The 144,179-nt window shown below is 50.8% G+C and overlaps 1 pseudogene; it reads right to left on the bottom strand.

Annotated features, from left to right (window-relative positions):
- Positions 1–94,245: 94,245 nt before the first annotated feature.
- Positions 94,246–132,755, bottom strand: LOC144268801 (antigen WC1.1-like; annotated as a pseudogene).
- Positions 132,756–144,179: the final 11,424 nt, after the last annotated feature.

Raw genomic sequence — 144,179 nt, 5'->3', positions numbered from 1 at the left:
ATTATTAAAATAGTAAAGATACCAATGCTAGACACATTCAATAACTAGACTATGAAAGAAGTGTCTAAACATGCTGAAAAGAGCCTCCCCCAAAAACTGGCTGAGTGCTCCCTCCCACCATCTGCCCCCCAACACACGCCTCTTTGGAAGCACCCACCGGGAAAACCAAAAGTCAGCATTTATGCATGGGAATTAAATCTCCTGCTAGGAGGGGACTGGCCTGATCCTTTGTGAGCTCCTGCTCTCCACTAGCCTCTCAGGCAGCCCAGGGCTCAGCTTGGCAGCGCTCCAGCTTCTCAGGAATTAGCTCATTTGCTCAGTGTCTCCTCCCCCAGCCACAGGCTAAACTCCCAAAGGGCCCAAATTCATGGACTCCCTTGAGAGCAGCTGGGGTAGAAATGCCGCTCCATTTATAATTGGAGATGTGCCCAGGCCAGTAAGTTCACAACTAGGGTTTTACTTCAGCTTGATATAGTGACAAGTGCCAGCTGCAAAACTGAGATCCGAAGCTGGGTCAGAATCAGCAAATCCCCCCTCCCACAAAGTTCTGGTGGGTTCTGATCAGTGAGTTTGTTTGAGCCCATCTGTAATAACAACACAGGACAATCTTCCCCTCTCTTCCATGGGTGTAAGATGAGCCCTGCTGGGCCCTGATGCCTGACATCCAAGAAGAGACCCCATCTTTTCCAGCTCCTCACCTGGGGAGGTCACTGGGAGCCACTCAGAGGGATCTGTGCTCAGGAGATGGTTACATGTTTCCATCCTGAGATTCTGACAGAAATCCTGTTCAATGGGATTAGACCTGACTGTGTAAAATGGGAACCGTGGGGGGGAAATGGCTGCGACTGCAGCAAGCGTCATATAAATTCTGTTCTCTGCCCAGATTTGGGTGTCTCAGCCTAAGTCTACTCCTCCTCATTACCTTGTTCTGATCCAGGATCATTTTCCCCCTCGCTGTCCCCAGTGTAATACTGCAGCTTCGTCACTGAGTCATCTGAATAGGAGCCTGGAGAGACGAGAACCAGAAATTTATCACAGTGAGAACAGCAGAACTGAGGGACAGGGAACACATCCGGGGCCTGGAGTGAGATTTCCAGTCTCAGTCTATTCCTCCTTCCAGAGAAGATGCTGAATCACAGTGATTCTGAGCGGTGAGAGGCTGACACAGCGTTCCCAAGAGAAATCTCCATGTTTCTGGGGTAAATGTGACTGAGGGGATTGTACAATCTGACCTGAAATATCCTGGGGTGAGCGAAGGCCACATGTCTGGCTGCTGGTCCAGGGAAGTTCCACAATGGTCCTGGCCACCTCAGCCACAGAGGGGACTCCTCCTGCTTAACGGTAAATATCCACCTCCCCCATGAATCAGTTGATCAGCTCTCCATGGTGTTTCCAGATTAGGCCAAGACAGGCCCAGAGCAGAGTCTGTGATTCATTCTCATTATCTTGGCAGTGGTGCTGGGAGATGCCCTGAGCATGTTCCCAGAGCCCCACCACAGCACAGCCCTGGGGCAGGATGTTCCCATCAGACATGGAGACAAAAGGGCACAAAGGATAAAAGGGCCGGGACTCAAAGCCATGAGGCTCTCCTGGGCTGATCTCTCTGCTCTGGGGTCAGGAAGGATCCCACCCAGCAGACCAGTGGCTGTGGTGGGAGGGGGACACAGAACATCCCCTGCCGCAAAGCTCTGAAGCAATTTTCAAATGATAGTTTAGCCTGGCCTCAGACAGTCACTTTCCTGACCCGTCACTGGTTACACTCCAAGACTGCAGGACGGGCACGGTGACATTAACTGTCCCTACAATTGCGGCTCCTAGAGCATGGTAGGAAGGAAGCCAAAACAAAACACCTTTCTTCCGCCCCTTTCCAGCCCTGCCCCGGTCTTCCCCTTTTCTGAGGCCCTGCCCCCCACTCACTCAAGCCCCACTCCTTCTCTCGTTCACTCTTCCCCACCTTCAACTCACTTTCACTGGGCTGGGGCAGGGGGTCGGGGTGCGGGAGGGGGTGAGGGCTCCAGCTGGGGGTGTGGGCTTTGGGGTGGGGTCAGAAATGAGGATTTCAGGATGTGGGAGGGGCTCTGGGGTAGGGTGGGGGGTGAGAGGTTTGAGGTACAGGAGGGGGCTCAGGGCTGGGGCAGGGGCTGGGGTGCAGGGGGGTGCAGGGTTCGGCCTCTGGGAGAGGGCTCAGGGCTGGGGCAGGGGTTGGGGTGTGGGAGGGGATTTGGGGTGTGGGCTCTGGGACGGATTTTGGGTGTGGGGGGGCTCAGGGCTTGGAAAGGGGGTTGGGGTGCAGGAGGGGGATCAGGGTGCGGGCTCTGGGAGGGAGTTTGGATGTGGGTGGGTGTTCGGATGTGGGAAGGGGTTCTGACCTGCGGGAGGGGGTTGGGGTATGGGAGGTAGTGAGGGCTCCAGCTGGGAGTGTGGGCTTGGGGTGGGGCCAAGGGGTTTGGAGTGCAGGATTGGGCTCAGTGCTGGAGCAGGGGGGTGGGTTGTGGGAGGGGGTTCACGCTCTGGCTGGGGGTGTGGGCTCTGGGGTGGGGCCAGGGATGAGGGGTTTGGGATGCAGGAGGATGATCAGGGCTGGGGCAGGGGGTTGAGGTTCAGGGGGGGGTGCAGGGTGCAGGCTCCAGGAGGGAGTTTGGGTGCGGGAGGCGGCTCAGAGCCTGGACAGGGAGTTGGGGTGCGGGTGGAGGGTGCGGGGTCGGGGAGGGAGTGAGAGTGTGGGAGGGGGGTTCCGAACTGGAACAGGGGATTCGGGGTGTGGGATCCGGCTGGTTCTCAGCCAATGGGAGCAATGGAGCTGGCACTTGAGGCAGGGGCAGCGTGCGGAGCTTCCATGGGCGCCCCTGTGCCTCGGGGCCGCAGGGACATGCCAGACGCTTCTGGGAGCTGCATGGAGCCAGGGCAGATAGGGAGTGTCATAAATATAAAGGGAAGGGTAAACCCCTTTAAAATCCCTCCTGGCCAGAGGAAAAATCCTCTCACCTGTAAAGGGTTAAGAAGCTAAAGGTAACCTCGCTGGCACCTGACCAAAATGACCCATGAGGAGACAAGATACTTTCAAAAGCTGGGAGGAGGGAGAGAAACAAAGGGTCTGGGTCTGTCTGTATGCTGCTTTTGCCAGGGACAGAACAGGAATGGAGTCTTAGAACTTTTAGTGAGTAATCTAGTTAGGTATGTGTTAGATTATGATTTCTTTAAATGGCTGAGAAAAGAACTCTGCTGAATAGAATGACTATCCCTGTCTGTGTGTCTTTTTTGTAACTTGGTTTTGCCTAGAGGGATTCTCTATGTTTTGAATCTAATTACCCTGTAAGGTGTCTACCATCCTGATTTTACAGAGGTGATTCCTTTACTTCTATTAAAAGTCTTCTTGTAAGAAAACTGAATGCTTTTTCATTGTTCTCAGATCCAAGGGTTTGGGTCTGTGGTCACCTATGCAAATTGGTGAGGATTTTTACCCAACCTTCCCCAGGAAGTGGGGTGCAAGGGCTGGGAGGATTCTGGGGGGAAAGACGTGTCCAAACTACATTTCCCAGTAAACCCATTTAAAGTTTGGTGGTGGCAGTGGAAATTCCAAGGGCAAAGGGAAAAATTAATTTGTACCTTGGGGAAGTTTTAACCTAAGCTGGTAAAAGTAAGCTTAGGAGGTTTTCGTGCAGGTCCCCACATCTGTACCCTAGAGTTCAGAGTGGGGAAGGAACCTTGACAGGGAGCCTGCCTTAGCCCCGCTGTGCCACCGACTAGACTTTTAACGGCCCAGACAGCAATGCTGACTGGAGCCGCCAGGGTCACTTTTTGACTGGGGATTCTGGTTAAAAACTGGACTCCTGGCAAGGTTAGTCTACATGAGTAACGGCTGGTCTCACCTCAGATGCTAGAGCCTGGCAAAAAACAGATGTTTTGATTCTTTGGCAATTGTAAAAATAACAATAATAATAATACAATAAAAAATGTTTTGGGTTGAGCCAAAAATGACTTTTTTAAAACTTTGGCAAGTGCAAAAGTTAAAAAAAAGGTTTTATGTTGAATGAAACCATCTGATGTTCTTTTGGATATGTGGGGTTTAGATAGATAGATAGATAAAATTAAAGGAAATGTCTGATGGAAAAGTAACATCAAATTGAAAAAAACCCAAAATGTTTTCTTTAGAAAGTGTTGAATTGAAATGAATCGTTCTGTGTGTATTTGGAACAATTGGGTGAAATTGACAGGAATTTGTGAAATGTTTCGCTGTCTCTGAATCTGCATTTTTCACCAAAACATTTTGCAATGGAGACTTGTGCCCAGCTCCAGCGACAAGCTCACAGGGCTGACGCTGCAGTGATTTAACTCTGGGTCAGGGCCTCAGATGGACAGGGCATTAGATAGCTGCTGCCTGTTAAGAGTGAGACCCACAGACCTGAGCGACTGAACATCTCCTGCTTCTCTCTCATCAGGTTATAATCAATCTCCTCGTACACGGCCTCAGGGAAGGGATCCAAGGGTCTTCTGGAGCCTGAAAACAAAGGGCAGGGTTTGCACAGGGTCAGAGAAACCAGAAATGGGAAACACTGTTAGCTCATTCAGCCCCTCTCCCCTGAGCCCAGTGTCAGCCTGAACCCTACAGCACATTCCCACTGCTGTGTCCAGGCTAGATTTAAATAAGCCAGGTGACAGGGACAATGTCCCTCTCCACAGCATCCCTTTGACGATGGTTCCCAGGGCTAGACCACTGTCAGAAAGCTTCCTCACATTCATCTTAACTGTTCCCTTTTCAATCTCATCCCATTATTCCTGATTATTCCCCTTTGGAGCAGCTTAAATAATTATTCCCCCATGCTGGTGTTTACACTCATCTGCAAAATGGTGATAACCTTTTTTTTTTCATCGACTTTAAGGCCAGACAGGACCGTTAGAACATCTAGTCTGACCTCTTGTATAACACAGGCCACTGCAATTCACCCAGATACCCCTAGGTTTGAGCCCAAAGATGCACTTAGACTAAAGCATTTCTTTCTTTAGGGGAATAAACTCTTGTGTGCCACAGGTAGAAAACACGAGGGACTAACAGAGCCATCCCTTGGGTACAGCGAATCGGGGCAACGTCTCCAGACCCCATGCTTTGGAGGCCCCCAAGGGCAGACTGATTGGCTGGGGCAGTCGGTCCCGGAATTGACGGGTTGGTCCCGAAAGTGACAGATTTGTCACTTCCGCCCCAGGCCCTGCACCCCCATAGGGACAACCCTGGGGACTAAGGTACTACCGATGCCCAAGGTCCCTACAATGGCAGGGAACTGACGAGATGAGAGATGCCTAGATAATCCTGGCAGGCTCCATGCTTTAGAGGAAGATAAAAATCTCCCAAGGTCCCTTTTTGAAAGTCTGATCTGTGGCAATTGGTTTGACCCTGAGCATGTGGAAAAGACACACCAGCCAGACATCTTAGAAAGAGGTTTCTCTATACCACCTCAGAGCGATGGTTCAGCCCATCCTGTGTCACATATCTCTCTGTAGCTAATGTCTCATGCTTCAGAGGAGGGCAAGAAACAAAACAAAACAAGACAAAAAACAAATATAGGGGCTTCCCCAAATTCCTTCCTGACCCCTGTGGGCGACTGGCTGAAGCCCTGGAGCATGAGATCTGATTTGAATCACTGTCTTGCAGCAAATTTGTCAATGTTACGTGTATGTTGATGGCAATCTCATTCCCTTCCCTCTTTCCAAGCAGCTGGCAGCTAATGTTGTTCTGTGTTTTATAGATATAAAATCCTCTAAATGCCACCTATGAGTACAACATAGTATAATACTCCTTTCCAGCATTTCTCCTTCCTAAGATTGTCCTTTCTACTGGATCTCTCTCTTCGCAACTATTTACCACAACTCGATTTTTATACACCTTTTTTCCCCCTGACAATATGTCCAATTTCTCTTGGTCCCATTCCATGATGTCTCACCACACTGATATTCAGAATCCTTCCCTGTGACAGATATTGCAGCCCCACGCAGGATCTTTGGGAACCACTCTAGTAAATTTGTGAATGGTTTGTGTACGATTGTGTTCTACTGCACCTGGGAGGATTTCCACAGCTCCTCCGGGAAGGAAAAACAGTCTCGGGGGCCAGGGACAGGGGGAGGTGAAGGGTGATTAAGATAGATCACTGAGATTGAAAACAACTCCAGAAAGGTAAACACACTGTAAAGAGAGTGATCAGGTAAGGTGAGCTATTACCAGCAGGGGGGGGGGGGCGGGGGGGCGGACGACGGGGATGGGGGACGGGACCTTTTGTAGTGATAATCAAGCAGTTAGTGGAAATGGCCCACCTTGATTATCACTACAAAAGCTTCCCCTGGCCCACCTTGATTATCACGACAAAAGGTTCCCCAGCCCCCACTCTCCTGCTGGTAATAGCTCACCTTACCTGATCACTCTTGTTACAGTGCTGTATGGTAACACCCATTGTTTCATGTTCTCTGTGTATATAAAATCTCCTCACTGTATTTTCAACTGCATGTATCTGATGAAGTGAGCTGTAGCCCAAGAAAGCTTATGCTCAAATAAATTTGTTAGTCTCTAAGGTGCCACAAGTACTCCTTTTCTTTTTATGTTTTCTCTGCGAGGCTTTTATCCTACTAACAAGGTGCAGTCTGCTGAGAGAGAGCTGGGTGGTGACTTGGGACTGCTGGCAATACACTGCTCACAGGCCGTGGGGAGAACGCACAGCATGGGGCTGGCCTGTAAGCAGACTGGTTTGCTGGGGGTATCACAGTGGAAGGCAGGGGGCTGTGCAGCCTTAAAGCCTCCTGGTCAGTAGGAGGTGAGACAGGTGAGGTCTGGAGGCCCGAGGCCTGACTGGGCACTCCTGGAATGGATCACCGGAAGGTGGGGGGATACAGGTGCAGCTTCCCTGAAACTGTGACCCTTCCTAGCTAGTATCATCTCCAGATCTGATGGCTAGGGAGTTCCACTGCCAGACAGTTAACGAAATAATAAATGAGAGAAGAGTTAGGCACCCTCGGCCACCTCACCCAGCCTGGTATCGTCCCTCACCCTGACACATTGCAGCCCCCCTGCTATTGCAGAGGCATTTCACACAGTGACACAGTCAGGACCCACCTCTGAGCTGTGCCCTGGCACTTCGCACCTGCGCCCCCAGGATGATTAAGACCAAGCAGAGCAGGACCCCCAGGATAATGCAGACGACCACGGGCACCGTGACTCTCCCACTGTCGGTCGGAGGGCGGCGCGGGGGAGCTGGATGGAAATGAACATGCAACAGGGAGAGATTATCCTGTGAGAGTCAGGGGGGCCCCAGGGAGCTCCCCAGTCACTCATTGCACAGCCCAGGACAGCAGGGTAATGGGCTGGGACACAGTCTGTGCACCATGGGGGCAGCTCACAGGCTGCTCTTTAAATCATTGGCCCTGCCCTGTCAGCTGGAGCCAACAGACAGGAATCCTCCTGCTCAGCAGGGCCTGCAGCTCCCACCCAGGTGTTATTCGCCCTCAGATGTCACAGGCCATGGAAAGGAGCTCCTTCCCTCAGGCTGCAGCTTGCAGCTCCTCCTCTGTGACCCAGCCCCAGGGAAATTTAACCCTTGATGGGAGGAGGGGGATGCTTTACCTGGGGTACTCGGAGAATCTGTCCTCTCTGTCAGACCTGCAAAGGGAAAGGGAGGAGAGTTGGAGTCTGGAGCAAGGGGGAGGTGACGTGTTTGTTCCCTGGGGGAACCTCACTCTGAAAGTCCCTGGGGGCACTGTGCAGCTGTCACCATCACAGACTCCTTCACAGCAGCACAGGGCCTGTTTGTTAGTGATTTAGGGCCCACATTCCTTGTGCTCTGTGCAGCAATGAGGACTTTAGTAACAAACCAGCACAGTGGGGCCTGTGATGGATGCAGGGTGCTTGTGGGCTGATGTCTGAGCCAATCTGACATGAGAAAGGATCCAACACACAACATCCAGGATGCTCCAGCACACAGGAGATGGGAGGGCCTGGTGTGGGACAAAAGGCGGGGGGCAGGGGTGATCCATTCTCCTCCCTGAAAATTACAGCATGTAGCAGAAACATCTCCTGTCACTCACCTGAGCAATTCACGGCAGCATCTTCCTTATGACCACAAAAAGAAAAGGAGTACTTGTGGCTCTCACAGCTGGTATCCTGGAGAACCCCAACGACCAGCCAGCTCCACCCCTCCTGGGTCTGCACAGGGATCTGGGCCATAGGCAGGGCGAGGGGCTTCTTCCCTGGGACCCTCATCCAGCTCACACAGACCCTCAGCTTCTGAGGCTGCCCCACCAGGGACCTGACAACAGTTGTCTCTGTCCCAGGGTCTCGCCACCCCAGTAATGTCTCCCCATTGACCATCACCTTCCGCTTCCACTGGGGGTCCCAGGGGCCTGACCGCAGGAAACTCCACACAGACATATATGTTGGGGTCAGGAGTGGGAGACTGTCCACCTCCCCACCCATCCGGCCTTGGGACCCAGCAAGGGAGCTAAATACCGGGGCTTTTCCACAGGGTCCCAGTACTCCTTTTCTTTTTGCGAATACAGACTAACATGGCTGCTACTCTGAAACCTGTCCTTATGACCACAGTTGCTCTCACCCCAGGGCCTGGCAGGACAGTCCCAGAGAGATGAGTCTGTCCCTCTGCAATTCAACGTCTCCACCCAGATGGGACCAGTCCCCTCGCCGAATGCAGCCTCGCCTGGGACTGGTACAGCAGAGCCACAGCCCAGTTGTTTACACAAAACATTAGCATCCGCCATCACAAACTGTTCCCCAGAAGCCACGGTACCAACCCTCCACTCTCCCCGAGCATCTGTCCTCTCCTCCCACGACACGTAACTTGTCCTGGTCTAGAAATGCAGAAACCTCACATGTTACTGGGACAACTTAGGGACCAAGAGGGAGACAGAGAGAAGCAAGATACCTGTGCAGCTGGGAGAGTTCGGGCATTTGGCAAACAGGGTCTGAGTTGATTTTGTTTTTTTTCCAGTGGAGAGAAAGTGCCGAGGTCAATGCACTGCGTTGTGTGTGTGATGTGGGAGGAGAATTTATCTGTATTTTAACCCCCTAATTTCAGCACTGTCTGAACTGAAATGTGAACTCTGGGTCATTCAATACCTAATTAATTTGCTATTCAGCTGTTACTCAGACACACAGGCCGACATGCACCCAGAGTTGTGGGGGATTCCAGTTCTGACCCAAACTGCACAACCTGGGCCCATCTCTGATTGTTCATCCCAAAAGGATTAATAACCACAGAGCTGCCTCATGACGGTCTCTAGGGAGAGGCTTTTCTCGGCTTTCAGACTACTTTATCGCAGTGTCTAACACCGGTCTCTTTTAAAATTAATTGATTAAATTCCATGTTTGTTGTTAATCAGACAAATGGTTATTCCTATAAAAGACTGTGAAAATATGTTTGTATCTTGTGTTGAGAATTTAAATCTACCTCCACTGAGATGTGAACACAAACAAAAGATCTATCATAACCCTTCAATTAATTAAACACATCGCGTACAATTGTGTTTGCACGCGCGCATGCAGGTAGTTTCAGAATTACCAGTGCAAGAAATATGGGTCTCTTCTGCTCGGTTATCACATGACTTTGGATCCCACAGCTCTGACGGGCACTGCCAGAGGGAGCTGTGCTGCTCACTGCATGCAACGTGGTCCAGCCACGTGGGACCAGAACCTGGTCCATATTCAAAGTCTCTTGCAATCTGCCCTCCGTCTCCACAGTTCAACTGTTTGCAGACAATTGCTGGGGTGACTCCAGACATCTGATTGGAGCAAACACTGCCCCACGTCCCATTGTAGAAAACCTCCAGCCGCCCAGCACAGTTACTGTCGCTCACCAGCCTCAGATCTGTGAACTCTAGAAGGAAATTCACAAAAGGGGAATTTAAATCATCTGATTCTCAAATGAAATGGGGTGTGAAGAGTGAAATCCCAGCAATTCCTAACAATCCTGTGCATCATTCTGCAGGAGCAAGTCTCAGAAGCACTCAAAGAATCAGAGACTCTTTTCGACACCACAGGCCCCCTAGAAATACAGTGGGTATCTCCGGAAGGCCATCATTTACCAGCAGCTACATACAGATTGTAATCGATTGAGGCCAGAGAGTATTGAGATAGTGGCAGGCCAGATGCCAGCTCTTGCCCAGGCTGCAGGCATTAGCTGAGAATGGACAATCTCATAGCATTAGCTGAGAACTGACAATCTCGTAGCTGGAGAAAAGGCCAGGTCACTTATTTGTTAGTTTTGCTCAAAACAGGTATTAGTCTTATAAGAATGTATTTTGTGCTTAGACTCTATGAAATGGTGGTTAGTTGCTGCAGGCATTAATCTCAGTTGTAATCTCAGTGGTCCATGCTACAAAAAAAAATGTAAATGTTGCTTTATAACTGAAAATGTTGGCTCTGAACTTGTGAACTCAGGCACAGGAATCATCCCCCCTCTCCATCCCCAAAGACTATCAAAATCAGAAGGACCATCAAGGATCATCACAATATAAAGGATTGGTTAATGGCCTTATTCCCCCCAGGGAGCAGTACCTGCAGATGGCCTGGTCCCATCACTTTGAAAGCTGGAAGAGGGAAATAAAAATAGTCAATGTGACAATTTTTCATCCTTTTGGTTTTTTGAACTGTGACAGGGCTAGAGACACCAAACTGAAGTCGGAGATCCCACGGGGTTACCCCTGGGTCAGCGCTGAAGGACATTTGGAATTGACAGATCACTACAACTCTGTCACTACTCTGGTGTAAATGGTGTCTCATTTGTGTGTAGGTGATTGCTTGCTTTAACCTTGTAAATAGCCATTTTAGTTCTTTTTCCCAGTGAATAAACCTGTCTATAGTTTATTACAGGATTGGCGACAGGCATCGTCTCTGGTGTAAGATCTAAGGTACCAACTGATCTGAGTAGGTGACTGGTCTCTTGGGATTGAAAGAAACCTGAATGTGGTGTGATTTTTGGTGTAAGTGACCAATTATCACTAAGCCCAGTTCATCTGGGTGACAAGACAGATTGGAGAGTCTATGGGGATTGTCTGTGACTGTCATGGTGAGATAGATTTAGTGATCCAGGGCTAAGTTTCCTCTCAGCTGCACAGCCATGTGTCCGCACCGCAGGCTATCAAGGGCACACAGCCACCGGGGCCTGGACTGGAGAGGCGCCTGTCCCCTGGAGCTGCTGCAGGAGGGAAAGAGGCGCCTCTCCCCTGGCCTCAGGCTGCTGCAGCAGGAGAGGGCTGGGGGGAGTTCTTGCTCCCGACTGCAGCCCCAGGGCAGCCTGCACCCCAAACCCTTCATCCATGTCCCCACCCCATAGCCTCGTCCCCAGTGGAGCCCTCACTCCCCCCCATACTCCAACTCTCTGCCCCAGCCCTGAGCCCCCTCCTGCACCCTAAGCCCCTCATCCCCAGGGCCACCCCAGAGCCCTCACCCCTAGCCAGAGCCCTCAGCCCCCACACTCCAACCCTCTGCCCCAGCCCTGAGCCCCCTCACAACCCCAAACCCCTCATCCCCAGCCCCACCCCACAGCCCGCACTTCCAGCCAGAGCCCTCACCCTGTGCACCGCCACCCTCTGCCCCAGCCCTGAGCCGCCTCCCACATTCTGAACCCCTCAGCCCCAACCCCACCACACATCACCTCTAGGCTGGTGCACAGAAAAAAATTCATTCCACACATGGATTTAAAAAGTAGAGGGAACATTGGTCCAGGAGTTCACATCTGTTCCTGGCTTGGTGAAATCTACTTATAGAACACACCAGCAGTTTGGAGCACTGCCCTGTTTCTCACCATCTGCCCTGAGGTGGGCACTCAGTGCCGTGAGCCACTTCACAAAGTGTGACAGGGATCATGAGATCAAATAATTTGACCGTCTGTAAAACAGCTTCATAGAGCCTAATAACTTGAGTTTGATGTAAGCATAGCTTCCAGAAAGGCATCCAGTCTAGACAGGAAGACTTCAAGAGATGCAGAATGCACCATTCCCTGGTAGTTTGTAGCGATGGTTCATCACCCACCCTGTTAAAAACCCGGGCCTTATTTCTGAGGTGAATTTGTCTGGTTTCAGCTTCCAGCCATCGACTCTTGTTCTGCCTTTCTGCATTAGATTAAAGAGCCCTTTAGAAAGTGTTTCAGAGTAACAGCCGTGTTAGTCTGTATTCGCAAAAAGAAAAGGAGTACTTGTGGCACCTTAGAGACTAACCAATTTATTTGAGCATGAGCTTTCGTGAGCTACAGCTCACTTCATCGGTGAAGTGAGCTGTAGCTCACGAAAGCTCATGCTCAAATAAATTGGTTAGTCTCTAAGGTGCCACAAGTACTCCTTTTCTTTAGTAAGTGGTATGTTTTCCTTGTGACAGGACTTATGCCCTGTAATCAAGTTGCCTCTTGATCATTTTGATAAGCTAAACAGATTCAGCATCTTAAATCTCTCACCGTAAAGCTTTTCTTCAAGCCCTCAGATCACTTTTGTGGCACTTCTCTGCTCCATCTCGAATTTTTGTGGACATCAGAACTGGACACAGTATTCCAGCATTTGTCTCACCAGTGCCATATACAACAGTAAAATCTAGTCCTCACCGCTCCTCACTACTCCCCTGTTTATACATCCAAGGTTTGCATTAGCCCCGTTTTGCCATACACGGCACTGGGAGTCATGTTCTGTTATTTCTCCACTAGGATCCTACATCCTTTTCAGTCATTGCTTTCTGTGATACAATCTCCTTCAGATACCTGAGATGCAGCATTCTAACATTAGGGAAATCTTGCAATATCTCCAGTACTGCTGGGTGAGAGCTGAGGACTTTCTAATGGTGACCCTGGTAGGTAGTTACACAAAGGAAAGGGAGGCAGAGACAGTCAGGGAGAGTGTCATTCTCAGCAACCTCCTTAAACATCTGCCCCCTCCATTACATTGCCCGGTAACACAGCTCACGAGAGCATTCCCAGAACAGACCTGAGCAGAGAACTCCCGCGTCCTCTTCGTGTCTGCAGTTGTGTTGGCCCCAGCCCCTGGAAGGACACACCCAGAGACTGGATTCGTTCCCAGCGCAGTTCACATCATCCAGCCAGATCTGCCCGGATCCTTGCCCATAATGAGCAGAGACAGTTGCTTTGATGGCACGTCCACATCCCAGTTGTTTGCAAACGACGTCGGAGTCTGACAGATCCCAGGAATCATCACAGACCGTCCCCCAGCGGCCATTGTAATAAATCTCCACTCTCCCGGCACAGCGACCTGTCCCATTCACCAGTCTGATCCGCCGGCTCCCTGCAGGGATAGATCACAGCTGTTAATATGTATTTTCGAACTAAACAGAAAATGTTTGTGAGATTTGGAAATGAATCACCTGAGCAAATGACACCGATGTCCTCAGCAATTCTTGTCTGGGCTGTCTCAGATGTGGAGTTGTCACAGAGAGTCAGACGAGTCTCATTTCCTGCACAATGGACCCTTCTCAGCCCCACAGCACCCGTTCCTTGCTCAGACTTAAGGGGGGTATAAGCTTTTTCAGCGACTCCGCACTGGAGCTCCCTGCACACCACACTGGCATCGTTCATGTCCCACTGGTCATCCAGCACTCTGCCCCACACACCACGGAGGGAAATCTCCACTCTACCATCGCACCGGCTCTCTCCATTCAGCAGTCTGAGTGATTCAGAGTGACCTGGGCTCAGGAGAGATGGGAAACACAATGAAGAACACACCCTGTTATACACTAGAAATAATACAGAGTGTGCATGAAATTATGGACTGTTTCTCAATAAGAAGGCAGAAGCCAGTGATCAGAGTGTGTCACAGAGTTAAAGGGAACAACCTCTGTCAGAAGACACTTATTCTTTTGAATCCATAAGTAGAAGGTGCTATAAGGTGCACTGTGAGCTGGACAGAAGGGCTTGCTAGCAGACCCTGTAAATGAGTGAGCGAGGGAATTCCTGCAGATTACTGATTGGGAAAATAGTCTCTGTGTGTGGTGGTGGAATGGCTGCTGAGGTCTGTAGTCACTTTATCCAGACTTAAATGCCTGGAAGCCAGTGAACGGTGTCTGCACAAGCACTGAGTGGGTGGGTTATGAATGATTTAGGCAAGTTTGCCTTGAGCGAGTTTGGCCAATGGAAAAGCAGTGTTCATGGTGGCCAGGAACAGGTTATTTTTGGTAAATTCCCTTAGTGCCCTCTGATATCTGTTCAGTAGCAACTTTCTTGGTTCACGTGGATCCAGTGCAGCAGCTCCTAGTGTTAGATAGTTCCTGACACTGGTGGTTCTGACTGGAGCTGTCCCCTGAAGTGTGGTGTCATCTCTGAGTCCAACGTGAGATTCCAGCTGATCAATTCACACCACACTAAGTACGTTGTGTGTGGGTCAGAGAAGGAGACATGCTCTCTTCATGAATATTGTGACTCCCTTGGGATGTGAATCTCGGTATTTGTGTGTGTCCCAGAATCAGAGAGTCCTACAGCAAGGTGGTAAACTAGGAATTACTCACCGAGTTCAGACCCAGGTGCAGCCAGGGGAGACTGACAATGTTAAAAGACAACAGCAGAGTCAGTGTAGGGCACACCCACTGGTTGTGTCAGATACAGTATGTACTAGTATGGCAACCTGACGGGTGCAGTGTGTGTGCACTGGATCCAACCAGCTCAAGGATCTTGGTAGCCAAATAACATTTCAAAGCTAAGAGTGAAATCCTGGCCCCATTGAAGTCAATAGTAAAACCTCCTTTGACTTCAATGGAGCCAGGAGTTCGCCCAAAGACTGGACCAGGAGAATGCCTGCATGCAGCTAATGTAGTGCAGGGGTAGCCACGGGTGGGCCGTGGTCCACCCGGTTAGTATCCAGACCCACCCAAATCAGGGCCGGAGCTCCCCGAATCTACAGGCTGGGACTCCCACCACCAGCTCGGTGTCCATCAGCCTGGCCGCATCTTTCTCCTGTTGGTGCCGTGCACTGCTTCCCTGGTCTCTGACCCCAGCACTAGCCCTGCGGGGGGTGTGCCTCATGAGGGCAGGTCTGGGTGGGGCTAGTGCTGGGGCTGGGGACCGGGGCAGCAGCTCCCAGCACCAGCAGGAAAGGGACGTGGCTGGGCTGACGGACACTGAGCCAGGGTCTGGAAGGGTGAGTAGAGCTCGAGCCCTAGTGGGACCCCCCTTTGCAGAAAAGGCACGCCTAGGTGACCAGATGTGTTGATTTTCTAGGGACAGTCCTGGTATTTGGGGCTTTTTCTCATATAGGTGCCTATTACTTCCCACCACCTGTCCAATTTTTCACATTTCCTATCTGGTTACCCTAGGCATGCCCCGCAGCCTGTGTGCCCCGGGCAGCCTCAGCTTTGGGTGCCTGCCAAGCCGTAAGGGCTGGCTGGAAGGGGTGGAGGGAGGAGAACCCCCCTCCCTCCTGTCCCCTTCCCAGGGCACCGGATTCCTCCTGCACCCCTCCCTCTGCTCCTCCCGTCACTGCCCACCCCCAAAAGCTGGGGCCCACCCAAGTTTCCTGTCCTAGGTATGCCGCTAGTGTAGTGTGAGGGTAGAGAGTAGATCTGGGGCTTTCTGAGGAGGCTCATGGATATAACTGGGTACCACAGCCCCTCAGGAAGGCTGGATGGGATCATGGCAGACGGAGCTCGTATGGAAGGGACCAGGTGTTCTTCCTTAGAAGGCATTCTTCTTCCAGCAATTGTAGGGAGAAATCAGCATCTTCATGTGCTGAGGAGTTCCTTCCGAGAACCAGGGTCTGGGCTGGGTAGCTAGTTAGGAGAGGCAAGGCAGGGCTGGAGGGAATTCAGTTAGGAATGCTGGTAGCAGCCTCTGTGAGAAGCAGGAGAACTGCAAGGTGAATTGCCCCCAAGGTACAAAGGTATCAGCTGTAAAGAGGAGAGTAGACGTCTGTTGAGAGTGCTGGGCAGCACCCTACAGGCTTAGTCATGGTGTGTAACGGCACCAGTGACCCTGGGCTCTGTGGCAGACAGTCCTGGAAGCTATGTGTCCTTTATTAGGAAGAAGGTTGAAATCCAGGGCTTCTGCAGTAGGTTTCTCTTTAAAGATCCCAGTTCCAGTCAGGCAAGGAGCCCTATGGAGACTCTGTTCATGGATCTGAAGATGGGGCAGAGAGGGGAGCTGAAACTTCATTAAGCAGGAGGGGTCCCTGTGGTGAGGGGAGAAGCAGATGATCACAATGGCCTTTTTGGGTCTTAAAACTCTGTGGATCTATAGACCCATAAGACGGGCTCCATTTAGGCACAAGGGAACCAGATTGGCTGGCCACTAAAATTAATTTTCTAGTGAATTATTTTCCCGCAGGGCCCTGGCCACTTTCAGTGCCCAGGATGGATAAATCGGGGTTGTGCAGCATTAGGCTGTTGCTTGTATGACCCCTGCCTCATTCACTTTAGAAACTGGAAGGCCTGTGGAGAACGAGCAGGGGAGTGCAGGAAGAACTAGGATGCTCTTGTTAAGAGCAGTGACCGTCATTTAGTAGAGCTCAGTTCTGTTCCTGCCTCTGCTGCAGACTTCACAGGTGATGCTGAGCAGGTCTCGGAAGCCAGTTTTTATGGGGTCTGATTTGCAGAAGTACTGAGTATTCACAACTGCCGCTAGGCTCAAGACAAGATGTGGCTGCTCCACTCTTCTGCAGTCAGGCAGCGAGGTCGGGTGGAACGAGCACAGGGCTGCAAGTCAAAACACTGAGTTTTATCCTGTCTCCGCTGCTGACTCACTGCCTTGGGCAAGTCACTTGGCTTTTCTCTCTCCATTTCACCGTCTGTAAAATGGAGCTGTGACATTGCACTCTGTAGGATTTTATGAATGTATGCTCATGAGTGTGAATATAATGTAACTGAAATATGCTTCATGCAAAAGGTTTTTTGTACGGTATCATTACAAAGCTTATAATCTACTGAGTGTGGTCATCCTATTTGTATAAATGTATCACTCGTGTATCTGAAACTAGAAATTTGAAATATAATTCTGAGGTCCTATTGTAGTTATGCACAGTGTAGGTCATTCATGGTGGTTTGGAATTTTAATGGCTCCCATTAACAAGGACAATCCACTGTAGATGGCTCTGTTTTACTTCTAAATCTTCCTGTATACTGGCAAGTGGGTAATGAAGTCTTACAGTGACGTGTGATCTTGGCACCTGAACTCGAATCCATCTTTAACCTGTTGCTTTTCCATTGAAAAGGAGGGGTGGGAACCCAGAGAGGGACAAAGGATTCCCACCTTCTGCAAAAGATATATAAGTGAGTGGAACAGAACAAACTGGGCAGTCACCATGAGAAATCCCCTAGCTACCACCTGAGCTGGAACAAGGGATGTACCAGGGAAAAGATTGTGCCCAGACTAGGTAAGCATCCAGTCTGTGAAAGAAACTTATTGAAACATCTCTGAGGGTGAGATTTTATCTGGATTCGGCTTAGATTTGCGTGTTTTATTGTATTTTACTTGGTAATTCACTCTGTTCTGTCTGATACTACTTGGAACCACTTAAATCCTACTTTCTGTATTTAATAAAATCACATTTTACTTATGAATTAACCCAGAGTATGTATTAATACGGGGGGGGGGGGCGGTAAACAGCTGTGCATATCTCTCTCCGAGTGTTATAGGGGGCGGACAATTTATGAGTTTGCCCTGTATAAGCTTTATACAAGGTAAAACGGATTTATTTGTGGTTTGGACCCCATTGGGAGTTGGGCATCAGAGTGTTAAAGACGGGAACAGTTCTTAATTGCTTTCAGTTAAGTCTGCAGCTTTGGGGCACGTGCTTCAGACGCTGGGTCTGTGCTGGAGCAGACTGGCATGTCTGGCTCAGCTAGACAGGGTGCTGGAGTCCTACGCTGGCAGGGAAACCAGGGGCAGAAGTAGTCTTGGCACATCAGGTGGCAGCCCCCAAGGGGTTTCTGTGATCCAACCTGTCACAGGAGCTAATAATAATACTTCCCCACCTACTTCCCTGGAGTTTGGTGAGGCTTTATTAATGTCTGGAGAGTACTCTGAACACATAAAACTCTGCAGAAATGGTGAGTACTCTGGAGAATCAGGCCCTGAGGGTCTCAGGTTGCTGCCCAATCACCCCAAATAAGTCGTGAGTTGGGAATTTTGGCTTTAATCGTTGTAAGTACAATTTTCAAAAGCAGCTAAATGATGTAGGAGCTTAAGTGCCATTTTCAGAAGTGACTTAGGCAGCAAGAGGGAGAAGTCTATATGGTTCTTGGGCTCCTATGTTACTAGAGAAAATAGGATTTAAGTCTCTAAGTCACTTAGGCCTTTTGAAAATGTTATTCTTGGGCTTCTAAGTGCCTAAGTCACTTTTGAAATGGACCTCATAAGAGTCTGCTCTCTCCTGGGGTGTTATGAAGACAAATTCATTAATGTTTGTGGTGCATTCTCACACTACTGTAACGAGCACAATAGAAAAGACAATGAAGAAATGAATAATTCTGTATTCAGTGCAGCGTTTGTACGGTCTGTAGAGTGAATAAGGCCCTGGGTCACAGGTTGAATGAGGAGGATAAAAAGAAATATTCTACAGCTCCTCCATCCCCTGAGCACCATCTTCCCTGTGCACTGAAGGAGGCAGGAGCTGGGGGAGGTGAGAATAATAGAATATGTTGATGCAATTAGACTGTATCATAATGTATATGCAGAAGGGAGGGTGGGGGACTGAATTAACATGATATAGATAACCTTAATTCTGGTATTTTCTAATTCTTGTGCCTTTGGCTGTGACTAAATGAAGTAAATAATGCTGTTTATTTATTTTTATAAAAGCTAAATATTAGAGAGGGTCAACAACCGAAAATTTTTCCTGTGAAGTATTTTGAGTGCAGTATTTCAATTTTTAAACAGATCTGAGATACTGGGATGTGGAAATGGAATGACAATTTTTGTTTGGACTCTAACTAAAATATTGATTCATTTCAACTTTTGGTAAATGAAACATTCAATTTTCCATTCCAGGTTTTGGATGTACAGGTTTGCCACTTCCTCCCCCTTTCTATTTTTTCACACAATCAGAATATTAGGACTGGAAGAGACCTGAGGAGGTCATCTAGTCCAATCCCCTGCTCATCTTTTCTTCCACTGTAAAAAGTTAGAAAAAGGTAAAAATGTGTAAGAAAGTAAGAAAGCAGGGGAAAAAATCTTTGGAGTTTTTTCAATTGGAAAGGTGTGAAAAAAGTAAAAAAAAACTAAGTGAGTGAAAGCACTACTTTCTCTGTGGTGGGCTACCAAAAATACCCCCAGGAACTCACATGAGAGAAAGGAAATGCTGATTTTCAGCAGTTTATAATTCAGCCAAACCTGGAAGGAATCTCACTGCAGGAGGAGAAGGCACCTCCCTGGCCCCAGCACTGACCCCTTCCCAAATTGCAAAGGCTCCAGCCACCAAGGAAGGTGCGACAGCTTCTCAAGAAGGTGCCGAGAATATTTTATCATAGAAAGTGTGAAGCAAGCTCCATATTGGGAGTCACTACCAGCTCCCCCTCTAATTACTATCGGAGAAGGCTGGGGACAATGAATCGGTGACATTGATGTAACCCGAAGGACAAAGTGCTGCCCCTGCTCCGCTGCCCTGTGTCAGGACAGGGTTGCTGATGTTTTTACTGGAGAATCCAGGGCTTTCCCCAGTCACAACTGTTCTTTTCTGATGATATTATTGACTTAAATGTTATCTTTAATACATTTACTGTTATTTTCTGTGCTTTAGGATCTAGCTCCCCCTCCCCTTGCTGTGTCCTGAGGTTCCCCTGCTCTTGGGCAGCACCATACACTGAGGGGCAGGTGTCCTTAATCCAGCATCTCTCTTGCACTTACCTGAGCAAATCACACCGGCATCATTGTTGTGTGAGCACTGAGAGGCCCCCAGGGCAGTAACAGGGCAATGGCCCAAATGGGTTTCAGTCCCTTTGCAGTGAAATGTGTCTGTCCAGACAGAGCCAGTTCCCTTCCCAAAATACCCTCCTCCTGGGTTTGATACAGCAAATCCGCAGTCGAGCTGACGACAGAGCACGTTGGCGTCTGGTAAATCCAAGTGTGAGTCACAGAGGGTTCCCCAGGCACCAAGAACCTGGATTTCCACCCTCCCTGAGCACGCTGTGCTGCCGTTCACCAGCCGGAACCCTGTGAGCCCTGGGGAGAAGGGAGAAGAGGATTAGAGAGGGAGCATTTAAGATATTTTAGATTAAATAATAAAGAAAAGGAAAGTTGGGGGGATTGAACCCATTCCCATTATATTGAGTTGTTTAGGTTTTACTGGAAGCTGATAGCAGCTTTGTTATCCCAGCTCCCTACAGAGTGAGATCATTTTTTTTGCTGCACCCTACTCTAGAATACACACGACTGGGATTTTAGAGACATTGTGCCAAATTCTTACGTGAGCACATGACACTTGCATCATTTGCATGTGAGCACGTCTGACTCCCGTGTGATATCCTGGGACAGTACACGAGGTGTGACTCATTCCCTCCACATTGGAATTCCTCAGTCCAGATTGGTCCATGTCCTTCTCGGAAATGAGCTCTTCCTGGGATAGATAGAGCTGTTCCACACTCTAGTCCATTACAGATAACACTGGCAGCTTTGAGATCAAAGTGTGCGTCACAGATTGTAGCCCAGGTGTCTCCATGTCTTACTTCCACACGTCCTGAGCAGGCACTGTTCCCTCCAACCAGCTGGAGCTCAATGTGTCCTAGAAAGCCAATGAAGGATGAAAATTACAAAGGAGCCTTAGGGAGTTAGGTGTTCCACTGCCTTAGAACTTTGGCCAAAAGCCCATCCTGGTGCAGTGGGACAGTGCAGGCAGCAATTAGACATTTTTTAAAAAACAATGTACAGCAAATGGAGAGAGGGGAATTTAATAGCAATCGATATACATTGGAAGTTCTGAGATGTAGAAAATCAATAAGGGAAGCTAAAGCTATCAGGGAAAACTCCACAGTTGGCAGGGCTAGGAACAATAATGACCATTTTTTTCAGTATATTAGGAGTAAAGACAAACAAACAAACAAATCCTAACAAAGGTGTAGCCCATTACAATTGGAGATGGTAAAATAGTTTATAATGATGCAAATAAGGCAGAAGTGTTCAATAAACATTTCCGGTTTTGAATAGAAGCAGGATGTGTATTCAAAGTATGTAAAGAGGGTGAACCACTCTGCAGTCTGTTGGTAACTAAAGAGGATGTTAAACAGTATCTAGTAGGGATAAACTTTTTTAAAAAATCATCAGGCCTGAATATCTTATAAAATCTTGGAATAAATAGAAATGTAGGACTGGAAGGAACCTCACAAAGTCATCTAGTCCATCCCCCCACACCAAGACAGGTTTTGTATACCTAGTCCATCCCTGATAGATGTTTGTCTAACCTGTTCTTAAAAGTCACCAGTGATGTGTGTGACGGGTTTGGTCACAGACACCCCCTTGGGACAGTCACCTCACATTCTGAAATTACCTCTGAGCCCATTTTCCCCGCCAGCTTGGGACTCCAGAACCCTGCCTTGTTGAGCCAGACATGCTAGCCTGCTGCAACACAGACCCAGATCTGGTCCACACCCCAAAAGCTGCAGACTTCAACCAAAAACTGCTCAGCAGCAGTACCAGATTTAAGATGGATGTCATGTGAGACCTCATTGTTCATTACCCACAGGCTGGCCCACAGGTACACAGGAAAGCTTGCAGGTAAATAAACCATCTACAACCAATTGTCCCAGTCAATCGGAGCCATCAAGATTCTAAACCACCATAAATGGCCCACACTTTGCATAATTACAATCGGACCTCAGAGTCATACTTCATATGTCTAGCTTCAGATACAAGAATGATACATACATACAAATAGGAGGAATATATTCAGTAGGTTATAACTTTTGTTATGATACATTACATGAGACCTTTTGCATAAAACATATTCCAGTTACATCATATTCACACTCATAAGCATATTTCCATAAAACATATGAAGTGCAATGTCACAACGGGGATTCCACAACCTCCCTTGGTACCTTGTTCCAGTACTTAACTATCCTTATAGTTAGAAAGTTTTTCCTAATATCTGACCTGACTCTCCCTTGCTGCAATCTAAACGGATTACTTCTTGTCCTACCTACCCATTGTAGAGAGAAAGCCCAAAATTGGACACACTGCTCCAGCGGAGGCCTCACCAGTGCTGAGTACAGCAGGACAATTACCTCCTCTGTCTTACATATGACAATTCTATTAATAAAATGCAGAATGACATTTCCTGTTTTCAAAACAGCATCACCCATTTCAGTCTGTGATCCAGTAAACCCCCAGAACATTTTCTGCAGAACTGCTGCTTAGCCAGTTATTCCCCATTTTGGATTTTTTTATTTTGATTTTTCCTTCCTAAGTCTAGTACTTTGTACTTGTCTTTACTGAATTTTAATTTACTGATTTCAAACCAATTCTCCAATGTATCAAGGTCATTATGAATTCTAATACTCTCATCCAAAGAGCTTGTGACCCCTCCCAGGTTTGTGTCATCCACACATCTTATGAGTTTATTTTCTACTCCATCATCCAAATCTTTAATGAAAATATTGAATAGTTCCAGGCCCAGGAGAGTGATATTATTTCTGTATCCATAGGAACACAGTGACCAGAGAGAAAAGTGTTAAGGCAACTAAAGGCCAACGGGCATATGTCTTACCTAATCCTCAGCATTTCCCTCAAAACCTGGGCTGGCCCAACCTATCCCAGGTACCCCTGCTTCTGGGGACTGGGTTTCAATCTCCTTCCCTGCAGACCCTGCCTCTCCCTCTTTGTTCATCAGGGCTCTCCTTTTCATAGTTCCCAAGCTCTTTGTTTAACTTTCCCACTTGAAGGGCCCCTCCCCTCTCCCAAGCTAGGGGGGTTGTGCCCAGCTTGGTCAGAGGCAAAAGTTCAAAGGCCTTGACACCCGTATTGTCAGTTAAGTACCAGTGACTGGGTTCTCTGCAGCCATTGTCTGCCTTGCTGGGACATGTGGGGAGCTCCAAGCAAGGAGTTACTCTTTGAACCCTGGTAGGAAATGGCAAAACAGCAATAAAAGAAACAGAGGTACACATAATATATGTAAACATACAGATATTTCCCATGGTCTTCGCAGGGGTCGTAGTGGACAAGCAACAGAACTAGAGGTCCCAGGGTGATGCTGTGAAAAGGCTACGGTGATCCTTGGAGGTTTAAGCAGGGGAGCAGTGAGAAGAGCTGGCTGAAATGCAGGATTTCCAGCTCACAGGAAATTTTGCTATTTCAAAACTTCCTGTGAACCAGAAATCCCCTCCAAAATTTCTTCTGGAAAAACCAACACATGGTGTGTCCGACACGAAATTTGCTCCCAGGGACACCAGCAGATGCTGAGTGACACTGACATTCTTGTCAGTTTCACAGTGCTAAGAGAAAAACAAAAATGTCAATTTCTCTCGCATTGCAGACTGCCTTGGACTGGGGACCCCTGGGCTTCCAAACTCCTGGGCCAGCTGGTGTCCCAAATAGGCAGCTGGCCTGGGAGTCTGAAAGCTCTGGAGTCCCCGGTCTGGTGTAGTCTGCAACGCAGGGCTGCCCCAGAGCAACAGACCTTGGGAATCAGTATCCCATCCCAGGATTTCTAAATTCCCTGCTGTGGAGCTGGGAGCTGAGCTCTGGTTAAAGCCGGGACTCCCTACTCCATGGCAGGGTTGCCCTGGAGCTGCAGACGATAGAAGACCAGGGTCTCTGGTCTTGGGGCAGTCTACATGGTGCAGCTATCCCAGAGCAGCTGACCTGAGAAAACTGGAATACCTGGCCCCAAGGCAGTCTGCATGACAGGGCTGGCTGGAGCCCCCCAAGCCAGCTGGCACTTAACCATGCAGGTTTCTGCCACAACCCTGCCTGTGGTCTAGAGAAAGTTCATTGCACCCGACTCACTTTCATGGGAAATGTCCAGTTCAACAAACCTGCATTTTCCAATGAAGCTCTATTTTGTTGGATAATTTCTGACCAAGGACATGATTTTACCTCTGTATACAGTATGGTGAGACCGATACTGCATCCAGTGTGTTGTCCACATTTTAAGAAGGATGTTAAAAAAAAATGGAAAGGGTGCAGAGAAGAGCCACAAAGATGATTTAAGGGCTTGAAAATATGCCTTGTAGTGAGAGATTCTAGGAGCTCCGTCTGTTTATTTTTAATAAAGAAGACCAAGAGATGATGTGATTATACTGTATAAGTACTTTAGTGTAGAAGTACTTGCACAGGGACAAAACACTGGTATGTAGAGGCCTCCTTATTCTAGTGGAGAAAGACAAAACAAGAACAAATGGCTGGAAGTTAAAGCCAGAGAAATTCATATTAGAAGTAAGCCATACATTTTCCATAGCGAGGACAATTAACCATTGGAACAAACTAAAAAGGGAAGCAGAAGATTATTCACTCCTGAAGTATTTAGATGAAGACTGGATGCCTTTCTGGAAGATGTGCTTTAGCCAAACAAAAATTATTGGGTTCAGTTCAGGAGTAACTGGATTAAATTCTGTAGCCTGTTACCCAAGAGGCCAGACTATATGATCTAATGCTTCCTTCTGCCCTTAAAATCTATAAAGCTATGTATCTAAAAGGAAGTCAAGCACTCAAACATTCAGAATGCCAGACGCGTGCTGTCCTCTGTAACCTTAATTAGCCCCTTTTGTATTTCCATTGTGATACTGTCTTTAATTACACGATCAAATGCTATTTTTGCCCCAGGACCCCTGCCTCACTCGGTGCACAGGACACGTGGTGCTGACTGAATGGGTGGATGGTTAATCGTTCTTTTTATACTCATTGTGCAATGTGTGGCCCCAGCCCTTATGTACTGCACATCATCCAAACTGAACTCCTAAAACAGAATTGTTCATTTCCTCACAGGCTTTTCTGTGGTGCTCATTCCTATGGTAGCTGAGAGCTTCACAAACATTAAAAAATTTCTCTTCACAACACCCCTGGGAAGCAGGGAAGTGCTGTTATCTCCATTTTACACATGGGGAACTGAAGCCCAGAGACACTATGGCCAAAATGATCAAAAGTGTCAACTGATTTTGGGTGCCCAACTTGAGACACCCAGGTCCTGATTTTTCAGATTCCTTAGCATTATACAGCACTTAGTATGTTCAGAGCAGAACACCTACTGCAGGGGTGGGCAAACCATTTGGGCCGAGGGCCACCTCTGGGTGGGGAAATTGTATGCAGGGCTGGGGCAGGGGGTTGGGGTGCAGGAGGGAGTGTAGGGTGTGGGAGGGGGTGCGTGTGCAGGAAGGGGCTCAGGGCAAGGGATTAGGGCAGAGGAGGGGTACGGGTGTATGAGGGGGCTCAGGGAAGGGGGTTGGGGTGCAGGAGGGGTGCGAGGTGCAGGCAGGGAGTTTGGGGGCGGGGTGCAGGAGGGGATCGGGCTCCGGCCTGGTGCCGCTTACCTAAAGCAGCTCCGGGGTGGCAGCGGCACGCACCGGGGCCAGGGAAGGCTCCCTGCCTGCCTGCCCTGGCCCCACGCTGCGCCGCTCTGGAAAGCGGCCGGAACCACATCCCTGCACGGCCCCTGGGGGAGGGGGTGCACAGGGCTCCGTGCGCTGCCCTTGCCACGCCCCCAGGTACCTCCCCCGAAGCTCCCATTGGCTGCGGTTCCCCGTTCCTGGCCAATGGGAGCGGCGCAGAGTGGTGCCTGGAGGCAAGGGCAACACACAGAGCCCTCTGCCCACCCACCCCCCCAGCCCGGGGTCCCAGGGACGTGGTGCTGGCTGCTTCTGTGGGGCCTGTGGCACTATGGGGGGCAATCCCACAGGCCGGATCGAAAGCCCTGAGGGGCCGGATCAGACCCATGGGCCATAGTTTGTGCACCCCTGACCTACTGACTTCAGTTTACAGCAGCATATGCTCAGCACTTCTGCAACCAGACCCCACGGTTACAAGGGGGCCACCCATAAAATGTGGAACACACAATTAATGACCACCTGTGAAATATTTGGTTTCAGAGACTTGCCAAGCATCACATAGGATCTCTGTGGCAGAGGCAGGGAGAGAATCCAGTTCCTCAGGGCAGGATTCAGCTGCCTTAACAAGAGACCCTCCTGTCTCCTTCTGCAATCTCCTGCCTCACACACAGCACACTCTGCAGTTTCTGCAACCAATGAGGCAGGGTCCTACACAGACCAGCCTCCTTCACGCCACAACCAACCCTGATTCAGAGCCCTGTCGAGCACAGGCGTAGTTTGACTGCTGTATCTGGGGGGGACAGAGAGCGCACACAGACACACACACACACACACACACGCATGCTGAAGCCAGTTATCTTGTCTCACTGACTCTCTCTCCCCCCACCCCAGCCTGGAGTGGTCTCTGGGCTGCCAGGGCTGGGGGCGGGGCAGGATGGCTCAATGGGTGAGCCCCAGCTGCTGCTGTCTGCTGCAGCGACCTGAGCTTGGGAGCTGTGGCCACTCCAGCACCGGCTCTTGCAGAGATGTTGCTGCTCTGGGGCCTCCCAGGGCCGTTGCAGCCGCCTCCCTGCTGGGGCTGCTGCTGCCGAGGGGACGCCACATGCTGGGCTCCTGCTCCCCGCTCCCATTCCTCTCTCTCCTTCTCTTCCCATCCCACCCCCTTCACCTGCCCGCTGCCCCGTGCCCCTCCCCCTTTCCCAGTGTCCTCTGCCCCCTGCAGGCACTCACCGCTTTACAGGAAACGGGCAGGCACTAGGACCCAGGCAGCCGTGCACAGCTGCAGAGCGACAACCCGGAGCAGCTACTCTCAGCCTCAGGAGAAGTGGCTCCATCCCCCCCACCCCCGTTCCCTGCACCGACCCCGCCTGCTCCCCCCATGCCTTTCCTCTGCCAATGCCCCCCTGCACCCTCCCAAACTATGCCCATGCTGTCTGTCCTGTGCACTGAATGAGGCAGGGGTCTCATGGAGAAAATACCTTGTTATCCTGTAATTAAAGACGGTATCTTAACGCAGGTATACAAGTGGGCCAAAATAAAGTTACAAAGACAACTTTAATTCTGCCATTTCGTTATTTTTTACAGCTCAAACTTAACGTTGCAAACTTAACGTTCCTTAAAAGTAATGTTTTGTGCATAATTTCCTAGGTTTTTAAAAAAGCAAACTGAAAAAACAGAAGTTCCAAAATGCGGAATCATGTTGCCACCCTCCGGATGCCACTCGTCTCAGTTTTACCCAGACAGTCCGTTTTTTGGCTTCTGAGTCCGGGTGTCATTTAGGGTTGCCAGGTGCCTGGTTTTCTACTGGAAAGTCCATTAGAAAAGGGACCTAAATGACACCTGAACCAAAAATCTGGTTTCCATGGGGCGGGGCGGGAAACCGGGTCATCAATCTGTGCCAGCCCCTGCTCAGCCAGGGTGGCTTCGTACCTGCAGGCCGGCTGCTTGAGACGATCCAGCGAGTGACGAGGGGAGAGGGGGAGTGAGCAATGAGGGCAGAGCCTTGAGGGGAAGAGGCAGAGAAGGGGCGGGGCCTTGAGGAAAGAGGTGGAGCAGGAGCGGGGCCTTGGGGGAAGAGGTGGAGAAGGGCATTGCCTTGGGAGGAAGAGGCAGGGCAGGAAGTAGAGCCTCAAGGATGGTTACCAGCCATGAGAAAGATGGCAACCCTGTGACACCCACATGAGTCATCAGCAGGGTTGGAACCTTTAGATCCACCACAGAAACCACTGCCACTTGAGCTAATGGCGTAACTGACAGTAGTAGTAGGTTGTCATCCTCTTTGTGGACCAGCATTAGAGCGGGATCAGAAAAATGTTTTGGAGGGTTTGACAGATATTTGCTGACAGCAGGGGAATGGCAAAACTCAGGGATCCTGGTTCCATTCCAGGCTCTGGAGAGGTGTGTGTTCTGGTAGTGACAGACCCGTCTTCCCCTGTTCCCTGAAGCCTAACCCCTTCTGCCCCATCCCCTCCAAGCAGTCCCTGTATCGGTCCTGTCTCTTCTCCATCCCTTGCTCTGTGTCCCAGTCCCATTCTTCTTGTCTACCCAGTGCCAGTCTCCACTCCTCAAGCTTCTCATCCCCAGGCCAAGTCTCCTGGACAAGCCAGTCCTCAACTTCACCTCTGGCTTCTTCTGCCATTTTCCCCCCTGTTCTCTGTGCTGTCCCTCTGGGGTCCTCAGCTGATCTGTTTCTCACACTTATCCCTGCCTTGGGTTGTCCTGTCTGCCCCAAGCCCCAGTTCCCCTCCCTGGATGCCTCTTCCTGTCTCAGGGTTTCTCTCTACACACACTTAGCTTGTGTCAAACTGGGGTGTAAATTTACCCCGCACTAGCCTGCTGCACACTCAGTGTCCGTGAAAACCAGCTGCTGCGCACTAACAGTTCCCCAGTGCTTGGAACCGGGAGAGATCAAAGCACACAAGGGAACTGCTAGGGCTTCTCTTTGCTCCCACACTAAATCAGTGCCACTGTATCCGTGCAGGGGAGACGATTTAACGTGTCTGGTGAAGATGCATTACGTCGATGGGCGAGCGCTCTCCTGTCTACATAATTAGTCCACCTCATCGAGAGGCAGAAGCTCTGCTGGCGGGAGAGCGTCTCCCGCTGACCTAGTGCAATGCAGACACTGCTTTAAGTTGATGTAAGTTACATTGCTTGGGGTAGGGGGTGTTGTTTTCACACCCCTGAACGATGTAACTTACATCAACTTAAGCTGTAGTGTAGACAAGGCCCCAGTGCTCAGCTACACCATCCACATGGACACTGGGTGCATGACAGGACAGTGCAGGGTAGATTTACACCCCGGCTTGCCACGCACTAAATGTTCATGTAGACCTACTCTCAGTCTCCCCCACCCCACCCTGGCTGCTTATTCCAGTCTCGTCACCCAGTTAGTCTTAGACTCCCCTGACACCCTGGTTCCTCATCTGGTCTGTTTCCTCACCCACCTCCAGTTCCTCCTCATTGGTTCCCAGTCCCAGACTCCTCCCCCAGTCAGTCCCAGTCTCCCCCAGCTCCCCAGCTCCTTGCTCAGCACGTCACAGTCTCTCCCCACCCAATCCCTGTCCTAATTGCCCTTCCTAGCCAGTCCTAGTCTCTTGCCCCCTCCTCCCAGTCGCAGTCATCTTGCCCAGCCAGTCCCCATCTCCCGCTTTCTCTCCCAGTCCCACTTTCTCTCCATCCACCAGCCTCCGGACTCAGAATATTCCCCCTGCATCCTTATCCTCATCTATTTTCCCCTGCCAACCCAATCTGCATTCAATTCGGGTAGCTTCCTCCCCACACTGCCTGGGCCCAATAGGTGGATACAGTCTCCCTCATCTCCATTCTGGTGCCTGGTGCCACTCTGGCCCACAGCAGCCAGGAGCACAATTTCAGCATAATTTTATTGGTGACATATCTTGCCACTGCTGCAGCCCCTCTTCAGGGACCATCACCTTCTTGCGGTGAAGGGGCTTGTGTGCTCCAATGATCCTCAGAGCTATGCTGTCGGGAGATTCATTTTTCTTCAAATTTGGAAAAATGAGAAGATTCCGGAAGACCTGAGAAATGTCAGCATTGTTACAATCTTTAAGAAAGGAGATAACTTGGAGTGTGGAAATTATTGTGGCATTGACTTGCCAGCTGCAGCAGGGAAAATTCTTGCCCATAGCCTCTTAAACCAATTACTTCCCCTTGATGAGGAAATATTGCTGGAATCTCAGTGTAGTTTCAGACCATCCTGCTGGACAGCCAATATGATCTTCCTTGCCCACCAAATTCAGGAAAAGTCTCGGGAGCAAAATCAGGACCTATACATGGCTCTCATTGATTTGACAAAGGCCTTCAATTCTGTCAATCGCAGAGCCCTGTGGGAAGGTGCTGGCCAGATTTGGCTGCCCTCCAAATTCTAGTAAAGGGCCTAAGGCTTCTTCATGGTGAGATGACTGCCACCATTCTCTGTAATGGCCTGGAGATGGATCCTTTCATCGTCAAAACTGGGGTTAAGCAAGGATGTGTTATTGCCGCAACCCTGTTCTCCATATATTTAGCAGCCATTTTGGTCCTTGATAAACACGGCCTGCCCACTGGAGTTGCCATTCAATATAGAATGGATGGGCTGTTTATTAATCTTTGACATTTCTGCTCTAAGTCTAAAGTCCTCAGGGTGTCCATGATCTTCAAAACGCTGATGACTGTATCATCATCACACACACTGTAAATGACCTTCAGTCCACACTGGATTCTTTTGCACACACTTACCGAAGCCTATGACTCTCACTCCATATCAAGAAAGCTAAAGTGCTCCATCAGCCTGCTTAAGGCCTTGCACATGAGCCACCACAAATCACCATCGAGGGACAGACTTTGGAGAGAGTTGAGGACTTCTGTTACCTCGGTAGCCAACTTTCTCAAAATGCAAAAATTGACAGTGAGATCCAGCACAGGATCCAGTGCACAAGTGCTTCCTTTGGGAAACTGCTCTGGAGCATTTTCACAGACCGTGACCTACGGGAGGAAACCAAGATCCAGGTCTATGAGACAATTGTTATTCCTACACTCCTGTATAGACGCAAAACCTGGGTGACCTATAGACAGCACCACAAGAGTCTGGAGAGATACCACCCACAATGCCTCTGGAAGATCCTTTGCACAAAGTGGGAAGATCACAGTACTAACACCAGCATCCTCATTGAAGCTAATAGCACTAGCATTGAAGCAATGATCCTCACTCACCAACTCTGCTGGGCTGGACATTGTGTGCGGGTGCCAGACTCTCGCCTCCCAAAACAAGCCCTCTACTCTCAGCTCACCCATGGTCAGAGATCCCATGGTAGTCAGAGGAAACCCTACAAAGACACACTGAAAGCGTATCTCAAAAAAACGCATGACAAGCTGAGAGGAGCAATCAACCAACTAATCTCAGTGATGCCACATCCTCCAACAGGCAGTGGCCCGCTTTGAGGAGAAGTGCCTTGCCCTCGAAGTTGAAAAGAGAGAGGGAAGGAAGGAAAGAAGAACTTTCTCCCAGCAGGCAGCTGACCCGTCAGGAAACATCTGTACCTACTGTGGGCAGATCTATGGTTTCAGGATCGGACTCCTGAGTCGTCTCAGGACCCAGATGTAAATCTGTGGTAGAGATCATCCTCGAATGGAGGGCTCGCCAATGACGACGATGCTGCTGCTGCAACCAATGAGGCTGTGGGCCTACAGACAACAGCCTCTTTCACTGTGCATCCCTTATTCATTGCCTTGTCACCATCCAGCCTGTGCACTGACTGAGGCAGGGACCTTGGCAGAGGAGAATGTTTTGGCAAAGTTTGGTATTAATCCAACCAGAAATGAAAACTGAAACTGGACGAGAAGGGGTTGAGAGAGACAAAATGGCTGAGGTAATATCTTTTATTGGACCCACTCCTGTTGGTGAAAGAGACAAGCTTCTGAGCTTACACACAGCTCTTCTCTGTCAGATCAAACGTTTGTCTCTCTCCAACAGAAATGGGTCCAATAAAAGATATTACCTCACACACCTTGTCTATCTAATATCCTGGGACTAACACACCTACAACAACACTGCATATCAGAAGGCGACTGTCAGTTTTTGGAAAGTTTTCGAGTATTCAGTCAAGACAACATCTCTCAAAAATCGCTTGGTGCAGAATCACGGTTACCACATGTGTTTGTTCTCAGTGATATCCAGTGCACAGGGCAGTTTGTAGATGGCTGACTGGTTATTTCTGGAATAATTCTGAATAGGCCCAATCCCGAGTCCTTTGTTCTGTTTCTACTCAGTCTGTACAAAGCAAACTTACATTACAGTCAATAGCTGACTGCCTGAGGAAGTAACCCTGGGTTTGGCCTATGAGCTGGCCCTGCACCTCTATCCAGGGAAGACAGGGATTAGTGACAAGAATGGCCATAACTATAAGGACCATGGAAAGACCATCTTCCTGTCCAAACTTCAGCACAGGCATATGGAACTACTCTGCCAGCACAGCAGGGGTTAAAGGGAGCCTTTGGGCCCAGCTAGCCCCATCCCGCTGTACTTGCCGCCAATGCCAGGCCTGGGGGGAGAAAAAGAGAGAGCCTGGCTCAGTTGAGGGCTGACTGGTGAAGAGGCGGGAGCTATCCACGTCCCTACCTGAGGGGGAAGGGTCACTAGCCTACCAGCGGAGGCAGCCACCAGGGAGTAATCACTGTCTCCGCAGCCAAGGGGGACTGTGGAGGAGACCTAGGAGCCTCCGGCAACTGAGGTAACTGGCTCCCTGAAGCCCAGAGACATTGTGGGGTTCAGTCTTACCAAACTTGTGGCTGCCCCATCTGAAAAACTTTGGGACTGCAGCACGGTGCCACCAAAGATCCAAAGACTGAGACAAATTGACCTTGAAATCAAGGGGCTGGAGGTCAGGGGCACCAACCACTAGGCAGCGCAGGCCTTCACGCGCCCTGTTACAAACCCAAACTTTGTTCCCACTGCAAACGTGCAGCTCCAGCTGAGATGCCCACTCCCAGTCCCTTCCCACTGGTTCCCAGTCCCAGACTCCTTCTCCAGTCAGTCCCAGTCTCCCCCAGCTCCCAGCCTCCTTGCTCAGCAAGTCACAGTCTCTGTCCCCCGACTCTTGTTCTATTTAACCTGCCTAGCCCGTAATAGTCTCCTCCTCCTCCCTCCTCCTAGTCCCAGTCCCCTTGCCCAGCCAGTTCCCATCTCCCCCTTTCTCTCCCAGTCCCAGGTTCTCGCTTCCCACCAGTATCCAGTCTCAGAATGTCCGTCTGTCCCTCGGCCACCCCACAGGCTTCTTGTCCCAATCTACCCTCCTCCTCTCATTCAGGTCTGATTCTTGTCTCCTCACCATTCAATTCAGGTGGTTTCCTTTCTGCACTGCCTGGGCCTGATAGAGGAAGACAGTCTCCCTGGGACAGAGTGCCGGGAGTGAACAGAAGAGTCTGTAATCTGGTCTGATTGTGATATAGGCAGACCAGGTGCCAGCTCATGCCAAAGCCTCAGCTCTCATTGAATACTTACAAATGCACAGCCTGGCCAATTCATGTGTGTATTTGTATTGATAAAAGTGATTATTAAATGTGTAAACGTATAAGAGTGTTTAATCGTCAAGAAAACCAACAGGATGTTATTTGCATTGTTCTCACTTATCTGTATCCTGTTATAATGCAATAGCAAACATTTATACTGTTTATAGCCCTGTCACTAAATAACCTATCGAATGAGAAAGAAGCCTTGTGGAATGCAAATGAAGAACTTTCACAGAAAAGTGCTAATTTCAAAGCAAGTGGTCATTGTGTGTGATGATCAGAGGCAAATACTCTAAATGCATTCCTCACTCTCTGTCATCAGAGGAAGAGTCCACCTGGGTAGTGATCCTGTCAGCTTGTTTTCTGTAAGAAGCAGCCATAAGTACAGTTTTACGTAAAGATCCTTCATCTCTGGACTGTCTGGATTCTAACAGGGTGGAATAAGTGAATGAAAAGATGGAGATCCCCAGAGTTATTCTGGGTAGCCCTGAGAGACTTTTGGGAAACTGGCAGATGGCTACATCTCTGATATCATTTGGAATTATAGAGTGTGACTCACCTGTACACATATTTTACTGCTCTAACCTCTAATAATTCTTATTTCCTTTTCTTAGGTAATAAATCTTTAGTTCGTTTACTATACAATTGGCTACCAAAGTTGTCTTTGGTGTAAGATCTAGGGTACCAACTGATCTAGGGTAAGTGACTGGTCTCTTGGAGCAAAGTGAATGTGGTGTGATTTTTGGTGTAAGTAACCATTTGATCGCATAGTCCAGCTTTTCTGGGGAGTCTAAGGCAGTTGTGTGTGGCCTGCAGGGTGCAGGTTGCCCACTACTGGTCTAAGGGTCTGTGACTCCATGCTAAGACTGTTATAGTTATCTTCCAATTGCCCCAGGGCGTGCCCAACTCTCGCTCTCCACCCCTTCCCCAATGCCCCCCGCCCCACCTCTTTCTACCCCTCCCCCATCTGAGCGCGCCCATCCCTGCTCCTCCCCCTCCCACTCAGCACCTCCTGCATGCCGCTGAACAACTGATCGTGGTGGCTGGGAGGCACAGGGAGGGAGGGGGAGGAGTTGACTGGCAGAGCCGCCGGCAGGCAGGAGGCGCTGGGGGAGCTTGGCTTCTGGTGGGTGCTAAGTCCTGTTAATTTTTTCCATGGAGTCAGTGCCTATGAATCCAGGAGTTCACATTTGTTACTGACCTCGTGAAATCTAAAGATAGAACACACCACCAGTTTGCAGCGTCTACCCTGTTTTCTGACAATCTGCCCTGAGGTAGGAACTCACAGTCATGCCCCCTCCGGACAGTGTGACACTGATCTTTTAGATGTCAGTTAGTCCCCCAAAGAAAGCTGACTGAGGTAATTAGATAAGAAGGTTCGCAGGCTGGGTGGATAAAGAGCCAAGCAGCCCATCAGCCCAAATCTGATAAAGAAGCACAGGAAGGATGCCCCTGGTAGGGAAAGAGAGAGGAACAGGGCGAGCTGAGCCCAGTCTCAGAAAGGTCTTAGGGAAGAGAAATCTTTCTTTCCCTCAGGTCCTGACGAGAGGGCCAAAAACACAGAGGATACCGTACACAGACTGTTGCATGGGAACTGCAGTGCTATTGATGAAGGGAACTCAACACAAATGGCACCGTGAATGCCCAACTAGTGGAGTCTAGGCTGTTTCTGTTGTTGCTCGAGAATTTACATCTGCAAGGGCCAGTCTGTTTTCTGCCGAATTTCAAAGTATTGGCAATGAAACTCATTTTTATAAAGTCCTGCCCATCATCTTTATTTTTTAACAATGCTAGGAAATGCATATCACGCCCCCCTGCCCTCGCGTCCCCCATGTTAAAAGGATGGTGAGATTTTGCATAGAACCGCTCACAATCCAGAGAGGGTTAAGATTAAACACTTACCTTTAGTTCCCATTGCCAGGGGAAGCTGTTAAAACATTTGAAATTCAAAAGGAAAATATTCTACTCTTCCTTGTGTCTTTTGCATAGGAATTTATTACTCCTACTAACTGTTAAAAGTGAAGAGTTAAAAATAAAACATATAATGGGCCCATAGTTGTTACGTTAACTATGGAGTCACAGGAAATTCCTCCATAATATGATATTTTTTGTGCTCTGTAAGGCTGAGATATGCTTTTGGCTGATCCCTCTATGCTACACCAGGTCTACAGGGTATCAGAGAGCTGGAACAATCAACCCATTGCCTGGTCATCCTATGAGGGTGGGAAAGGGACCCCATAAACACCCTGTCTCCTGTGCATCTCCTAAGCTACTCTGGCTGGGTGCCTGGGTCGGGATTTTAGCCTAAGGGGAAACATTTCAGATGTGCCTCAGTGACCTAGGAGTCTATGTGTCATTTTCAAAAGTGACTCAGGGCCAGATTTTAAAGGACATTCAGGCCCTAAGAGTGCAGACAGGCATCTACTGGGACTTTCCAAATCTCCTCAGTGTTCAGCACCAGGCACAACTGAAAATCCCACTGAGCACCTATCTGCATTTATAGAAACCTAAATATCTTTTAAAACGTGGACCTTGTGCACATAGGATCCCTCGTCTCACTAAACGTGTCACTGAACTCCCATTAGCCTCTTTGGCAATCCCAATGTAAATTCATATGCAATTTTTTGAAAAGAAGTTAACGGTTATAAACATTATTTGCCAACAGGAAAATTCACTAATTCAATGATTTTCATTAAATGTTTCTATGACCATGACTAAGTTTCCCAAATATTTTCCCCCAATAGTGGCAACTGGCAGCCCCAGTCCCAGGGCCCCGTGGGGCAGACAGCACCAGCATCACTACTGCCTTGACGAACGACGGCATCAACACGAAACCTTCCAGCCCACAGAGCAGGCTAACTCCTGGCCGGATCAGAGATTCCTCCCACCTAAGCCTCCACCCCAGCCATGGGTCCCATAGCTGGGCTGAGACCCTCCATGACACTGACCCACATTCAGAAAACAAACTGTAAAATGGGAGCCATTGCAAGGGAAAGGAAAGGCCTGGGACAGGAGCATCTGCAAACAAGACAATGAAAACATTTAACAATCACAGAGGGGGGTCCTCAGTGGCCAGTGCCCTCCAAACACTGACTCTATTTCCCAGTCAGAAACAACCCCACACTTGTTACATTTTACAGCCCCTTTGCCCCCCTTACAACCCCTTCAACCGTACTCACAGGGTTCCAGCGAACACTGTCCTTTCACCTACCCATCATTAAACACACAGACTGCTTCCATCTCTCACCTCACTGCTGCAATCCCCACGGCAAGAAGATGCCTGTGCTCCATCACTGACACACCCTGCAGAACACAGCGCTGAAATGAGGTATGTGGGATCCCCCAGGGTACACAGGCACCTCTTCCCTTTGATCACAGGGTGGCTTAGACCCAGACCTCCTCACATCACAGTCACAGCTCTGCCAAAGTGCTCCCACTCATGCCTCCACCATTCAGTACAGCTACACATTACACAGTGACTGCAGCTGGAGCACAGGCAAATAATTCCCAGTGCCAGTGGCTAGTGCCAGCTCCAGGGGGCAGAGTTAAGGCTGACTTGGCATTTACCATAACTCTCTATTGCCTGGTTTTCAGGGTCTGAGTTTTCCCAACTCGATATCCTAGAAGGGCACGAGATACCTCCAGGCAACATGAACTCTGTGTTAATTAAGTTTTTTGTCAGCGAATTTAAACCTAACTCCACAGCCTCTGACATGTGCAGCTGTCTGTCCAGAGGCAGTAAGGAGAGTCTGGCCTTCACTGCAATGAATGAACAAAGGCTTCCTGTCTCGGGCGGGACTCGTAGAGCTCCAGTGACGATAAATAGCTCACCAGTGTGAGAAAAGTTTCACTCTAGTAGTGACTGCAGGGCTACGTGCACGCAGGGGGCTCAGGTCTCCGTAGAGCTATGTGTGGGCAGCTGCATTGGTGTGAAGTGGGCCTTTACCATCACCACGAGTGCCCTGCACCCATTTGCCACCTCTGAGGTGATTGGTGGCTGAGTGAAGTCGCTGTAGCTGCAACTAGACCCGCTGGCTCGGTGAGACAAGAGGCACGCTCCAAAAGAGAATTTGGACAGTGGCTCCGCAAAAAAGGGAGTGGTCAGCAAAATCTATATTGTGCATATTCTCCAGTGCAAGCCTGGGCAAATTTGGTGTAAGTGGCTGTTGTACGTGCAAAGCTGGTGTACAGGGACCGTACTCAATCTGCTCTGTGCTGGCCTCTCTGCTGTTCTCACCTCGGGCATGTCCATTTTCATGCTCCCCTCCTGGTACTGCCTTGTAGGTACAGGATTGCTGCTTGGCATGTAGACTATGGGAATTGTGATGTGTTTGCTTTGGTGCAATATGGATAATTGGCCATAATTGGCAGGAGGAGGACCATGGACTGATCAGTGACAGGAGTCTCGGATAAGAGCTGGTCTTTGGGGAGACATGAGAGCTCACCTGGGACTGAGAGACAAAGAGACAGAGAAAAAGTTGAAACCAAGATGGGTCCACAGCAGCATGGTTCACGGCAGCCCGGACTTGGCGAGTATGGACCATATCTTAACCTTTGCTTCTTCTCTGTGCTAATCCATGGTAGTGTTACCCTATTTCAAGTTTCCAAATAGAGTATACAGTGGGGGAGGGGCACTGGAGTGGGGTTACAGGTCGGGGTTGCTGGAGATGTTTGGAGGATGCCGGAGGGGTGTGTGTGCACACTGGGAGGGAGTATTTGGGGAGTGCTGGAGGGGTGTGTGTGTGCACTAGGAGGGAGTATTTGGGGAGTGATGTAGGGGGTACCTGAAGCCTCACTCTTGAGGTGGAGGTCAGTGTCGCGCTTCCTGTCATGGTGGCAGGCCAGCTGGTGCATGCCTGGGATGCAGAGCCAGCCCATCACTCAAGGTCTCCCTGCGGGCTTCTCCCCCTTCCCTGGGCTAGGAGCTGGGGCCTGACTCTCTCACCGCTCCTGGTCAGGTTCTGAGGTCCTGTGGTGGGGCAGGCGGCCAGGCTGAGAGGTGCTTGATGGCTCCGCTTACCTGGTGGGCCAGGCTGGGCCAGGGCTGGCAGGATCCAGCAGGTGCAGATGACCAGAGGAGGGACCAATCAGGGTGTGGGGATGGCTCTTTCTGAGTTGCAACATCTGGAAAAATCCTGGACATTTTCTCTTATTTGGAAAATCCACCCGGACAGATGTTGGCAGACTAGAAAAAGTGGTCATGTGTGGGAAAAAACAGATGTATGGTAACCCTAACCATAGGACTTCCTGATGCTGTGTTCCAGTTGACTAATAAATCCTGCTGTGTTTTGAAAAGGCTGCCTGGAGTCACTGCAGATACTTGCTGAGGTACACTGGTCCCTGATGAATGTAAAAGTCTCTGGGCAGGGGTCTATCTCAGTTGGACTCACTGGACAGAGCTCACAGTGTGAAACAGGAGTGCTGGAGCATAGAGGCTCAGTCTTGGAGGCGGTCACAGGGTCTGCACAAGTTCCTGGCCTCGCATCCCTGTGCTCTTGTGCTTAGGCTGGTCAAAGAAGGGGTCCCAATGCCTCTTTCAGTTGTTTCACCGGTGTCTTTTCATTTACAATGCTTAGTGCAGCCCCAATTCCCCCAACACCGATACCGATACCCCACACTGACCCTTCCCTGGGTCTTCTGGCCCCCGAGGCTTTCTGTAGTCGGTAGAGACAGAGCTGCAGTCCCTCTGTCTGCTCCCCTGGATAGCCTCCCACTGAGCCTTTCTCTGGGCTTATATCTCCTCCCAGGCACCAGCCCAGCTGGCTCCACTTGGCTCAGCTGATTCCCCTGAGCCTGCCCTCTTTAGGGTCTGCAGCTGAGCTCCTTGCTGAGTGTCTGGGCTCCTGCACCCGGCTGCCCTGCTGGGAAGCAGAGGAGGAGTCACCCCTTTATCAGGGCATCCAAGGGGTTCATACCCCTGCCCTGCCACAGAGGGATTGAGGCCACGTGACCCACCTTAAGAAAGAGAGCGGCCCTTGGGGGTCTGGCACACTGAAAGCGTTCCTCCAAGGGACTGTTTAAAAGCTGGGGCATAGCACAGATCCTGTAGATCTATGACACCTGCCAAGGCCCAGGTGTGGTGCTGTGACGCTGTAGCTGTAGGGAGCGGGGCGGACTGACCTGGGAATGTCATTCAGTTTTACTGGGACTTTCTGCATGGGGGATGGGATAGCAGGGGGTGACTTTACTTGAGGGAGGATACCTGAGCCTGTAACCTGAGCCGGGAGGGGGATGGGGACAGGCGACACCTTCTGCCCAGAAAACGGACAAAGGCTGGAGGAGGAGATGGGGGAGGCTGGAAGGAGAGGGCTGCAGTGGAGTTTCAGTTTGAAGCTGGCTGGGGAAATGGAGGGAACCCCAGGATTGGGGTCTAAGCTCCCTGCCCCCCAGAGGGACCTGACTGAGGGGTCCTGGTTGTACCCACGAGCTCTGCTTGGGACTGTGTTCCTGTTGTCTAATAAACCTTCCATTTTTCTGGCTGGCTGAGAGTCACGGTGAATCGCAGGAAGAGTGGGGTGCAGGACACTGACCTCCCCGCACTCCGTGACAGGTGCCAACATGTGATAAAGACTTAAAATGAACAACACACACTGAGCATTCATGCATGAAATTTAAAGTGCTGAGGAATTTTTTCGTTCAGTGAAAATGTCTCTAATTTCAGGGCAAGAATACTGTATTTATGAGATAAATAGTTTTTAATCATAGAAGATTGGGGTTGAAAGAGACCTCAGGAGGCCATCTAGTGGAACCCCCTGCTCAAAGCAGGACCAACACCCACTAAATCATCCCAGCCAGGGCTTTGTCAAGACGGGCCTTAAAAACCTCTAAGGAAGGAGATTCCACCACCTCCTTAGGCAACCCATTCCAGTGCTTCACCACCCTCCTAGTGAACTAGTGTTTCCTAATATCCAACCTAGACCTCCCCCACTGCAACTTGAGACCATTGCTCCTTGTTCTGTCATCTGCCACTACTGAGAACAGCCGAGCTCCATCCTCTTTGGAACCCCCTTTCAGGAAGTTGAAGGCTGCTATCAAATCCCCCCTCAATCTTCTCTTCTGCAGACTAAGCAAGCCCAGTTCCCTCAGCCGCTCCTCATAAATCATGTACCCCAGCACTCTGATAATTTTCCTTGCCCTCCACTGGACTCTCTCCAATTTGTCCACATCTTTTCTGTATTGGGGCCCCTGCTAGTGGCACAGAGGATGGTGCAGCCTGCTCATCCCCAGTCTACCCAGGGGAGCTCAGGGAGAGACTGGTCAGTTCCACCCGGAGCCCAGTGCAGGGCACAGTCCTGTTCTGAGTCACCAGGAATATCACACCTGGTTTCAGTCCCTTCTCCCTCATAGTGAGTTTCCTACAGGGGCAAGTTGGCCGAGTTCTTACCTGAGCAGATCACTCCAGTATCAAGATAATGAAGGCACTGGAGTGAACCCCATCCTCCATGACTGCAGTCCCAGAGAGCTGACTCGTCACCACCACAATCAACTTCATACAGCCAAGTTGGTCCAGATCCTTCTCCAAAATGAGCCCAGCTAGGGGCACTGACAGCAGCTCCACATCCCAACTGCTTACAAACCACCTCAGCATCTTCCATGTCCCAGCTGGTATCACACACCGTCCCCCACTGATCCTGGTGTTTAACCTCCACTCTCCCGGCACAGGGGCTGCCTCCATCCGCCAGCCTCAGCTCACCAGCACCTTCAAAGAGAGACACAGAGCAGGGTCAGAGTGAGCAGGGAGCCCCCTCCCCAGCATTTGCACAGCAGAGTCCATGCCCGGCAGCAGGGGATCCGCACCCAGAGCCATGAGAATGGGACATGGCCATAGCTGCCTCATGGCTCCACTGATCCTGTCTCAGGGCCTCCCACTCGGGGATGTCACTGCTGCAGATCTCGCCATTTTATCCCCACTCTGGCGATTTGGGGTGTTTTTACCTGTCTCGTGAGAACATGATAAAAGTCGCCAACTCACCGAGTTTCCCTTATTCCAAATGGCGCCATCTCCTGTCACTGTCATGGGGCTGAAGCCAGCGAGATGCCACCATCTCCCTACAGTCTGTCAGCATGTGGAAGTGAGGCCACCCTGAGTAAAGCTGGCTGCCACCTACCACTGTTTTCAGTGAGACTTTAGCCCACAGGGTACGTGGCTTCCCCTGAATGGCTCAGGGGACTGGACAGGACCCAGGGACTGTGATGAGCAGTAGAGACCCCGTGCAAGGAGGAGGGGAAGAGTGAGGGGAGCAGGGCACTTGGGGGCTGGAGGCAGATTCGGGGGTTGCAAGGGAATGGGGTGCAGGTGCTATGTCAGCAGAAAGGAGGAGTGGAAAGTGTAGGGTGGGGGGTCTGGAGCAGGGGACCAGGGGAAGGGAGGGGGTCTGGAAAGTTGGGTGAGGCGGAAGGGAGAGGAGGGGGTCTAGAGTGAGGTAGGAGGGAGAACTGGGGAGGGTGCGGAGGGGTCTGGATAAAAAGGCAGGAAGGAGGGAGGTGAGGGGAGTGGAGGGGCAGGGAGGTGGGGGTCTGGAGCAGAGGAGCATGAGGGAGTAGTGGGGTGAAGAATGTGGACTGTAATAGGGGGCAGAAGGGAGGGTGGAGAGGGGAGGAGGGGGCCTGGAAGAGGAGGCTGGAGGGAGGCAAGGGAAGAGGACAGCCTCTACAGTGGGGAGAGTGCTTAACAGCCTCAGACAGAGAAGTTATAGGGGTGGGGTGGGGTGTGGGGGATTCAGAGAAGTGTTGCTATTTGCAAAAGGCCAAACTAATCCCATCGTGTTACGGTGACATTATAGCTGATGTGAGTGGTTGATGTCGGTGTGAAGGTCTCCAGTATCTCTGTCTGTAACTCACCCCTGAGAAGTAACAGAAGTTCTGTGTGCGAATGTGAACCATGCTGTATGAATTAGCTCAGTGGCTTTCAAGCTATTTCCCAGCCAGCCCTTCGTCTGTCAGAGGAACTGAACCAAGAGGGAGAGCGAAGGCAGTGCTTGGCAATGGACGGCAGCTCCCCATCTCAGGAGTGAAGGAAGGCTTTTCAGCCTGCGATTCTTACCCCACGCTGTCAGAGGAGTAGAGGGGGGGTTCTAAAGTCCAAAGACGGATGGAAAAATGAGACTGGATGGTTTTTTTTAACCTCGCAATTTTTGTTCTGTGGAGCTTGTTCTAGGGAGCCTTGTGCTCCCTACCAGAGCTTCCTCTCCCGACCTGCCCCACACATTTCCCTCTTCCACTGGTCTCTTCCCACCCTCCTCCCCTGGGCTCTTCCCCCTCCTCTTCTCCCCTTTCTACCTGGCCTCTTTGCCCTGCATGTACAGGCTGCTCCTTCCCCAGATGAGCAGCAGACTCTGCCCCCACTCCCTGCAAGCTGCTTTCCTCCCATTTGCTCTGAGTTCCACCCCCTGCCCCCAGTTATCTCTACAGCTGTTTGCATTTCTGGGGGTTGTGGAGAGGCAAAGCTGGCTGCTGGGAGAGAGGCAGTTCACAAGGACTGTGAGGATGGGCCGCTGCCTGCCACACAGTCCTCAGGTATTGCCCGGAAGAACTGGCCCCCAGGACAGGGTTTGAAGACCCAGGACTGTCCCTGAGACTGGGAGCAAGTCCAGGCATCATTACTACACCTAAGAGCTACGGCTACAGGCAGAGTTCCACTGAGAGCCCTGGAACAGGCTGGTTGCAGCAGTGGATGGCTGAGCTGGGGACACCATGTTTAAGGAGCCTCCATGGAGCTGAGAGAACAGTGCAATTCACACCAGTACGTGGCCAGACCATGCTGCTCCTTCAATGCCAAGTAAATACAGAACAGTCATTTGCTGCAATCCATAGGGAAGGTTATTAGGTGCTGCTCTGTTCAGTCCAGTCCCAAAGGAAACCCCTTGGGCCTGGTCTGCACTAGGAAAAAAGGATGTTTTTTTTTTCAATCGAGTTAACTCAGTGACGTTCACTCGTGGTAGGACCCAAGGCTAAGTGCACACAGAGTTCTGTTTCCCTGAATAGAGTTGAATCTAACAACAGCCAGCAGTTTCAATGCTCAGAAATCCCCAGCCTGCACCTCCAGCGAGCTCCAACAGGCTTTGGTTCTTTGCTCCCTTCTAGGATCGTGGTCACAAGTCCTTCTACTGGCTTCTCCCTCCAACAGACATAGTCCAACTCCAATATCCTGGCCCCTGCATTGGCAACAAGGGAAACCCCTGGCTAGCTCTGCCCTGACCATGTGGCCAGTGCCTTGGGCAATAGCCCCCACTATCTGGAGATGTTTTTACTACTGTGGAAGTATAACATTGTATAAGGGGACATGCTGGATACATTGTATACGAGAGGGCATGCCAAAACATGTTACAAAGTATCTGAGGGAGCACACGTAGGTACAGTTAGCTTTTGAATGGAGAAGCAATTAAGACAGAGCCAGCACATCTAAGAAGCAGGCATCAGAATGGAAGGTGTGAAGGGCAATTAGTTAAGTTAACTGGAAGCTGTTAAAGGAGATTGTTAAGGGTGGCAGGCAATTGAATATACGTGACTGGTCTCAGGGATGCACTTGCTTTGCAGCTTGGAATCCCCAGGTGTTTCATACACAGGCTAGAAATCCCTTTAGCCTGGGTCCAGCACTTCCCGCAGTTCAGTCTTTCATCCTCAGGAGTTTCCAGGAGTCTTATTGTGTGGGGAGTGAAGACCCCAGATGATGTCACTCCCTGCCTTATATAGCTTTTGCTTATGGTGCGAACCCTTTGTTTCAAAGCTTGGTTCCCAGACCAGTTTATGGAAAAATACTGATATCCCAAGATGGAGTCCAGCATCATGTGGCCTGGTCACATGTCTTTGTAGAGTCATAGCAGCCATTACTTACAGGCTGTCTGGAGTGTTCTCAGGAAGGCTCACCAGCTGGAGGATAAGCATCTCCTAAGGCCTATTGTTTTTTCCGAATGGCCCATTAACCTGAATAGGCCCTTTCCCACCCACTATCTAGACTGAAAGCATCTTGTCTAGTGGGCATTACTCAGGTGTAACTACATTTGAAGTATAGATACATAGTCAGTATTCATAACTTCAGATACAAAAAAGAATAAATGCATGCAATAAGGATAATCATATTCAGCAAATGATAACTTTTCCAATGACACCTCACATGACTTATCTTGGACAAAATCCATCATAATTATGTCATAATCATATTATAATACTATCACTGTGACAAATATGGGGTGCATTGCACAACGATCTTCCAGCAAAGACTGCACAAGCCTCTGTTCAGGGCTAATGGAGGGGGATTGGGACACTGAGGAAAAGGGAAAATAGCTACATGGTGATATCCCCTATCCTGTATACTCCACTGCATCACTGTGTTTGTGTCATGCAAAGCAAACTCAGATTTCCCATAGAAAATAAAAAAATATCTAGGGGATGATGCACAGTTGCTCATAAATCCAACAAAAATGCACTGAGCTGAACATGTGCTTGGCATCACTATATGACACTGTCCCACAATCATGTCGTAATTTATTCCTCACAAAGCAACGATTGTCCACCTCCTCCAATGCCAGTCTGATTGCCCAGGAGTCACCACAGAATTCTCTGCTTTCTGGTCATGTACAGCTCTGTCATGGGCTCTGACCCCAGCAAATTATATTTCAGCTTCTTGGGAATTTGAAATATAAACCCCAAGTAACCTGCTAGATGGTTTGGTTTGCTCAGGATTTTCAGGGTCTCAGGTCCCTAATCACCACACAGTTACTGAGCTGTCTGTGAAATATACATTAGGGCAGGTTTTTCTCAAATGCAATAATTTAGACTGAAATTTCTCATTATCAGCTTCAACTTCAGTTTCTCAAGCTGGTGCAACAGCACATCGGGATCCCATGAACCAGCTACTGCTGAGGAGTTCGCTCCCCTGCCAAACACCTGGATCATTCTCATCCTCTTAATACCAGCCCAACAGGTTTCAATCACTGTATTATTTAAATCATATCTGGGTCCCACATTCGATTTTCATCCTATTGTTAATCAGTTCTGGAATCTTTGGGCCAGATTCACTCCCTGCGTTGCGCCAGCACATGCTGATGTACCCCATGGCCTAGGCCCCCCAATAGTGTTACATCTGCCTGGAGCTGGGCCACAGCTTGGCAAAGAGCCTTCAACTCTCTCTGTGCTGGAGGAATCAGAGCAGCTGTGGAACTGGGCAGGGGCGGCCTTGAGGGAATGAAACCAGTGTGGCCGTGAGAGGCCCTGATGCAGCACCTCTGCCATGCAGCTTGTGCTGGTCGGGCTTCTCTAGACTCCAACTAGGATTCAAAGCTTCTCTTCTCCAGCAGAAACCCTGGGGGAGGGAGAGAGGCAGGGCTCCCATAGCATAAATCTTCCTGCTGGCAGAGCTTCCAGTACCCTCACGAGCACCGGGCATTGCACAGTGCACTGTACCTAGTGCCTCACTCCCTCTGTGGCAGGAATCAGCTCTGGGTTTATTTGGGATAATCGTGCTCATCTCACACATGCAAAACTTCTCCTGGCTTCAGTGAGTGAATGGGGGAGTGAGGAGCCAGGACTTGGCCCTTGGAGCTGTTGGATTCTGGACCAAACAGACATTTCTGTTGGATCCCAAATAATGATGTATGTATTGGGATTTAAAATACTAAAGTGATGCCTAGCCAAGGCTCTAGGCACCCGGACGGCATGGATAACATACAAATTCCAGCAGCATAAAGTGACATTTCTATAGGAACTCAGCGAGCCAGACACCTACAGAAACTCCTTCCACCCCTTTCTCATTATGTGACGCATAACCTGGGTCCTTCCCAACCCCCACCCTCCAAACAAGTGTGTTGTGCAGTGTGCCTAAAAGGTCACCAAATTTGGGCTATTCTGGCCAAAAGGGGTGAGCAAGTTCTAGCGTCCGGGAGCTCTCACAGAGAGCACCCTGCCAGCCACCCCTCTCCTTTAAAAAGGGGGAACCAGCTTGGGCACCCCTGCTAACCACAGCTCTGGCCGTACAGCATAGGGAGAGAGGTGATCCCTCAGGGAGGCCGGTCCCAGGCCATTTAGGAATTTATAAATCATCACCAAAACCTTAACCTCCACCCAGAGCTGGGCAGCCAGTGCAGACCCTGCAGCATGGCTGTAACATGCTCCCAGCCAGATGCCCTGCTCAGTGAGTCGCTGCTATTTGCACCAGGTTCATTCTCTGAATGGTTTTAAGGTGCAGCCCCACACAGAGGTCATTGCATTAGTCCAATCTCAAGGTAAAAAAAGCCTCGGTAACAGTGGCAAGGTCCAATCCCAAAAGGAAAAGTCACAACCTACAAGCCAGACATGGATGGTAAAAAGCGGACTGTAAAAGTTACCACCCTAGTTCCAGTTAACCCAGCTCCCCCAGTGAAACACAGGGGAGACTTACCTGCTATGACCTGAATTGTGAGGAGAAGAAGCCACAGCACCGGAGTGGAGAGATGTCCCTTCATTGCCAGCCTGACTTGCTGTCCCCTCCTCACACTGCACTGGCTGCACCTAAGCACCTGCCAGGGCTCCTCTGTGTCTGACAAGTGACAATAAAGCAGTGGAAGGGAAATATATAGATTCAGAGACTGGCATCAGCTGCGGGAAGGAACCAATAGCAAACCCATCTGCCTTTTTAGTTATTATCAGTGGTTTTATCTGTGAATGTATGAAGCTAAAACATCCAATAAAACTCAAAAGCAACAAACATCACCATATATGAGTAATGAGCCCCCTCCGGATGTCAGGTTTACCACAGCCTCAGACAAACGGGTAACCCCCAATTTCCAAAGCCGGAAGGAAAAGTTCTGCACAAACTGTATCCGTGCTATTTCTCACCCCAATAGATTCTATATCATATTAAACATGAACTGGGAAACATTAGAGGCAGGTTATTTTATAAACTAGGGAAGAAATCCCCTGTGCCTGAGGTGATCATTACAAGACCAATTCCCAGTATAGGACATGCCCAATTGTAGACAAGGACATTTCACTAAAACCAGTTTGTGTCACTCAGATCAGCTTTATAGAAGTATTACTCGGAAGCATCTGAAATATTGACAGTTCTTCTACTAATGGACCTTCGGGCAGGGATGAAAGTGGCCTAGTACGACGTACTAGTGAAAAGTGGCTTCCAGTACCAGCCCGTATGCAGCCGACGTTAAAGGGCTGCCAGCCATGGCAGCACTTTAACATCATTGCCCCTTTCCCTCCACCTCCCCAGGCCACAGACAGGAAGAGGGCAAAAGGGGCAACTGCCCCAGGGTTCAGCGATTTAACATTTAAATCACCATTGGAGACCCAGGTGGCACAGGCCAGGGAGCATGGATGGGCTGGCTGGGGGAGGCTGACTCCCAGCCTCGCCCCTCCCACCCAAGGCCCCGCCCCTTCCAGGGCCCTGGCTCTGGGCCCCCGTACCAGTAAGTGCTTAATGTTACTTTCACCCCGGCCTTGGGGTTTCGGGCCTAGACCATGATTCTTAGTGGTAGAGGCAGAGCTTAGGGCTTCCTGAGTTGGCCATGACCCTCTTTTGCAGTAGCAGGAGGTCCTACACACATCATGCCCATCAGTGCTATCAGTAGCAGGAGGGCTCCTTGGAAACAAGTGTACTTGATTCATGGGACACAGACAATTCAAGGAACAGGCACAAGGCAAGGTGAATAGCACAGAACAATGACTGGCTGGCACCACACCTATCTCCTGCTCTTCTTCAAGAGAACTGTTATAAATACTTGGATTAAGGGGAACATCTTTAACTTTTTATATTTTTCATTTTCTCCCATGCTGCCCTTTCTGAATGTAGAAAACTCCCTGAGAAAATATGTGCAACCAACACCTGATCCTCCTTCGTATCCCTCCTTGAGACTCTGCTCTGTTATGATTCCGGAAAAAACACTTGACAGTGAGTGACTAGCTTGGCAGGGGAGGAGGTGTGCCTCTTCCCGTTTCTTCCCTCTCCTTATTTTTACCAAACTGCCAGCCCCAATACTGCCATTCCCACTCACTCTGCCCTCCCACTACTTAAACAAATACTAATGACAAAACAGGAAATTGCACTAAAGTAGTATAAGGGCCCTACCATCAATCAAAATTAGCCCCACCCCTTGATCCCACCCACCTGTCATGGAGAGTCCCCCCCCCTGGATATTACTTTTGGGGTCAAGCCAGACACATGACCAGAAGCAAGGTGTGTCATGTGACACCTCTAAGAACTCCTCCCACCACCCTCTACCAATCAGGATGGGTTTCACTCCCCTAGGACTGCCCTGAGAGCCAATTTGACCAATCATGGGGAGATCCAGGGTGAGGTTTTGCATCCAGAAGTGGGTCATGTGACCTCCTCTTAGAACTCCTCCCACTGCTCTCTATCAGCCAGGAGGGGTTTCAGCTGCTGGGGACCATTCCTGAGAATATATTTGACCAATCGGGAGAGTTCTGGGATGGAGTGACCCATCTGGAAGTGGTTCGTGTGACCCCCCTAAGAACTCCCCCCAATGCCCTCTACCAGTTGGTTTCCATTTTGGCCACAGAGAACAGCCCTGACAACATATTTGACCAAAATAGGGCAGGTTCTGGGGCGGGATGAACCGCCCAGAAGAGGGTCATGTGACCCCTCTAAGAACTCCTCCCACCACCCTCTGTCAATCAGATCACAGCACCACCACCTCATAAGTCCCAGCACTGGGCAGAAGAGACCATCTCTTACAAAAATGTGTGTTTTAGAAATCGTGGAAACACTGAGACACTGTGATGGGTTGGATCAGAGAAACCCCCTGGGAGCTGCCACCTGATGGGCAAGACCACTTCTGCTCCTGTTTTCCTGCCCTGTCAGCTTAGGACTTCAGTGCCCTGCCTGGTCTGAGCCAGACCCGCTAGCCTGCTGCAAACCCAGACCCAAGTCTGAACCACATCCCCTAACTGCTGTAGGTTTAACTGAAAGCATCTTACAGAAATGTTCCTGTCTTTAAAACTCAGATGCCCAACTCCTAATGGCCCTTTAAAACTCAGATGCCCAACTCCAAACCCTAAATAAATCCGTTTTTCCCTGTATAAAGCTTATACAGAGTAAACTCATAATTTTTTCACCCTCTATAACACTGATAGAGATATATGCACAGCTGTCCCCCCCCCCGCCCCAGGTATTAATACATACTCTGGGTTAATTAAGAAGTAAAAAGTGATTTTATTAACTACAGAAAGTAGGATTTAAGTGGTTCCACGTAGTAACAGATAGAACAAAGTGAGTTACCAAGCAAAATAAAATAAAATGCACAAGTCTATGTCTAATCAAACTGAATGCAGATAAAACTTCACCAGTTCCAGTAAACTCTCTTTTACAGACTAGTCTCCTTCTAGTCTGGGTCCAGCAACCACTCACACCCCCTGTAGTTACTGTCCTTTGTTCCAGTTTCTTTCAGGTATCTTTGGAGGTGGAGAGGCTCTCTCTTTAGCAAGCTGAAGACAAAATGGAGGGGTCTCCCAGGGGTTTAAATAGACTTTCTCTTGTGGGTGGAGACCCCCTCCTCTCTCCTATGTAAAGCCCAGTTACAAAATGGAGTTTTGGAGTCACCTGGACAAGTCACATGTCCATGCATGACTGAGTTCCTTACCAGCCAAGCCACATTCCTGGAAAAGCCCAAATATGGATTAATGTCTCCAAGTTCATTGTTGGCTTAAGGGCTTCTTGATTGGGCACTTACTGAGAATAGGCTTTTCTCAGGAAGCTGACCAACTGCTTCCCTAAAACCTACTCAGAATCAAAAAAGTACACAGCCAATATTCATAACTTTGAATATAAAAATGATACATACAGTGTAACACTGTTGCAAAAAAAGCAAACATCATTCTGGGATGTATTAGCAGGAGTATTGTAAGCAAGACATGAGAAGTAATTCTTCTGCTCTACTCCATGCTGATTAGCCTCAGCTGGAGTATTGTGTCCAGTTCTGAGGGCCACATTTCAGGAAAGATGTGGACAAATTGGAGAAAGTCCAGAGAAGAGCAACAAAAATGATTAAAGGTCTAGAAAGCATGACCTATAAGGGAAGATTGAAAAAAACTGGGTTTGTTTAATTTGGAGAAGAGAAGACTGAGAGGGGACATGATAACAATTTTCAAGTACATAAAAGGCTGTTACAAGGAGGAGGGAGAAACATTCTTCTTCTTAACCTCTGAGGATAGGACAAGAAGCAATGGGCTTCAATTGCAGCAAGGGCTGTTTAGGTTGAACATTAGGGGAAAGTTCCTAACTGTCGGAGTGGTTAAGCACTGGAATAAATTGCCTAGGGAGGTTGTGGAATCTCCATCATTGGGGATTTTTAAGAGCAGGTTCGACAAACATCTGTCAGGGATGGTCTAGATAATACTTAGCTGTCATAAATATAAAGGGAAGGCTAACCACCTTTAAATCCCTCCTGGCCAGAGGAAAAACCCTTTCACCTGTAAAGGGTTCAGAAGCTAGGCTAACCTCGCTGGCACCTGACCAAAATGACAAATGAGGAGACAAGATACTGTCAAAGCTGGAGGGTGGGGGGAACAAAGGGTCCTCTCTGTGTGTGTGATGCTTTTGCCGGGATCAGAGCAGGAATGCAGGTCAGAACTCCTGTAAAGAGTTAGTAAGCAATCTAGTTAGATATGCATTAGATTCGGTTTTGTTTAAATGGCTGATAAAATAAGTTGTGCTGAATGGGATGTATATTTTTGTTTTTGTGTCTTTTTGTAACTTAAGGTTTTGCCTAGAGGGACTCTCTGTGTTTTGAATCTGATTACCCTGTAAGTTATTTACTATCCTGATTTTACAGAGGTGATTCTTTTACTTTTTCTTTGATTAAAATTCTTCTTTTAAGAACCTTATTGCTTTTTCATCGTTCTTAAGATCCAAGGGTTTGGGTCTGTGTTCACCTATGCAAATCGGTGAGGATTAGGAAAGGGGGTGCAGTGCTTGGGGGGATATTTTTTTGGAGGGGAGACGTTTCTAAGTGGGCACTTCCCCTGTTATTTTTGTTAGACGCTTTGGTGGTGGTAGCATAAAGGTGATAAGCTTAGGGGGTCTTTCATGCAGGTCCCCACATCTGTACCCTAGAGTTCGCAGTGGGGAAGGAACCTTGACATTAGTCCTGCCTCGAGTGCAGGGGAATGGACTAGATGACCTCTTGAGGTCCCTTTCAGTTAGTTCTAGGATACATTTGAGGGCAGAGCAGGAATAGGAGATGGCATTGGTTCAGGAACCCCCTGAACTTCTTGTGGCTCCCAACATTAATATGTTCAGGTAGTGATACTGCAACGCCCTGTTCAGAGGGCACAAGCCCAGCTTGACCGTGGAGCATGGAATTCTTGACCCTGGAGCATGGAATTCAGGGACCAGCACAACTGGGCTGCACCACTCACTATTTGATTCCTCAGATACACCCAATTGCAACACAATTTGTAATTCTTTCTTGGCGGTGTCCTTTAACCTCTCCTGTCCCTGGAAGCAGCCCTTGTGGACATAGCTCTCAGATTCCAGATGTATAGGTGTTCAATTAGGTAGGTCCACCCTGGTTTAGTAGTAAGGACATTTGTGAAACACTTGACCAATTCTCTGGCCTCCTCCTGGTGGGCCAGGGACAGGTTTTCCCCGAGAGGCATCTCTGTGAAAGACCCGGTCTCTGACCCCTGGGGACCCAATTTTGCCTCTGGTGTTGGGATATGGGCAAGATATTCATTCTGGGCCCTCCAGGATTTCAGCAGCTTGACATGATATATCTGGGACCCCCAGTGCTTGCCCACCAATTGAAACTTGTAGCTCACCCCACACGATCTCAAAAGGCCCTTGTCCCTTTCCCAGCAGTTTGCGTTCTGCAGAGGCAGCAGCAGGAGAACCCCATCCCCCAGCTGGTAAACACAGAGGCTGGTGTTTCTATTGCACTCTTGTTCCTGGGAGTGCTGCGACACTCTCAGCTTCTCCCTGGCAAAGCCCCCTACCAGATCCAATCTCTCTCTCAACTTGAGGACACGCTGGATTGCTCTCTGGCTAGATGTGCCTTGTTCCTGATAAGACTCCTGTGAAAGATCCAGGACCCCTTGGGGTTGTCTGCTGTACAGCAATTGAAAGGGTGAAAAGCTGGTGGAGGATTGTGGGACCTCCTGAATTGCAGACTACATATTCAGGGACATTTTGTCCCAATTCTGGGATTCCTTATGTGATGGGCATTCCCACGGTGCAGCCTGGAACTGGGGTACCACTGTGCTCCCTTAACTCTCCAGCATGGGCTGTCTCTCATAATGCCTTGCTAGTGACAAGCAGTAGACCCCTCCAGGTGCTACTTTCACTCGTCACAACAGCATGTGGAGCCCCATACCCAGCTAGATTGCATAAATGCTCCCAGAGACACTCATGAATTAACAATAGCGAGAAACTCCAGACAAAATACCCCCAGCTCCCCAGCCTTGCCCCCATGAACTACACCAGTGGTTATCAAACTTGTGTACTAGTGAACCCTTTCACATACCAAGCCTCTGAATGTGACCCCCTTTATAAATTAAAAAAATATATATTTAACACTATTATAAAAGCTGGAGGTGAAGGGGGTCTTGGGGTGCAGGCTGACAGCTTGTGACCCCCCTGCCATGTAATAAACTCATGACCTCCTGAGGGGTCACAACCCCCAGTTTGAGACCCCTGAACTACACTATCCTGCTCTGGTCAAAAGCCTGATCAGTATATGAGTTTATTACCCAATCCACCCCTCCCTCAATGTGGAAAGGACAATGCACACACCTTTGTTAACTGAACTGAGATTTTCCCCCAAGCACTTCATTCAAACCACACAGCTTTTAGGTAAAGTATAAAATTGATGTATGAACTACAGAAAGATAGATTTTAAGTGATTATAAGTAATAGCGTACAGATCAAAGTAGATTACCATAGGAAATCAAACAAAAAACACAATCTAAGTTCTCTAAACTGGAATGGATTTGAATCAAGCTGCGTCTCACCCTGTTGGATAGTACAAGCAGTCCACCAAGCTTCCATACACAGGCAGCCTTCCTTCTTTCCTGCCTGGCACCCCCCTTCCCCAGTGCAGTCTTTGTTCCTCAGGTGTTTCCAGGTGTTGTGCTGTAGGGGGAGAGTGAGGCCCCATAGTGATATCACTTCCCCCTTTTACAGCTTTTTCCATCTTCCTGGAAAGATCTTTTGCTGTGACCTGACTGAAACAGTCCTTATTGCGTAGTGCTATCTCTGAGAGGTTTCTATTGTACCCGGTTCCTGGGGTAATTCTTGTGAGTGTATTTCCCTCAATCGGCCATTAACGCTGTTTGGCCTTTTCATTGTTGTACTTGAAAGGCTGGTTTGGGGTGTTTTTAACCTCACAACATATTTCAGTGACAGATGCTGAGCAAAACTTCATAACTCCAGATATAATGATAGCCTAGAAACATTAATATCCTGTTAAATTGTAACCGATGAAGACTTTTTAAATGTCTCGCAAGGCATACTTTGTCCAAAACATATCACAATCGTCTCATAACCATATTCATAATGATATTACTATGGTGACTATAAGGTGCAGAGTGTTACACCTTAGTTACAAATTTTTGAAACATCTTTTTTAATGTAGGGTTAAGCTGCTCGACCAGAGCGTCTGTTTGCGGGCAACAAAGGTTTTAACTGAGTACATTATCAGGAGACCAGAAAACTGAGGTATTAACTGGGACATGAAAGCTGTGGCCTGGTCTGTCAGGAGAACGCTTAGAAACCCGCCTCTTGCAAACACATCCATTAATTGGGTAGTGATTGTGTCTGGGACACTGCCGAGCACAGGGCTATGGCTCAGGTTACCAAGTGGCATAATGAACAGTCACCAACATAAACTGGCATGAGATTGAACTTGGTTCCAGGGACCACAAGAGGTCAACCCCAATGGTGGCAAATGGGCTTCTCAGCAATAGAAGAGGGCTGAGGGGCCCTGTGGGCTGGCTCTGGGGCCACCAGTTGTCATTCTGGACAGGATGAACAATAATTTTTCAGGTTGCTATAATCCAAGGGCCAAAAGAACTGGGCCAGAATCCTCCCTTGGGTCTTTTCCACTCCCAAGTGACAGGACCATGGTACATCTTGGGTCAGTTTTCACACTTAGTTCCAATACAACTTAAGGACCAGGAGTTGGGTTTGACAGGTCCTGTTTTTTTTGTCCCGGATCACACACACCTTTTAGTTCAAACCCTTTTAGTTCAAAATGGGGGTACTGGGCGTCCTGGTCAGGAGCAACCAACAATACATGTGACCAAGTGAACCAACCACATGGAAGACTCAAGACTGGCTCCTCCCTCTGACTCTAGATGAAGTGGGTTGTCCCTAGGAGGAGGCTGTGCCTGTGGCTGCTCTTCAGGGAGCTCCAAACTACACTGCACCCTGACCCTTCAGGCCTGACACTGCTCCCAACAGCACTTTGGTTTGGAACCGAACAGCTCAGGGTCAGAAAAGGGGAAAATTTCTTTAAGCTTAACTTGGGATGCCAAGAGGAGGTTAAGTGCCAACCCTGCCTTCCCAGCTACCATCACAAGACTGGTTACAGCTCCCCACAGGTCCCGAGTCCCAGCCCAATACCATCAGGTAGGCTAGCAGTCAGGCCATCGCCACTGACATTTCAACCTGCTGCTCCAGACCATTAACCAGACTTTAGTCACAGGGTAGGACCAAACATCCCGATGAATACACTCTACATAGACCAATTCGGCCCCTTTAGAGATCTGTGGGTGTTTGATTGCCAAGTGAGCTGTAGCTCATGAAACCTTATGCTCAAATAAATTTGTTAGTCTCTAAGGTGCCACAAGTACTCCTAAGCTTTTCCCAGAGGCTCACGCTCCAATTCAGTCTCCAGAAAGTTCTCTACGAGGCAGACTGCCTCCTCCAGGCAAGTCACCCGGTGGCAGCCAACCCACAACTTGGGCCACCCCAGGATAGTTTGGCAAAACTGTTCTAACATCACCATTTCCACTGGCAAATAAGTCTCTGAATTCAGCCAGAGAGAACACAAATCCTGGAATCGCTGGGCTGCAGCCCTCAGTGGGAATCTAGAGCCAATGGGTTCATGTTTGAATGGACGATGATAGCCCTCTCCACTAAGTCCTAGGCAGGCTAGTAGGGTGGCTCCAGTGTCCCATTGTCCTTTCCCATCTCAACCCCCAGGTCATGACACGCTGCTTAGGCCTCTCCTGCTGAGTAGAGAGCAATCTCAGTGGCCGACTCCTCCCAGGGCCAATAGTATGCCCTGGCCAGCTGGTCAAAAGTCCCTAGGAAGGCCTCAAGAACATCTTCTGTCCCCATTTTGGTGAGGGCTTCTCCTCCCACACAGGAAACCACAGCCCCACACTCACCTGTGGGCTCCAGTTCTCCAGATGAAGCATAAACCACTGCTGCTCCCTGCTGCTTTTGCTGGCACTGTTGTTGTTGTAGCTGAAGCTTCTGGTGTAACTGCTGCTGTTGGGTCACAATCTGCTGCAGCTGCTGATGTTGTAGCTACAGTTGCTCCCCCCTCCATTGTAAAGAGGTTTCAAGATCCAAGGTTTCCTGGGCAGTGGCAGACACAGCCTGCATTCTCCACCCTTCCGCTGGGCCTGTCCACCAGCCTGGGGGCAAAACAACCAGCCCCACCCAACTCTGCTTTAGTCACCTCTGTTATTCCTCTGCCACACAAAGACAAGGCAAATGGAAAAGTAACACAAGTGATAATCCTGACCTGGGCTGATACTTCAGGGTCCTCTAGCCCCAATAGCTCAAGGGTCACAGCCCTCCCTTTGCCTCAGGGGGCTACAGGGCCCTGCACTATTGTAGCCTTCTCCTCCTCCTACTGCTCAGGGAAGTGTTTGTCTTTTGTTCCCTCCAGGCCTGGGTCCTCTCTTACATCTTCCAGGTGGGAACTGGAGCCACACATTAGCTGCTGCTTAGCTGGATCAGCTGGTTCCCTACACTTGCCTGCTGAGCTTCTCCTTAGGCCAGAGCCTCCTGCTCCCTGGCTGGACAGGCCCTTCATAGAGCAGACCCCTGTGCTAAAGAGAGGGTCTGTTAGCTAAGGAAGTTGAGGGCTAGTAAACTAAAAAAACGGCTTCTTCTGTTCTTAGTCCCTCCTGTGTTCAGACTTTGTACATTCCTTGGAAACAACCAAGGTTGCACCAAAGAAAATACCAGACACCAACAATTTCTGCTTCCAGCTGGAACAGCCCCAGAGCCCCAAACTCTGACGAGCTGCTTGGGTGGAAAAGAGGCAACAGCCCCAGTCAGGATTCGGGCCCCATTGTACATTGCGGGCTGTACAAATACATAATAAAAGAGAGTCCCTGGCCTGCAAACTCTGTGAGGAACACGCTCAATGCCTGGTTTTCAAAACCAGCAGCCTGAATTAGGCATCCAAGTTGATCCTTCGGCACCGGCCTGCAGTCGTGTAGTTGGGAGTAAACGAGTGTAAACAGCGTTTATCCAGGTGTCCTTTGGGGAATATGGAGTTTAGTTTGGCAGTTCACCCACCTCTTTTTTGTACCACTACATCACTGCCTGCCTGATTCCCACAAGGGGTTCAGCATTTGTGAGCCTTTTTTATAATGATTTTTTCTCTCTGGCTTCATTTGGAAGACCCCTCCCCTCCTGTGTATGTGACCAACAGCAGAGATCCAGGCTGGGCTCAGGAAGTTCACAGTGTTAGTCCAGTGTCACAGATGTGCTGATGCCAACAGCTGGTTAGTGCCATAGTGAATGCAGGGTCTCAGCTCCCTGCAGGAGAGATGGCTGATGTGGCAGACAGCTAGAGCCTCCTGCATGAGTTTCAGCAGCGTGAGCCATTAGCATCTGAACTCCTCCCTGATCCCAGTGACCTGAATAAATCTCCTTGCTGCTGTGCAGCCTTCCAGCCCAGCCAGCTGAATTCACAGAGTCTGCTAAAGGGCAGGTAAATAACAGAATAACCTTAATTTCCTCCTTGCCTGCAGCTGTGTACTTCTTCTGTAAGGCCCCCTAGTGGCCTGTCTAAAAGTGTCCCTAGACAAAATCCTCCTCTGTGAGGAGGGAATGAAAATAAAACATTCATCGATCCAGCCATGCACTAAACATCAACACAGACTATTAAAAACATCCCAGAGAAGGCTGGGAAGGCTGCCTGACCCTTCAGTCTCGTGCCAGGGGATTGTTTTGCCCAAGTAAAGCACTTGGCTACTAAATCACTGAGTTCCTCATGTACCCAAGGTCTGACCTAATCTTTCAGGAAGGAGGGAGGCTCTTAGATCTAGCTGGCTGTCTCCTTTCAGTCAGATTCGGAGAAGATGGTGGATGGTCTATTTGAGCAGGGGGCTCGTTACTCACAGGTTCATCCCGGAAGTACGGATCTGAGTGCTCCGTGAGATTTACCTGCTAAAAAAACCTGGTTTGAAATGATACTCCAGAACTCCAACAGGGTAAGATGGAGGAGTGTTCAACTCTGCCTGTACTATTCCTTCTTCTGCAGAGCCTTTCAACCATACCCGATCTCCTGTGTTCAGCTCCCTCAGGGGATTGAGTCTGTGACTCCTGACAAAGTTTCTCTTCTGACGGCTTTTAGATTGTTCTTCCTTTCTTCGTAGCATTAGAAATTCAGTCCAACTAAGATCTAATAGTGAAGAGATGGTTGGGATGATGGAACTCAACTCAGCTACTCATTGGGCCTGAATCCTTTTGCCAGAGGTGCTGGCAAGCAGGGGAACAGGGCCAGATATTGTAAGGATTTGTTCCGCTGTTTTCACAGAGAGTTGTGCTTCCCCATGGTTTTATGAAAACTGGGAACTGATGTAACATGGTGAAACTGCAGGGATTTGTAAATGTAACAGTGTCCGATAGTAACTGAGGATCATTATCAGAGCAGACTTACAGTGGGATTCCATTGCAGTCAAACACGGATTTCCTCCTGACCCCACTATCTGAGATGTAGTGATCAGCACTTGGCTATTTCAGTAAATCTTGACAAGGAGCCAGTGAATGGAAGGGAGGTTCCATTAGCCAGATGGAGAAGATCTTTCCACCATGGTGTATCCGGGGCAATGAAGGTAACGATGGTTCTGGTTCGTTGGTTCTCATGTGAATGCAGATCTCAGAGTTCTCATCTCTCTCTGGTACTTGTTCCTCTGGCAAGGCCACTGAACTGACTGTTGAGCTGTTTCTGTGCATTTGGGGCTGGCTTGATGGCCCCTGTGCAGTTTTTGGAGAATGTCGTTTTACACCCATGTGGAGATGACTAGTCTGGACCCCTTCAACAACAGCCTGGGGTCTAGGCTAAGATCACCTGAAACCACACAGTGCAGCTTCCTGGAGAAGTCTGATGTTGCCCTTTTGTCCAGACCTCTTTGCAGTGTGTCATAACTTAGCAATTCATCTGCCTTTGGTTTTTGTTTCACTTTGGAGAGTACGTCTACACCGTAATCGCAGGGTGTGATCACAGCTTGAGCTGACACACTGGCTCTAGCTTTAATCTAGCGAGCTCAGGTATCAGACCAGTGAAGCCACAGCACCATGTGCTTCATCAGCTCTGTACAAGCCCATCCAGAACCCTGTGCTAGCCTGGGACTAGCCTGTGTTGAAGCTTCTGCTGAAGTAGCTTCACTGCTCTGGTACCCGAGCTAGGTAGATTAGAGCAGCGGTTCCCCCACTTTTTCCTAAGACTGCCCAGTAACAGCATTTTACTTTTCTTGTGACCCACCGTGACCTATCTGCACCCTCCACCCCAGCACCACAATACAGAATCCTGGCCCGGTGCAGAGAGGCAGCCCCAGAGTTGGAGAGTGAGCCAGCACCTCACGCACCCACCAGCAGCAGCTGCTGTTCCATGGGGCTGGGCTCGGCTCCCTGCTCTGGGTGTTGTGAGCTGGCACATGGGGTTGCATAACCTGTCAGGTTTGGCTCATCCTCCCCTCCATAATTATGGAGGAGCAGCAGGGCCAGATCCTGAGTGGTGCTGCAACCCCATGTGCCACGTTGAAACATATGGAGTGGGGAGCTGGTTTTGAGTTCTCCTGCAGGCAGCATGGACATTTCCCCAGGAGGTTCATATGCATAAATATACTTCACTGATATTCTGAGCCTCACTCATCTGGGTTATGGCTTGAACATTTCCTGGGTCTTCTCTGACCTCTGTCCCTCAATGATTTGACCTGTTTTCTGAGACCTCACCCTTATTGATTAATTTTAGGCCTAACTTCTCTCGTCCCTTTACTACTGTGAAGAGACATTGGCCATGTTGGCTCTGCATGGACCTGTCTATGGGAATATCATTCATTTGGCAGAGGACCTCTTTACCCCTTATGACTTTTTCCCTTTGAAGTTCTCAGAGGCAGATGATTTTCTGAGCAGTACTTCATTGAAACAAAAGCCTCCAATACCGTCTATGTGTGATGAAAGCCGTCAATATGCAGATTCCCTCTTTGATCTTCTGGACCAGTCCAGATGCCTGATTTCTCCACGGAGACAAAGCAATCGGATTTCCAGTGGCTCGAAACCTCTTACACAGGCTTGTAAGCATCTCTCAGCTTTTAGCTGTTCTGTCTGCTGCAGGTAGAGAACACTGTCCCTAGCAGGCAGTTGCTGGACGAGAGAAGGTAGAAACAGGCCTCAGAGGCCTACAGGAACCCCTGGGAACACAATGTGGTGTGCAGCTGCTCTGGTAGGACAACCCCTGTGGACATGATGTGCAACTCAAGCCTGTCTGGGACTGGTGAATCTCTTGCCAACTTCAATAGTTGAAACATCAGGAATCAGGTCCCAGAATCATGAGATTGGCTTAAAAATCATGCACTGTTTTAAAGCAATACGTTTGGGTTCTTGTCTTTTGCCTGCTGTGTCAGAGCCTTTAGGGGGCCCTCTGTTTTCAAGCTTTTCTCCACAACCATGGTCCCACCTTCCACAGCCAGAAGAGACATGGTGAAGTGAAGCATGTGCCATGATGGTGGAATCACCCGCTGACAGAGCCTGTCTTCAGGAGAGTCACTAATGATGGCTATAGACCTTAAAGATTATAGACAGTCTTCTTGGGAAAATGGGAAGGCCTTACTTCCTATGAAGGAGAACATGTCCAAAAACATCAAATTTGTGTGTGTGTGTGTGTGTGTGTGTGTGTGTGTGTGTTTTAATTTCTCATAAACACTTTTTGTTTTTCAATGGAAATCTAAACCCAAAACTATAACATCAAGGAACTTTTTGGTTTTTGAAAACCCCAGAGTGAAAAGGGGTGGGTTGTGCTGACTTGTTGTTCGGGGTCTGTCCCTTTTCTTTTCTTAGACTCAAGTCTACAGAGTGTCAGTCCTACTGAGCCTCAGGCCACGCTATCTTCAAGGTTTTGGAGATGTACCCTACCTGTCCTGGACATGGTCCCTGCCAGCTTATGTGACACTGGCTTTGCTGACCTTGCTGCTGAGAGAGAGAGAAAATTTGTCTATCAAATTCCATTCAGTTACCCAGTCTTCAGTCTGGCCCAAGAGTCCTTGGACCAGGGTCCACTGACCCAAGAGAAGTTTTAACGAAAAAAAAAAAAAAATTCACAAACACTTTGACTTCCCCAAATTTACATTTTGTGATAAAATTTCATAATCTTTTGGGGTTAAATCAGTAAAGAATACAGGAAATCAGTGTGTTCCCAAAACTATGTTATGTAAAGTTTGTAATTGAAAAGGTACAGAAGTGAGCTGAAAAGGAAGATGTAAACTTTGCCATTCACTTTGACACAGTTCACTGTTCCTGGCCAGTGAGAGCTGAGGGAAGTGGCGTGGGCCAGAGGGACACACTGTCCACCACTTCCTGTAGCTCCCATTGGCCAAGAGCAGCGAACCGCAGCCACTGGGAGCTGTGGGCAGCCATGCCTGTGGACGGTCAATGTAAACAAACTATCCCTGCGAGAAACAGGTCGCCCACCACTGACATAGATCCACAGATTTTAAGGCCAGTTGGAATGACTAAATAATCCGGTCTAACCCCTGTACACAAATCACTGGCCACCAAAGTCTCCCCTGTGTAAGCAGAGTCTGAATGAGCTCTCCCTTGACCTCTAGTGCTGAGCTGTGGAAAAAGACTTCAGAAACTGATCTTGTTTCCATGGACACACCCACCCTACCTAGGTGCTCAGCATGATGGGACTACTTGCCCAAATGATCACTTGTGGCTGATATTGGATCCCAAGTTTCCTTGTTATTGAGGCAGGAGCAATAAAGCCTTCTTATTCTTGTTGCGCCAACTGAGGGCAGCAGAACTGTACCTGGCATACCCTGATGGAGGGACTCACCCTCAACAAACAGCACTTGCTAGGCAGGGGACATAGGTTCCAAAGGCCAATGGGTTGAAAGAGGGATTTGGGTTCTCCCTCTTGTCTGCCCAGGATCTAATAAAAGAGCTCTTTTAGATTCTGTTGAGAGTCTTGTTTCATGCTGTAGAACTGAAATCAGTTATATCTGCGTCTAGATATTAGACCTGCTTTGGGACAATGTCTCTCTTGTAAGAGACTGTGCACTAACAGTGAGCTCCCCCACTAACAGCTGAAATCATTGACAGCTGTGTCAAGTGTGGGGGCCTTGAAGACATCTTGGTGAGTGGGAAGCTGCCAGAGAGGTGTGGCTGGTGGAGAGGGCCAGAACATAGCCCCACAGAGGTGCGACAATTGGATCTTGGGGCAATGAGCAAGTGCCTGAGCGGTGGAGTCTGTAAGGTGCTTCCTTACCCTGCCCCCTCCACTCAGGGTGGGAGGTAAACTCAACAACTGTGAGTGGGGTACAGAGAAGGGACTGGCACGTTAAGGAGACTTTTGGGTTGCTGGACTTAAGACCCTGAAGGGAAAAGGACACTGCCCAACTTACTTGCTCTTGTCTTTTGCTAATGTTTTGTGTTTATGAACCCTCTTAGCCGATGGCCAAGGATGTTTGGTGAGGTACCAGCTATGCCCGTTTTATACCATCTGTGACTTTAACCGCTAGGACGCACTGTCCCTTCGCGGCAGGCAGCCCGGGCTAGGCTAACGGATGCCCCAAGGTCCTAAACACCCGTGACTTTGACTGCTAGAGTTCAGAGCTCCTTCGCAGTGGGCAGTCAACACTGACTGACAGGTGCCCCAATGGCAGCACTAAGAGCCTCTCCAAACCCGTGACTTTAACTGCTAGAGCTCAGAGCTCCTTCGCAGTGGGCAGCCAGGATTGACTGACAGGCGCCCCAAGAGTTTGCCCCGTGGAGGCGGCACAACTCAACGCTAGGCTCTTAGTACTCTCACCTAATGGCCAGGCTTTATAGCCAAAACAGCTGAGGTTCTTTAATTGTGTTGGCTGCTTTACAGTAAACCAGAGAAACAAGTCAGGCTTATGTACAAATGGTTACCAAAATTTATTAAACTAGATTCTAATCATGTGGTTACAAAATTGCTAGTGCCTACTTTTTTAAATGTAGAAATGTTACACACACAAACAAGTTACAAAACTGAAGCCACAATCCCAAAGAAAGAAAACAAAGTATAGAGCTCTATTTCAAAATATGTGTACACTAAAGATAGGAGATCAGGTGTGGGTGCTTCTTACCCTCCTTGCATCTCTCGATTCCAGCGGTGCCAAGCCAGGATCGGTCACTCAATTCCGCGGAAAGACGAATAAGGGACAAGGCTTAGGGACCCTCTTAGCTGCAGAAGCCTTGGGAGGCTGTCACTTATCTGACCAGCAGATAGATAGTGAAAAGCACTCAAAAATCATGGTGCTGTAGGTCCCATACTTATACCTCTGTACTCCTTTATTCTCTTTCTCCTTTCTTATGCCAAATTGGGGCTGGTCTGTCTGGGCGACGCCAGCTCTCGCAAGAGTAGTTTACACTTGCAAGGGAGAGAAACAATAAGTTTTGACTACTGGACATTCCTTTTATTAGGGTAAATATTTTCCCACCTAGGATGTTGGGGTGTGTGCATCACGCTATTTAGTAGGGGCTAAGAGCCATGTCTGTCACAGCTTCTCTGTCTGCTGTGAGCCTAATCATTGTATATGTTCCCAGAGGCACATTGCAGCAGCACACCTGTGCTTCTCACAGCTTCAAAGGCTGTGCTGGAATTTATGTTAAGTGCCCTGTTGTTTTGGCTCCCTTGTGTTCCCAGCAATGCTGGTCTGAGACAGGGGCTGGCTGTCTGGCTACAGGGGTACAGAGAACGGACTGGCATGTTAAGGAGACTTTTGGGTTGCTGGACTTAAGACCCTGAAGGGAAAAGGACACTGCCCAACTTACTTGCTCTTGTCTTTTGCTAATGGTTTGTGTTTATGAACCCTCATTGTGGTGTTTTCCCAAATTAATGCTGAGTTACTTCCCTCTTTTTATTAAAAGTTTTTGCTACACTCAGACTCTCTGCTTGCAAGAGGGGAAGTATTGCCTCTTAAAGGCGCCCAGAGGGTGGTGTATAATTGTTCCAAGTCTCTGGGTGGGGCTCGAGTTTTCTGTTGTATTGTTGAATAGAAACCCCAGATAATGAACCTGGCCCTTGTTGCTGCTGACTCCACCTGGCAGAAGGGTTACACCTGCACAGAGCCCACCAACCTGAATTAGACCAAAGAGTTATAGTCCTCAGGAGAATAAACTATTGTGTGCCACATGCAGAGATTAGGAGGAACTGAGGGGCACCATTACCCGAGGCCCCTGCCTTGGCAGGAAATTGATTTGGTGAGATATACCCAGATCCTGCCATAAGGGAAACTGATGGGCAGGATCCCCTGGGAGGCTAATATGAGGGGAAAAGGAGAGCTGGCTGTATTTTAAAGAAGCCTTATTGAGGGCGCAGGAACAAACCATCCCTATGTGCAGAAAGAATAGCAAATATGGCAGGCAACCAGGTTGGCTTAACAGAGAAATCTTTGGTGATCTTAAACTCAGAAAGGAAGCTTACAAGAAGTGGAAACTTGGACAGAAGACTAGGGAGGAGTATAAAAATATTGCTCGAGCCTGCAGGGGTGTAATCAGGAAGGCCAAAGCACAATTGGAGTTGCAGCTAGCAAGGGATGTAAAGGGTAACAAGAAGGGTTTCTGCAGGTATGTTAACAAAAAGAAGAAGGTCATGGAAAGTGTGGGAAACTTACTGAATGGGGGAGGCAACTTAGTGACAGATGATATGGAAAAAGCTGACGTACTCAATGCTTTTTTTGCCTCGGTCTTCACTGACAAGGTCAGCTCCCAGACTGCTGCACTGGGCAGCACAGTATGGGGAGGAGGTGAGGAGCTCTCAGTGTTGAAAGAACAGGTTAAGGACTGTATAGAAAAGGTGAACATGCACAAGTCCATGGGGCTAGATGCAATGCACCTGAGAGTGTTGAGGGAGTTGGCTGATGTGCTTGGAAAGCCATTGGCCATTATCTTTAAAAACTCGTGGTGATCAGGGGAGGTCCGGGACAATTGGAAAAAGGCAAATATAGTGCCCATCTTCGAAAAAGGGAAGAAGGAGAATCTAGGGTACTACAGACAGGTCAGCTTCACCTCAGTCCCTGGAAAAATCATGGAGCAGATCCTCAGGGAATCCATTCTGAAGCACGTAGAGGAGAGAAGGTAATCAGGAACAGTCAACATGGATTCACCAAGGGCAAGTCATGCCTGACCAACCTGATTGCCTTCTATGATGAGATAACTGGCTCTGTGGATATGGGGAAAGCGGTGGGTGTGATATACCTTGACTTTAGCAAAGCTGTTGATATGGTCTCCCACAGTATTCTTGCCAGCAAGTTAAAGAAGTATTGATTGGATGAATGGACTATAAGGTGGATAGAAAGCTGGCCAGATTGTCAGGCTCAATGGGTAGTGGTCAACTTCTCAATGTCTAGTTGGCAGCCGGTATCAAGTGGAGTGCTACAGGGGTCGGTCCTGGGGCCAGTTTTGTTCAACATCTTTATTAATGATCTGGATGATGGGATGAATTGAACACTCAGCAAGTTTGCAGATGACACTAAGTTGGGGGAGAGGTAGATATGCTGGAGGGTAGGGATAGGGTCCAGAGTGACCAAGGTTGAAGTTCAACAAGGACAAGTGCAGAGACCTGCACTTAGGACGGAAGAATTCCATGCACAGCTACAGGCTGGGGACCAAATGGCTAAGAGGCAGTTCTGCAGAAAAGGACCTGGGGATTAAAGTGGACGAGAAGCTGGATATGAGTCAGTAGCGTGCCCTTGTTGACAAGAAAGGCTAATGGCATATTGGGCTGCATTAGTAGGAGCGTTGCCAGCAGATTGAGGGAAGTGATTCTTCCCCTCTATTCGGCACTGATGAGGGCACATCTGGAGTACTTTGTCCAGTTTGGGGCCCGACAGGAAGGATGTGGAAAAATTGGAGAGAGTCCAGTGGAGGGCAATGAAAATTATTAGGGTGCTGGGGCACATGACTTATGAGGAGAGGCTGAGGGAACTGGGCTTATTTAGTCTGCAGAAGAGAAGAGTGAGGGGGGATTTGATAGCAGCCTTCAACTACCTGAAGGGGGGTTCCATAGAGGATGGAGCTAGGCTGTTCTCAGTGGTGGCAGATGACAGAACAAGGAGCAATGGTCTCCAGTTGCAGTGCGGGAGGTCTAGGTTGGATATTAGGAAACACTATTTCACTCAGAGCGTGGTGAATGGGTTACCGACGGAGGTGGTGGAATCTCCATCCTTAGAGATTTTTAAGGGCGGGCTTGACAAAGCCCTGGCTGGGATGATTTAGTTGGGGTTGGTCCAGCTTTGAGGAGGGGATTGGACTAGAAGACCTCCTGAGTTCTTTTCCAACCCTTATCTTCTATGATTCTATGATTTTAAGCACATGAGATAAATAATTTTCTATACCACTTCAGAGTATTTCCTCACCCCAACCCCATGTGGGGTGGAGAATCCATCCATCTGTAATTTGTTCCAATGTTAATCAGGCTATTAAAAACTTGTGCTTTGATTCAGATTTCAATGTCTCTGGCATTAAATTCCAGCCATTGGGTCTTGTTTTGCATTTTTGTTCTAGATTAAAGAGCCCTTTAGTACTCAGTACTTTCTCTTTGTGAGGGTATTTATGCACCATAATCAAGTCACCTCTTGATCTTCTTTTTGATACACTGACCAGGTTGAGCTGTTCTGTCTCTCTATAACACATTTTTTTCAGCTCCTGAATAATGGTTGTAGCCCTTCTCTGTTTTTCACCATCCTTCTTCAATTTGCACCATCCTTTTTACAATGTGTACACCAGAACTCGATGCAGTAGTCCAATATCGGTCTGACCAATGCTGTACAGGGGTAAAATCACCTCCCTATTGCTAGTCACTATTCTCCTGTATATATATATATATAGTGACAGGGTCGGGCCATATGGCGATAGGAGAGTAATTTTTTTTAAGCAAAAGATGTTTTTTTTTAATTTGCATAACACACTTACAAAGTAAAAACTGCAGCATATGCAATGTGTAACACAGCAACCAGTCACAATTGTTTTCTCATTAGCTTCAGGGGTGGGAAGTGTTCAAGCTTGCCTGGGTCCAGAGCGGGGAGCTTCCTCGATTCTCGTGGTCGTCCACCCTTCCGAGTTACCTGGTGGCCCAGAGCAAGGGTGCTTCATCGACTCTCGTGGTCTTCCACCCCCTTGAGTTACCAGGCGCCATGCCCGAGTGTCACCAACAATTCCCTCCTCTGAAAGCACCCAACAAGAGGGGCAGGCTGTGGGGTGGACAATCCGGGGGGGGGGGTGTCACGTGCACCCACATATGAAAGGACCCCTCTAAAGTGGTGGTGTCTGCAGCAGCAATGGTTGGGGCTGGGGTCCCTTACTCTCTCCCCCAATCAAAGGGTCAGACAAGGGAGCCGGATGGGGACACCGAGCAGAGAACCTCGGACAGCACCCAGCGCTCCTCAAAAGCATCAAGGGAGTCGGTGGACACCGCCCAGAGGAACTCCGCCCGGATACGTGAAAGGACCGAGGATCGGAAAATGGCCCCACAGTCACAGGAAACTCCATCAGCCAACCTCCTCTCTCTGATTTTATAGATGGCCGTTTTAGCCAGGGCCATGAGGACGTTAACTAGGAGATCCCGCGACTTTGTAAGGCCACGGATGGGGAGTGCATAAATAAAAAGGTGAGGGGAAAAATGCAACCAAAAACGTAATAGGCGATTTGTGAGGAGCTGGAACAGGGGCTGCAACCTGGTGCACTCCAAATATACGTGTGCCAGGGTTTCCCTCACACCACAAAAGGGACAAGTATCTGGGAAGGGGGTGAACCGCGCCAAGTACGTGCCCGTGCTCACAGCTCCATGAAGGAGCCGCCAACTGATGTCCCCGACGGGCCTCGGAACCAAGGTGGAATATAGGCTGGCCCACCGGGGCTGCTCACCCTCCAAAGGTGGCAGAAGGTCTCGCCAGTTTGTATCGGGGTGGGACACTAGGGTGAGGGCGTGAAGGGTGTGGAGTACGAGGGTGTATAGATGTTTCCTTGGCGCGGTTTGGAAGCATACAGGCTGCAGTTCATGCAGCTGGCTCGCAGTGAAGGGGTGAGGGGGTCGATTGGGTCTGCTGGGCAGGGGTCCAATTAAAAGGTCCAGAAGGCCTGGGGTAGAGGATGGGCAGGGTGTGCCCTCGAGCAGGACCCAATCGAGGTAAACTCGAGCAGTAGGCGGCAAAGCAGCCTTCGCCTCCTGAAGTACGCGATGGTGGGTGTGAGGTCTGGAGAGCCCCATGTGCCAGGCGAGCGTCAGGGGATCCAGCCAGTCTCCCCGGTCGTAGTCCAGGAGGTCTCCGACTCTCATGACTTCTGCCAGGATCAAACTCTGGCGCACCGAGCGGGACTCCGCCACCTGCACACGGAGCTGGGGATTGTGTAGCAGGGGCTCCGCGAGGAGATCTACCCCCTCGGTGGCCACCATGGACCTGGTCATTAAAAACAGTTTCCAGGTCCGGAGGAGGTCCTGGTAGAAGACCAGCAGCCCCGAGAGGTCTCGCGGAAGGCCTCCCGGATGGAGATAAAAGAGCTGTCGGTCATATCGGAGCCCTAGGATTCGGCGCAGGATGGCGTGCACCAGTGTGGTCCACGCCGAACTGCCTATACCATAGAGGAGCCTCTGTAGGGCCTGGAGTCAGAAGACATGGACCTGAGTGTGTAGACACTTCAGGCCCTGTCCTCCTTCCTTCAGGGGTAGATGAAGAACCCCTACAGGGGCCCAGTGCGTTCCTGACCAAAAGAACCCCAGAATCGATATCCGTAGGTTGGTCAGGAAATCCGGGGCTGGGACCAGGGTTTTGAGCCGGTACCAGAGCATGGACAGGACTAGTTGATTAAGCACCAGCGCTGTCCCTCGGAGGGAGAGACATCGGAGTAGTCCCGTCCATTTCCGGAGCCGCTCTATCACCCTTCCCTCTAAATTTTCCCAGTTCTCCGGCGGGGAAGGATGCGTGGCAGAAAGGTAAACGCCCAGGTAGAGCAGCGGACCAGCGCTCCACCGGATGGTCTGAAGCGCAGGTGGGAGGGAGCTCCCCTGCCGCCAGTCTCCTACCGCCAAGCCAGAGCTCTTGACCCTGTTGACCAGGGTGGAGGAGGCTGCTGAATAGATGGCCTGGCAAGCCTCCACCCATGCCAAGTCACGGGGGTCCTGAATCATGAGGAGCACGTCATCAGCGTAAGCCAACAGGACAAGCTGCAGCTCTGGCTTCCACAGCACCAATGCTGTCAACCTCCTGCGGAGGAGACAGAGGAAGGGCTCAATCACCAGAGCGTACAGCTGGCCCAAGAGGGGGCACCCCTGCCGTACTCCTCACCCGAAGCTGACCGGTTTGGTGAAGGTCCACTTGAGCTTAACGAGACACTCTGTGGAAGTGTACAGCACCCGGAGAAAACCCACAAACTGGTGTCTGAAGCCAAACACCTGCAGAGTGTTCAGGAGGTACCCGTGGTCCACCCTATCGAAAGCCTTCTCCTGATCTAGGGGCAGGAGGGCAAACAACAGACCATCTCTACACCCGAGTTCCAGAAGGTCCCGAACCAGAAATAGGTTATCAAAGATACTGCGGTCCGGGACAGTGTAGGTCTGGTCTGAGTGGATCACGTCCGCCATCACAGACCCTAGCCGCAGCGAGACTGCTTTCGTTATGATTTTGTACTCCATGCTGAGGAGCGAGACAGAACGCCAATTTCGTAAATCGCGGAGGTCCCCTTTCTTCGGCAGCAAGGCGAGCACCTCTCACCTGCACGACAGAGGGAAGACCCCGCTCTGCAGAGACTCGGCCCAGACGGTGACTAGGTCTGGGCCGAGGACATCCCAAAACACGGAGTAGAACGCCACGGTCAGCCCGTCCAGGCCTGGAGACTTATTTGTGGGCATACGACAGATGGCTTCCGAGAACTCGGCCAGAGTGAGAGGCAACTCTAGCCGGTCCCGATCGCTCACGCTGACCGTAGGGAGCTCCTCCCAAGCACTCTACAAGTGCTAGGGTCGGTCGGATCCGGGGAGAAAAGACTTGCGTAGAAGGCTCAGGCCCTCCCGCACATCTCCGCCGGTTCCGTGAGGAGGGTGCCGTCTTCTGCCAGGAGGCAGTGACATGTTTCTTAGCCCCCCTAGTCTTCTCCAGGGTATAGAAAAAGCAGGAGCCGCGATCCATCTCCCGAAGGAGGCGGATGCGGGATCAAACAAAGGCACCCCGGGCCCGATGGTCTTCGAGGGACTCCTCCCGCTTCTCCCGGCACACTCCACAGAGGAGCGGGTCCTAGGGGCTGGTGGTCAGACACATCTCCATCTCTAAGACCTCCCATTCCAACTGCTCTATCGCCACATTTCTGCGTCGGCTGGTGCCCCGGGTGTAGTCGCGCCAAAAAAGCCGGGTGTGCACCTTCCCCAGGTCCCACCATCGCCACGCCGAGGGAAAGACACGCCGCTGCCCTCGCCAGGCCAGCCAGAATTCCCGGAAGGACATCACAAAGCCTTCATCCTCCAACACGCTGTTGTTAAAATGCCAATAGGCTGGCCCCGGCCTCTCCGCACAGAGGGAGGCTGTCATGGTGGCTAGGTGATGGTCAGAAAATGGGGCCTGCCAAATTCTGGAGGAGTGGGCTCGTGAGAGATGGAAGCGTGATAAATAAATGCGGTCCAACAGGGAGTGGCTCGACCGATGGGCTTCCACCCGGACAAAGGTGAATGTGGAAGTGTCATCCAGGTGGTGATCACGCCAGATGTCCACTACGGAGTGAAGTTCAACTATCTCCCGGAGGGTGTCCGCGGCAGCTGGGCTTGGTCCCCGAGCGGTCTCGCTCCTCTAGGGTGGTATTAAAATCCCCTCCCAGGACCAGGCACTCATGAGAATCTAAGGTGCCGAGGAAGGAGGATGCCTGCTGATAGAATTGCAGCCGCTCCGGGACTGATGTCGGGGCATAGTCGTTAACGAGGTTAACCACAAGCCCCTCTATATGGACCCGGAGACGCAGCAGGCGACCCGGCACAGCCTTGGCGACCCCGAGCACTTCAGGCCATAGGTCGGGGGAGAACAGCGTCGCCACTCCAACCTGCCGAATTGGGGAATGGCTAAAGTAGACCCTGTCCCCCCACTCCAGCCACCAACTGTCTTTGACAGTCAGATCTGTATGGGTCTCCTGCAGGAAAATCACAGAGTACCCTCCCTCCCGAAGGAAGAAGATCACCTGGGACCTGCGGAGAGCCATCCTACAACCCTGGGTGTTCAACATTGTGATGGTGAGAGGTGTCATGGGGGGGCCGGGGGGGGACCCTCACTGGCAGGGACGCTTGCATCCCCCAGCGGACCGCGCAACAGTCCGTGACCCATCCCGTAGGTGAGTAATTGGTCACGGAAGACGTGGACCCAGCAGTAGGCCGTGGCATCCTGCTTCCCCGTCCCTTTACCTTCCCCCATGAGGGCCCTTGTGGCCTGGAGGACTTGAAAAAAATCCCCCCATAGCTGGAGAGCAAGCTGTACCTTGTTGCAGGAGCCACGGATATCCTCTAAAAACTTCCGCAGCTCTCCTCACAGCTCATGCGGGGGGTGGGATTACGGTTTCCCGGTTGTTCCCCGGCGGGGCCCTTGATGCAGCCCTATGATCCACTAAAACGGACAAGGAGGGTGCGGACCCCTGACGGGGTGCCTGATGGGCTGGAGCTTCTAGGCCCGCCTCAAGCTCTGGGGCGATAGGGGGTGGTGGAGGGAAGATAGCAGCTCCTAATGGGTCGGGGCAGGAGAACACAAAGGCCACTCCCTGGGGGTCGTCAGTTGGGAAAGGGAAGGAGACAGCCCTGGTGGCAGCAATAACATTGCAGGAGGTAAATTGGATAGGGGTAGGGGCAGGGGCAGAGGCAGAGGCAGAGGCGAGGTTCTGGGTTTCGGAAGGCAAGCAGCTGGATGGTGGCACCTCCTGATCAGACTTGAGGGTTAAGGGGGTGGGGAGGGAGCTCTCAGTGATGCCGGGCGTGGGCTCTATGGTGGATTTAGCGGCCACAACATCAGGAGGTGGATTATCTTCTGTTGGGCCCCCGCCCGGGATGGAAATCGATTGCTCCTCACCAACGGGGGGTGCCCTGACGACTTGTGTCCTGGCCGCGTGGCGCCGGCTGTCACCTGTGCAGGCTCGGTGGTCATCAGCGGGGTGCCATCAGCGGATGGGTCGATGGAGGAGTCCAGGGGCTCCTCGGAGGTGGGAGCAGAAGCAGCAGTTAGGGGAGGGAGCATGGGGAAAAGAGGGGTGGAGTGAGGTCGCACAAATCGAGGTTTGCTGGCAAAAGGTTGTCCTCCCCCTGGGCCACCGGGGTCAGATCTAGGGCCTCGATCTCCTCGAACATGGAGGAGAGGACACTTTCCATCGCCCCGGGGTTCTCCCCGACGGCACCTGCCATGACAGTTGCCTCGGGGTTCATGGGGGCTTTGGGTAGCGTCAGGAAAGAAGGGGCTTCCCCGAGGGTCTTGGAGGGGAGGGTCTTCCGTGGAGTGGAGATACTATCCGCCGGTGCTGCCACGTCTTTCCTGGCTGACACCGGTGGATGGGACGCACTAGTGGGCAAAGCAGAAGGTTCGGCATCAGAGCCCCCCTTCCTGGTCTTCCGGGTGGCCTCTGCCTCATGTAGATGAGGCAGAGCTCGAGCCTTCCACTTGCCTCGCTTCCCCTGGACTAGGGTCCAGCCCTCCATGGCATCATCTGGGGGCTGGTTAGCAGGGATCGCGTCAGGGGGTGAAGGCGATGGCTCAGGGACTTGCGGGGAGGAACGGTGGGGTGGCATAAGGGAGGGAGGATTCTCCCTGGGGCACGCTCTCTCCCATGCCTGGTGGTATCTCTGCCACACCCTCCTCCATAGGCCCCATGTGATTGTCAGCAGCGATGGCGAGGCTCTCTCGCTCGTCTGGGCGTTGTAGGGGAGGTGCCCCTTGGGCCTGAGCGGGAGTAGCGGTGGTCCAAAGAGGAGGAGGGGCAGGTTCGGGTACCGGGCAGCAGGGGCATCAGCAATGACGGGGCCGATGTCCTGCCGGGTTTCAGGGATCCCAGGTACCTCTCCTTGCCTGGCTAAGGGGCAGTCCCTCCGGACATGTCCCGATGCCCAGCAGAGGTAGCACCGGGCTTTCCCCGTGGAGAAATACACCAGGTAACAGGCCCCCTGGTGGGGGACTAGGAAGAACCCCTCAAGCGCCTCTCCCTCACGCGCCGCCGATAGCAGTAGAAGCTGCACTTGCCGGCGGAAGGAAAAAATGTGACGGAGGGTGGGGTCCTTGCAGCCCAACAGAAGAGGGCTGATGACAGAAACAGGTTTCCCCAGGGTGGAGAGGGCGGGTAACAGGGCAGAATTGGGGAGAAAAGGAGGGACAGAAGCCAGGACCAGGCAGATGCCCAGGTCCTCCAGCAGCTCTAGGGGGACAAACACCCCCACCCACACTGCCAGGCCCCTGTCCACCGCTTCCTGGGTGGCAGCCTCCGATGCTAAGAAGAAGACGATCTTTCCGTACCTTTTGGAGGCCCCCACAATGGCCGAGGGCCCCACCGCCCTCGCCAACGCCTGCACATAGGTCTCCACGTGGGGTGAGGCGGGCACCAGGAGGCATCGGACACCGTGCTTCCTTGTCATGGTGGGAAAGGGGCCCTGGCCGCTGTTGATGGTGGCAGAGGCGGTGGGCGGGAGAGATGACGAGGCGCCAGGCGGGGGGCTGCCGCCACCCGGGCATACGTCCGGGGGGCTGCGGGAGGGACATCCTCAGAGCTGGTGGAGGGGGCAGCAGGGGAGGACGTCGTGGTCGGTGGCGGGGCCGCAGCAAGGGGGGTGGCCCCTGCCATGGAGTGCCTGGTGGTTTTAGCAGGGCCCTTCCCCTTCTTCTTGCCCTGGCCTTTCCCGCCGGCTGGAGGGGCTTCCCTAGAGTCTGGGGAGGCGATGGGCATGGCAGCGGTGGAGGTCACCCCGGTGCCCTCCATTGCCAATGCCCCAGAGTGGCAGTGGCAGGTGGTTAACAGGAGTTGGGGTCAGATAGAAAGGGACAAGCTGTGGGGTGGACAATTCGCGGGGGGGGGCACATAAACCACCGTACGCTTGTCCAGAGAGTCCTGTTTGGTTGGCTGGTGCTTCTGGTCCACGCGGTGGAATCAGGGCAAGCAGCTGAGTCCAGAGGCAGATATTAGATAGCTAGCAAAGATGGTGGAGCGGGGGGACAGTGAGGAGTGTTGTGGTGTGGGGGTTGGGAGGACACAGATGGATCGGGGGGCAGCTCTGTGCCACACCCCCGTGTCCCTACAAACACAATTAAGACACAGTCAAGACCTCCCCCCACACCAGAGCACAGTTCAAAAGTTACTCAGTCTCAGTCCCCTTCCACGGTGATTTGTAGATTCCCTGGGCGGTGTTCCTCTGGTGGATGGATTTTCTCTGTCTATTCCGAGTTTTCTTTTTTTCAGCAACAGCATTCCAGAAATGCCAAAGTAAGTGAGAAGAGTCCTCTCGACCGAAGATGGGTCTGTAGACAAACAGCAAGCGGCTGGGTCTGGGGGCTGGGTCCTTCCACTCTCCCCCTCTGAGGAGCGGGCCAGCAGGCACCCCCTCTATCAGGGGAGGGGTTCAGTTGGAGCGTCAGCAGTGTCTGAGAGCGGGCCGGGGGGGAGCTAACAGCTGGCCGGCAACCGGCCAGCACTCTAGCAACAGCACGAAAGAAAAAAAAAACAACAAAAAGAAAAGAAAGGGAGGAGAAGGGGGGAGAGCGTCTGGCCCGGTCAGGGGGGAAGCCGAGAGCAGGGGCAAAAAGCAAGGAAAGCCAAGGCCAGAGGGCAGCAGTAGGAGAGCAGGCTAAGTAGGTCCCTTTTCCCTGGGTAAGGGAAAGGGGAAGGTTTTTTTTTTTTTTTTGAAACAGAAAAGAATTTTATTGTGTAACACTTGCAAAAAGTTACCAAAGAAAACAAAACAAACTATGCAACAAAACAATGCAAACAGAAGGTATAACACAGCAGCTTTCAGGAGGGAGAAGTGTTCAGGCTAGCCTGGGCCCAGAGCGGGGGGGCTTAATCGACACTCATGGTCTTCCAACCTCCTGAGTTACCTGGTGGCCTAGAGCAGGGGGGCTTCCTCGACACTCGTGGTCTTCCACCCCCTCGAGTTACATAGTGCTGCGCCCAGTGTCACCGATTATCCCTCTCCTGAGAGTGCCCGGCAAGATGGGCTTGGCTGCGGGGTGGGCGGGTTGAGGGTGGGGGGGGGTAGACACCCATGTATTATAGGACCCCTCCTACATGACAGTAATGATGGTATCCACAGCGGCAACGGCTGGCGCTGGCGTCTCTCGCTCTTCCCCTCAATCAAAGGGTCAGATGGAGGGAACCGGATGGTGTCACCAAGCAGAGAACCCCGGACAGGGCCCACCGCTCCTCGAAGGTGTCAAGGGAGTCGGTGGACGCCGCCCAGAGGAACTCCACCCAGATACGTGAATGTACTGAGGATCGGAAAAAGGCCCTACAATCGCAGGACATTTCATGGGCCAACCTCCTCTCTCTGGTTTTATAAATGGCTGTTTTAGCCAAGGCTAGGAGGAGGTTGACCAGGAGATCCCGTGACTTTGTGGGGCCACGGATGGGAAGTGTATAGATAAAAAGGTGAGGGGAGAAATGAAGCCAGAAGCGTAATAGAATATTTGTAAGGAGCAGGAAAAGGGGCTGCAATCTGGCACACTCTAGATATACGTGCACCAGGGTTTCCCTCACGTTACAAAAAGGGCAAGTATCCGGGATGAGGGTAAACCGTGTCAGAAACACGCCCGCACTCACAGCTCCATGAAGGAGCCGCCAACTGATGTCCCCGACGGGCCTCGGGACCAAGGTGGAGTACAGGCTGGCCCATCGAGGTTGCTCACCCTCCAAAGGTGGAAGAAGGTCCCGCCACTTTGTATTGGGGCGGGACACCAGGGTGTGGGCGTGAAGGGTGTGAAGCGTGAGTGTGTATAAATATTTCCGTGGTGCAATTTGAAAACTAAACGGCTGCAGTTCATGCAGCCGGCTTGCAGTGAAAGGGTGAGGGGTTTGTAGGGATCTACGGAGTAAGGGCCCGATGGAAAGGTCCGGCGGGCCTGGGGTAAAGGATGGGCGGAGTGCGCCCTCGCACAAGACTCGGCTAACATAAGCCTGAGCAGCGGGGGTCAAGGCGGCCTTCACCTCCTGAAGTACGCGCCGGGAGGTACGGGGCCTGGAGAGCCCCATGCGCCGAGTGAGCGTCAGGGGATCCAGCCAGTCTCTCCGGTCATAGTCCAGGAGGTCTACGACCCTCGTGACTTCCGCCAGGACCAACCTCTGGTGCACCGAGCGGGACTCCGCCACCTGCACACGGAGCTGGGGGTTGTGTAGTAGGGGCTCCGTGAAGAGATCTGCTCCCACGGTGGCTGCCACGGACCTGGTTGTTAGAAACAGTTTCCAGGTCCGGAGGAGGTCCTGGTAGAAGACCGGCAGCCCGGAGAGGTCTCGCGGAAAACCCCTCGGAGAAAGATAAAAGAGCTGCCGGTTGTATCGAAGCCCTTGGAAGCGGCGCAGGAAGGCGTGTGCCAGTATGCTCCACGCCGAACTACTTGCACTATAAAAGAGCCTCTGCAGGGCCTGGAGGTGGAAAACGCGGACCTGAATGTACAGACACTTCAGGCCCTGCCCTCCTTCCTTCAGGGGTAGATGAAGAACTCCAACAGGGGCCCAGTGCATTCCTGACCAGAAGAACTCTAGAATCAATCTCCGGAGGTGGGTCAGGAAACCCGGGGCTGGGGCCAGGGTGTTGAGTCGGTACCAGAGCGTGGACAGGACTAGTTGGTTAAGCACTAGTGCTCTCCCTCGGAGGGAGAGACATCGGAGTAGCCTCGTCCATCTCCGGATCCGCTCTATCACCCCGCCCTTTAATTTTGCCAGTTCTCCGGCGGGGAAGGATGCGTGGCGGAAAGGTAAACGCCGAGATAGAGCAGTGGACCCGCACTCCACCAGATGGTCTGAAGTACGGGTGGGAGGGAGCTTACCTGCCGCCAGACCCCACCGCCAAGCCAGAGCTCTTGACCCAGTTGACTCGGGCGGAGGAGGGTGCCGAATAGATGGCTTGGCATGCCTCCACTCGCGCCAAGTCGCCCGGGTCCTGGACCACGAGGAGTACGTCATCGGCGTACGCCGACAGGACCAGCCGCAGCTCCGGCTCCCGCAGCACCAACCCTGTCATCCTCCTGCGGAGGAGACAGAGGAAAGGCTCGATCGCCAGAGCGTACAACTGGCCCGAGAGGGGGCACCCCTGCCGCACTCCTCGCCGGAAGCTGACCGGTTCAGTCAGGGTCCAGTTGAGCCTAACCAAACACTCCGCAGAGGCATACAGCACCTGGAGAAAACTCACAAACTGAGGTCCAAATCCAAACGCATGCAGAGTGCTCAGGAGGTACCCATGGTCTACTCTGTCGAACGCCTTCTCCTGATCAAGAGACAGGAGGGGGAACGATAGACCATCTCTCCGCCCGAGTTCCAAAAGGTCTCGGACTAGAAAGAGGTTGTCAAAAATGCTGCGACCCGGGACAGTATAGGTCTGGTCTGGGTGGATCACGTCCGCCAGCACGGACCCTAGACGCAACGAGATTGCTTTCGCTACGATTTTGTAATCCGTGCTAAGGAGTGAGACGGGACGCCAGTTTCGTAGGTCGCGGAGGTCCCCCTTCTTCGGCAGCAAAGCGAGCACCGCTCGCCTGCATGACAGAGGGAGGACCCCGCTCTGCAAGGACTCAGCCCAGACGGTGACTAGGTCTGGGCCGAGAATGTCCCAGAACGCGCGGTAAAACTCCACGGTCAGCCCGTCCATGCCCGGAGATTTATTGGTGGGCATGCGACGGAGGGCTTCCGAGAACTCGGCCAGGGTGAGAGGCAGCTCTAGTCGGTCTCGGTCGCCCACGCCGACCGTGGGGAGTTCCTCCCAGAGCACCTCGCAAGCGTCAGGATCGGTCGGGTCCGGGGAGAAAAGGCTTGTGTAGAAGTCACGGGCCCTCCCACACATCTCCTCCGGATCCGTGAGGGGGGTGCCGTCTTCCGCAAGAAGGCAGGTGAAGTGTTTCTTGGCCCCCCTCGTTTTCTGCAGGGCATAGAAGAAGCGGGAGCCGCGGTCCATCTCCCGAAGGAGGCGGATGCGGGACCGAACGAAGGCACCTCGGGCCCGGTGGTCCTCAAGGGCCCGGAGCTCCTTCCGCTTCTCCCGGCACGCTCCACAGAGGGATGGGTCCTCGGGTTCGGCGGTCAGGCGCCTCTCCATCTCTAAGACCTCCCATTCCAACTGCTCGATCGCCGCATTTCGCCGTCGGCTGGTGCCCTGAGTGTAGTCACAGCAGAAGAGCTTGGCGCGCACCTTCCCGAGATCCCACCATCGCCGCATCAGGGAAAGGCACGCCACTGCTCTCGCCAGGCCAGCCAAAACTCCCGGAAGGACATCACAAAGCTCTCGTCCTCCAACAGGCTGTTATTAAAGTTCCAATAGGTGGGCTCCGGTCTCTCTGCACGGAGGGAGACTGTTACGGTGACTAAATGATGATCGGAGAATGGGGCCGGCCAAATGGTGGAGGAGTGGGCCTGTGAAAGATGGAAACGGGATAAGTAAATACGGTCCAACCGAGAGTGGTGTGACCGATGGGCCTCCACCCGAACAAAGGTGAACGTGGAGGTGTCATCTGGGTGATGGTCACGCCAGACGTCCACTAGGGAGTGATGGTCAACTATCCCTTGGAGAATATTCGCAGCGGCCGGACTCGGTTCGGCCCCTGAGCGGTCCCGTTCCTCGAGGGTGGTGTTAAAGTCCCCTCCCAGGACCAGGCACTCGTGCGAATCCAGGGTGCCGAGAAAGTCGGACACCTGCTGATAAAATTGTGGCCGCCTGGAGCTCATTTGCGGGGCATAAATGTTAACAAGATTAACAACGAGCCCTTCCATACGGACTCGAAGGTGCAACAGGTGGCCCGGCACGGCCTCGTTGACCCCTAGCACCTCAGGCCGTAGGTCGGGGGAGAACAGGGTCGCCACTCCAGCTTGCCAGGTCGCGAAGTGGCTAAAGTATACCCCGTCCCCCCACTCCAGCCGCCACCTGTCCTCGGCGGCCGGGTCCGTATGGGTCTCCTGCAGGAAAACTACAGAGTACCTCCCTTCCCGAAGGTAAGAGAGCACCTGGGACCTGCGGAGAGCCATCCTACAGCCCCTGGTATTCAGGGTCGTAATAATAAGAGGCGTCATGCGGAGGGCTGGGGGGGGTAGGGGCCTCGTATTGGCGGGGGTGTTCAGGGCCCCCGGCGGGTTGCACAGCAACCCGTGACCCATCCCGTGGGTGAGTAGATCGCGTCGGAAGCTGCGGGCTCGCTCGTAGGCCGCAGCACCGCGCCTTCCTTGCCCCCTGCCCTCCTTTATAAGGGCCCTTGTGGCCTGGAGGAGTTGATCAAAGTCCCCCCATAGCTGAAGAGCCAGCTGTGCCCTATCGCGGGCGCCACGGGTGTGCTCTAGGAACTTCCGTAGCGCATGCCGCAGCTCATGGGGGGGTGGGGTTACAATTCTCGAGGTGTTCCCTGATGGGCTTCTTAATACAGCCTCGTGGTCCGCTAAGGCGGGTAGACAGGGTGCGGACCACCGACCGGGCGTCTGACAGGCTGGGGTTATTAAATTCATTTCACACCTTGGGGTGGAGGGGGATGGCAGGGGAAAAATTGCCACTCCTAATGGGTCGCGGCTAGAAAGTGCAAAGACTGTTCCCTGGGGGGAATCTGCGAAAGGCGGAAGGGAAATAACCCCAGGGGCGGCATTAACATTGCAAGAGGAGGGAACTTGGGCAGGGGCAGGGGTGGGGGCAGGGGCAGGGGTAAGGCTCTGGGGTGCAGGAGGCAAGCAGCTAAAGGAAAGTGCCTGCTGAGCAGAGTAAAGGGTTAAGGGGTAAGGGAGGGGGCTCCCAATAATGCTAGGTGCTGGCTCCATGGTGGTCTTAGCGGCCATGGCATCAGATGGTGGACCACCTTCTGCAGGGTGCTCACCCGGGAAGGCAATTAGGGGGAGGGAGCATGGGGAAAGGGAGGCTGGGGTAAGGCTGCCCAGCTCGAGGCCAGCCGGCAGCAGATCATCCCCTCCCTGGGTGACCGGGGTCAAATCTAGGGCCTCAATCTCCGCGTACATGGGGGAGAGGCCGACTCCTGCCCCCCTGGGGGCCTCTCCTCTAGGACCCGCCTCAACGGTCGCCTCCGGGTCCGCGGGGGGTTCGGGTAGCGTCCAGGCAGAAGGGGCGTACTCAGAAGTCTCGGAGGGGAGGGTGTCCCGTGGAGGGGGGGTCCTGCCCTCCAATGCCAGTCCATCTTCCCCTCCCGACACCAGCCGATGGATCTTGCTCGTGGCCGTGGCGGGAGGCTCGATAGCAGTGCTTTCTTTCCTGGTCTTCCGGGGGGCTTCCGCGTCGGGTGGATGCAGCGGAGCTCGAGCCTTCCGCTTGCCTCGCTTCCCCTGGACTAGGGTCCAGCCCTCCATAGCATCATCTGGGGGCTGGTTAGCAGGGGTCGTGTCGGGGGGCGGAAGCGATGGTTTAGGGGTTCGGGGAGGTAGTGGTGAGGCAACATGAGGGGCGGGGGTTTCTCCTTGGGGAGGGCCCTCTCCTATACCCGATAATATCCTTGCCACACCCTCCTCCATAGGCTCTGTTGGAGTGGTACTAGCAAGGGTGGAACTCCCTTGCTCGCCCGGGCGTCGTAGGGAAGATATCTCTTGGGCCCAGACGGGAGCAGCGGTGGGTCGAGTAGGAGGAGGGTTGGTTTCAGGTGCTGGGCAGCCAGGGGCGTCGGCAGCGACAGGGCCAATGTCCTGCCGGGTCCCGGGGGGTTTCGGGTGCCCCTCCCCCCCGGGCCAATGGGCAGTCTCTGCGGACATGCCCCGCTGAACGGCAGAGGTAACACTGGGCCTCTCCGGTAGAATAAAAGACCCGATAGCGGGCTCCCTGGTAGGGGACTAGAAAGGACCCCTCAAGCGCCTCTTCGTCACGCGCCCCTGCCGGTGGTAGAAGCTGCACTTGCCGGCGGAACGAAAAAATGTGACGGAGGGTGGGGTCCTTGCAGCCCAACGAGAGAGGGCTGATGACAGAGACAAGTTTCCCCAGGGTGGAAAGAGCGGGTTACAGGGCAGCATTGGGTAGGAAGGGAGGAACGGAGGTAAGGACGAGGCGAACGCCCAAATCTTCTAACGGTTCTAGGGGGACAAACACCCCTCCCACCACCAGGCCCCTCTCTACCGCCTCCTGGGCGGCATCCTCCGAGGCTAAGAAGAAAACGACCTTCCCATACATCTTGGAGGCCGCCACAATAGCCGTGGGTCCTACCACCTTCGCCAACGCCTGCACGTATGTCTCCACGTGGGGCGAGGCGGGCACCAGGAGGCAACGGACGCCGTGCTTCCTGGTCAAGGCGGGGAAAGGGCCTCGGCCGCTGGTGATGGTGGCGGAGGCGGGGGAGGCGAGATGACGAGGCGGCAGGCTGGGGGGAGTCCGCTGCCGCCCGGGCATACGTCCTGGGGGCCGGGGGAGGGACAATCACAGAGCTGGTGGAGGGAAACGCAGGGAGGGGCACCATGGTTGATGACGAGGCCACAGCGGTGGGGGCAGCCCCTGCCATGGAGGGCTCAGTGGTTTTAGCGGGGCCCTTTCCTTTCCACCCGCCCTGGCCCTTCCGGCGAACCGGGGGGGGTTTCCTAGAATCTGGGGGGGCGGTGGGTTCAGCAGCAGCAGCGATCACCCTGGTACCTCCTGCTACCGGTGCCCCAGCACGGGGGGTGGCAAATATCTTGACAATAGTGGTGGGGGGGGACCTTGGGGATCGGGCAGGGGTGGTGGTGGGGGAGGGACAACTGATTTTGTTGAAGCAGTCTTTCCCCTCTCGTTCCCCGCCATTGTGAGAAGGGAGAGACAGGAAGACACCGGAAGGAGGAGGGGGGAGGGGAGAAGGCGAAGTAGCCCCTCCTTCCGCTAGGCTGCGGGCAGGGAGGGGGGGAATGCCGAGGGGGTTAAACTGGGGGAGGGGTGGGAAAACAAAATTGGGGTCCAGTAATAGGGGCAAGCTGTGGGATAAGGAATCCGGGGGGGGGGGGGGTGGGTGCAGACCCACACACGTTTGTCCAAAGAGTCTCGGTTGGTCGGCTGTTCTGTCTGGTCCGGAAGGCAAAGTTCAAAGCGAACAGCTGGATCCGAAGGGAGATGACAGGTTGCCAGCAGGAACAGACTGCAGGGGGCCGTGACAGTTGTAATAACGATGGGGGAGGTGGGGGCACCGATGGATCGGGGGTGGGGGTCTCCACGCCACACCCCCTGTGCCGCCACAAACGCGAGTAATCACAGTCAAACTCCCCCCCACGAGAGTATAATTCAGAAAATTACTCAGTCTTACGGCCCTGTCACGATGATTTATATTATTTCTTCTGTCTGCTGAATCTTCTTCTCCGGCTGTGTTGGCTGTGTTCCAAGGCTTCCAGCATGCTAAGAATGTTGGAAAGTCCGAGCTGCCGGCAAAACGGCTGGGTCTGGGGGTTTCCACTCCCCCCTCCGGACAGCAAACCGACAATCTTCCCCCCCCCTCCTCCGGGGGCTCAGCTGAGGCAAGTAGCTGCGCCCGAAAGCAGGCGTGTGGGGGGGCGGGTGCTGGCGAAGAACGTAGACGCGAAAAAAAAAAAACAAAGAATCAAGAAAAAACAAAAAAAGCATCTGGCCCGGTCGGGGGGGGGACTAAGGCAGGTGCAAAAAGTAAGAAAAATCCGGGCCAGGGGGCTTTAGGAAAGAATAGAAAGCAGATAGCTGAGGAGCAAGCAAAAGACGTTCCGTTTCCCAACAGGGAAGGCTTTTTTTTTTTTTTTTTTTTTTTTATGTTACGTAAACCATTTATTTTATCTTACTGTAATTTTCTCCCTTTTTAACATATCTTGTTTTTTAGATGATTAGCAGTGTCTGAGACTGTTGTTTGGCTCATTTCATGCAGTTTACCCCAAGAGAAAATGATCCCCTTAACTTTTACGATTAGTGGTGAAGGGTACAGGGTGGTGAAGGGTGAAGGGTGACTGGACCCTCAAGGTCTCAGTCAAAGGGGCATTGACTGAAATGTCCTCTCCCAGTGAGGTATGTTGTCTCTGGCTCTAGATAATTGCACAAAAGGGAGAGGTCTATTGACTATGTGGAAGTTAACAGGTATGCGGGTGATAAGGGATGGTAACCTTGGTGTCCCAACCAAATGCCAGTTAGAGTAACTACGTGCTTTTACTCAAATTTTTCCACTGTCGTTAGAAGTAGTATTGCTCTTCACGGTTGTGTAATATTTCTTTGGCATTAAATGGTTTCATTGGTTTAACTTTAGTCTCTGAGGTTACTAAATTTATTGTGTGTGTGTGTGTGTGTATATATATATATATATATATATATGTATTGTGACGGGTTGGGCCAGATGGCTACAGGAGAGTAATAGAAGGCAGATATATTAGCCCCAGGTTAAGTAGGTCCCCTTTCCCTGGGCAAGGTAACAGGGAAGGTTTTTTTTTTTTTTTTTTTTTGAAACAGAAAGAAAGTTTATTGGTAACGCTTACAGAATTACCAAAGAAAACAAAACAACTATGCAACAAAACAACGCAATCAGAAGGTATAACACAGCAGCTTTCAGGAGGGAGAAGTGTTCAGGCTAGCCTGGGCCCAGAGCGGGGGGGCTTCCTCGACACTCGTGGTCTTCCACCCTCCTGAGTTACCTGGTGGCCTAGAGCGGGGGGGCTTCCTCGACACTCGTGGTCTTCCACCCCCTCGAGTTACCCAGTGCCGCGCCCAGTGTCACCGATCCTCCCTCTCCTGAGAGTGCCCGGTAAGATGGGCACGGCTGCGGGGTGGGCGGTTTAGGGGTGGGGGGGTAGACACCCATGTATTATAGGACCCCTCCTAGATGACAGAAAGGATGGTATCCACAGCAGCAACGGCTGGGGCTGGCGTCTCTCGCTCTTCCCCTCAATCAAAGGGTCAGACGGAGGGAACCGGACGGGGTCACCGAGCAGAGAACCCCAGACAGTGCCCACCGCTCCTCGAAGGCGTCAAGGGAGTCGGTGGACGCCGCCCAGAGGAACTCCGCCCGGATACGTGAATGTACTGAGGATCGGAAAACGGCCCCACAATCGCAGGACGTTTCATGGGCCAACCTCCTCTCTCTGGTTTTATAAATGGCTGTTTTAGCCAAAGCTAGGAGGAGGCTGACCAGAAGATCCCGCGACTTTGTGGGGCCACGGATGGGAAGTGTATAGATAAAAAGGTGAGGGGAAAAATGAAGCCAAAAGCGTAATAGAAGATTTGTGAGGAGCCGGAAAAGGGGCTGCAATCTGGCACACTCTAAATACACGTGCGCCAGGGTTTCCCTCACATTACAAAAAAGGACAAGTATCCGGAATTGGGGTAAACCGTGTCAGAAACACGCCCGTGCTCACAGCTCCGTGAAGGAGCCGCCAACTGATGTCCCCGACGGGCCTTGGGACCAAGGTGGAATACAGGCTGGCCCACCGAGGTTGCTCACCCTCCAAAGGTGGCAGGAGATCCCGCCACTTTGTATCGGGGCGGGACACCAGGGTGTGGGCGTGAAGGGTGTGAAGTGTAAGTGTATATAAGTATTTCCGTGGTGCAATTTGAAAGCTAACCGGCTGCAATTCGTGCAGCCGGCTTGCAGTGAAAGGGTGAGGGGTTTGCTGGGATCTACGGGGTAGGGGCCCGATGGAAAGGTCCGGCGGGCCTGGGGTAAGGGATGGGCGGGGTGCGCCCTCGCACAAGGCTCGGCTAACGTAAGCCCGAGCAGCGGGGGTCAAGGCGGCCTTCACCTCCTGAAGTACGCGCCGGGGGGTACGGAGGCTGGAGAGCCCCATGCGCCGAGCGAGCATCAGAGGATGCAACCAGTCTCTCCGGTCGTAGTCCAGGAGGTCTCCGACCCTCGTGACTTCTGCCAGGACCAACCTCTGGCGCACCGAGCGGGACTCCGCCACCTGCACACAGAGCTGGGGGTTGTGTAGCAGGGGCTCCGTGAGGAGATCTGCTCCCACGGTGGCCGACACGGACCTGGTTGTTAGAAACAGTTTCCAGGTCCGGAGGAGGTCTTGGTAGAAGACCGGCAGCCCGGAGAGGTCTCGCGGAAAACCCCTCGGAGAAAGGTAAAAGAGCTGCCGGTCGTAGCGAAGCCCTTGGAAACGGCGCAGGAAGGCATGCGCCAGTATGCTCCACGCCGAACTACTTGCACTATAAAAGAGCCTCTGCAGGGCCTGGAGGCAGAAAACGCGGATGTGAGTGTACAGACACTTCAGGCCCTGCCCTCCTTCCTTCAGGGGTAGATGAAGAACTCCAACAGGGGCCCAGTGCATTCCTGACCAGAAGAACTCTAGAATTAATCTCCGGAGGTGGGTCAGGAAACCCGGGGCCAGGGCCAGGGTGTTGAGCCGGTACCAGAGCGTGGACAGGACTAGTTGGTTAAGCACCAGTGCTCTCCCTCGGAGGGAGAGACATCGGAGGAGCCTCGTCCATCTCCGGATCCGCTCTGTCACCCCGCCCTCTAAATTTTGCCAGTTCTCCGGCAGGGAAGGATGCGTGGCGGAAAGGTAAACGCCGAGATAGAGCAGTGGACCCGCACTCCACCGGATGGTCTGAAGTGCGGGTGGGAGGGAGCTTACCTGCCGCCAGTCCCCCACCGCCAAGCCAGAGCTCTTGATCCAGTTGACTCGGGCGGAGGAGGCTGCCGAATAGATGGCTTGGCATGCCTCCACTCGCGCCAAGTCTCCCGGGTCCTGGACCACGAGGAGTACGTCATCGGCGTACGCCGACAGGACCAGCCGCAGCTCCGGCTCCCGCAGCACCAACCCTGTCATCCTCCTGCGGAGGAGACAGAGGAAAGACTCGATCGCCAGAGCGTACAACTGGCCCGAGAGGGGGCACCCCTGCCGCACTCTTCGCCCGAAGCTGACCGGTTCAGTCAGGGTCCAGTTGAGCCTAACCAAACACTCCGCGGAGGCATACAGCACCTGGAGAAAACTCACAAACTGAGGTCCAAATCCAAACGCCTGCAGAGTGCCCAGGAGGTACCCATGGTCTACTCTATCGAACGCCTTCTCCTGATCAAGAGACAGGAGGGCGAACGATAGACCATCTCTCCGCCCGAGTTCCAAAAGGTCGCGGACTAGAAAAAGGTTGTCGAAAATGCTGCGACCCGGGACAGTATAGGTCTGGTCTGGGTGGACCACGTCCGCCATCACGGACCCTAGCCGCAGCGAGATTGCTTTCGCTACGATTTTGTAATCCGTGCTAAGGAGTGAGATGGGACGCCAGTTTCGTAGATCGCGGAGGTCCCCCTTCTTCGGCAGCAAAGCGAGCACCGCTCGCCTGCATGACAGAGGGAGGACCCCGCTCTGCAAGGACTCAGCCCAGACGGTGACTAGGTCTGGGCCGAGAATGTCCCAGAACGCGCGGTAAAACTCCACGGTCAGCCCGTCCATGCCCGGAGATTTATTGGTGGGCATGCGACGGAGGGCTTCCGAGAACTCGGCCAGGGTGAGAGGCAACTCTAGTCGGTCTCGGTCGCCCATGCTGACCGTGGGGAGTTCCTCCCAGAGCACCTCGCAAGCGTCAGGATCGGTCGGGTCCGGGGAGAAAAGGCTTGTGTAGAAGTCACGGGCCCTCCCACACATCTCCTCCGGATCCGTGAGGGGGGTGCCGTCTTCCGCAAGAAGGCAGGTGACGTGTTTCTTGGCCCCCCTCGTTTTCTCCAGGGCATAGAAGAAGCGGGAGCCGCGGTCCATCTCCCGAAGGAGGCGGATGCGGGACCGAACGAAGGCACCTCGGGCCCGGTGGTCCTCAAGGGCCCGGAGCTCCTCCCGCTTCTCCCGGCACGCTCCGCAGAGGGACGGGTCCTCGGGATCGGCGGCCAGGCGCCTCTCCATCTCTAAGACCTCCCGTTCCAACTGCTCGATCGCCGCATTTCGCCGTCGGCTGGTGCCCCGAGTGTAGTCACGGCAGAAGAGCTTGGCGCGCACCTTCCCAAGATCCCACCATCGCCGCACCAAGGGAAAGGCACGCCACTGCTCTCGCCAGGCCAGCCAAAACTCCCGGAAGGACATCACAAAGCTCTCGTCCTCCAACAGGCTGTTATTAAAGTGCCAATAGGCCGGCCCCGGTCTCTCTGCACGGAGGGAGACCGTTACGGTGACTAAATGATGATCGGAGAATGGGGCCAGCCGAATGGCGGAGGAGTGGGCCTGTGAAAGATGGAAATGGGATAAGTAAATACGGTCCAACCGAGAGTGGTGGGACCGATGGGCCTCCACCCGGACAAACGTGAACGTGGAGGTGTCATCTGGGTGATGGTCACGCCAGACGTCCACCAGGGAGTGATGGTCAACTATCCCTTGGAGAATATTCGCAGCGGCCGGACTCGGTTCGGCCCCTGAGCGGTCCCGTTCCTCGAGGGTGGTGTTAAAGTCCCCTCCCAGGACCAGGCACTCGTGCGAATCCAGGGTGCCGAGAAAGTCGGACACCTGCTGATAAAATTGTGGCCGCCTGGAGCTCATTTGCGGGGCATAAATGTTAACAAGATTAACAACGAGCCCTTCCATACGGACTCGAAGGTGCAACAGGTGGCCCGGCATGGCCTTGTTGACCCCTAGCACCTCAGGCCGTAGGTCGGGGGAGAACAGGGTCGCCACTCCAGCTTGCCAGGTCGCGAAGTGGCTAAAGTATACCCCGTCCCCCCACTCCAGCCGCCACCTGTCCTCGGCGGCCGGGTCCGTATGGGTCTCCTGCAGGAAAACTACAGAGTACCTCCCTTCCCGAAGGTAAGAGAGCACCTGGGACCTGCGGAGAGCCATCCTACAGCCCCTGGTATTCAGGGTCGCAATAATAAGAGGCGTCATGCGGAGGGCTGGGGGGGTGGGGGCCTCGTATTGGCGGGGGTGTTCAGGGCCCCCGGCGGGTTGCACAGCAACCCGTGACCCATCCCGTGGGTGAGTAGATCGCGTCGGAAGCTGCGGGCTCGCTCGTAGGCCGCAGCACCGCGCCTTCCTTGCCCCCTGCCCTCCTTTATAAGGGCCCTTGTGGCCTGGAGGAGTTGATCAAAGTCCCCCCATAGCTGAAGAGCCAGCTGTGCCCTATCGCGGGCGCCAAGGGTGTGCTCTAGGAACTTCCGTAGCGCATGCCGCAGCTCATGGGGGGGTGGGGTTACAATTCCCGAGGTGTTCCCTGATGGGCTTCTTAATACAGCCTCGTGGTCCGCTAAGGCGGGTAGACAGGGTGTGGACCACCGACGGGGCGTCTGACAGGCTGGGGTTATTAAATTCATTTCACGCCTTGGGGTGGAGGGGGATGGCAGGGGAAAAATTGCCACTCCTAATGGGTCGCGGCTAGAAAGTGCAAAGTCTGCTCCCTGGGGGGAATCTGCGAAAGGCGGAAAGGAAATAACCCCAGGGGCGGCATTAATATTGCAGGAGGAGGGAACTTGGGCAGGGGCAGGGGTGGGGGCAGGGGCAGGGGTAAGGCTCTGGGGTGCAGGAGGCAAGCAGCTAAAGGAAAGTGCCTGCTGAGCAGAATCAAGGGTTAAGGGGTAAGGGAGGGGGCTCCCAATAATGCTAGGTGCTGGCTCCATGGTGGTCTTAGCGGCCACGGTATCAGGTGGTGGACCACCTTCTGCAGGGTGCTCACCCGGGAAGGCAATTAGCGGGAGGGAGCATGGGGAAAGGGAGGCTGGGGTAAGGCTGCCCAGCTCGAGGCCAGCCGGCAGGAGATCATCCCCTCCCTGGGTGACCGGGGTCAAATCTAGGGCCTCAATCTCCGCATACACGGGGGAGAGGCCAACTCCTGCCACCCCGGGGTCCTCTCCTCTAGGGCCCGCCTCAACGGTCGCCTCGGGGTTCGCGGGGGTTTCGGGCAGTGTCCAGGCAGAAGGGGCGTACTCAGAAGTCTCGGAGGGGAGGGTCTCCCGTGGAGGGGGGGTCCTGCCCTCCAATGCCAGTCCATCTTCCCCTCCCGACACCAGTGGATGGATCTCGCTCGTGGCCGTGGCGGGAGGCTTGATAGCAGTGCTTCCTTTCCTGGTCTTCCGGGGGGCTTCCGCGTCGGGTGGATGCAGCGGAGCTCGAGCCTTCTGCTTGCCTCGCTTCCCGTGGACTAGGGTCCAGCCCTCCATAACATCATCTGGGGGCTGGTTAGCAGGGGTCGTGTCGGGGGGCGGAGGCAATGGTTTAGGGGTTCGGGGAGGTAGCGGTGAGGCAACATGAGGGGCGGGGGTTTCTCCTTCGGGAGGGCCCTCTCCTATACCCGATAATATCCTTGCCACACCCTCCTCCATAGGCTCTGTTGGATTGGTACTGGCAAGGGTGGAACTCCCTTGCTCGCCCGGGCGTTGTAGGGAAGGTATCTCTTGGGCCCGGACGGGAGCAGCGATGGGTCGAGTAGGAGGAGGGTTGGTTTCAGGTGCTGGGCAGCCAGGGGCGTCGGCAGCGACGGGGCCGATGTCCTGCCGGGTCCCGGGGGTTTCGGGTGCCCCTCCCCCCCGGGCCAAAGGGCAGTCTCTGCGGACATGCCCCGCTGAACGGCAGAGGTAACACCGGGCCTCTCCGGTAGAATAAAAGACCCGATAGCGGGCTCCCTGGTAGGGGACTAGAAAGGACCCCTCGAGCGCCTCTTCGTCACGCGCCCCTGCCGGTGGTAGAAGCTGCACTTGCCGGCGGAACGAAAAAATGTGACGGAGGGTGGGGTCCTTGCAGCCCAACGGGAGAGGGCTGATGACAGAGACAAGTTTCCCCAGGGTGGAAAGAGCGGGTAACAGGGCAGCATTGGGTAGGAAGGGAGGAACGGAGGTAAGGACGAGGCGAACGCCCAAATCTTCTAACGGTTCTAGGGGAACAAACACCCCCCCCACCGTCAGGCCCCTCTCTACCGCGTCCTCGGCGGCATCCTCCGAGGCTAAGAAGAAAACGACCTTCCCATACATCTTGGAGGCCGCCACAATAGCCGTGGGTCCTACCACCTTCGCCAACGCCTGCACGTATGTCTCCACGTGGGGCAAGGCGGGCACCAGGAGGCAACGGACGCCGTGCTTCCTGGTCAAGGCGGGGAAAGGGCCTCGGCCGCTGGTGATGGTGGCGGAGGTGGGGGGGGGCGAGATGACGAGGCGGCAGGCAGGGGGGAGCCCGCTGCCGCCCGGGCATACGTCCTGGGGGCCGGGGGAGGGACAATCGCAGAGCTGGTGGAGGGAAACGCAGGGAGGGGCACCACGGTTGATGACGAGGCCACAGCAGTGGGGGCAGCCCCTGCCATGGAGGGCTCAGTGGTTTTAGCGGGGCCCTTTCCTTTCCACCTGCCCTGGCCCTTCTGGCGAACCGGGGGGGGGTTTCCTAGAATCTGGGGGGGCGGTGGGTGCAGCAGCAGCAGCGACCACCCTGGTGCCTCCTGCTACCGGTGCCCCAGCAGGGGGGGTGGCAAATATCTTGACAGTAGTGGTGGGGGGGGACCTTGGGGATCGGGCAGGGGTGGTGGTGGGGGAGGGACAACTAATTTTGTTGAAGCAGTCTCGCCCGTCTCGTTCCCCGCCATTGTAAGCAGGGAGAGACAGGAAGACACCGGAAGGAGGAGGGGGGAGGGGAGAAGGCGAGGTAGCCCCTCCTTCCGCTAGGCTGCGGGCAGGGAGCGGGGGAAAGCCGAGGGGGTTAAACTGGGGGAGGGGAGGGAAGACAAAATCGGGGTCCAGTAATAGGGGAAGCTGTGGGATAAGCAATCCGGGGGGGGGGCGGGTGCAGACCCACACACGTTTGTCCAAAGAGTCTCGGTTGGTCGGCTGTTCTGTCCGGTCCGGAAGGCAAAGTTCAAAGCGAACAGCTGGATCCGAAGGGAGATGGCAGGTTGCCAGCAGGGACAGACGGCGGGGGGCCGTGACAGTTGTAATAACGATGGGGGGGGGGGCACCGATGGATCGGGGGTGGGGGTCTCCACGCCACACCCCCTGTGCCGCCACAAACGCGAGTAATCACAGTCAAACTCCCCCCCACGAGAGTGTAATTCAGAAAATTACTCAGTCTTACGGCCCTCTCACGATGATTTATATTATTTCTTCTGTCTGCTGAATCTTCTTCTCCGGCTGTGTTGGCTGTTTTCTAAGGCTTCCGGCATGTTAAGAATGTTGTAAGGTCCGAGCTGCTGGCAAAACGGCTGGGTCTGGGGGTTTTCACTCCCCCCTCCGGACAGCAAAATCAGCAATCTTCCCCCCCCTCCTCCGGGGGCTCAGCTGAGGCAAGTAGCTGTGCCCGAAAGCAGGCATGGGGGTGGGGCGGGTGCTGGCGAAGGACGTAGACGGGGAAAAAAAAAACAAAAAATCAAGAAAAAACAAAAAAAGCGTCCGGCCCGGTCGGGGGGGGGGGGGACTAAGGCAGGTGCAAAAAGTAAGAAAAATCCGGGCCAGGGGGCTTTAGGAAAGAATAGAAAGCAGATAGCTGAGGAGCAAGCAAAAGACGTTCCGTTTCCCAACAGGGAAGGCTCCAGAATAATCAGGAACCTTCTGGAGACAATTAAGACAGGCTGATTAGAACACCTGCAGCCAATGAAGAAGCTGCTAGAATCAATTAAGGCAGGCTAATCAGGGCACCTGGGTTTTAATAAAGAGCTCACTTCAGTTTGTCGTGTGTGTGTGAGGAGCTGGGAGCAAGAGGCACTAGGAGCTGAGAGTGAGAACGCGGACTGTTGGAGGACTGAGGTGCACAAGCATTATCAGACCCTTTAGGAAGGTCCTATGGTGAAGATAAGGAAGGTGTTGGGAGGAGGCCATGGGGAAGTAGCCCAGGGAGTTGTAGCTGTCGCACAGCTGTTCCAGGAAGCACTCTCGACAGCTGCATTCCCCAGCGCCCTGGGCTGGAACCCGGACTAGAGGGCTGGCTCAGGTTCCCCCCAAATTCTCCCAACTCCTGGTCAGACACAGGAGGAGTTGACCTGGACTGTGAGTTCAGAAAAATGGCCAAGCTGAGGGCTGCCATGAAGCTCCAAGGCGAGCAAATCCGCCAATAAGTGCAAGACCCACCAAGGTAGAGCAGGAACTTTGTCACAATACATATCTATCTATATCTATATAGATATATCTATATCTATCTGTGATTGGGTGCCCACCCCACACAAGGTCTTGAGGGGTTAAAGTGGCTAGGCAGGACAATTAACTTCCCAGGCTGTGCCTGAAGAATAGGACTGCCAACTTTCTACTCGCACAAAACCTAACACTCCTGCCCTGTCCCCTGCCCCCCCTTCTCTGAAGCCCTGCCCCCAACTCACTTCATCCTGTCATCGTCCCCACTCTGTCGTTCACTTTCCCCACCCTCACTCACTCACTTTGCATTTACACCAGGCTGGCTCAGGGAGCTGGGGTGTGGGTTCCAGCATGGGGACAGAAATGAGGAGTTGAGAGTGCGAGAGGGGGCTCCAGGCTGAGTCAGTGGGTTGGGATGCAAGAGGGGGTGAGGGCTCCAGCTGGGGGTACAGGATCTGGTGCGGGGCCAGGGATGAGGGATTGGGTAGGAGGGTGCCCTGGGCTGTGACCAAGGGATTCAAAGAGCAGGAGGGGGATCAGGGCTGGGGTGGGGGGTTTGGGTGAAGGGGGGGCAGAGTGAGGGCTCTGGCTGTGGGTGTGGGCTCTGGGGTGGGGCTGGTGATGAGGGATTTGGGGTGCAGGAGTGTGCTCTTGGTTGGGACTGAGGGCTTCGGAGGGGGTCAGGGGTGCAGGCTCTGAGCCGCACTTACCTGAAGCAGCTCCCAGAAACAGTGACATGTCCTTCCTCTGGCTCCTGTGCATAGGAGCAGCCAGGGAGCACTGCCCCCGCAGCTCCCATTGGCCACAGTTCCCAGCCAATGTTGAGCTGCGGGGGTGGCGCTTGGGTGGGGGCAGTGTGCAGAGCCCCCTAGCTGCTCCTACGCGTAGGAGCCAGAAAGGGGGAATCCAGATAGGTAGGAAGAATCCCAGGGAAACTGCAGCACAGAGTAGGACCATACAGCCCTTGGATGCTTGTTAGAGGGTTGCATGGCTGGAAGCCAGTGTAGAGACAGGCCTGGGTTCCCTATCAGCCACTGGGAAGTGGCCCAGCGTGCTGGGGATGCCAGCTGGACAGCTCGTCCACAAGGACTTTGAATTCCCTGGAAGGGGAGAACCTTCGTGGCTCAGCTCTCTGGCCAGGTCACTAAAAGGAAGCTGCCGCTCTAAGAGTGAGAGGGGCCATAGGGTGAAAGAGATGATGGGTAGAGACACCATCAGGGAAGGGTAGTGCCTGGCAAGAGCTAATCCTCAGAGCTGCCAGGAGGAGGCACCACGTGCAGTGAGTTGACCCTGTGAAAATATCCAAAGATGGCGTTGGTCCTTTTGGCCACAGCATGGCACTGGGATTTCATGCTGAGTTGTTTGTCCGCTATGACACCTAAATTCTTCCGAGTCACAGAAATATGACCTTGCGTTTTATTAAAGCTCAGTGTTTGAATGGACCCAGCTTACCAAGTGATCCAGATCACAATTTCTCTATAACATCCCCCACTTATACAAGGGAATCCCCCACTCACTCACCTTCACCTGCTGCTGTCCCTGTTCTCTTTCCTTTTCTCCAGGATCTGCAGGTGTCATTCTGGGGGGAGTTCTCCTCCTCTCTTTGCCCTGGAACAGGGTAGCACAGCCCCTGAGATTTCCCTCCTCAGTCTCCACGGGTCAGGGACATGTCTCAGTTTTGTCTTTTTAATTTTTTCTCTTTTTGAAAGTAAATTGCTGTATTTCTGCGTCTTCATATGACCCCTGACCCTGTTGAATGGAGATGATTGGAAACTCCTTCTCTCATCATTTCTATTTCCATTCTATCTTTCTACAGATGAAGTGACCAAACTGCAAGCAGGATTGGTGGTGAAGGAAAGAAAGATATTTCTGTGAAATAGCAATGTACTCTGTGGGCATTCTGGTATTGATTCCACTGAGGGTTCATTGAGAGAACACCTCTGGCTTCTCCACTAGTCAGTACTCAGCTCAGCATTGACTTTAAACTATATTCGTAGATTGTCATGGAAGTAAATATTCCACTGTATGAAAATGATCAGTTTTACTGGGTTTCTAGTGACAATTCAGTGACTTGTTACTTGTTTTAGCCTTATTGCTTCCGTGGAAACCCAGATTCTTATTAACCGTCCTCTTGTCATTATTTTCTATAAAATTTATTTATTGTCCTAGCAGAAATATTCATCCTCTGTATTTATCGCTAATGGGGAATTCTTTTTACCGTTTCCTTCAGTTCAGGTGTGAATTACCCAGAGAGAATTTCCCACTTATCTCCTTGGATTCAGGGAAAGTTTCAGATCTGAATTAGGTTTAGGAACAACCATGTTGCTAATCTCAGAATGTTCTCTTGCCGGTGTCTCACTTTTACCACCTGCCTGATAGAACATTCAGTGTAAACTCACCTCCCATCAGACAGCCGTCCATACCCAGAGGTGGCCCGCCCTTGTCTCTTGGTTTGTTGTATCTCAGCCTCTCCCTGTGATGAACCCTGGAAACTGCACAATTCATCTGGCAAGAAACACTTCCACAACAGGGAAGACTTTCAGAAAGGATTTAATATGTAAAAAGGCACAAATTCAAGATGAAGAAATTACAGGCATAAAAAAAGCAGGAAACTTCCACCCCTTGAAACAGTGGAAAATTATACAAAGAAAGTTTATGAATCTTTTCCCTCTCACACTTGTATTTCTTGCAACTTCACACAAATTTTATAAAAACACCTGCTTTGTCTATCAAACTGGCAGCGACTGTCTCTGGACCATCATAACAGGGGGAGCATTTCTAAGAGAAAGAGGCGAAGCGTTTACATCAGCACAAAGCTATTCTGTCCAATCACATTGTTCTGATATTGATCCTCCAGAGTCACAGTGCCCCGCATCATCATAACCTGTGTCTCCCGGAGGCAGGAACAGGGTTTCCTTCTCCACCCCAGATACACCTTCACTCCTTCGCGAGTGCAGACTCCCACCTGAAAATACCAAGGGGGACACATACAGTCAGTGGATCCACTCTATGGTGATGGGCAGCAGCAGAGCAAGGCAGTGTTTACAGCAGGGGTTCTCAAACTTATTTGATCACCCCCCTTCTTTGTGTCCATTGCAGTTGACACCCCCCCACACACCACACAAGTACGTATACCGATTTACAAAAATCAACATGTAACTCTCACTAAATATGAAAAGCAGTCGGGCATTGAGTCACAAAGAGCCATCTAAGTACATAGCTCCCTGGCCGTCGAGCTCTGAAGGCAGCACTACCGCCAGCAGCAGCGGAGAAGTAAGAGTGGCAACACCATACGCTGCCATCCTTACTTCTGCGCTGCTGCTGTTGGCAGCACTGCCTTCAAAGCTGGGTCCCCGGAAAGGAGCCGCTGCTCTCTGCTCTGGCTTCTCATACTGCCCCAGAATATATTCTGTGCTCCACAGTCTGAGAACCTTTGCTCTACGGTGTGGGCTAGGAATTGTTCCCCCTTCAGTCTTCTGGCTTGGTCTAGAACAAGTTCTAATCCATCATCTCGATACATAGTCTAGAAATTAAAACCTTTGGTTTCCAGACCAGCTAACACTGTCCAGTGCCAGCTATAGCTACCTGTACATTGGTGAAAAAAATCCCAAGCACTTACCAGCCAGGAGCACTTAAGGACATCAGAACTTTCACTCTGCCCTAACAATGAAGATAAGCATCAAGTACTAAGCAATGCACATTTCATCACCACTGCACCTCCTCTGCTCATGGCACAACAGGGAGGGGAGTGGAAACTTAGGCCAAGGATAATGGGCTAAGCCCGACTTTTACAGGAAGTGTCATGGGCTCTTTAGCATTTGTGCAGCAGTAACATGACTTTGGTTTATAAGATTCTGCCCAAAAGATACACGTTCAGTAAATAGGTAGGAATCCAGTACATCAAGAGTAGGGCAGCCACACCCAAGGATTTGAACCTAGAGCTTGAGGGAATCCGAGCTATCTTGCTGGTTTGACCAGGAAGGACCACCCAGCACAGATTCTACTTTTCCTCTCTCTATTTCAGGCACTGAAGCCTCTTCTTTGAGGGAATGGAGAGATGAGAGAAGGAGAGTTTTTCTCACAGGCGTTGGGTTGGCCAGGGCTGTTCCCTTGCTGTGCACCCCACATTTCCAGCTACCCCACTCTGCAGAGACACTGTGAAGTGCAAACAGTTTTCCACTCACCTGTCTGTGCATCCCTGTCCCTGTCACTCGCCCCAGTGCCTTTTTCACCATTCTGCCCCAAGCCAGGGTCACCTTCAGGGACAGACACTTCTCTGGCATCATCGTAAACAGCCCCTGGGACATCTCCAGGCAGCGCAGGGGCATCTGACGTGAAGATGTGCAGTAATTAAGAGAATATTCACAGTGAAGACAGAAATAAACTACAAGCGGCAGATGCACCAGCTTCACTGATCCCTGGGGGATCTCTCAGCACTTAACTTCCAACTTCAGGGCATTAAGAGAAGCCCTCCTCTGGAACCCTCAGACTGGGGGATTTCACATATCACATTGATTTGATATGTTTCAGGAGCTAAATGAGAGGATCATAGAGCTCCTAGATTACAAGCGTGGGACGGGGGGGAGGTCTAGAAAGGGTGTCTGGGATCTAGTCCAGAGGGATTACTCCACAAGGCATTTGGTTACAATAATTACAAACAGAAATTACTTGGAATTGCCCAGAGCTTGTCCCTGGCTTCCTAAACTTGACATTACTTTAAAAATGACTTTTCAGTGCATTCTCCTGATAAAGTTTACCCCATAAACTGCCATCAGTCTCCAAGGCACTGACACCACTTGGAGCTGAGCCAGCTAATAAGGTTGGGACATGGGTCCTTGGGTGTAAAATCTCTATGTCCCGCCCAGCACAGCGTGTCTGACACAGATGTATATAAGCTGGGGCAGTGACCTGAGCCAAGTATAGTGTGGGCAGCTCCTGAGCAAACTGCTCCTTCAGTCCCTGCAATGGGCCTTTATTATGCCTTAGGACATCACATGCTTCCCTACCCCTGGGCCTCCACACAGCTCTTGTCATGCACCTGGTCAGCGCCCCCAGCATTACGCCAATAGACAATACTGGTGGGTGAACTTCCTGGTTTTCTTAGCAAACCACTATTGTCCCTACTGAGAAATACGGTTAGTTTTTCGTCAGGGTGACGTTGCTTCCAGGAGGCGGATTCACTGCTCACCTCGGCCGTCTGGAGTCTGGGGGACGTCGTTCAAGGCAGGCTCCTCCACGTTATCGTAATCCAACTGAGACCCCCCTGGGGAAACTCCCTCTGGAACAGCAAACACCACACTCAGCCCATGACACCAGCAGCGTCTCTATAGTGCAGGTGGCCCTTCTAACTAGAGCTGTGTATCATGGCACGTGAGAGGGGAAGTCGCAGGGGGCCATGGGGAGAAGGGCACAAGTCAGAGAACTACAGTAAAACAGGAGTCCCAGAAATAACAAGGGGCCAATCCTGTCCCTGCAGAATCCAACAGCAGCTCTTTCACGTGTTTCCGTGGGAGCAGGATCTGGGTTGTGCTGAGATAACAGGTTGGAACACGGGCACTGCCAGGCCAGAGCCGGCCTGTGTGAATCCAGCTGATCTCTGCAGACAGGTTTGAATTTTCCTGTTACGCTGGGGAGGGGGAACCTCCCCTCTGCAGGAATTAAAGCTCCTACTGGGAGGTCACTGGCCTGATCCTTTGTGAGCTCCTGCTCTCCACTGGCCTCTTAGGCAGCCCAGGGCTCAACTTGGCAGCGCTCCAGCTTCTCAGCAGAACTGGCTCATCTGCTCAGTGTCTCCTCCCCCAGCCACAGGCTAAACTCCCACAGGGCCCAAATCATGGACTCCCTTGAGAGCAGCTCGGGGAGAAATGCCGCCCCATTTATGATTAGAGATGGGGCCAGGCCCGGAAGTTCAGGTCCAGGATTTTGCTTCAGCCTGTTACAGCGACAGGTGCCAGCCCCAAAACTGAGATCCAGACCTGGGGTCAGAATCTGCAAATCCCTCTGCCCCCCAAAGTTCTGGTGGGTTCGGATCAGTGAGTTGGGCTGATCCCATCTGTAATTATAACATAGGACAATCTTCCTCTCTCTCTCGGGGACAAGAGATGAGCCCTGCTGGGCACTGACGCCTTCCACCAAAAGAGACTGACCCGTCTCCTCCAGCTCCTCACCTGGGGAGGTCACTGGGAGCTACTCCCAGGGGTGTGTGCTCAGGAGATGGTCACATGTTCCCATCCTGAGATTCTGACAGAAATCCTGTTCAATGGGATGAGACCCGACTGTGTACAATGGGAACCGTGTGTGTGTGGGGGGGGGGGTGTGGAAATGGCTGCGATTGCAGAAAGTGTGATAGAAACTCATTTCTCTGCCCAGATGTGGGTCTCTCGGCCCCTCCCCCGTTACCTTCTTCTGATCCAGGATCGTTTTCCCCCTTGCTGTCCCCGGTGTAATACTGCAGCTTCGTCACTGAGTCATCTGAATAGGAGACTGGAGAGACGAGAACCAGAAATTCATTACAGTGAGAACAGCAGAACTGCAGGACTGGGAACACATCTGGGGCCTGGAGCAGGATTTCCAGTCTCAGTCTATACCTCCTTCTACAGGACATGGTGATTCACAGCAACTCTGAGCGGTGAGAGGCTGACACAGACTCCCCAAGAGAAATCTCCATGTTATTGTGGTAAATGTGACTGAGGGGATGATACGATCTGACCTGAAAGATGCTGGGGTGAGTGAATGGCCTGTCTCTGGCTGCTGGTCCAGGGAAGTTCCACAATTGTCCTGGCCTCCTCAGCCATAGAGGGGACTCCTCCTTCTTAAGGGTAAATACCCACCTCCCCCATGAATCAGTCGATCAGCTCTCCGTGGTGTTTCCAGATTAAACCAAGAAAGGCCCAGAGCAAAGTCTGTGATTCATAAATTTGTTAGTCTCTACGGTGCCACAAGTACCCCTTTTCTTTTTGTCATTCACTGTAACCATCTTGGCAGTGATGCTGGGAGATGCCCTGAGCATGTTCCCAGAGCCCCACCACAGCACAGCCCTGGGGCAGGATGTTCCCATCAGACATTGAGACAAAATGGCACAAAGGATAAAAGGGCCAGGACTCAAAGTCATGGGGCTCTCCTGGGCTGATCTCTCTGCTCCGGGGGCAGGAGGGAGCCGACCCAGCAGACCAGTGGCTGCGGTGGGAGGGGGGCACAGAACATCCCCTGCTCCAATGCTCCAAAGAAGTTTTCAAATGATAGTTTAGCCTGCCCCAGACAGTCGCTTTCCTGACCCCTCACTGGTTACACGCCAAGGCTGCAGGACGGGCAGATGGGAAATTAACTGCCCCTAGAATTGGGACACTCAGTGTATGGTGGGAAGGAAACCCATCTCCCTCAGTCTACATGAGTAACTGCTGCTCTCACCACAGACCCAGCTCCCACAGCTAGAGCTTGGCAAAAAAACCAGATGGTTTGGTTTTCTGACCGTTCGGGAAAAAAGCAAAACATAAGATTGTTTTGAGTTGAGCCAAAAATGACTTTTTTGGGAAATTTTTGGGAAATGCAAAAGTAAAAAAAAAGTTTAATGTTGAATGAAACCATTTGGTGTTCTTTTCGACATTCGTTAATTTTTGTTTATTTGTTTTTTTCCCCGATAATATTAAAGGAAATTTCTAATGGAAAAGTAATATCCAATTGAAAAAAAACAAAATGTTTTCTTTAGAAAGTGTTGAAATGAAATGAATCATTCTGTGTGTATTTGGAACAATTGGGTGAAATCGACAAGAATTTGTGAAATGTTTCGGTGTCTCTGAATCTCCATTTTTCACCAAAACATTTTGCAATGGAGACTTGTGCCCAGCTCCAATGACAAGCTCACAGGGCGGAAGCTGCAGTGATTTAACTCTGGGTCAGGGCCTCAGATGGACAGGGCATTAGATAGCTGCCCCCTGTTAAGAGTCAGACCCACAGACCTGAGCGACTGAACATCTCCTGCTTTTTTCTCATCAGGTTATAATCAATCTCCTCGTACACGGCCTCAGAGAAGGGATCCAAGGGTCTTCTGGAGCCTGAAAACAAAGGGCAGGGTTTGCACAGGGTCATTGAAACCAGAGATGGGAAACACTATGGGATCATCCAGCCCCTCCCCATGGGCCCAGTGCGAGCCTGAACCCTACCACACATTCCCACTGCTGGAATTTAAATGAGCCAGGTGACAGTATTTCTTTCCACAACAGCACTTTGATGATGGTTCCCAGGGATAATTCTCTGTCAGGAAGCTTCCACACATTCCTCTTAAATGTTTTTTAATCTCATCTCATTATTTCTGGCTATTCCCCTTTGGAGCAGCTTAAATAATTCTTCCCCCACGCAGGTGTTTCTCTGCAAAATGGTGAGAACCTCTTTTTTTTCATCGAGTTTAAGGCCAGACGGGACCATTAGAACATCTAGTCTGACCTCCTGTATAATACAGGCCACTGCATTTCACCCAGATACCAATAGATTTGAGCCCAAAGATGCCCTTCCAGTAAAGCATTTCAGTCCTCAGGAGAATAAGCTATTGTGTGCCACAGGCAGAAAGCAGGAGCGAGTAAGGTACCACCAATGCCCAAGGGCCCCGCAGTGGCAGGGAACTGATTACTTGAGAGATGCCTTGATAATCGTGGCTGGCGATTCATGCTCCATGGTTCAGAGGAAGAGGAAAATCCCCCAAGGTCCCTTTTTACCAATCTGACCTGGGGGGAAATTCCTTCCTGACCCCAAATCTGACAATTGGTTTGACCCTGAACATGTGGAAAGACACACCAGCCAGATATCTTCGAAAGAGGTTTCTCTGTATCACCTCAGAGGACTGGTCCAGCCCATCCAGTGTCACAGCTCCCTCTGTAGCTAAAGTCTGATGCTTCAGAGGAGGGCAAGAAGCAAAACGAAGCAAAACAAAACACAAAGATGGGGGCTTCCCAGAAGTCCTTCCTGACCCCTGCAGGTGACTGGCTGAAGCCCTGAAGCATGAGATCTGATTATAGTCATTGTCTTACTGCAAAGTTGTGACTGTTACATGTATGTTGATGGCAATCCCATCTTCTATCTTCTTGCCAAGGAGCTGGTCGCTAATGTTTGTATAAAGTGTGTTATAGATGTAAAATCCCCGACAAGTGCCAGCCTTGAGTACAAGATAGTAAAATGCTCCTTTCCCACACTTCTCCTTCCTAAGATTGTCTTTTCTACTGGATCACTCTCTTCACAACTATTTACCACAGCTCTATTTTTATACACCTTTTTTCCTTGATAATATTTCCAGTTTCTCTCGGTCCCTTTTCCATGATGTCTCTCCTCATGATATTCAGATCCCCTCCCTGTGGCAGATACTGCAGCTCCAGGCAGTATCTTTGGGAATCACTGTATTAAAGCTATGAATGGTTTATGTTCTACTGCATGTCGGAGGGTTACCACAGCTCCTCCAGGAAGAAAAAACACTGAGAGTGTGTGTGTGTGTGTGGGTGGGCGGGTGGGTGATTAAGGTGAATCACTGAGATTGTAAACAACTCCAGAAAGGTAAAAACCTTCAGGGTGGTTTATACAGACTGGTTCAAACTGGGTTACCAGAGACCAAGAGACAAAGGAGGGCTTCTGATATGAAAGGCTGAGTTTAAAAAGACCCAGGGCTTTCATTTTGATTCTGCAAATGGGCAGGACCTTCTGTCCATGGGGATCTCAACACTGAATCGTTGGAGGGATGTTGGTCTACCAGGCTGCCCATGAGGAAGATGGGTGAATTCTGGTATGTTCAGAAAGTGTGGAGGAATTTTTATTGTTTTTAATATTTTCTCTGTCATACTTTTATTCTCGGAATAAGGTGTAATCTGCTGAGAGAGAGCTGGGTGGTAACTTGTAACTGCTGGCAATGCCCTGCTCATAGCCCTTGGGGAGAAAGCACAGCATGGGGGCTGGCCTGTGGGCAGACTGGTTTGCTGGGGGTATCACAGTGGAAGGCAGGGGACTGTGCGGTCTTAAAAGCCCCTGGCCGCAAGGAGATGGGACAGGGGTTTCCCACCCAGAGACAGGTGACGGCTGGAGGCCTGAGTAGGCATTCCTGGAGTGGATCACCGGAGGGTGGGGGCAGGTGGGGATACAGATGCCGTTTCTCTGAAACTGTAAAGGTCCCTAGCCAGTATCATCTCCAGATTTTATGGCTGGACTGTTCCACTGCCAGACAGTTAATGAAATAGTAAAAGAGAGAGGCGTTAACAGGCACCCTTGGCCACCCCACCCAGCCTGGTATTGCCCCTCACCCTGACACCCTGCAGCTGCCCTGCTACTGCAGAAGCATTTCACACAGTGACACCAATCAGGATCCACCTCTGCGCTGTGCCCTGGCACTTCACATCTGTGCCCCCAGGATGATTAAGACCAGGCAGAGCAGGGCCCCCAGGATAATGCAGATCACCACGGGCACCATGACTCTCCCATTGTCGGTCGGAGGGCGGCACGGGGGAGCTGGATGGAAATGAACAAGCGACAGGGAGAGATGAGTCTGTGAGAGTCGTGGGAGCCCACAAACCTGTAGCAAGGGGGAGGTGACGTGTTTGTTCCCAGGGGGATCCTCACCTCTGAGAGTCCCTGGTTGTCTCCAGCTGTCACCTCCACAGACTCCCTCACAGCAGCACAGGGCCTGTTTGTTAGTGATTTAGGGCCCAAGTCCCTTGTGCTCTGTGCAGCAATGAGGACTCTCATAACAAACCAGCACAGTGGGGCCTGTGATGTATGCAGGGGCTATGTGGGCTGGTGCCTGAGCCAGTCTGACCCCACAAAGGTTCCACCCCTCAACATCCAGGATGCTCCGGCACACAGGAGATGGGAGGGCCTGGTCTGGGATCAAAGGGGATGGGTGGGCTAAACCATCCTTTTCCCTGAATATTACAGCATGTAGCAGAAACATCTCCTGTCACTCACCTGAGCAATTCACGGCAGCATCTTCCTTATGACCACAGTTGCTCTCACCCCAGGGCCTGGCAGGACAGTCCCAGAGAGATGACTCTGTCCCTCTGCAATTCAACGTCTCCACCCAGATGGGACCAGTCCCCTCGCCGAATGCAGCCTCGCCCGGGGCAGACACAGCAGATCCACAGCCCAGTTGTTTACACACAACGTTAGCATCCGCCATGTCCCAGGAGTCATCACAAACTGTTCCCCAGGAGCCACGGTACCAAACCTCCACTCTCCCTGAGCATCTGTCCTCTCCTCCCACGACACATAACTTGTCCTGGTCTAGAAATGCAGAAACCTCACATGTTACTGGGACAACTTAGGGACCAAGAGGGAGACAGTGAGAAGCAGAGATACCTGTGCAGCTTGGAGAGTTCGGGCATTCGGCAAACAGGGTCTGAGTTGGTTTTGGTTTTTTTTCTATGGAGAGAAGAAGCTGAGGTGAATGCACTGGGTTGTGTGTGTGAGATGGAAGTAGAATTTATCTGTATTTTAACCCCCTAATTTCAGCACTGTATAAACTGAAATGTGAACTCTGGGTCATTTAATACCTCATTAATTTGCAATTCAGCTGTTAGACACATAGGCCGGCATGCACCCAGACTTATGGGGGATTCCAGTTCTGACCCAAACTGCACAGCCTGGGCCCACCTCTGATTGTTCATCCCAAAAGCATAAATAACCACAGAGCTGCCTAATGTCGGTCTCTAGGGAGAGACTTTTCTTGGCTCTCAGACTACCTTATCGCAGTGTCTAACACCGGTCTCTTTTAAGATTAATTGATTAACTTCCATGTTTGTTGTTAGTCAGACAAATGCTTGTTCCTATAAAACATCATGAAAATATATTTGTATCTTGTGTTGAGAATTTAAATCTGCCTACACTGAGATGTGAACAACAACAAAAATTCTCTCCTAACCCTTCAATTAATTGAACACATCGCGTACATGTGGGTTTGCACGCGTGCATGCAGGTAGTTTCAGAATTACCAGTACAAGAAATAGGGTCTCTTCTGCTCTGTTATCACATGAGTTTGGATCCCAGGGCTCTGACGGGCACTGCCAGAGGGAGCTGTGCTGCTCACTGCATGCAATGTGGTCCAGCCACGTGGGACCAGAACCTGCTCCATATTCAAAGTCACTTGCAATTTGCCCTCCATCCCCACAGTTCAGCTGTTTGCAGACAATTGCTGGGGTGACTCCAGACATCTGATTGGAGCAAACACTTCCCCACGTCCCATTGTAGAAAACCTCCAGCCGCCCTGCACAGTCACTGTCGCTCACCAGCCTCAGATCTGTGAACTCTAGAAGAAAATGCAGAAAAAGGGAATTTAAATCATTTGATTCTGAAATGAACTGGGGTGTGAAGAGTGAAATCCCTGCGATTGCTAATGATCTTGTGCATCATTCTGCAGGAGCAACTGCTAGAGAACCACTCCAGGAGTAAGAGACTCTTTTAGACACCACAGGCCCCTTCGAAATACAGTGGGCATCTCTGGAAGGCCACCATTTAGCAGCAGCTACATACAGATTGTAATAGATAAAAGGCCGGGAAGGATTGTGACATTGGCAGGCCAGATGCCAGCTCTTGCCCAGGCTGCAGGCCTTGGCTGAGAACTTGCAATCTTGTAGCTGGAGACCAGGTAGGGTCACCTTTGTGTTAGTTTTGCTGAAAACAGGTATTAGTCTTGTAAGAATGTATTGAGTGTTTAGACTTTATGAAATGCTGGTTAGTTGCTGCAGGCATTAATCTCACTTGTAATGTCTGTGGTCCATGCTACAAGAACATATGCAAGTTTTGCTTTATAACTGAAAATGTTTGCTCTGAACTTGTGAACTCAGGCACGGGAATGATCCCCACCGTCCATCCCCTGCATGTAGTACATGCAGAAGGTCTTATCCTATTGCTTTGAAGGCTGGAAGAGGGAAATAAAAATAATAGATGGGAAGATTTTTCATCTTTTTGGCTGTTTGAACTGTGACAGGGCTAAAGAAACCAAACTGAAGCCCGAGACCCCAAGGGGTTACCCCTGGGTCAGCGCTGAAGGACATTTAGACTTGACAGATCACTACAACTCTGTCACTCTGAGGATATAAATGGTAACTCATTTGTGTGTAGATGATTGCTTGCTTTAACCGTGTAAACAACCCTTTTATTTCTTTTTCCTCGTGAATAAACCTGTATATACTTTATTACAGGATTGGCTACAGGCATTGTCTTTGATGTAAGATCCAGGGTACGAAGTGATCTGAGTAGGTGGCTGGTCTCTTGGGATTGGAAGAAACCTGAATGTGATGTGATTTTAGGTGTAAGTGACCACTTATCATGAAGTCCAGTTTGTTTGGGTGACAATAGACTGGAGAGTCTAAGGTCTGTGACTCCATGGTAAGATAGATACAGTGATCCAGGAGTAAGTTCCCTCTGAGCTGCGTGGCCATATGGACGCACAGAAGGCTATCAAAGGCCACTTAGGCAAGCAGCCACAGGGGCCTAGACTGGAGAGGCACCCCTTCCCCAGCCCTGGAGCTGCCGCAGTGGGGAGAGGTGCCTCTCCCCCAGCCCCAGGCTGCTGCAGCAAGAGAGGCCTTGGGGGAGTCCTCTCTTCCTGCTGCAGCCCCAGGGCAGCCAGAACTACAAAGCCCTCATCCCTGGCCCCACCCCAGAGCTCGCACCCCCAGCCAGAGCCTTCACCCCGTGCACAGCCACCCTCTGCCCCAGCCCTGAGCTGCCTCCCACATTCTGAACCCTTCAGCCCCAATCCCACCACACATCACCTCTAGACTGGTACACAGAACAAAATTCATTCCACATATGGATGTAAAAATTAGAGGGAACATTGGTCCAGGAGTTCACATCTGTTGCTGGCTTGGTGAAATCTACTTATAGAACACACCAGCAGTTTGGGGTATTGCCTTGTTTCTCACCATCTACCCTGAGGTGGGCACTCAGTGCCGTGAGCCTCTCCAGACAGTGTGACAGGGATCATGAGATCAAATAGTCTGACCTTCTGTAAAACAGCTGCATAGAGCCTAATAACTTGAGTTTGACATAAGCGTAGCTTCCAGAAAGGCATCCAGTCTAGACAGGAAGACTTCAAGAGATGTAGAATGCACCATTTCCCTCGTAGTTTGTTCCGATGGTTAATCACCCTCCCTGTTAAAAACCTGGGCCTTATTTCTGATCTGAATTTGTCTGCTTTCAGCTTCTAGCCATCGACTCTTGTTCTGCCTTTCTGCATTAGTTTAAAGAGCCCTTTAGGAAGTGGTATGTTCTCCTTGTGAAGAGACTTATGCCATGTAATCAAGTTACCTCTTGGTCGTTTTCATAAGCTAAACAGATTCAGCATCTGAAATCTCTCACTGTAAGGCTTTTATTCATCAGATCACTTTTGTGGCTCTTCTCTGCTCCAATTTTTGTGGACATAAGAACTGGACACAAAGTATTCCAGTATCTGTCTCACCAGCATCATGTACAGCAGTAAAATTTAGTCCCCACTCCTACTCACTATTCCCCTGTTTATACATCCAAGGTTCGCATTAGCCCGTTTTGCCACACATGGCACTGGGAGCTCATGTTCAGTTATTTCTCCACTAGGACCCTACATCCTTTTCAGTCACTGCTTTCCATTATATCATCTCCTTTAGATACCTGAGATGCAGCCTTCTAGCATTCTAAGGGAAATCTTGCAATATCTCCAACGCCTCTGGGTGGGAGCTGAGGACTTTCTAATGGTGACCCTGGTAGGTAGTTACACAAGGGAAAGGGAGGAAGAGACAGTCAATGAGAGTGTCATTCTCAGCAATCTCCTTAAACATCTGCCCCCTCCATTTAATCCCCTGGTCACCAGGCTCACGTGAGCATTCCCAGAACAGACCTGAGCAGAGAACTCCCGCGTCCTCTTTGTGTCTGCAGTTGTGCTGGCCCCAGCCCCCGGAAGGACACGCCCAGAGATCGGATTCCTTCCCAGAGCAGTTCACATCGTCCAGCCAGATCTGCCCGGATCCTTGCCCATAACGAGCAGAGACAGTTGCACTGATGGCACGTCCACATCCCAGTTGTTTGCAAACGACATCGGAGTCTGACAGATCCCAGGAATCATCACAGATTGTCCCCCTGCTGCCATTGTAATAAATCTCCACTCTCCCGGCACAGCGACCTGTCCCATTCACCAGTCTGATCTGCCGGCTACCTGCGGGGATAGATCCCAGCTGTTAATATGTATTTTCCTACTGAACAGAAAATGTTTGTGAGATTTGGAAATGAATCACCTGAGCAAAGGACACCGACATCCTCAGCAATTCCTGCCTGGGCTGTCTCAGACGTGGAGATGTCACAGAGAGTCAGACGAGTCTCATTTCCTGCACACTGGACCCTTCTGAGCCCCACAGGGCCCGTTCCATTCTCAGTCTTTGGGGGGTTAAAAGCTTTCTCAGCGACTCCGCGCTGGAGCTCCCTGCACACCACGCTGGCATCGTCCATGTCCCACTGGTCATCCAGCACTCTGCCCCACACACCAGGGAGGGAAATCTCAACTCTCCCGTCACACCGGCTCTCTCCGTTCAGCAGTCTGAGTGATTCAGAGTGACCTGGGCTCAGGAGAGATGGGAAATACACTGAATAACACTCTCTCTTATACACTAGAAACACTGCACATGAAATTGTGGACTATTTCTCAATAAGAAGGTATAAGCCAGTGATCAGAGTGTGTCACAGTGTTGAAGGGAACAACCTCTGTCAGAAGACACTTATTCCTGTGAATCTAAAAGTGGAAGGTGCTGCAAGAATTTTAAAAATCTGAGCTTGACACAAGGGCTTGCCAACGGACTCTCTAAATGAGTGAGCGAGGGAATTCCTGCTGATTACTGATTGGGAAAATAGTCTCTGTGTGTGGTGGTGGAATGGCTGCTGAGGTTTGTAGTCACTTTATCCAGGCTTAAATGCCTGGAAGCCAGTGAATGGTGTCTGCACAAGCACTTAGCAGGTGGGTCGTGAATGATTTAGGCAAGTTTGCCTTGAGGGAGTTTGGCCAATGGAAGAGCAGGATTCACGGTGGTCAGGAACAGGTTATTATTGGTAAATTCCCTTAGCTCCCTCTGATCTTTGCTCAGCAAGTGGCAACTTTCTTGGTTCACGTAGATCCAGTGCAGGAGCTCCTAGTGTTAGATAGTTCCCGGCACTGGTGGTTCTAACTGGAGCTGTCCCCTGAAATGTGGTGTCATCTCTGAGTCCAACATGAGATTCCTGCTGATCAATTCATAGCACAAGAAGCAGGTTGTGTGTGGGGTGGGGAAGGGGACGTGCTTTGTTGGTGAATATTGTGACTCCCTTGGGATGTGAATCTCAGTCTTTGCGTTTGTCTCAGAATCAGAGAGTCTGACATCAGCGTGGTAAGTTAGGAATTACTCACCGAGTTCAGACCCAGGTGCAGCCAGGAGAGACTGACAATGTTAAAAGACAACAGCAGAGTCAGTGCAGGGCACACCCACTGGCTGTGTCAGGTACAGTATGTACTAGTATGGCAACCTGACGGGTGCAGTGTGTGCGCACTGGATCCAAACAGCTCAAGGATCTTGGTAGCCAAATAACATTTCAAAGCTAAGAGTGAAATCCTGGCCCCACTGAAGGCAATGGTAAAACCTCCATTGACTTCAACGGAGCCAGGAGTTCGCCCAAAGACTGAACCAGGAGACTGCCTGCATGCAGCTAGTATAGTGCAGGGGTGTAGCCACGGGTGGGCTGTGGCCTACCCAGTGATCATCCAGGCCCACCCAAATCAGGGCTGGAGCCCCCCGAATCCACAGGCTGGGACTCCCACCCCCAGCTCGGTGTCCGTCAGCCTGGCCACATCTTTCTCCTGCCAGCGCCATGCACTGCTTCCCTGGTCTCTGACCCAAGCACTAGCCCTGCGGTGGGTGTGCCTCCTGAGGGCAGGTCTGTGAGGGACTAGTGCTGGGGCCAGAGACTGGGGCAGCAGCTCCCGGCACCGGCAGGAAAGGGACGTGGCTGGGCTGACGGACACTGAGCCAGGGTCGGGAAGGGTGAGCAGAGCTTGAGCCCTAGTGGGACCCCACTTTGCCCAAAAGGCACGCCTAGGTGACCAGATGTCCCGATTTTATAGGGACAGTCCTGATATTTGGGTCTTTTTCTTATATAGGCGCCTATTACCTCCCACCACTTGTCCAATTTTTCACATTTCCTATCTGGTTACCCTAGGGACGCCCCGCAGCCTGTGTGCCCTGAGCAGCCTCAGCTTTGGAGCCCCCCTCCCTCCTGCCCCCTTCCCAGGGCACCGGATTCCTCCTGCACCCCTCCCTCTGCTCCTCCCGTCACTGCCCACCCCCGAAAGCTGAGGCCCACCCAAGTTTCCTGTCCTAGGTATGCCACTAGTGTAGTGTGAGGGCAGAGAGTAGCTCTGGGGCTTTCCGAGGAGGCTCATGGATATAACTGGGTACCACAGCTCCGCAGGAAGGCCGGATGGGATCATGGCAGATGGAGCTCGTATGGAAGGGACCAGGTGTTTTTCCTTAGAAGGGATTCTCCTTCCAGCAATTGTAGGGAGAAATCAGCATCTTCATGTGCTGAGGAGTTCCCTCCGAGAACCAGGGTCTGGGCTGAGTAGCTAGTTAGGAAAGGCAGGGCAGGGCTGTAGGGAATTCAGTGAGGAATGCCGGTAGCAGCCTCTGTGAGAAGCAGGAGAACTGCGAGGTTTTTTGCCCCCAAGGTACAAAGTTATCAGTTGTAAAGAGGAGAGTAGACGTCTGTTGAGAGTTCTGGGCAGGGCCACATAGGCTTAGTCATGGTGTGTAACGGCACCAGTGACTCTGGGCTCTGTGGGGGTCAGTCCTGGAAGCTACGTGTCCATTATTAGGAAGAAGGTTGAAATCCAGGGCTTCTGCAGTAGGTTTATCTGTAAGGATCCCAGTTCCAGCCAGGCAAGAAGCCCTATGGAGACTCTGTACATGGATCTGAAGATGTGGCAGAGAGGGGAGCTGAAACTTAATTAAGCAGGAGGGGTCCTTGTGGTGAGGGGAGAAGCAGATGATCATAATGGCCTTTTTGGATCTTAAAACTCTATGGATCTATAGACCCATAAGATGGGCTCCATTTAGGCACAAGGGAACCAGATTGGCTGGCCATTTAAATTAATTTTCTAGTGAATTATTTTCCCGCAGGGCCCTGGCCACTTTCAGTGCCCAGGATGGATAAATCGGGGTTGTGCAGCATCAGACTGTTGCTTGTATGACCCCTGACTCCGCTGCTGACTCACTGGGTGGCCTTGGGCAGGTCACTTTGCTTTTCTCTCTCTTTTCTCACATGGAGCTGTGACATTGCACTCTGTCGGATTTTATGAAAGTATGCTGATGAGTGTGAATATAATGTAACTGAAATATGCTTCCTGTATGCTGGCAAGTGGGTAATGAAGTCTTACAGTGACATGTGATCATGTCACCTGAACTCGAATCCATCTTTAACCTGGTGCTTTTCCATTGGAAAGGAGGGATGGGAACCCAGAGAGGGACAAAGGATTCCCGCCTTATGCAAAAGATATATAAGTGAGTGGAACAGAACAAAGTGGGCAGCCATCATGAGAAATCCCCTAGCTACCACCTGAGCTGGAACAAGGGCTGTACCAGGGAAAGGATTGTGCCCAGACTAGGTAGGCATCCAGTCTGTGAAAGAAACTTATTGAAACATCTCTGAGGGTGATTTTATCTGGATTCAGTTTTATTACTGTATTCGGCTTAGATTTGCGTGTTTTATTGTATTTTACTTGGTAATTCACTTTGTTCTGTCTGATACTACTTGGAACCACTTAAATCCTACTTTCTGTATTTAATAAAATCACGTTTTACTTATTAATTAACCCAGAGTATGTATTAATACCGGGGAGGGGGGTTAAACCGCTGTGTATATCTTTCTCCGAGTGTTATAGAGGGTGGACAATTTATGAGTTTATCCTGTATAAGCTTTATACAAGGTAAAACGGCTTTATTTGTGGTTTGGACCCCATTGGGAGTTGGGCATCTGAGTGTTAAAGACGGGAACAGTTCTTAATTGCTTTCAGTTAAGTCTGCAGCTTTGGGGCATGTGCTTCAGACCCTGGGTCTGTGCTGGAGCAGACTGGCATGTCTGGCTCAGCTAGACAGGGTGCTGGAGTCCTAAGCTGGCAGGGAAAGCAGGGGCAGAAGTAGTCTTGGCACATCAGGTGGCAGCCCCCAAGGGGTTTCTGTGATCCAACCTGTCACAGGAGATAATAATAATACTTACCCACCTACTTCCCTGGAGTTTGGTAAGGGTTTATTAGTGTCTGGAGAGTACTTTGAACACATAAAGCTCTGCAGAAATGGTAAGTACTCTGGAGAATCAGGCCCTGAGAGTCTCAGGTTGCTGCTCAATCACCGCAAATAAGTAGCGAGTTGGGAATTTTGGCTTTAATCGTTGTAAGTACTGTGGGACAGCATCACACACTGAGGGGCAGGTGTCCTTAATCCAGCATCTCTCTTGCACTTACCTGAGCAAATCACACTGGCATCATTGTCGTGTGAGCACTGAGAGACCCCCAGGGCAGTAACAGGGCAATGGCGCAAATGGGTTTCAGTCCCTTTGCAGTGAAATGTGTCTGTCCAGACAAAGCCAGTTCCCTTCCCAAAATACCCTCCTCCTGGGGCTGATACAGCGAATCCGCAGTCGAGCTGACGACAGAACACGTTGGCGTCTGGTAAATCCCAGCGTGAGTCACAGAGGGTTCCCCAGGCACCAAGAACCTGGATCTCCACCCTTCCTGAGCACGCTGTGCTGCCGTTCACCAGGCGGAACCCTGTGTGCCCAGGGGAGAAGGGAGAAGGGGTTTAGAGAGGGAGCATTTAAGATATTTTATATTAAATAATAAAGGAAAGGAAAGTTGGGGGATTGAACCCATTCCCATTATATCGAGTTGTTTAGGTTTTACTGGAAGCTGATAGCAGCTTTGTTATCTCAGCTCCCTACAGAGCGAGATCATTTTTTTTGCTGCATTCTACTCTAGAATACACACGACTGGGATTTTAGAGACATTGTGCCAAATTCTTACTTGAGCATATGACACTTGCATCATTTGCATGTGAGCACGTCTGATTCCTGTGTGATATCCTGGGACAGTACATGATGTGTGACTCATTCCCTACACACTGGAATTCCTCAGTCCAGATTGGTCCATGTCCTTCTCTGAAATGAGCTCCTCCTGGGATAGATAGAGCTGTTCCACACTGTAGTCCATTACAGATAACACTGGCAGCTTTGAGATCAAAGTGTGCATCACAGATTGTAGCTCAAGTGTCTCCATGTCTTACTTCCACACGTCCTGAGCAGGCACTGTCCTCTCCAACCAGCTGGAGCTCAATGTGTCCTAGAAAGCCAATGAAGGATGAAAATTACAAAGGAGCCTCAGGGAGTTAGGTGTTCCACTGCCTTAGAACGTTGGCCAAAAGCCTATCCTAGTGCAGTGGGACAGTGCAGGCAGCAATTAGACATTTTTTTAAAAAGCAATGTACAACAAATGGAAAGAGGGGAACTTAATAGTAATCAATATACACTGGAAGTTCTGAGATGTAGAAAATCGATAAGGGAAGCTAAAGCTATCAGGGAAAACTCCATAGTTGGCAGGGCTAGGAACAATAATGACCATTTTTTTCAGTATATTAGGAGTAAAGACAAACAAACAAACAAATCCTAACAAAGGTGTAGCCCATTACAAATGGAGATGGTAAAATAATTTATAATGATGCAAATAAGACAGAAGTGTTCAATAAACATTTCTGGTTTGGGATAGAAGCAGGAAGTGTATTCATACTATGTGAAGAGGGTGAACCTCTCTGCAGTCTGTTGGTAACTAAGGAGGATGTTAAACAGTATCTAGTAGGGATAAACTTTTTTACAAAATCAGCAGGCCTGAATAGCTTATGAAATCTTGGAATAAATAGAAATGTAGGACTGGAAGGAACCTCATGAAGTCATCTAGTCTATCCCCCCACACCAAGAGAGGTTTAAGTATACCTAGTCCATCCCTGACAGATGTTTGTCTAACTTATTCTTAAAAGTCACCAATGACGTGTGTGACGGGTTCGGTTACAGACACCCCCTTGGGACTGTCACCTCATGTTCTGAAATTACCTCTGAGCCCGTTTTCCCTGCCAGCTTGGGACTCCAAAACCCTGCCTTGTTGAGCCAGACATGCTAGCCTGCTGCAACACACACCCAGATCTGGTCCACACCCCAAAAGCTGCAGACTTCAACCAAAAACTGCTCAGCAGGTCACCTATCTCCAGCATCCAGACATCCAGTTCCCAATGGGATCCAAATCCCAAATAAATCCCTTTTACTCTGTATAAAGCCTATACAGGGTAAACTCATAAGTTGTCCACTGACAGAGAGATATGCACAGCTGCTTGCTCCCCCAGGTATTAATTACTTACTCTGGGTTTATTAATAAACAAAAGTGATTTTATTAAGAATAAAAAGTAGGATTTAAGTGGTTTCAAGTAATAACAGACAGAACAAAGTAAGTCATCCAGCAAAATAAATAAAAAACACACAAGTCTAAGCCTAATACATTAAGAAACTGATTACAGGTAAAATCTCACCCTCAGAGATGTTCCAATAAGCTTCTTTCCCAGACTAGACTCCTTTCTAGTCTGGGCCCAATCCTGTCCCCTGCTACAGTCCTTATTAGTTCCACCAGACATCTGAGGTGGAAAACAGGGGCTTTCTCATGACTGACAGCCCCATCTGTCCTGCTCCACCTCTTTTTATAGCTTTGGCACAAGGTAGGAATCTTTTGTCCCTACCCCTCCTTCTAAATGGAAAAGTACCAGATTTAAGATGGATTTAAGATGGATGTCCTGTGAGACCTCATTGTTCATTACCCACAGGCTGGCCCACAGGTACACAGGAAGGCTTGCAGGTAAATAAACCATCTACAAACAATTGTCGTAGTCAATGGGAGCCATCAAGATTCTAAACCACCATTAATTGCCCACACTTTACATAATTACAATCTGACCTCAGAGTCATACTTCATATTTCTAGCTTCAGATACAAGAATGACACATACTTACAAATAGGAGGAATATATTCAGTAGGTTATAACTTTTGTTTTGATACCTTAAATGAGAACTTTTGCATAAAGCATATTCCAGTTACATCATATTCACACTCATAAGCATATTTCCATAAAACATATGGAGTGCAACGTCACAACGGGGACTCCACAACCTCCCTTGGTACCTTGTTCCAGTACTTAACTGTCCTTATTTTTAGAAAGTTTTTCCTAATATCTGACCTGACTCTCCCTTGCTGCAATCTAAATGGATTACTTCTTGTCCTACCTACCCATTGTAGAGAGAAAGCCCAAAACTGGACACACTGCTCCAGCTGAGGCCTCACTAGTGCTGAGTACAGCAGGACAATTACCTCCTCTGTCTTACATATGACAATTCTGTTTATAAAATCCAGAATAACATTTCCTGTTTTCAAAACAGCATCACCCATTTCAGTCTGTGATTCAACATAACCCCATAACATTTTCTGCAGTAGTGCTGCCTAGTCAGTTATTCCCCATTTTGGATTGTTTGCATTTCATTTTTCCTTCCTAAGTCTAGTACTTTGTACTTGTCTTTACTGAATTTTAATTTACTGATTTCAAACCAATTCTCCAATGTATCAAGGTAATTATGAATTCTAATACTCTCACTAAAGAGCTTGTGACCCCTCCCAAGTTTGTGTCATCCACACATTTTATGAGTTTATTCTCTACTCCACCATCCAAATCACTAATGAAAATATTGAATAGTACCAGGCCCAGGAGAGTGATATTATTTATGTATCCATAGGAACACAGTGACCAGAGAGAAAAGTGTTAAGGCAACTAAAGGCCAACGGGCATATGTCTTACGTAATCCTCAGCATTTCCCTCAAAACCTGGGCTGGCCCAACCTATCCCAGGTACCCCTGCTTGTGGGGACTGGGTTTCAATCTCTTTCCCTGCAGACCCTGCCTCTCCCTCTTTGTTCATCAGGGCTCCCCTTTTCATAGTTCCCAAGCTCTTTGTTTAATTTTCCCACTTGAAGGGCCCGTCCCCAATCCCAAGCTAGCGGGGGAGGGGTGCCCGGCTTGGTCAGAGGCAAAAGTTCAAAGGCCTTGACACCCGTATTGTCAGTTAAGCACCAGTGACTGGGTTCTCTGTAGCCATTGTCTGCCTTGCTGGAACATGTGGGGAGCTCCAGCAGGAGTTACTCTTTGAACCTGGTAAAAAATGGCAAAACAGCAATAAAAGAAACAGAAGTACACATAATATACATAACAATACAGATATTTCCCATGGTCTATGCAGGGTCATAGTGGACAAGCAATGGGACTAGCGCTTCCAGGGTGATGCTGTGAAAAGGCGAAGGTGATCCTTGGCGGTTTAAACAGGGTAGCAGTGAGAAGAGCTGGCTGAAACGCAGGATTTCCAGCTCACAGGAAATTTTGCTAGTTCAAAACTTCCTGTGAACCAGAAATCCCCTCAAATTTGTTCTGGAAAGACCAACACATGGTGTGTCTGACATGAAATTTGCTCCCAGGGACACCAGCAGATTCTGAGTGACACTGACATTCTTGTCAGTTTCACCTCCAGTGCTAAGAGAAAAACAAAAATGTCAATTTCTCTCAGCTGCTGTTGGGGATCCCAGGATCTGTGGCTCTTGGGCAGCCTCACCATGCAGACTGCCTTGGGCTGGGGACCCCTGGGCTTCCAGACTCCTGGGCCAGCTGGGGTCCCAAATAGCCAGCTGGCCTGGGAGTACCGAAGCTCTGGGGTCCCCGGTCTGGGGCAGTCTGCAAAACAGGGCTGCCTCAGAGCCGCAGACCTTGGGAATCAGGATCCCACCCAGGATTTCTAAATTCCCTGCTGTGGAGCTGGGAGCTGAGCCCTGGTTAAAGCTGGGACTCCCTTCTGCATGGCAGTGTTTCCCCGGAGCTGCAGACTATAGAAGACCAGGGTCTCTGGTCCTGGGGCAGTCTACAGGGTGCAGCTATCCCAGAGCAGCTGACCTGAGAAGACTGGGGTACCTGGCCCCAAGGCAGTCTGCATGGCAGGGCTGGCTGGAGCCCCCCAAGCCAGATGGCACTTAACCATGCAGGTTTCTGCCACAACCCTGCCTGTGATCTAGAGAAAGTTCCTTGCACCCGACTCAGCTTTCATGGGAAATGTCCAGTTCAACAAACCAGCATTTTCCAATGAAGCTCCATTTTGTTGGATAATTTCTGACCAGGGACATGATTTTACCTCTGTATACAGTATGGTGGGACCGATACCGCATCCAGTGTGTTGTCCACATTTTAAGAAGGATATTAAAAAAAAATGGAAAGGGTGCAGAGAAGAGCCACAAAAATGAGTTAAGGACTTGAAAATATGCCTTGTAGTGAGAGATTCCAGGAGCTCCGTCTGTTTATTTTTAATAAAGACCAAGAGGTGGCGTGATTATACTGTATAAGTACTTTAGTGTAGAAGTACTTGCGCAGGGACAAAACACTGGTATGTAGAGGCCTCCTTAGTCTAGTGGAGAAAGGCAAAACAAGAACAAATGGCTGGAAGTTAAAGCCAGAGAAATTCATATTAGAAGTAAGCCATACATTTTCCATAGCGAGGACAATTAACCACTGGAACAAACTAAAAAGGGAAGCAGAAGATTATTCACCTCCTGAAGTATTTAGATGAAGATTGGATGCCTTTCTGGAAGATGTACTTTAGCCAAACAAAAATTACTGGATTTTTAAGGAGTAACTGGTTACTCCTTAAAATTGGTTAAGGAGTAACTGGATTAAATTCTGAAGCCTGTTACCCAGGAGGCCAGACTATATGATCTAATGCTTCCTTCTGCCCTTAAAATCTATAAAGCTATGTTTCTAAAAGGAGGTTAAATTTGTAAAGTCAAGCACTCAAACATTCAGAATGCCAGGCTCGTGTTGTCCTCTGTAACCTTAATTAGTCCCTTTTGTATTTCCATTGTGATACAGTCTTTAATTACACCATCAAATGCTATTTTTGCCCCAGGACCCCTGCCTCACTCAGTGCACAGGACACGTGGTGCTGACTGAATGGGTGGATGGTCAATCATTCTTTTTATACTCATTGTGCAATGTTTGGCCCCAGCCCTTATGTACTGCACATCATCCAAACTGAACTCCCAAAATAGAATTGTTCATTTCCTCATGGGCTTTTCTATGGCGCTCATTCCTATGGTAGCTGAGTGCTTCACAAACATTAAAGAATTTCTCTTCACAACACCCCTGGGAGGCAGGGAAGTATTGTTATCTCTATTTTACATAGGGGAACTGAAGCCCAGAAACACTATGGCCAAAATGATCAAAAGTGTCGACTGATTTTGGGTGCCCAACTTGAGACACCCAGGTCCTGATTTTTCAGATTCCTTAGCATTATACAGCACTTAGTATGTTCAGAGCAGAAGACCTACTGCAGGGGTGGGCAAACTTTTTGGGCCGAGGGCCACCTCTGGGTGGGGAAATTGTATGCAGGGCTGGGGCAGGGGGTTCGGGTGCGGGAGGGAGTGTGGGGTGTGGGAGGGGGTGCGGTGTGCAGGAAAGGGCTCAGGGCAAGGGATTGGGGCAGAGGAGGGGTGCGGGTGTATGAGGGGGCTCAGGGAAGGGGGTTGGGGTGCAGGAGGGGTGCGAGGTGCAGGCAGGGAGTTTGGGGGCGAGGTGCAGGAGGGGATCGGGCTCCGGCCTGGCGCTGCTTACCTAAAGCAGCTCCGGGGTGGCAGCGGCACGCACCGGGGCCAGGGAAGGCTCCCTGCCTGTCTGCCCTGGCCCCATGCCGCGCCGCTCTGGGAAGCGGCCGGAACCACATCCCTGCACGGCCCCTGGGGGAAGGGGGGCACAGGGCTTCATGCGCTGCCCTTGCCACGCCCCAGGTACCTTCCCCGAAGCTCCCATTGGCTGCGGTTCCCCGTTCCCAGCCAATGGGAGCTGCGGGGAGCGGTGCCTGGAGGCAAGGGCAATGCACAGAGCCCTCTGCCCCGCCCCCCCCACCACCCGGGGTCCCAGGGACGTGGTGCTAGCTGCTTCTGCGGGGCCTGTGGCAGTACGGGGGGCAATCCCACGGGCTGGATCCAAAGCCCTGAGGGGCCAGATCCAGCCCATGGGCCGTAGTTTGTGCACCCCTGACCTACTGACTTCAGTTTACAGCAGCATATGCTCAGCACTTCTGCAACCAGACCCCCACGGTTACAAGGGGCCACCCATAAAATGAGGAACACACAATTAATGACCACCTGTGAAATATTTGGTTTCAGAGACTTGCCAAGCATCACACAGGATCTCTGTGGCAGAGGCAGGGAGAGAATCCAGTTCCCCAGGGCAGGATTCAGCTGCCTTAACAAGAGACCCTCCTTTCTCTTTCTGCAATCCCCTGCCTCACACACAGCACACTTTGCAGTTCTGCAACCAATGAGGCAGGGTCCTACACAGAACAGCCTCCTTCGCGCCACAACCAACCCTGATTCAGAGCCCTGTCGAGCACAGGCGTAGTTTGACTGCTGTATTCGGGGGGGACAGAGCGCGCACACACACACACACACACACACACACACACACGTGCATGCTGAAGCCAGTTATCTTGGCTCACTGACTCTCCCTCCCCCTCCCCAGCCTGGAGTGGTCTCTGGGCTGCCAGGGCTGGGGGCGGGGCAGGATGGCTCAATGGGTGAGCCCCAGCTGCTGCTGTCTGCTGCAGCGCCCTGAGCTTGGGAGCTGTGGCCACTCCAGCACCGGCTGTTGCAGAGATGTTGCTGCTCTGGGGCCTCCCAGGGCCGTTGCAGCCGCCTCCCTGCTGGGGCTGCTGCTGCCGAGGGGACGCCACATGCTGGGCTCCTGCTCCCCGCTCCCATTCCTCTCTCTCCTTCTCTTCCCATCCCACCCCCTTCACCTGCCCGCTGCCCCATGCCCCTCCCCCTTTCCCAGTGTCCTCTGCCCCCTGCAGGCACTCACCGCTTTACCGGAAACGGGCAGGCACTAGGACCCAGGCAGCCGTGCACAGCTGCAGAGCGACAACCCGGAGCAGCTACTCTCAGCCTCAGGAGAAGTGGCTCCATCCCCCCACATTCCCTGCACCGACCCCACATGTCCCCCCCAGGCCTTTCCTCTGCCAATGCCCCCCTGCACCCTCCCAAACTATGCCCATGCTGTCTGTCCTGTGCACTGAATGAGGCAGGGGTCTCATGGAGAAAATAGCTTTTTATCATGGAATTAAAGACAGTATCTTAATGCAGATGTACAAGTGGGCCAAAATAAAGTTACAAAGACAACTTTAATTCTGCATTTTGTTATTTTTTACAGCTCAACTTTGCAAACTTAATGTTCCTTAAAAGTAATGTTTTGTGCATAATTTCTGAGGTTTTTAAAAAAGCAAACTGAAAAAACAGAAGTTCTAAGATGCGGAATCATGTTGCCACCCTCCGGATGCCACCCGTCTCAGTTTTACCCAGACAGTCCGTTTTTTGGCTTCTGTGTCCGGGTGTCGTTTAGGGTTGCCAGGTGCCTGGTTTTCTACTGGAAAGTTCGGTCAAAAAGGGACCTAAATGACACCTGAAGCAAAAATCTGGATTCCATGCGGGGGTGGGGGGGAGGGGAACCGGGTCATTAATCGGTGCCAGCCCCTGCTCAGCCAGGGCGGCTTCGTACCTGCAGGCCGGCTGCTTGAGACGATCCAGCGAGTGATGAGGGGAGAGGGGGAGCGAGCGATGAGGGCAGAGCCTTGAGGGGAAGAGGCAGAGAAGGGGCGGGGCCTTGAGGAAAGAGGTGGAGCAGGAGCGGGGCCTTGGGGGAAGAGGTGGAGAAGGGCGTTGCCTTGGGAGGAAGAGGCAGGGCAGGGGGTAGAGCCTCAAGGATCCGGTTACCAGCCATGAGAAAGATGGCAACCCTGTGACACCCACATGGGTCATCAGCAGGGTTGGAACCTTTAGATCCACCACAGAAACCACTGCCACTTCAGCTAACGGCGTAACTGACAGTAGTAGTAGGTTGTCATCCTCTTTGTGGACCAGCACTTGAGCGGGATCAGAAAATTTTGTTGAAGGGTTTGACAGATATTTGCTGACAGCAGGGGAATGGCAAAACTCAGGGATCCTGCTTCCATTCCAGGCTCTGGAGAGGTGTGTGTTCTGGTAGTGACAGACCCGTCTACCCCTGTTCCCCGAAGCCTAACCCCTTCTGCCCCATCCCTTCCGAGCAGTCCCTGTATCGGTCCTGTCTCTTCTCCATCCCTTGCTCTGTGTCCCAGTCCCATTCTTCTTGTCTACCCAGTGCCAGTCTCCACTCCTCAAGCTTCTCATCCCCAGGCCCAGGCTCCTGGACAAGCCAAGCCTGAACTTCACCTCTGGCTTCCCCAGCCTAGTCCCCGTTTCCCCCTATTCTCTGTGCTGTTCCTCCCCTCTGGGGTCCTCAGCTGATCTGTTTCTCACACTTATCCCTGCCTTGGGTTGTCCTGTCTGCCCCAAGCCCCAGTTCCCCTCCCTGGATGCCTCTTCCTGTCTCAGGGTTTCTCTCTACACACACTTAGCTTGTGTCAAACTGGGGTGTAAATTTACCCCGCACTAGCCTGCTGCACACTCAGTGGAGACAATTTAAAGCGTCTGGTGAAGATGCATTACGTCGATGGGCGAGTGCTCTTCTGTCTACATAATTAGTCCACCTCATCGAGAGGCAGAAGCTCTGCTGGTGGGAGAGCGTCTCCCGCTGACATAGTGCGATGCAGACACTGCTTTAAGTCGACGTAAGTTACATTGCTCGGGGGAGGGGGTGTTGTTTTCACACCCCTGAGCGATGTAACTTACATCAACTTAAGCACTAGTGTAAACAAGGCCTCAGTGCTCAGCCACACCATCCACATGGACACTCGGTGCATGGCAGGACAGTACAGGGTAGATTTACACCCCAGCTTGCCATGTACTAAATGTTCATGGAGGTCTGCTCTCAGTCTCCCACAGCCCACTCTGGCTGCTTATTCCAGTCTCGTCACCCAGTTAGTCTTAGACTCCCCTGACACCCTGGTTCCTCATCTGGTCTGTTTCCTCACCCATCTCCAGTTCCTCCCCATTGGTTCCCAGTCCCAGACTCCTCCCCCAGTCAGTCCCAGTCTCCCCCAGCTCCTTGCTCAGCACATCACAGTCTCTCCCCACCCACTTCCTGTCCTAATTGCCCTGCCTAGCCAGTCGTAGTCTCTTTCCCCCTCCTCCCAGTCCCAGGCTCCTTGCCCAGCCAGTCCCCATCTCCCACTTTCTCTCCCAGTCCCACTTTCTCTCCATCCACCTGCCTCCAGGCTCAGAATATTCCCCCTGCATCCTTATCCTCATCTACTTTCCCCTGCCACCCCGGTCTGCATTCAATTCAGGTAGCTTCCTTCCCACACTGCCTGGGCCTAATAGGCGGATACAGTCTCCCTCATCTCCGTTCTAGTGCCTGGTGCCACTCTGGCCCACAGCAGCCAGGAGCAGAATTTCAGCATAATTTTATTGGTTACACATCTTGCCACTGTGCAGCCCCTCTTCAGAGACCGTCACCTTCTTGCAGTGAAGGGGCTTGGGTGCTCCAATGATCCTCAGAGCTATGTTGTCAGGAGATTCATTTTTCTTCAAATTTGGTGTAATGAGAAGATTCCAGAAGACTTGAGAAATGCCAACATTGTTACAATCTTTAAGAAAGGAGATAAATTGGAGCATGGAAATAATCGTGGCATTGACTTGCTGTCTGCAGCAGGGAAAATTCTTGCCCATATCCTCTTAAACCGATTACTTCCCCTTGCTGAGGAAATATTGCCGGAATCTCAGTGCAGTTTCAGACCATCCTCCTGGACAACCAATATGATCTTTGTTGCCCACCAAATCCAGGAAAAGTCTCGGGAGCAAAATCAGGACCTGTACCTGGCTCTCATTGATTTGACAAATGCCTTTGATTCTGTCAATCATGAAGCCCAGTGGAAGGTGCTGGCCAGATTTGGCTGCCCTTCAAAATCTATTAAGGGCCTAAGGCTTCTTCATGATGAGATGACTGTCACTGTTCTCTGGCCTGGAGATGGATCCTTTCATCATCAAAACTGTGGTTAAGCAAGGAAGTTTTATTGCCGCAACCCTGTTCTCCATGTATTTAGCAGTCATTTTGGTCCTTGATAAATACCTCCTCCCCACTGGAGTTGACATTCAATACAGAATGGATGGGCTATTCATTAATCTTTGACATTTCTGCTCAAAGTCTAAAGTCCTCAGGGTGTCCATGACTGATCTTCAAAACGCTGATGACTGTGTCATCGTCACGCACACTGAGAATAACTTTCAGTCCACACTGGATTTTTTTGCACAAACTTACCGAAGCCTATGACTCTTGCTCCATATCAAGAAAGCTAAAGTGCTCCATCAGCCTGCTTAAGGCCTTGCACATGAGCCACCACAAATCACCATCGAGGGACAGACTTTGGAGAGAGTTGAGGACTTCTGTTACCTCGGTAGCCAACTTTCTCAAAATGCAAAAATGGACAGTGAGATCCAGCACAGGATCCAGTGAGCAACTGCTTCCTTTGGGAAACTGCTCTGGCGCATTTTCGCAGACCGTGACCTACAGGAGGAAACCAAGATCCAGGTCTACGAGACAATTGTTGTTCCTACACTCCTTTATAGACGCAAAACCTGGGTGACCTATCGACAGCACCTCAAGAGTCTGGAGAGGTAACACCCACGATGCCTCTGGAAGATCCTTTGCATCAAGTGGCAAGATCACTGCACTAACACCAGCATCCTCATTGAAGCGAATGTCACCAGCATTGAAGCAATGATCCTCACTCACCAACTCCGCTGGGCTGGACATTGTGTGCGGATGCCAGACTCTCTCCTCCCAAAACAAGCCCTCTACTCTCAGCTCACCAATGGTCAGAGATCCCGTGGTAGTCAGAGGAAACCCTACAAAGACACACTGAAAGCGTATCTCAAGAAAACTCATCACGAGCTGGGAGGAGCAAGCAACCAACCGATCTCAGTGATGCCACATCCTCCAACAGGCAGTGGCCTGCTTTGAGGAGAAGTGCCCTGCCCTCGAAGTTGAAAAGAGAGAGGGAAGGAAGGAAAGAAAAAGAACTTAGCTGTAGCTCACGAAAGCTCATGCTCAAATAAATTGGTTAGTCTCTAAGGTGCCACAAGTACTCCTTTTCTTTTCTCCCAACAGGCAGCTGACCCATCAGGAAACATCTGTACCTACTGTGGGCAGATCTATAATTCCAGGATCGGACTCCTGAGTAAAGGACCCAGATGTAAATCTGTGGTAGAGATCATCCCGGAATGGAGGGATCGCCAATGCTGCAACCAATGAGGCTGTGGGCCTACAAACAACAGCCTCTGTCACTGTGCATCCCTGCTTCACTCCCTTGTCACCGTCCAGCCCGTGCACTGACTGAGGCAAGGACCTTGGCAGAGGAGAATGTTTTGACAAAGTTTGGTATTAATCCAACCAGAAATGAAAAGTGAAACTGGACGAGAAGGGGTTGAGAGAGACAAAATGGCTGAGGTAATAGCTTTTATTGGACCCACTCCTGTTGGTGAAAGAGACAAGCTTCTCAGCTTACACATAGCTCTTCTCTGTCACATCAAAAGTTTCTCTCTCTCCAACAGAAACTGGTCCAATAAAAGATATTACCTCACCCACCTTGTCTCTCTAATATCCTGGGACTAACACGGCTACAACAACACTGCGTATGAGAAGATGACTGTCGCTTTTGGGAAAGTTTTCTAGAATTCTGTCAGGTCAGCATCTCTCAAAAATCGCTTGGTGCAGAACCATCACAGCTGCCGTATGAGTTTGTTCTCAGTGATATCTAGTGCACAGGGCAGTTTGTCAACAGATGACTGGTTATTTCTGGCATAATTCTGAATGCACCCAATCTTGAGTCCTTTATTCTGTTTCTACTCAGTCTGTACAAAGCAAACTCACATTACAGTTGTGATGTTATTGACATGAACTGTGACCTAATAGATCATTGTCTAGGGGAAGGTTGTAGTTTGCTGGTTATGATTATGCTGCCTGAATGTGTGTATCATTTTTGTATTTGAAGTTATGAATATTGGCTATGTACTTATTTGATTCTAAGTAGCCTCAGCGAAGCATTTGGTCGGCTTCTGGAGAAAGGACTATTCTCAGTAAGTGCCCAATCAAGAAACACTTAACTGACAATGGACTTTGGGAGATACCAATCCACATCTGAGTTTTCCTGGGAACATTCAAACTAACATGTAAACAATGGCATCAGCCTGCAAAAAGCTGAATCATTCATAGATGTGACTTGCCCAGGTGACTGCAAACTCCATCTTGTGCAGGGGATTTTACACAGGAGGACAAGGTGGTTTCCAACCACAAGAGAAAGACTATATAAGCCCCCGTGGAACTACCCTGCTAGCACGGCAGGGGTTAAAGGGAACCTTTGGGCCCAGCTAGCTCCACTCCGCTGTACATGCAGCCAATGCCAGGCCTGGGGGGAGAAAAGGAGAGAGCCTGGCTCAGTTGAGGGCTGACTGGCGAAGAGGCAGGAGCTATCCGCCTCCCTACCTGAGGGGAAGGGTCACTAGCCTGCCAGCTGGGGTAGCCACCAGGGAGTAATCACTGTCTCCCCAGCCAAGGGGGACTGTGGAGGAGACCTAGGAGCCTCCAGAAACTGAGGTAACTGGGTCCCTGAAGCTAACTGGGTCACCAAACTTACAGCTTCTCCCTCTGAAGGAGCCTGAGACTGCAGCATGATACCACCCAAGATCCACAAGAAGGCGCTATGGGATGCAAGCCACCCAGAGAATAGAACTAGAGGGGCCAGGCTCCAAACAACAAGACCAGGAATAGGAAGTAGCCCAGGACAGGGGATTTAGACTCTCTGCTGGGAGGCCTCCCCTATTCAGGGGTTGAGACATGCAGGACTATGGACTAGAATCTGGTGGAGAGAGAGAACCTAAGCTTCTTTGCCCAAAAGACTAAGACAAATTGACCTTCAAAACAAGGAGCCAGAGATTAGGGGTATGAAACATGCAGGAGCTTGGCCCTTCAAGGGCCCTGTTAAAAAGCTGAACTCTATTCCCACTGCAAACATGCAGCTCCAACTGAAACACAAGTGTAATTTTACAAAAAGATATACAGACAGAACTTTTGTTCTGATGGCCCCTTTGTTAGTATACAGCGCTCTCCTTCTGGTGAGATTGAGAAAAAAGAAACTCCCTACTAAGCACTTGGTCGGTGGGCAGCACAAGGCATCGTGCCGTTGTTATTTCCAGGTTAGGGGTTTTACATTGGTGACGGTCGATCTGTTTTCTGCAGTTTCAAAGTCCTGACAATGGAGCTCATTTTTGTAAAGTTCCTGCCCAACCCATCTTTTTATTGTTTAAAAATACAAGGAAATGGCAGCTGTAAGCAGGTCTGAATGAGTTCTCCCCTGACAGCTGCTGGGAGGAGGAGAGTTTGGGAGCAAACTGTATTTACATGAACACACCTCCTCTGCCTAGATATCAGCAGATAGAGCCGTGTTGCTCAAAGTGATCAACTTGGCGAGTGTTGGGTTACAAATCACCTTAGTACTGAATGCAGGGGTAGCGAAATGTTGTTATCAGTGTTGTTGTCTTTACTGTATGAGTAAAGGGGAGCAGAACTGTGCTTAACCTGTCCCAAATGAGGGGGTCACCCTCAGTTGAAAAGAACTTGTTAAGTCAGGGACTTGAATGCTAGACCTCTGTAAATCTAAGAGGGGTGTGTTAGTCAGAAGGTGTGGATTCTTCCTGAGGGTTCTTGGTTTGGTTTAATCTCTTTCTTCTCATTGTTCAAAAATGGAGCTTAAGAGGTTCTATTAGAAGTTCTCTACTATGTTAAGTACTTCTTAGAGCTGAAAACACTTGTGGGGAGGAGGGTAGTATTTCTGCCCAGCCTGCTTTACTAAGAGCTGACAATGACTAGGATTTGGGTGGATTCTCAGAAGACTGATATGCACGGGTGATAGTAGGGAAACCAGATGTCTAGCAGAGAGGAACAGTGGCTAGTGAGCTAACTAGCCAGAACAAGTGCTTAGGTGGCAGAGAGAGCAAGGTGCCTTTTTCCCTGGCTAGAAGGTGAATTTTCACAGATGCATGTCTGAACTCTGGGTCTTCACTGACCAAGGACAACCACTGTGACTGGGGTGTGATGAGGGGGCAGAGAAAAGGAATTTTTGGTTGTAGAACTCAAGAAGATAAGGTGGAAGGCGCTGCCCCACACATGCTGGGGTGGGTGCCCTGCTCACAGTTTTATGTTTATGAATCCTGCTTGCAGCATTTTCCCTAATGAATGTCAGCTGATTTTCCTCCTTTCATTAAAAGTTTTCTTTTCTACACGCAGACTCTTCTTGCGAGTGGGAAAGTATTGCCTCTCTAAGGCACCCATGGGCGGTGTGTAATTTTACAGATTACTGAGTGGGGGCTCAAACTGGTTCTGTGTCATATAGTTGAAAAGGAACCTCTGGATATTGAACCAAGCCCTGGTTGCTGCTGGCTCCACCTGGCAGAAGGGTGACACATACACATACCCCCCACCCCCACCCGCTAACCATGTGAAGTGAATGTTGAAGTTTCTCACTGAAACACGCAAAATCTGGGAAAGGGTTGAGATTAAACCCTGCCCTGAGCTCCCATCGCCAAGGGGAGCTGCTAAAACTTTTGGAACTATAGGAAATATTCTACTTTTCCTTGTGTTATTTCAGGGGAAGATATTATTCCTACTAAATGTTCAGAAGAGAGAACTTAAAAATAAAATTTATAATGGGTCTGTAGCTGTAATGTTAACTATTCAGTTACAACAAATGCAATAATATGATATTCCTGTGCTGTGTAGGGTTGAGGTATATTTTTGGCTGAGCTCTCTATTCTACTCTCGATCTACAGGGTATCAGAGATTGTGAAATTTTCTGTTACTGGTTGGTCCAAAATGTGAGAAGTAACAGAGCAGACGGGGGAGTGCTTTCGGCAAAATCTAATTCTGGCCAAGCTGGGAGAATCTGCCCCTTCCTTGGTCACCTTATGAGGGTGGCAAAGGGGCTACATATATGCCCCAGCCTCTGTACCTCTGTGATTGGGTGTCTGGGTCTGCATTTTAGCATGAGTGTAACATTTTCGAAAGTGCCTCAGTGACTTAGGAGCCTACGTGACATTTTCCTTTTCCATTTTCTCTCCTATCTGCATTTTTAGACCCATTCAGAGGGAAAAGGGAAAGGAACAATATGGCACTGAAACAACTGGAGATGAGATAATGAAAATGCTTCACAGTCACACAGGGGGCTCCTCGGTGCCCAGTGACATGAACAGTAATAATTGCAGTTCAGTAATAATAATAATTACAGGACTTGCTCTGCTTTTTGTTCATTTCTCCTTAGGGTCACAGGCACACAACACGTTGTGGGTTCCAGCCCCTTTCTCTCAGGGGATTTGTCTTTCAGGACAGAGTTGGCTGATTCTTACCTGAACAGGTCACTCCAGCATCCTCTGTGTGATCACAATAATTCACTCCCCATCCCCTGTTCCTGCAATGCCAGAGAGCAGACTCGGTACTACGACAGGCAATGTTATCCAGCCAAATTGGTCCAGATCCTGCTCCAAAATGAGCCTGGTCATGGGCACTGACAGCAGCTCCACATTCCAACTGCTTACAGACAACCCCAGCATCTGTCATGTCCCAGCCATCATCACACACTGTCCCCCACTGATTCTGGTGTTTAACCTCCACTCTCCCGGCACAGGGGCTGCCTCCATCCGCCAGCCTCAGCTTGTCAGCACCTTCAAAGAGAGACAAAGAGTAGGGTCAGAGCAGCAGGGAGCCCCCTCCTCAGCATTATCACAGCAGAGTCTGTGCTCGACAGGAAGGGATCCGTGCCCAGAACCAGGAGAATGGGACCTGCCCAGAGCTGCCTCATGGCACCACCTTCTCACGTCTCAGGGCCTCGCACTCAGGGCTGTCATTGCTGCAGCTCTCCCCATTTTATCCCCACTCTGGTGGTTTGGGGAGTTTTTACCTGTCTCGTGAGAACACGATGGAAGGCGCCAACTCATGGAGTTTCCCTTACTCCAAATGGCACCATCTCCTGTGACTGTCACTGGGGCTGAAGCCAGCGAGATGGTGGGGAGATGGTCTGCAGTGGGGTAACAGGGAGGCAGGAGAGAAAGTCGGAAGGGAGGGGACAGGGATCTGAAATTGGGGCAGGAGGGAGCAGTGGAGATGGAGCACAGGGTGGTCTGAATGGGGGAGCAGGGAGCATAGGGCTGGAGTGGTTATTGAGCAGGGGGCAGGAGGGAGGAGAAGGGGGTTTAGAGAAACGGGTCTGCATGGAGAGGCGGAGAGAGGAGGGGTCTGGAGTGGGGGACAGGAGTGAGAAGTGAGGAGGGGGTGAGGAATCGGGCAGGAGGGAGAGGGGGGAGGGGGAGAGAGCAGAGAGGGGGCAGAAGGAGGCATGGGGAGAAGAGGGGGGTTCTAAAAAAGGGGGAAGAAGGAGGTAGGGGTTGGGAGGGGTGATCATGTGTAAGAGAGGAGGGAGGGACTCTGAAGCAGGGCAGCAAGAGGGTGAGGAGGGGAGGGGTGTGGAGCAGAGGATGGGAGGGAGGGGAGGTAGCCTGGAGCAGGGGGAGATGAGGGAGAATTGGGAAGGATGGAGGAATCAGGATGAAGTGTGGGGAGTCTGGTGCTGGTAGACAGGAGGGAGGGGAGGGGTTCTGGAGCAGGAGGACAGGAGGGAGTATTGGGGAGGGGAATGGAGTCTGGAGTAGGCAGGGGATGGGATCAGGAGTGTGAGGGGGCAGGAGCAAAGGAGAGAAGGGGAGGGGGCTCTAGAATGGGGGCAGTGCTTTCCCGCCTCAGGCAGAGAAGTTGCAGGGGTGGGGTGGGGGAAGCCTGGGAAGTGTTTCTCTTTGCAAATAGCTAAATCAACCCTGCCCTGTTACGGTGACATTATAGCGGATGTGAATGGTTGATGTCAGTGTGAAGGTCTCCAATATCTGTAACTCACCCCTGAACAGTAACAGAAGTTCTGTGTGCGAGTGTGAACTACGCTGCATGAATTAGCTCAGTGGCTGTAAAGCTATTTCCCAGTCAGCCCTTCGTCTGTCAGAGGAACTGAACCAGGAGGCAGAGCGAAGGCAGTGCTGGGCAATGGACTGCAGTTCCTATCTCAGGGGTGAGGGGAGGGTAAGTGCAGACTCCAGCTGAGCAGCCAGGGGGAGTCGTGCAATCTGGGTGCATTAAATGGTGACTTTTCAGTCTGCAGTTCTCACCCCCACGCTGGCAGAGGAGTAGAGGGGGGTTCTGCAGTCCAAAGACATACTGAGTAACATGACTGGATGTTTTTTATAACCTCGTAATTTTTGCTCTGTGGAGCTTGTCATTAGAGCCTTGTCATTAGAGCCTTGTCATTAGAGCTCCCCACAGGACTTTCCTCTCACCACCTCCCCACACATTTCCCTCTTCCACTGGTCTCTTCCCACCGCCTCCCCTGGGCTCTTCCCCCTTCTCTTCTCCCCTTTCTATCTGGCCTCTCCGCCCTGCATATACAGGCTGCTCCTTCCCCACATGAGAAGCAGACTCTGCCCCCACTCCCTGACATTGACATTTCTCCCAGTAGCTCTGAGCTCCACCACTGCTCCCAGTTGTCTCTAGAGTTGTTTGTATCTGTGGGGGTTGTGGAGAGGCAAAGCTGGATGCTGGAAGAGAGGCAGTTAACAGGGAATGTGAGGAGGGGCCACTGCCTGCCACACAATCCTGGGATATTGCCTGGGAGAACTGGTCCACAGGACAGGGTGTGAAGAGCCAGGACTGTCCCTGAGACTGGGAGCAAGTATGGGCATCCTTACAATATCCAGGAGTTACGGCTACATGCAGAGTTCCACTGTGAGCCCTGGAACAGGCTGGTTGCAGCAGTGGATGGCTGAGCGAGGGACACCGTGTTTAAGGAGCCTCCATGGAGCTCAGAGAATAGTGCAGTTCACACCAGTACATGGCCAGACCATCCTGCTCCTTTAATGCCAAGGAAATACAAAACACTCACTTTGCTGCAATCCACAGGGGCGTTTATTCAGGTACAGCTCACTTCAGTGCAATCCCACAGGGAACCCATGGGGCCTGGTCTGCACTGAGAAAAATAGGGGCTTTTTTTCAATGGAGTTAACGCCGTGATGTTCACTTGTGGCAGGACCCAAGGCTGCAACACTGCTCTAGCTAAGTGCACACACAGTTCTGTTTACCTGCACCCAGTAGAAACTAAGAACAGCCGGCAGTTTCCTTGCTCAGAAATCCCCCAGCCTGCCCCTCCAGTGAGCTCCAACAGGCTTTGTTTCTTTTCTGCTTCCAAGATCCCGGTCACAACTCTTTCTACTGGCTTCTCCCCCCACCAGACACAGTCTGAGATCAGTATCCTAGCCCCTGCATTGGCAACAATGGAAATCCCTGGCTTAGCTCTGCCCTGCCCATGTGCCCAGTGCCTTTGGTAGTAGCCCCCATTGTCTGCAGCTGTTTTTACTCCATAAAGGATCTTGATTGCTCTGTCTGTTGAGCTTAAAAGAGAGTTCTCGCCCTGCCATTGGCTTTCATGAGGTCTCTGATTGTCTTAGGATCCAAGACTCCCCAATGGCAGCCATCAGCACCTTTCAGGATAACAATCACTTTTACAAACTGCACCTCTCATATGCTGGCTCCACTTCTGTGACCCAACTTGGAATAATGACCCCACCCAGCACTCTGAACATTGGGGAAGTTCAGATCTAGGTCTGGGAGTGAAACCTGCAGCTTTGGCCCATCCCTGATATATTCTCATTTGTTGGCCTGAACCCCACTGAATTTTACAAATTAGTTTTCCCGCACAATGTAAAGAGATCAATAATTGTGAAGCATGATCTTCTGGCAAAGATTGACCTGGCCTCAAGGAGGAGAACTGGGGCACTGAGGTAAATGGAAGAGTAGCTACATGGTGATATCCCCTATGTTGTGAACTCCCCCACATCACTGTGTCTGTGTCATGTGAAGTAAACTCAGATTTCCAAGAGAAAATAAAAAAAATATGAAAGAGATGATGCACATTTCCTCAGCAATCAAGCAAAAATACTTTGAGTTGAGCATGTTCTTGGCATCACTATATGACTTTATCCCACAAATAGCTGGAGAGTATTTTATGCTCCCCATGTCACTGTGTCTGCATCATGTGAAGCTGTCAAATTTCCCATAGAAAATAAAAAGATATCCAGGGGATGATGCACATTTGCTCATAAATCGAACAGAAATACACTGAGCTGAACATGTGCTTGGCATCACTATATGACACCATACCACAATCGTGCAGTAATTTATCCCGCATGTGGTAATAACTGTCCATCCCCTGCAATGTCAGTCTTATCAGCAGAAGTCACCACAGAATTCCATGCTTTCCGGTGATGTACAGCTGTGTCATAGGCTCTAATCCCAGCACATTATATTTGAACTTCTTGGGAATCTGAAATATAAACTCCAAGTCACCTGCTAGATGGTTGGTTTTGTCAGGATTTTCTGGGTTCCAGCCCCCTACTCACTGCACAGTTACTGAGCTGTCTATGAAATATACATCAGGGCAGGTTTTTCTCTAAGACAATAATTTAGACTGACCTCGCTGATTATCAAGATCAGGGTCAGTTTCTCAGGCTGGCGCAGCAGCACATCGGGTTCCCATGAACCAGCTACTGCTGAGCAGTTCACTGCACTGCCAGACACATGGATCATTCTCATGCTGCTAACACCAGCCCAGCAGGTTCCAATCACTGCATTATTTGAATCATATCTGGGTCCCACATTCAATTTGAATCCGATTGCTAATCAGTTTTGGAGTCTTTGGACCAGATTCATTCCCTAAGTCGCACCAGCACATTCTGATGTATCTCATGATCTGCTCCCCCCTCCCGCATTGCTGTTAAATCTTCCTGGAGCTGGGACACGGGATGGCAAGGAGCCTGCAGCCCTCTCTGTGCTGGAGGAATGAGAGCAGCCCTGAAACTGGGCAGGGGCAGCCTTGAGGGAATGAAACCAATGTAGCGGTGAGAGGCCCTGATGCAGCACCTCTGCCATGCAGCTTGTGCCGGTCGGGCTTCTCTAGACTCCAGCTAGGATTCAAAGCTTCTCTGCTCCAGCAGAAAACCTGGGGGAGGGAGGCAGGGCTCCTACAGGATAAATCTTCCTGCTGGCAGAGCTTCCAGTACCCCAAGGGCACAGGGCATTGCACACTGCACCCCAACACACACAAACACACACACCTGTGTGGGAGGAATCAGCTCTGGGTTTATTTGGATAAATCCTGCTCACTTCAAAATTGCAAAACTTCTTCTGGTTTCAGTGAGTGAATGGGGCAGTGAGGAACCAGGACTTCGCCCTTGGAGCTGTTGGATTCTGGACCAAACAGACATTTCTGTTGGATCCCAAATTATTGATGTATTTATTGGGATTGAAATTACTGAAGCGATGCCCAGCCAAGGCTCTAGGCATGCGGACGGCATGGATAACACTCAAATCCCTGCAGCATGAAGTGACCATTTCAACCGAAAATCAGCCAGACAGACACCCACAGAAACTTCCTCCCACCCTTTTCTCATTATGTGACACACGGCCTGGGTCCTTCCTATCCGCACCCCCAAACAAGTGTCTGTTGCAGTGTGCCCAGAAGGTCACCAGATTTGGGCTATTTTGGCCCAAAGGGGACAAGAAGTTTCAAAGTCCTGGAGGCCTCACAGACAGCACCCTGCCAGCCACCCCTGTCCTTTATAAAAAGGGGGAACCAGCTCAGGTGCCCCCGCTAACCAGAGCTGTGGCAGTACGTCACGGGGAGAGAGGGGATCTCTCAGGGAGGCTGGTCCCAGAGCATTCAGGACTTTACAAATCATCACCAACACCTTAACCTCCACCCAGAGATGGGCAGCTAGTGCAGACCCTCCAGCGCGGCTGTAACATGCTCCCAGTGAGATGTGCTGATCAGTGAGTCGCTGCTATTTGCACCAGCTTCGTTCTCTGAATGGTTCTAAGGTACAGCCCCACATTAGGGTCATTTGAATAGTCCAAACTCAAGGTTACAAACACCTTGATAACAGTGGCAAGGTCTAATCCCAAAAGGAAAAGTCATAACGTCCAAGCCAGGTACCAATGGTAAAAAGCTGACTCTAAAAGTTACTGCCCTCGTTCCAGTTAACCCAGCTCCCCTGGTGAAACTCTGAGAAGACTTACCTGCACTGTCCTGAATTGTGAGGAGAAGAAGCCACAGCACCAGAGTGGAGAGATGTCCCTTCATTGCCAGCCTAACTTGCTGTCCCCCCACTCACTGCACTGGCTGCCCCTAAACACCTGCCAGGGCTCCTCTGTGTCTGACAAGTGACAACAAAGCAGTGGAAGGGAAATATATAGATTCAGAGACCGGCATCAGCTGCGGGAAGGAACCAATAGCAAACCCATCTGCCTTTTTAGTTATTATCAGTGGTTTTATCTGTGATTTTATGCAGCTAAAACATCCTATAAAACTCTAAAGCAACAAACATCACCATATATGAGTGATGAACCCCCTCCTGATGTCAGGTTTACCACAGCCTCAGATCATCAGGTAACCCCCAATCTCTGGAGCCGGAAGGAAAAGTTCTGCACAAACTGTAGCTGTGCTGTTTCTCGCCCTGATAGATTCTATATCATATTAAACATGAACTAGGAGACATCAGAGGCAGGTTATTTTATAAACTAGGGAAGAAATCTCTTGTGCCAAAGGTGATCATTACAAGACCAATTCCCAGTATAGGACATGCCCAATTACAGACAAGGACAACTCACTAGAACCAGGTTGTGTTGCTCAGATCAGCTTTATAGAAGAATTACTCAGCAGCATCTGAAATATTGACAGTTCTTCCACTAATAGGCCTTGGGGCGGGGGGAAAGTGGGCCAGTACAACATACCAGTAAAAATTGGCTGCCGGTAGCGGCCCGTACACAGATGACGTTAAAGTGCTGCCACGGCAGCGCTTTAACATCATTGCCCCCCAACCCAGGCTGCCAATGGGGTCACAAATGGGGCAGCTGCCCCAGGACCAGCAATTTAAAATTTAAATCACCGACGGAGCCCCGGGCAGCACAGGCCAGGGAGCACGGATGGGCTGGCTGGGGGAGGCTGACTCCCAGCCCCACCCCTTCTGCCCAAGGACCCGTCCTTTCCAGGGGCCCAGAGTCAGGCCCCTGTACTGGTAAGTGCTTAATGTTACTTTCACCCTGGCCTTGGGGTTTCCTGTCTAGACCATGATTCTTAGTGGTAGAGGCGGAGCATAGCGCTTCCTGAGTAGGCCATGACCCTCTCTTGCAGTAGCAGAAGGTCCTGCACACACCATGCCCATCAGTGCTATCAGCAGCAGGAGGGCTCCTTGGAAACAAGTTTACTTGATTCAGGGGACATAGACAATTCAAGGAACAGGCACAAGGGAAGGGAATAGCACAGAATAATGACTGGCTGGCACCACACCCACCTCCTGCTCTTCCTCAAGAGAACTGTTACAAATACTTGGATTAAGGGAAACGTCTTTAACTTTTTACCTTTGCATTTTCTCCCATGCTGCCCTATCTGTATGGAGAAAACTCCCTGAGAAAATCTGTGGAACCAACACCTGATCCTCCTTTGAATCCCTCCTTGAGACTCTGCTCTGTTGTGATTCTGGAAAAAACACTTGGCAGGGGAGGTGTTTATGTGTCTCCTCCCCTTCCTTCTCTCTCCTTATTTTTAAGAAACTCTGTGCCCCAATCCTTCCATTCCCCCTCACTCTCCCCTACCACTACTTAAACAAAGAGTAATGACAAAAAGGAAATGGCACCAAAGTGGTATAAGGGGTCTACCATCAATCAAACGTTAACCCTGCCCCTTTACCCTTAAGTCCCACCCACCTGTCACCAAAAGTCCTGCTTATGGGGTATTACCTCCGGGGTCAATCTGGAGACATGACCAGAAGCCAGGTCTGTCATGTGACCCCTCTAAGAACTCCTCCCACTGTCCTCTACCAATCAGGATGGGTTTTGCCCTGGTAGGACTCCTCCAAGAGGTGATTTGACCAATCAGGGGGAGTTCCAGGGAGGGTTGACCCATCCAGAAGTGGGTCGTGTGACGCCCTCTAACAACTCCGCCCACTGCCCTCTACCAATCAGGATGGGTTTCAGCTGCTGGGAACCACCCCCGAGAGGATATTTGACCTATTAGGGGAGTTCTGGGGCAGGGTGACCCATCTGGAAGTGGTTTGTGTGACCCCTCTAAGAACTCTCCCCACCACCCTCTACCAATTGGGATGGGTTTTGTCCACAGAGGACCACAACAAGAACAGATTTGATCAAAATAGGGCAGGTTCCAGGGCAGAATGAACTGCCCAGAAGAGGGTCATATGACCTCTCTAAGAACTCCTCCCACCACCCTCTGCCAATCAGAGTGCAGCACCACCACCCCATAAGTCCCAGCCCTGGGCAGAAGAGGCCATCTGTTACTAAGAATGCGTGTTGTAGAAATTGTGGAAATGCTGAGAGGAAAGATGGACTCCTTCACCACCCCCATGAAAACTTTGGACTTTATTTTAGCACCAAAGGCCTTCGACCATCCGCAAAGAAAGCACTACATCAGCGAGAGTTCCGAGGAGGAGGAGGGAGCAGCCAATGGGAGCCCTTTGGCCCAGCCATTGATGTGTACAGCAGAACCTGACCCCGAAACCCAGCTGCTCATGAGACCCCGCGATAAGTGTGCTGGCCTCTCGTCGTCCACCCCCTTGGAGGAGGAAAGCGAACGCAGCTCGGAGGAGTCAACGGCGGACAAGGCGAACAGAAAAGACGTCGCTCAGGTAAATGAACAATTTAGAAGTAACATTAGAGGGTTTGTGTGTGTGTATGTGTGTAATGGGGTTAGAAACTGGTGTTGTGTAAATCTAAAAACAAGCAGAGGGAACTTAAACTTGTTTCTTTTCTGAAAGTCCCTCGACAGCTTGACGATGCCTTTCTAGAGGCCCTGGACAGTGTTGCATCAAACAATGAAGATGAACCAGGCCCACCTTGTTTTTGCTCAACACCAGTACAAGTTGTTAAAGAAGACTCCGAGGATGATGGCTATGAGGAGTTTAAGAGGAGGCTTGGCATGGAACTAACTGAGCCAGTGCCACATCGTAAGCATAAAAAAGTCATACTTTTATTGTACGCATTGCAGTTTATGCTGTCCTTAATCACTGTCTTAGGGAAAGATTTTTGAAGATTGTGAGAACTGTGTCATAGACGTGCTAGGCCAGCGGCACCAGGACTGTGTAGCCTGGACTTCAATGGATATCAACTGCAAGCTCCGGGGCTTGTGTGCTGAGCTGTGTTTGGAAAGCTTCTTAAACACTGTTATTGCCATAGGTGATGCTATGCAATGTCTGTGCTGAACTCAAGAATATTTATTGCAAGGGGTGACCTTGATAAATGCTGTGCAATTCAGTGGAGACCCTGAAGTGTTTTAAAGAAAATGACCAAACCGGAAGATGCCTGCTTATAGCGTTATATTGACCATCTGGTCCGCACAAAAAGTTACAGAACCCTGCTTAAGAAATCTAAAAGGATTAAATTAGAGAATGGTGAGGGGACAAACATGCAATATAAAACTTGGTAGCTGTAAATTTTAAAAAAATCTATTGAAAAGGGCTTTGTGGCTATCTGTGTTTCTGTTAAAAGGTCTCTGTGTCCCTTGAGTGAGCTAATAGTTTTAACGGAGCATCTTGGGTTGTTTTCAAGGAGCTGTATGTCTTTTAAATAAAAAAAAATAGTTTGTGAGAACTTAGCTCTTGTGTCTTTGTGAAAAGAGACCCATTTACAGCAAAAAGCTGAAATGTACATTGTAGAATGTTGTGTGTGGGAGGGGGACCCTAAAAATGTGTTTACTGTTGTAGGCGCAGCAGTGATCTGTATGCTGTCTATGACTATGCTATGTATAACCTGTATGCTCAAAAGGTCTGTTACACTCCCCCCGGCCCCTTTGTCTCCTCTCCCTCTTTGAATACCTGTGAAGTGGCTTTCCCCCTCCCCGTCCCTCCTGGAATGCTTGTGGGATGAATGGGCTGCTTGAACAGCTGGAAGATCAGAAGAGCTCCCAGGTAGACAAGGTGTCTGGGACTCTAATTAGGCAGCACTCACACACCCAATGCATGGACACTGCATGGACACTGCATGGACACTGGCTTGGGTGGAGTGTGACCAACCAGACGCAGCAAAGTCATCTCTAGTTGCAGGCCATGAGGAGGAGGTTCTTAAAATGGGAAGTGTCCATGTGCTCAGGAGTGCACTCACAAGCTTGGACCTCCCGTGAAGGCCCTTCATCAGACCACCTGGCCAGTGGTTCACCGTGCTGCATTTCATCGTGCCTTGGGAAGACTTACCTTCATTGCACCGTCCATCGCTGCACTGTGGGACACTTACCTTGAAGGATCCTGACATTTCCAGTGCCGTGCCTGTCCTGGGAGCGTGAGTATGCGAGTGTGAGTGTGACACTCCACCCCCCATCCCTTCTTTTGAGCTTAGCTATCAGGATAATAAACGTGCTGCTTTCTGCTAAATTCTGGTGGGTCATTAGTCCTCCCTAAGCGTACTAGCTGGCTCAATTTTGGGTAACATTTACAATTTAAAAAACAAAACAAAACAGGGATGGTTCAGACATGTGTTTGAGTACAATAGAGCTGACACACCATATTGAACTGAATGGTTTTAACCAACTCCCCACGGAATAGCCAGGGTGACTGAGATTACCCACCCTTGTTGCCATCAGGGTTAATCATATTAGTGATCAGTAATTAAATTTGACGGGTGTACACACACAGTAAGGGAGGTGGGTGGGTGAGGATGGTGAGCTCTGATTAATATGAAATGAAATAAAACCTCAGAAATTCGCAGATGCTATTGGACAGTTTAAATATATCCCCAGGAGTTGGTAGAACTCTATTGGACAGTTTAAATATAACCCAGGAGTTAGTTGAATGCTATGGCTCACTCTTTCTAGCAACTCAAAGTCATTAAAATAATATAGTCACAAAAATAAACAAGGGTCTAACTCAAAACTGAAATGTTTCAAGGGATCACAAACCTCCACCATACTTTAGAACAAGCATGTGCTGTAAAGACAATGAAACATTTAAAAGCTCTGGGTGTTTGTAGGGTGCTTACTATGGTTGTGATACACCCATTTTATTTCAAAAACAACCCCCAAACTTTAAGCATGAAAGAAATATGTTTAAAAAACAAACAAACAAGCCCTAAGACATTCACTGATATCTGTAAGGGACCCCAACTTGGGAATGAGGTACAGTAACATTAAGGATTGTTGTATATGGTGATTTACTGTTTTTTTCATTGAAACAGAAAGATATATTTTAACTAAAAGAAAAAAATTAGCCAAAAACAGCCCAGTTGTGCAGAGAACTTAATTCCCCCACACCAGATCACAAAAGGGAATGTTAGGGGCAGGGGGTGGGGCGGGCTAAAATCTTTAAGTATCTATTAATTCAGAGTTGTGGTGATCAAATCAACCTGCTAACTACAGACTTTTGAAGTCTGTTTGAAACAAAGAGTTAGGATGGTATAAAAACCTTAATTTTTTTGGAGACTGTCCTCTTTCAACAGAAACTATCTTGAATTGAATTGCTGCTGGACTGCAAGAGGAGGTATGCTCCCTGTTTTTAACTCTGAAAGTATATATTCTATGTAAGCAGAGTCAGAATGAGCTGTACCCTGACATCTGGTGGTGAGCTGTGGAAAAGGAGTTCAGGGGCTGATCTCGTTTGCATGGGCACACCCACCCTGCCTAGCACGATGGACTGCCTGCCCAAATGGTCACTTTGGCTGCTGTGGGATCCCCAGTCTCTTTGTTATTGGGGCAGGAGTAATAGAGGGTTGTTATCCTGGTTATGTGAATCAGGGACAGTAGAACTGTACTTGGCATTTTATGATGGATGGACTCACCCTCCCCTAAGTCGTACTCGCTATGCAAGGGACATGGGTTCCAAAACCCAATGATTTGAGAGATATTGTAGATAGGTAGGTGTAGTTGGGTGTGTTTTTGAGGTCCTGAAGCACTATTGTGATCTCTTTTCTTGCTATGTAATAATAGACTTAATTTTGACTCTATTAGGAGTCTTGTTATATGCTGTAGAGCTGAAACCACTGATACTTAGGTCTAAGCTTTAGATCTACTTTGGGCTAGTGGTGCACTGGTATTGAGGTTCTCCTGCCTTTTGCTAAACTTGCAGAGAGCTGTGTTAAGGGGGGTGATGTGAAGATAAGTTGGAGAGTGACTAGCAGATAGCAGGGTGCTTGGTGAAGAGGCATGTGGAGTGGATAGCAGGGTGGCTGGCAGAGAGGCGTGCAGAGTGGATAGCAGCAGAGAGGTGCAGCTGGCGGTGAAGACTGCATCAGGACCCCATGGAGAGGCGTGGTACTTGGCCATCGACCCGAGCAGCGGAACATGTAAGGTGCCCCCCATACTTCCCTCCACTTCCACCCGGGCTGGGAGGTAAACTCTGCAGATGAACTTCTGAACTCTGGAGGCTGCACTGACCAAGGTCAGAAACTGTGGGTGGGGTGACTTTTGGGTTGCTGGACTTCGGATCCTGAGGGGAAAAAGACGCTGCCAAACGTACTTGGGGGTGGGTCTTTTGCTCATGGTTTGTGGTATGAATCCTGTTTGTGGTGTTTCCCCAACATAATGCTGCATTGTTTCCCTCCTTTATTAAAAGGCTTTTGCTACATTCAGACTCTGTGCTTGCGAGAGGGGAAGTATTGCCTCTTTGAGGTGGGTGGTATGTAATTGTCCCAGGTCCCTGGGTGGGGGCTCGAGCTGGTTTTGCATCGTGTTATTGAAACAGAACCCCTAGATACTGAACCTGGTCCTTATTGCTGCCATATCAGGTGGGCAGAAGGGTTACATATATAATGTCACTCTTTGGCCATGCTGTCCTTACTAAATAATGGTACCTATCTTAATTGCAGTGTGATCTGTTTAGCATAGAACTAGTAACTTTAAGCTGATTTCACCACCAGGCCAAGGTGGTAAAAGCCAAAAACCATTTTTAATGAAAGTTGTGCTTAATACTGTTAAATTAAAAAACTTCAGGTATTATACAGATTGTACAGGGGGTTGATGTATTTAGGGAATAATACTAACTAAAATTTTGCTTGTTCTTTAACCCAAAGGCCCAAACACACATGGGGGAAAACAGAACAACCATGTGCCAGCAACCCTTCATCCTGTGGTAGAAGGTAATTTTCTGCAATTGGCTTTTAAATGCATGTGGGTTTATTGAAAAGTATATTGTTACAAAGTATTGGTTTTAAACTGCTAGGGTTTTATGGCTGCAAGCTGATAGCATGGTGTGTTTCAAACTAACAGTGTTTTTCTGTGCAAAATGTTTTTTAAAAGTTGGTTTTTAAAAGCAGTTTGGTTTTTATTTTGCAAAAAAATGAGATTTTTTTTAAATGGGGTTGTTTGTCTTCTTAAAAGAGTTGGCTTTGATGTTTAAATTGTTAGTGATTCAGGGGGCTAAGCTAGAGATAAGTGTGGGTGTTTAAAAACGTATTTGGTTTGGTGTTTTAAACTGCTGGGGTGTGTGTGTTTGTGTCTGAGCCCTGGTCTACACTAGGACTTTAGGTCGAATTTAGCAGCGTTAAATCGATGTGAACCTGCACCTGTCCGCACGATGAAGCCCTTTATTTCGACTTAAAGGGCTCTTAAAATCGATTTCCTTACTCCACCCCTGACAAGTGGATTAGCGCTTAAATCAGCCTTGCCGGGTCGAATTTGGGGTACTGTGGACACAATTTGACGATATTGGCATCTGGGAGCTATCCCAGAGAGCTCCATTGTGACCGCTCTGGACAGCACTCTCAACTCAGATGCACTGGCCAGGTAGACAGGAAAAGAACTGCGAACTTTTGAATCTCATTTCCTGTTTGGCCAGCGTGGCAAGCTGCAGGTGACCATTCAGAGCTCATCAGCAGAGGTGACCATGATGGAGTCCCAGAATCACAAAAGAGCTCCAGCATGGACTGAATGGGAGGTACGGGATCTGATCGCTGTATGGGGAGAGGAATCCGTGCTATCAGAACTCCGTTCCAGTTTTCGAAATGCCAAAACCTTTGTCAAAATCTCCCAGGGCATGAAGGACAGAGGCCATAACAGGGACCCGAAGCAGTGCCACGTGAAACTTAAGGAGCTGAGGCAAGCCTACCAGAAAACCAGAGAGGCGAATAGCCGCTCCGGGTCAGAGCCCCAAACATGCCGCTTCTATGATGAGCTGCATGCCATTTTAGGGGGTTCAACCACCACTACCCCAGCCGCGTTGTTTGACTCCTTCAATGGAGATGGAGGCAACACGGAAGCAGGTTTGGGGATGAAGAAGATGATGATGATGATGATGATGAGGTTGTAGATAGCTCACAGCAAGCAAGCGGAGAAACCGGTTTTCCCGACAGCCAGGAACTCTTTCTCACCCTGGACCTGCAGCCAGTACCCCCCGAACCCACCCAAGGCTTCCTCCTGGACCCGGCAGGCAGAGAAGGGACCTCCGGTGAGTGTACCTTTTAAAATACTATACATGGTTTAAAAGCAAGCATGTGAAAGGATTAATTTGCCCTGGCATTCACGGCTCTCCTGGATGTACTCCCAAAGCCTTTGCAAAAGGTTTCTGGGGAGGGCAGCCTTATTCCGTCCTCCATGGTAGGACACGTTACCACTTCAGGCCAGTAACACGTACTCGGGAATCATTGTACAACAAAGCATTGCAGTGCATGTTTGCTGGCGTTCAAACAACATCCGTTCTTTATCTCTCTGTGTTATCCTCAGGAGAGTGAGATATCATTCATAGTCACCTGGTTGAAATAGGGTGCTTTTCTTCAGGGGACATTCAGAGGTGCCCGTTCCTGCTGGGCTGTTTGCCTGTGGCTGAACAGAAATGTTCCCCGCTGTTAGCCATGGGGAGGAGGGAGGGTTGAGGGGGTAGCCACGCGGTGGGGGGAGGCACAATGCGACCTTGTAATGAAAGCACATGTGCTATGTATGTAATGTTAACAGCAAGGTTTACCCTGAAAGAGTGTAGCCACTGTTTTATAAAATGTGTCTTTTTAAATACCGCTGTCCCTTTTTTTTTTTCTCCACCAGCTGCATGTGTTTCAATGATCACAGGATCTTCTCCTTCCCGGAGGCTAGTGAAGATTAGAAAGAAAAAAAAAAACGCACTCGTGATGAAATGTTCTCTGAGCTCATGCTGTCCTCCCACACTGACAGAGCACAGACGAATGTGTGGAGGCAAATAATGTCAGAGTGCAGGAAAGCACAAAATGACCGGGAGGAGAGGTGGCGGGCTGAAGAGAGTAAGTGGCGGGCTGAAGAGAGGTCTGAAGCTCATATGTGGCGGCAGCGTGATGAGAGGAGGCAGGATTCAATGCTGAGGCTGCTGAAGGATCAAACCAGTGTGCTCCAGTGTATGATTGAGCTGCAGCAAAGGCAGCTGGAGCACAGACTGCCACTACAGCCCCTGTGTAACCAACCGCCCTCCTCCCCAAGTTCCATAGCCTCCACACCCAGAAGCCCAAGAACGCGGTGGGGGGGCCTCCGGCCAACTGGCCACTCCACCACAGAGGATTGCCCAAAAAACAGAAGTCTGGCATTCAATAAATTTTAAAGTTGTAAACTTTTAAAGTGCTGTGTGGCATTTTCCTTCCCTCCTCCACCACCCCTCCTGGGCTACCTTGGTAGTCATCCCCCTATTTGTGTCATGAATTAATAAAGAATGCATGAATGTGAAGCAACAATGACTTTATTGTCTCTGCAAGTGGTGATCGAAGGGAGGAGGGGAGAGTGGTTAGCTTACAGGGAAGTAGAGTGAACCAAGGGGCGGGGGGTTTCATCAAGGAGAAACAAACAGAACTTTCACACCGTAGCCTGGCCAGTCATGAAACTGGTTTTGAAAGCTTCTCTGATGCGTACCGCGCCCTCCTGTGCTCTTCTAACCGCCCTGGTGTCTGGCTGCGCGTAACCAGCAGCCAGGCGATTTGCCTCAACCTCCCACCCCACCATAAATGTCTCCCCCTTACTCTCACAGATATTGTGGAGCACACAGCAAGCAGTAATAACAGTGGGAATATTGGTTTCGCTGAGGTCTAAGCGAGTCAGTAAACTGCGCCAGCGTGCCTTTAAACATCCAAATGCACATTCTACCACCATTCTGCACTTGCTCAGCCTGTAGTTGAACAGTTCTTGACTACTGTCCAGGCTGCCTGTGTACGGCTTCATGAGCCATGGCATTAAGGGGTAGGCTGGGTCCCCAAGGATACATATAGGCATTTCAACATCCCCAACAGTTATTTTTTGGTCTGGGAATAAAGTCCCTTCCTGCAGCTTTTGAAACAGACCAGAGTTCCTGAAGATGTGAGCATCATGTACCTTTCCCGGCCATCCTACGTTGATGTTGGTGAAATGTCCCTTGTGATCCACCAGAGCTTGCAGCACTATTGAAAAGTACCCCTTGCGGTTTATGTACTCGCCGGCTTGGTGCTCCGGTGCCAAGATAGGGATACGGGTTCCATCTATGGCCCCACCACAGTTAGGGAATCCCATTGCAGCAAAGCCATCCACTATGACCTGCACATTTCCCAGGGTCACTACCCTTGATATCAGCAGATCTTTGATTGCGTGGGCTACTTGCATCACAGCAGCCCCCACAGTAGATTTGCCCACTCCAAATTGATTCCCAACTGACCGGTAGCTGTCTGGCGTTGCAAGCTTCCACAGGGCTATCGCCACTCGCTTCTCAACTGTGAGGGCCGCTCTCATCTTGGTATTCATGCACTTCAGGGCAGGGGAAAGCAAGTCACAAAGTTCCATGAAAGTGTCCTTACGCATGCAAAAGTTTCGCAGCCACTGGGAATCGTCCCAGACCTGCAACACTATGCGGTCCCACCAGTCTGTGCTTGTTTCCCAAGCCCAGAATTGGCGTTCCACAGCATGAACCTGCCCCATTAGCACCATGATGCATGCATTGGCAGGGCCCATGCTTTGAGAGAAATCTGTGTCCATGTCCTGATCACTCACGTGACCGCGCTGACGTCGCCTCCTCGCCCGGTATCTCTCTGCCACGTTCTGGTGCTGCATATACTGCTGGATAATGCGTGTGGTGTTTAATGTGCTCCTAATTGCCAAAGTGAGCTGAGCGGCCTCCATGCTTGCCTTGGTATGGCGTCCGCACAGAAAAAAGGCGCGGAACGATTGTCTGCCGTTGCACTGATGGAGAGAGGGGCGACTGATGACATGGCTAACAGGTTTGGCTTACAGGGAATTAAAATCAACAAAGGGGGTGGCTTTACATCAATGAGTATTTCAGGCAGGACTTCACGGAGGGTTCCAATAAGAAATGGTGCACCTAAGTAATTGTTCTTATTGGAACAAGCAGGTTGGTCTGGCCTCTGATTGATACATGGCTAGATTTACCTCGCTGCACCTTCTCTGTGAGTGACTGCAGTGTGACCTAGAGGAATGAGTCCCCTAGATGGGGGAGGAGGGGTAGCAAATGAGTACAAAACAAATGTGGTCTATTTCTTGTTTTGATACACTCCATCTATCTTTTACATCTTTGGCTGGCAGCAGACGGTGCAAAAGGACTGCAAGCCATCCACATCTCATGGCTGCTCGGCAGAAGAC

Source organism: Eretmochelys imbricata, chromosome 1 (assembly GCF_965152235.1).
Source record: "Eretmochelys imbricata isolate rEreImb1 chromosome 1, rEreImb1.hap1, whole genome shotgun sequence".
NCBI lineage: Eukaryota > Metazoa > Chordata > Testudines > Cheloniidae > Eretmochelys > Eretmochelys imbricata.
This window is presented reverse-complemented; position numbering and strand designations above follow the sequence as displayed.